We start from the raw sequence: 142,093 nt of genomic DNA on the forward strand, positions 1-142,093 counted from the left end.
TGCTTGAGGCTGACTAAGCCTTCCATCCTTCCGCAGTAAAGGAGGAGCCAGATTGTTGGGGGCAATAGGCTGACAACCCCTTAGAGAGGGCTGTAAAGCACTATGAAGAGGTGTATAAGTGTAAGGACTAGTGCTATTGATGTAGTCTGAGCCCAGCTCAGAATATAGATGCAGCCACAGGGGCTTGTAAATTCTTCCCAGCTGGATCTATCCTCTTCCCAGTACAGGATGACCCTGATGAAGTTGACAATACAGATAAGCCAAGGGAAATAGAGAGGAACCAATGGAGATACCAGTCTCCTGTTCCCAGTCCTGATATGGAAGGCTTTGACCTGGAAGCTTCCCAGACCCTCAGAAAGCAGGTAGGGGAGGCAACCAACGGAAACTGAAGCTCTGCAGAGAAAGACCTGATAAAAATCAAAGTTGCTTGGGTGATGCATGCAGAAGTTCTAGGGCTTCAAGGCTGCTTCAGAATAGGGATTTCTTCACGGGATGAAGTTCAGCAAAGCTCCTACCAGGAAGCAACAGGTATTATGCTTCCCTCTGGGAATTCCTCGAACACCAAGCCAGACCCAGCCCAAGCTGGTGATTAATATTATCTTACCGCTTGAAAGATTAATGCTGGACGTGAAGGCTTGATGCTTGCTCTGACTTGAACATGGGGTAGCGCCTCACCCCTTATGTCCCTGATAATAGGCTCTGGCTGTGATTCAAAGGTTTTATGACTAAGTAAGATCATAAGTGCACCTTTTTTTGGTGGATACTCCCTTATTTCTTGAAGATGTCTTCTTGAATGATTAAATCTACTTATCAAGGAAGCTCATGGTGGTATAAATGGGAGGGGAATAGCCTTTAACATCACAGCAGGCCAGCCTAAAAACTTTTTTGCCTCCATTTCCTAGCTTCACATCTTAAAGAGATGAAGGCTCGAATAAATGAGGCAGTTAATGAACAAGACTGAAGTTTCTCCCCCCCCCCAAGAGAAAGCAGGCAAGGAGGCTTTTCCCTTTTCTGTTCCCCAACTGGGCTGTGTCTTTCCCATTAAACCTCCCTCACCTTTGCTAGAGTCCGCCTTCCCCCTTCTGTCACTCCACCACTTATCACTTTTTAAAATCAAACATTATGGGCAGATCTCCAACTTAGGCACCTGCCTTCCTGGTCCAATGACTTCTCCAAAGCTCTCACCTTTCCCCCCGCTGGGTTGTGAGACCTGGGACTCACTGCCAAAAAGCCCCCCTGCTGCTTCTTTTTGGGGTCACCAGCTAAGAACAGAAGAAGTAGCACTGCTGGAAACAGATGAAAATCAAAACGGCTGAGCTTGGGCAACGGATGGGAAGAAACCACAGGATTACAGGCTGTCCTCAACTTACGATGATTCATTTAGTGACCATTTGAAAAACGGTGACTTAGGACTGTCTGTCACACGATTGTTGCGGCATTCCCCACCTCCCCCCCCGGTCATGTGATAAAAATTTGGATGCTCGGCAACTGGCATGTACTTGTGACAGTTTCACTGTCCTGGGGATATGTGACCTCCATTTTAACCTCCCCAGATGGCTTCTGACAAACCAAGTTAGTGGGGGAAGCCAGGTTTGCATCATGATCACATGATTCACTTAGCAACAGTGGCAAGAAAGGACGTGAGATGGGGCAAAGCTCACATAGCAACTGTCTTGCTTAGCCACACTGCTATCATGTCTCCCCTATTTCTTCTTTTCTCCAGACTAGCCAAACCCAAGTCCTGCAGCCGTTCTTCGCATGTTTTAGTCTCCAGGCCTGACCTAGAAGATGATGGCCTCTAACAGAATAACAGAGTTGGAAGGGACCTTAGAGGTCTTCTAGCCCAACCCCCTTTCGAAGCAGGAAATCCTATACCATTTCAGACAAATGGTTGTCCAATCTTTTCTTAAAAACCTCCAGCTTCAGAGAAAGATCCCCCTGACTGTCTAAAGTCAGAGCCACCCCCAGGTGGCTCGAGGGGGTTTCCCAGCCCTCCCCCCCCCACCAGAGACCATCTCTCTTTAAACCAAGGCTTGGAATCAGAAAGCCAGAGTAGATATTTAAGTAGAATATCTCCATTATTAAAGAGACCTCTCAGAAAACATAATTATTTCTCAGCCAGCGATACCAAACTTCTAAATTGATGGCCACGCTGCCTGGGGACAATAAAAGTTTTAAGTTAACACATCTGGAATGGATATGTTTGAGAAAAGCTGATGTGTTCATTTACTTATATAACATACACACACATACCAGGTAGACCGTGGAGGTGTTCATTGATTTTCTTTCAATTCATGTAGCTAGCTGCCCAGCTTAGAAGTAATCTAAGTATATAAATATTATATAAATATTATTAAATTAATATATAAATATTATATATTAATATTATTAAATTAAATTAAATTAAATTAATCCTGAGAGGCTAACATCCAATTTAAAAACACGGAAAACCACCACAAGACACACATCTGTGAGGCTTACTGACATATCTACACAAATAAATTCCTCAGGAAGTTCTCAGCTAATGTCCCTGGGCCAAAATAAATAAATAAGCACACGCCCACATAATCCGAGTGCATGCTATGTGTGAGTGCTTTGTGAACGTCCTATTGCTATGAAAACTCAATTGATGGAGAGCTTATTAATAGAATTCTTTAAAAAAAAGAAGAAACCTGACTGATTCCAGTTCTCAGGCTGTCGTCAATGGAATTAATGGCCCCTCAAAAACTCAAATGTTTGAGTAATGAAACCCACCCTCTACCAAAGGGCTTTTTTTTATCCCTTTCGTCTTCTACTTTTCTTCTTATGCTTCTATTCTATATTACCTCTTCCGTTTCTCTCTTTTTTTTTCTTTCCAAGAGCATTTTCAGACTCTACTTGATTATGTTTTCTACGAATACCTACGAAGCTTGGATGTTCTTGGAATAATGAAGACATTTTAACAAACAAATATAAAGCTGAAAGATGTGCTAGCTACCTGTTTGTTTGTTTGTTTACAGGTTTTTAGTTAAGGTTTTAATCACAAAGCAACATTTTTGGAAAGCCAAGTGGGACAGCTAGAAATCTGCCTTTGAACCAGCTCTTCAAACAAGGGATTAACCTTTAGAAAACGGGACGTACTTTAAAGAAAAACAATCAGCTATTTTGGTTAACTTGAACACTAGAAGTGTTCAGATCCTGAAATAGGCATGTCCAGTATGTGTTGGAAAGGACTTTAGTGATGGCCCGTACAAAATCTCTTTTGGAAGGAAAGAATCCAGCCTCACAAAAAAACCTGGCAAAATTCTGCACTGATTTGCTTTGAGTTTAATTCCAGAGACACATAACAAAATCTATTTTCCTAGCATGTTACTCCAAATATGTGGAGATTACCATTGTTATTCTTCCTGATTGTTCAAATTCCGATTTTACTTCAGGGCTTTATAAAGTCTTTCTCTAGTCTCTTCATATGAGATGTTTAAAAGGTCTTGCAGTCTTTGCATTTTTGAATGTACAGTACTACTTACAACAAGGTTTTGTCTTCTTCCCATTGTACGTATATTGTCATTCCTGGGAACAAAAGCAGGCTCTAATCAACAGACAAGTCAAGGCCAAGGTCACAGATAAGGCATGGAAAGGAGGATTTGGAATACAATGGGGTATCAGTTAAGGGCACGCAATTGTTGCCTTTTCCAACAGAGAGCTGAGTTTTCCAATGGATCACTGTATCACATTTTCAGACTGATGGCCTTTGGCAATGAAAATCAGGGCAACTGCTCTTTCTGCCAGACCTGTGAATATTGTTGCTTGCAAGAAATAGGGAAGACATGATAGCAATGTTCCAGTATCTGAGGGGCTGCCACAAGGCAGAGGGGGGCAAGTGGTTCACCAAAGCACCAGATGGAAGGACAAGAAACAATGGTTGGAAACTGACCAAAGAGAAAAACAACCTGGAATTGAGGAGAAACTTCCTGACAGTCAGGACAATCAACCAGTGGAACAGCTTTGCCTCCAGAAATTGTGGGCGCTCCATCACTGGAGTTATTTAAGAAGAGGCTGGACAATCACCTGTCTGAGATGGTATAGGTTCTCCTACTTGAGCAGGGGGCTGGACTAGAAGATCTCCAAGGTCCCTTTCTATTCTATTCTATTCTATTCTATTCTATTCTATTCTATTCTATTCTATTCTATTCTATTCTATTCTATTCTATTCTATTCTATTCTATTCTTTCCTGCTTTTTAGAGAATTCCTGTCTCTCAAAGAAGCCTAAGTTAATTCAAAAGAAAGAGGTGGAGCGAGTCCAAATTATAACTCCATCTTTGGATAAGGCACCCATGGGAAATGTAGGAGTGAACCAAGAAGAAGCAATCAATTCTTTAAAGCCAGAAAAGGAATAGTGAGAAACAGGCTAGCGTTTACATGCCATTTAGAATAGAATAAAAAAGAACAGAATACTTTATTGACCAAGTGTGATTAGACACACAAGGAATTTGTCTCCGGTGGAGAAGCTCTGGAGTGAATTTCCCTTCATGAAGCTTCATCCTGAAGATCAGTATGCATTACAGATCATTCTCTACTTATAACCATTCCTTTATCGACCAGACAAAGTTACAACGGCACTGAAAAATGTGATTTAGGACCAGTCCTTGCACTTATGACTGTTGCAACAGCTCCATGATCAATATGTGGGTGCTTGTATGTATTTACCACATTTGCAGTGTCCTGGGGACCTGTGATTGCCATTTGTTAATTTCCTAGCCAGCCTCTAATAAGCAAAGTCAATGGGGGAAGCCAGATTCGTTTAATGCCTGCATTGATTTGCTTACCAACTGTAACAAAAAAAAGTCATAAAATCAAGTGTGGCTTGCTTAACAACTGCCTTGCTTAGCAATGGAAAGTTTGGTCCCAGTTGTGATTATAAGTCAAGGACTACCTGTATTTACTTCCTTGAATGGCACATGGGGGCACAGGACATCAATCTCAGCACTCATCTAGGAAAGCTGAATGTCCTAACAGGAAACAATAATGCAAAACTCACTTCTTTCCTCCCTTGAATTGTCCCTATTTTAGATACAGTTCTTTTCCAGACAGTGGCGTAGCGTGGGGGGTGCAGGGGGGGCCGGCCGCACCGGGCGCAACATCTGGGGGGGCGCGCTCGCACTGAGCTGCTCAGGGAGCCCCAAGGGCTGCACAGAGTCGGCTTGGCTCCGCTCTCGAGCTGCTCTTTCTTGCAAAGCGAAACGAGTCCGGCAGGTGAGATGGGCGGCCACATAAACTGAATAAAATAAATAGAAGCGCCCAACTCTCCGCCCAGGCTCAGGCCAACCGCAAGCGCCCCGCAGGCGCCCCGGCAGGCTTGGCCGAGCGAAGACGGACCCGCCGGCCGGCTGGCCTAGCTTCGTGCGCATGCGTGGCTTTATTTAGCGGGGCTCACGTGCGAGCTTGAATGCAGCGGCTCTTGCAGGTCGGAGCCCCGCCCAGCCGCCCTCGAGAGGGACCCAGAAGCATCCCGCATGCGCGCGACTCTTCTTGGAAAGTCTACGCCGCTGCGGGGCGCGTCTTTTCGGCGGTGCCATGACGTCACCGGGTTAGGGGGCGCAAATTGCCCCGGGTGCTGACAACCCACGCTATGCCACTGTTTCCAGAGACGGAAAGCAAAACAGCCTCAGAAAAAAGATGAAGCCAGATCGTTTTTCAATTCCATGGAGATGACCAAAGGGCTATCAATCTGCCCCATTAAACGCTGCTGCTCTTGATTTGATATTTTATAGGTTCTTCTCTCTGACTTCTCCCCAAGTTTAAGAGAATCAAGAAGGAGGGGGGCAAGATATCTCTTCATCCTCATTCTGAGCACTAGGTCAAAAATCACGTGTCATTGGCGCATTAATGTGGGACTGGCCGTAGAGTTCGCCAAACATTCAAGCGTCAAATCTGATGCCCAATTCTAGGTGTGGTAAGCAAGAAGAAAGCAAAGGATTATGTTGCTATCAAGTTGCAGGAATGTCAACAAGCTGGAAGTGCTAATGATCAGCCACAAAGCTTAATGTACACATTGTTTTAAGTTTCACCCAAGAATTGGAAAATAACTGGCTAAAGCAGTTCAGTTATGAACCCCGATTATCTACTGCCAAAAAAGGAGCAGTTGGTCTGGTGCAATTTTATTCAGCTGTAACTAGACAGGAGAAAAGAAAGTCTTTCTTTCCAGCCAGTTTGGAAGAATCCAAGACTACAGACCGACTTTAAAAAATGAAGAAAATTGCTAAATTTTGGTGCTTGCAAAATCTTTGTTCTGCAGGGGGGCGGGGAGAACAAAAAGGGGAGTGTGTCAGCGTTGCACTCAGCTATGGAGCCCATGGGTAATGGAGCCTATGGGTTAGTTTCAATCCTCCAAATATTTAAACAGGATTTTATAGGTTGAAAGACTATGTGACCCAACACAGTGAGCGGATTCTGTATTGTGGGTTTTAAATTTTGTAAGCAGCCTGCATGTTAGTTGAGTGGTCATATAAATTTGTTTGACAAATAAATTAGCTCTTAATCCTAAAGGAGCTAGTTAAGATCGCTACCTGAATTTCATGTGACACCACCAGTAAAATATCAGTTATTTGATGGGAGGAGAAAAATAGCGGTAGTCCTTGTCTTAAAACAATTTATTTAGTGATGGTTCCAAGTTACAACAGCAGTGAAAAAAAGTGACTTATGACCGTTTTTCACAGTAACGATCTTTCCAGCATCCCCATGGTCATGTGATCAAAATCCAGATGCTTAGCAACTGGTTCATACTTATGGCCCTTGCTGTGTCCCAAGGTCACGTGATCAATGGGGAAAGGCAGATTCGTTTAACAGACGGGCTACGAACTTATCAACTGCAGCAATTCACTTAACAAAAGTGAGGCAAAAAGGTCATAAAATGGGGCAAAATTCACTTAACAGATGAAGTCTCGCTTAAGAACAGAAATTTGGGGCTCAGTTGCGGCCGTAACATCCGGGACTACCTGAAAGTCTGTTTGCTAACTACAAGCAGGTAGAATCACCCATGGAAGAATCCAGAAGCACAGAGCAGATTTCAGAATGTGGTGATGGGTGGTCTTATCACCTTGTACAGAACTCTTGTTGTTGTTAGTTGTGAAGTTGTGTCCGACCCATCGTGACCCCCATGGACGTTCCTCCAGGCCTTCCTGTCCTCTACCATCTTCTGGAGTCCATCTTATTACAGGTGGGGATGAGACAGCATATAGGGCGGAGGTACAAAAACTATCCATATGGTGTAGTAACAACAACTTGCACCTAAACATCGGCAAGACGAAAGAGATGGTGTTAGACTTCCAGAGAAAAAAGGAGGAACCTGCCCCACTTTACATCAGAGAGGACTGTGTAGAGAGAGTTTCCTCCTTTAAATTTCTGGGAGTCTACCTCTGTGAAGATCTGACCTGGAAAGTTAACACAACTCAGGTGGCTAGAAAGGCCCAACAGAGGCTTCACTTTCTTATGGTCTTGCGGAAGAACAGGGTAGAACAACGGCTAATGACCCTCTTTTACCGGTCTACTATAGAGAGCGTCCTCTCGTATGGTATTGTGGTTTGGTATGCTGGTCTGACAGCCGCGGACAGGAAAGTATTACAGAGGGTAGTGAGCACAGCACAAGACATTGTGAGCTGTTCCCTGACACCACTGGATGACCTCGCCAGGGCTCGTTGCCTTGGAAGAGTGAGGAAGATTCTCAGGGATGACTCACACCCTGGACGGTATCTCTTTACTCTCCTATCATCCGGTAGGAGATATAGGAATATAGCCAGCCGTACCAACAGGCTGAAAAATAGCTTTTATCCGTGGGCTGTTAGGCTTTTAAATGGGACATAATCTCTGTGAACTTATGCAGAATTGACTTGGGAGGCCGGTGTGTGGTGTAGTTGGTTCACATAGTGTGGCGGGATGGAGGGTTTGTTGTCACTGTGTGTTGGGGGGAGAGAGCACGGGGGGAGGCTCAGCTAATCTCAATGTACACATGTTGTACTTTGACAATAAAGGTTTGTTTATTTATTTATTTATTTATTTATTTATTTATTTATTTATTTATTTATTTATTTATTTATTTATTTATTTATTTATTTATTTATTTATTTATTTATTTAAGCTCACGCCTACTGCTTCAGTGACTCTCTTAGAACTCTCCAAATGGGATCAACTGCCTTCTCCGGTAACTTTGCTGCAACTTTAAGCTGCAGGAATATTCTGGTTAGCTGTAAGAAGCCGTGGCAAGAGTGCGAAAAACAGGCATTTGCTCTTGCCTCTGGCAGGATAACCCGGTTGGATCAGCCTTCAGCCCCTAAAGTGTTTGACCTTAGCCGTTCTTAGCTCAACGGTGTTAGCCAACACTTTTTATGCACCATATCTTTCATCAAAAGTCAGTTAGAAAACTCCTGAGCTCTTTGGCTGTTTTCTGTTCACATGCTATTTAACTGATAAGGCAGCTTTTGATTGCCTTTACCTATGCATCTGTTTCAGGTCACCTGGACAAGAAAGATCTGGTGTGGGCCTTTGGTGTTCCTGGAATGACGTACCAGCCATTCATCCAGTGGCGTTATCTAGCTGGTTGTTGAGACCTGGTCATTAAATTGTAGGCAAAAGACCGAAAACAAAATCTCATAGTGTACTTTTACTGGTCTGAATCAATTGGCATTGCAAAGCCACTGCATTGGGTGCTCTTAATTTAATTTTATTATTTAGACACTATTGCTGATTTTTTTTATGTGAAGCCATAGTTATTTTTCCATCATCATCATCATAATCATCATCATCCTAGCCATTGTCTGTCCACTGCAGGATGAAGGCCCCTTCTGCATGTTTCCAACCTATATGTTCCTGAGCTTCCTTTTGCCAATTGGGCCCACAATACTTGCTGATGTCGTCAATCCATCTTGTTTTAAGTCTCTTTCTTGGATGCTTTTAATCAAGTGGGATCCTATCACTGCCTTGGTCCACCTGCCCTCAGTTCTTCTTGCTATGTGACCAGCCCATTTCCATTTCAACTCTTTTACTCTCTTGATGCTATTGTATACTTTCGTTTGTTCTCTAATCTGTGTGCACATCTTTCTATCTTTTCTTGTGATGCCGAGCATGTATATTTTCAGGGTTTTTTTTTAATTAGAGCATGTATCATAGTTTTTTAAATTAGAAGTAAATAAAAAGTAAAGGTCTCAGCTCCATTCAATAATACCAATATTATTCTTAGTTTTATTCCAAGATTTACTGTATCCATCGGAGCTTAGTCTTGGAAATGTACTCTTCTACTGCCTGTTATGCAAAGATTCTAGTCTTAATAAAGCATCACTCTCATAGCTTTATGAGTGAGCCAATGGTGACATCTAGTGGACATAAAAGAAGAATTACATCAATCCCACGGGTCCAAGCAGATTTTTATTAGGGACAAAATTTAGGCAAAGAAACCAGGAGAGCACTGACTTGTATGAGGAATATCTGTTTAATATTATCAATTCTATTGGCTTTATATGAATTATGTACGTTATGCCGGCATTCTGCCAAAATCCCAAGGAGAAATTAGCCTTCAAAAATTGGATCTAAGACCCCCTACAGGGCAATAAAAAATAAAAAAAAACTCTCTTTGCTGCCACCAACTGGTAGTATGGATTTTTGTCTGAGATATAACTCAACCAAGCACAGTAATAATCTACCTTCAAGTCCTGGACAAAAAAGTAGGATGTAAACTAACGGACTGAAATATATTACACACACACTGATAACTACTATTTGACTATTCCTATGAATGCCTTCTTCCCAGAGTTTTAATCTATAGTTGTGTTACCACAATTAGTTAGGTGTGATGTTGTCTTATTTAATAGATCAATTTATATGTGATGTTGTCTTATTTAATAGATCAATTTATGTGTGATGTTGCCTTATTTAATAGATCTACCCTTAAGTCTTTCTTTTACTTAAGGGTTATAATTATTACTAAATATTGCCCCACCTCGACTTACAACAGTTCATTTCGTTAATGGTCCTTAATTCCAGGTTGCTTCTCTCTTTGATCAGCTTCCAACCATTGTTTTTCATCCTTCCCTCTGGTGCTCTGGTGAACAACTTGACCCCCTCTGGCTTGTGGCAGCCCCTCAGATACTGGAATACTGCTATGTCTTCCCTATTTTTTCTTATGTCTCACTTAACAACAGAAATTTTGGGCTCATGATCATCATTCAAGGACTACCTGTATATTGTAGGCAACTCAGCTAATCACTCCTTCCTCCTATTTTCTGCACACAACCCCCCCCCCGCCCTGATATAAGACTGGGCTGATAAGAGTGGGAAGCCCAAAGTCACCCACTGATCTTCCATAGCTGAGAATGGATTTGATCTCTCTGGAGTCCTTGCACAACCCTTAACCTCTATATATTTATTTATTTATTTATTTATTTATTAGTTTTTATAAACCGCCCTTCTCCCGAGGGACTCGGGGCGGTGTACAGAGGAAGGAAGGTATACAGATCGAACAATAAAAATAATAAGAAACACTAATGAACACAAACTGGGACCCCAATTAACGCTATCATGCCAGGCCAGCCTGCTGAAACAGGAAAGTTTTTAAGTCGCGACGGAAGGTACGGAGGTCAGGGGCCATCCGGATTTCTGTTGGTAAGGTGTTCCAGAGGGCTGGCGCACCCACTGAGAATGCCCTCCCCCTGGGGGCCACCAGCCGACATTCCTTGAGCGGTGGCACCCTGAGGAGGCCCTCTCTGTGGGAGCGCACAGGACGGTGGGGTGCTGACATCGGCAGAAGGTGCTCCCGAAGGTAGTCCGGACCCATGCCATGTAGGGCTTTGTAAGTCATCGTTAGCACCTTGAACTTCACACGGAAGGCAGCCGGAAGCCAGTGCAGCGCACGGAGGAGAGGTGTGATATGGGAGTATCGGGAGGCTCCCAAGAGTGTCCGTGCCGCCGCACTTTGCACCAGTTGAAGCTTCCGAGTGGATCTCAAGGGCAGCCCCATGTAGAGAGCGTTACAATAGTCTAGGCGAGATGTCACAAGGGCATGGGTGACTGTACGTAAGGAATCCAGGTCCAGATAAGGCCGTAGTTGGCGAATTAGTCGAACCCGGGAGAAGGCCCCCTTGGTCACAGCTCCAATGTGGTCTTCCAGGGAGAGCTGCGAGTCTAGGAGGACACCCAGGTTGCGGGCCCTATCAACAGGGGGAAGTAACTTGTCCCCAATGTTAAGCAGTGGGACGTTCTGAATCTCCTGGTTTCCCGGTACGTACAGCCATTCAGTCTTGTCCGGGTTCAGTTGAAGCCTGTTTCTCCCCATCCATTCCCGGACCGCTTTCAGGCAGCGGGACATCACGTCTAGGGCATCACTGATATTGTTTGGAGTTGAGATAAAAAGCTGGGTGTCATCAGCATACTGATGGTACCCTACTCCAAAACTGCGAATGATCTCACCCAGCGGTTTCATGTAGATGTTGAACAGGAGAGGCGAGAGGACCGACCCCTGAGGGACTCCGCAAGCGAGAGGCCTCGGGGTCGACCTCTGTCCCCCTGTCAGCACCGACTGCGAGCGACCCTGGAGAAAGGAGGAGAACCAACGCAGAACCGTGCCTCCCACTCCCAGTCCCCTGAGGCGTCGCAGCAAGATACCATGGTCGATGGTATCGAAAGCCGCCGAGAGGTCTAATAAGACTAGGACAGAGGAATGGCCCCTGTCCCGGGCTCTCCAGAGATCATTCATCAGAGCGACCAATGCCGTCTCCGTGCTGTAGCCCGGCCTGAAACCCGATTGGTACGGGTCTAGATAAACCGCTTCATCCAGGATCTGAGGAAGTTGGTGCGCCACCACGCTCTCAACAACCTTCGCAAGGAAGCGAAGATTGGAGACTGGACGAAAGTTATTCAAAGAGGATGGGTCCAAGGTGGGCTTCTTGAGGAGAGGTCTCACCACCGCCTCCTTCAAGGCGGTGGGGAAGTGACCCTCACTCAGAGAAGCAGAGATGACCGCTAGGAACCAGCCTCGTGTCGCCTCTCGAGCTGCATAGGCCAGCCAGGAAGGGCACGGGTCCAGTAAGCATGTGGAGGAGCTTAACCTTCTCATAATCCTGTCCACTTCCTTAGGAGTTACAGGATCAAATTCTTCCCAGATGACGTCGACAAGACTGTCCATGTCTTGTTCTTCCATCTCAGCCCAGTTGGAGTCCAGACCAGTTCGAATCCGAGCGATTTTATCCAGCAGATATTGACCAAATTCCTCGGCTCGACCCTGCAAGGGTTCCTCCCTCACCTCTTGGTTTAATAAGGAGCGAGTCACCCTGAACAAGGCAGCTGGGCGATTATCTGCGGACGCGATGAGGGTGGAAAAGTAGTTGGATTTTGCCACCCTTATCGCAGCGAGATAAGACCTGGTGAGGATTCTTAGTCGCAATCGGTCGGATTCGGATCGACTGGACCTCCAACGGCTCTCTAGGCCCCGTCTCCGACGCTTCATCTCCCGGAGCTCCTCGGTGAACCATGGGGCTCGCTGGGATCTGCGCCGGGTCAGAGGCCGCAAGGGTACAACTTGGTCCAGAGCCTCCGTGGCTGCCTTTTCCCAGGCTTCCACTAAGGCTTCCGCCGAGCTGTGAGCAGGGGGTGCATGCGAGTCCCTAAGCGCTGCCTGGAACTTATCAGGGTCCATTAGGCGCCTAGGGCGGTACCATCTGACTGGCACCGTGCACCCACGGTGGGGGGTGGCAAGGGGGAAGTCTAGCCGCAGGAGGTGGTGATCGGTCCATGACAGGGGCGTAACAGTTGTGGCACCCCCACCGACATCATCACGCCACCGTCCAGACAAGAACACCAAGTCTGGGTTGTGGCCTCTCTCATGAGTCGGCCCAGAAATTATTTGCAACAGGTCCATGGCCGTCATGGAAGCCATGAACTCCCGAGCCAGTTCGGACGATCCTCCCAGGGACGGTAGATTAAAGTCGCCCAAGACCATGAGTCTTGGGAATTCAACCACCAACTCTGAGAGGACATCGAGTAGCTCGGGTAGGGCCGCCGCTGCACGATTAGGTGGTAGGTACGCCAGCAGCAGACCCAGCTGCGCCCCTGGGCCGAATCTCAGTAGGAGAGACTCACACCCGACCATCTGAGGGACGGTGGTCTCTCGCGGGCTAAGGGATTCCCTGATGATAACTGCCACTCCCCCGCCCCTCCCATGAGCCCGGGGCTGGTGCAGTACCTGGAAACCTGGCGGGCAGAGGTCAACCAGAGGAACACCCCCTCTGGGCCCAGCCAGGTTTCCGTGATGCAGGCCAGGTCCGCATGCTCACTCTCCAATAGGTCACGAATGAGGTGAGCTTTGTTGGCTGCGGACCTTGCATTCAGGTAGACCAGCCTCAGCATGGGAGGGTGCGCACCTTTGCTCCCGGGTCCTCCGGGGGAGAACAGAGGGTCGGAGCGTCTCACCGCCTTTACAGAGCGGAGATGACACTCCCGGTGACGATACGGCCCTCTGTCTGTGCACCTTCTGCCATTCCCCACCATCCTAGGGATGGGACGTTCGTCAGTACGCCACTGGGTGTTATCGGCGACTGGCCCTCGTTGTTATATACCAGGCTGGCTGTCTCTCTCTCTCTCTTTTAACCCATTTTTTTAATGTTTGCACAATACAGTGAATCAGGTAGTAACAAATATGCTGGGTTGACACAACACACTAAACCACAAAGCAGCGCCTGCCTCCCTTCCAAGGTTAAAACCAGTCAAGCTTATCGCAACTCTGCGCATTCCTTGGACCTGAAGGCAGGCAGGCGAACGCGACCTTTAAAGATTTAAAAATCAAAGCCAGGCTGCCTGTCGTCCAATCAGCGGCTTGCGTTCCAGAGCTCTCGGCCAATGAGGGAGAAGCAGGAAGAGAAAGTTAAGGGAGGAGAGAACGTAGAGCTAGAAAATTTGCAGAGCGACCCATCCTCCACTTGCAGATGGACAGACTCCCCAAAGGGCCAGGATTCACACTTCAACGCCATTGTTTTCACACGTGGCAGCCTTCCGATGGTGTGGACTTCACCTCTCTCTTAGCCCCGCTTTGCGTTTGCACAATACACTGAATCCTATATTGATGATGTACGTAGGACACATAAGAAAGCTGGGTGGACACGGCATACCCAACCTACCAATCTGAGTCGTCCAAATTGTGCAAGGCTGGCTGGCGAATTCTTGGAGCCGAAGTATCTACAGGCCAGGTTGAGAAACACTGAAATACAGGAGAGCCATGCTTTTTTTTTGTTTTGGGTTTTTTTTGTATGGAGCGGCCGCGGCTCCTTTAAGAAAGAAAAAAAACAAAACCGAGCGTCGAGTTTGTTCTTCCGCCTGCGAAGGCGGCTGCGCCAACTTCAGTAGCCAATCGGAAGGGCCAGAGGAGGAGTCCACCTATCGAGCAGGGAGGGGCGGCGCTCAGCCAATGAGGAGCGCGCCAGCCTTCCTCTGCCAAGCCAATGGGAAAGCAGAGCGCGAAAGGCGGCAGCAGTTGGATGGATCGGGGCGACTCCGGGCGTAATGGCGGCAGTCGGAGGGTCTCCCTCGGAGTAGGGGGCTGCTTCTCTTCGCTGGGGGTGCTGCCCGGGGAGGATTAGCGGGTCGGAGAGCCCTCGGGGGTCAGGAATTCGTGAGAATAGCTGGTAACCCTCTCGTCCCTCGTTCAGCTCTTGAAAGTCTTGGAAAAGGAAGGAAGGAAGGAGGAATTGGAAAAGGAGGGAGGGAAAAAGGAAGGAAGGGAAAAGGAGGGAGGGAAGAAAGAGAATTGGAAAAGGAGGGAGGGAGGAAGAAAGAAGGAAAAGGAGAGAGGGAAGGAAGAATTGGAGAAGGAAGGAAGAAGGAATTGGAAAAGGAGGGAGGGAGGGAAAAAGGAAGGAAGGGGAAAGGAGGGAGGGAAGAAAGAGAATCGGAAAAGGAAGGAAGAAGGAATTAGAAAAGGAGGGAGGGAGGAAGAAAGAAGGAAAAGGAGAGAGGGAAGGAAGAATTGGAGAAGGAAGGAAGAAGGAATTGGAAAAGGAGGGAGGGAAAAAGGAAGGAGGGGGAAAGGAGGGAGGGAAGAAAGAATTGGAAAAGGAGGGAAGGAGGGGGAAAGGAGGAAGGGAGAAAGAATTGGAAAAAGAGGGAGGGGAGAAAGAATTGGGAAAGGAAGGAGGGAAGAATTGGAAAAGGAGGGAGGGAGAAAGAAGGAAAAGGAGGGAAGGAAGGGAGAAAGAATTGGGAAAGGAGGGAGGAAGGAAGGCATCAAGATAAGAGGGCTGGGGGAGTAGTTAGCAAGACAAGGGGGGAACAGGAGGATAGTTACCAAGGCAGTGGGGGGGAGGGGGCAGGAAAGTAGTGGTCAAGGTGGGGTAGTTAACAAGGCAACAAGGGGGCAGGAGAACAGTCATCAAGGGAGGAGAGTAGTGTTACCAGGGCAGTGGGGGCGGGAGGAAATAAGGATAACTATCAAGGTAGCGGGGGAGGGGTAATTTCCAGGGCTACTGGGAGGGGCCAGAAGGGCAGCTGGGAGCAGAGCAGGGGGTAGCCCCAGGGGTAGACCTTCCAGGTTGCACCCTCATTTGCACAGGGGTCCAGCGACTGGAGTACAGGGGCTTGCCTTTCTGCAAATGGAAAGAGGGCATCACTTCTTTGAGAAAGGGTACGCTTTGGAGATGGACGGCACTGCCACGTGCTCGTAAATGCCAGCAGAGACCTAAGTTCCTCGGTTTGCGAGCCCTGCCTCTGAGCATGCTTGTTTGGAAGGCCAGACCCAGTGACTGTAGATCCTGGAGATCTAGTTCTCCTCTTTAGTAGGTTTCAATTGGATCAGGATGCTAACATAAGCGGGGGCTCCTCCTTCGGACCTCGGTTGGTGTGGATGCCCTCGCCTCGCGCTTGTGAGTCTCCAGGATCCCACCCGCGGCTGAAGCAGCATCATGACCTGCTCCCACAACGTGGTCTTCCTCTTGGATACTGCGGATTCCACGGAGAAGGCTCACCTTCACTTGGGCACCTTGAGGATCTTGAACTTCTTGGCTTGCAAGTTTGGTCTTGCTAAGGTCCGGTGGGATTTCAAATTCTTTGACTCCGTGGGAATCGGTGGCCGGGCTTCGCGAGTAGGCAGCTTCCGGGAGCTTGGGTCCCGCAGCTGGGAAGACTTTGAGGAGGAGCTGGGGGCCAGGCTTGGAAAGCAGCTCTGCGCTCCCTGCTCACCGGGCCCAACACCACGATCCACTGTCACCCGGAACATTCTGAAAGAAACGTTGCTTGACTATCAGTGGGATCGGCCTGAAATAGTGTCTCCTACCAAACCGGTGCTGAGAAGTCAGAAAAACAAATTAACTGTGGTCGTGGATAACCCTCCAGTGCAATCCGCTCACGCAGGCTTTGCTAATGCCATTTTCATCTTATCTCCCTGCCCTCATTCCCGGAGGGAACTCTGGCAGTTTATTTCTGGAAACCATGCTCCTTTGCCAGAAGAACTGCCTCCTTTGCATGACCTGGCAGAAAAATTCCTCCCTAAGGGGATCCAGGACATGATAGCCAATCATAAGGTCACCCTATATTGGATGGACACCGCTGAATGGTCCAAGGTAAAAAAAAAAAAAGCTCAGATTATTGTTCTGTTTGTTACGTGGCTGCATTAGTTTTCCTTCCTTCAAAAATCGTACGTGCTTTGGTTACTGTTTTCTTTGTACTACTTGAGATAAAAAAACTGTAACAGAACAAATGGTTCGATGCTCACCTACTGGATCTTATGACTGATTGATCAAATTCAGCATGTTTTATTTATTTATTAATTTAATTTAATTTAATTTAATTTAATTTTTAATTTAATTTAATTAATTTAATTTAATTTAATTTAATTTAATTTAATTTATTTAATTATTTAATTTAATTTAATTTAATTTAATAATTTAATTTAATTTAATTAATTTAATTTAATTTAATTTAATTTAATTTAATTTAATTATTTAATTTAATTTGTATACCACCCCTTCTCCCGAAGGACTCAGGGCGGTGTACAGGGCAATAAATACCAAATACAGAATACAAAAATTAAAAACAGATTAAACCATAGTGCCTAAATATAATAAATAAATTACTTAAAAACAGTAATTAAAACCCCAAACCCATCAGACCAGGCCGGCTTGTTCAAATAAATAGGTTTTTAGGTCACGTCGGAAGGAGCGAAGGTCGGGAGTCATCCGGAGCTCAACCGGCAAGCGGTTCCAAAGGTCTGGCGCGCCCACAGAGAACGCCCTCCCCTTGGGGGCCACCAGTCAGCATTCTCTGACCGGTGGCACCCTGAGGAGGCCCTCTCTGTGGGAGCGCACTGGGTGGAGGAAAGTTGACGCCGGCCGCAGGTGCTCCCTTAGGTACTCCAGACCCATGCCATGTAGGGCTTTATAGGTCATTACCAGCACCTTTTGATTTTGACATTTCAACTTCATCTTGCTGTTATCATGTTTTCTCAATCACCTACATGGAAACTGACTATAGGAAGTCCTCAAATTATGACCACAACCTGAGCCAGTGGTGGGATTCAGCCGGTTTGCGCCAGTTCGGCAGAACCGGTAGCTAATTTTTTTGTTGCCCAGGCCCAGAACGGACTTCCGGAAGCGGCATCCATGCAGAGAACCAGTTGTTCACCTATTTGAATCCCAACGCTGAACTGAGCCCCAAATTTATGTTGCTAAGTGAGACATTTGTTGAGTGGGGTTTGCCCCATTTTACGACTTTTCTTGCAACAGTTGTTAAGTGAATCACTGTGGCCGTTGTTAAGTGAATCTGGCTTCCCCATTGACTTGGCTTGTGAGAAGGTTACCAAAGGAGATCCCATGACCCCAGGGCACTGCAACCGTCATATGTACAAGTCAGTTGCCAAACGTCTGAATTTTGATCACTTGACCATGAGGATGCTGCAACGATCATAAGCGTAAAAAACTGTCATAAGTTACTTTTTTCAGTAACTTGAGTGATCACTAAATAAACGGTTGGAAGTCGAGGATTACCTGTACAGGGGTTTTTAATCCTGAGGTTTTCATACAGGCTGATACCTTTTCACAAATTACGTATGCAGAACGATGTATGCCTAACAGCTCTTCTTTCTACCAAAATGGAACGGAACAGACTAACTGCCTAATCATGTATAAAAACCTGTGCCCAGCCTTGTTACTTTGGAGGAACCCTTGAAATAATGTTTTAGTCTTGGGAAACCCACACATAAAAATGGCAAATGTATAAACATTTCACTGCGGTTCACTTCTAACCTTGACAATCCACCTTTACGATAACAGCAAAGTGGTAAGCTGGCTGCTGAGTTGCAGTGCATAAAAATTCCCACCACTGCGAGCACTCACTCAGTTTCCCACAAATCTATAGCAACCTCTTGCAGAACCTTAGTATTCCGCGAAACTCCAGTCGGGAAAGATTGTTTGCGCTTCTGAAAATGGTCTGGTACATTTACATAGACCACAGCTTCCGAGTTTCCAGCTGGTGATTTATATTAGATAACTTCCTAAGATTATGTTGGTGATGTAACAGTTTTAAGTAAAAGCCACTGAACTAGATTCATGTTTTCGGGAGTTTGTACCATTGCTTAGAGCAGGGGTCTTCAAACTTGCCAACTTTAAGACTGGCTGGCTGAGGAATTCTGGGAGTTGAAGTCCACAAGTCTTAAAGCTGCCACGTTTGAAGACCCCTGGCTTAGACGCTTATTGTAGAAACAGAGCTGTCTCTTTTGCAGAGCTGCAGTCCTCCTGGGGAACATGGAGAAGACCCTCTGTTATTGAAAAGAAGTTTCCAGCAGGCTTATGTGGGAGGTGATAGCTGTCGGGATGCTGAATTCATTTTATTTATGTATTACATTTATTTGCTGCCCTTCTCATATTGAAATGGCTGGGCTGGGTTTATGCAACGTGCAGTGCTCAAGTTAATAAACCACATTGCAGCTTAATATAACAGTCTGGTTCCAATGTCACAGTAAGCAGGTGGATAAGTTCCCACGACCTGCTGAACCATCAATTGTACAAGCCCATTTTAACCTAGTCTTGTGTGTTGTGGCTGTTCTGTCCATTACGATTAGCCTTATTCCGGTCCTCTCTGATTTGTCTCCTTTCAGCTCCTTGAACCCCCTGATCACCTTGGCTACCTTACGTTTCTTGAAGTGATGGGCGTCCTGGGAGGCACCGTTTTGCCATCTGAGGTCCTAACCCGGCATTTAGGTCATCAGAAGAAAAGGACCCTCCCAGCGTCTCCCGTGGAGCGTTCATCTTCCCAGCCGTCGTTCACGCCATGGACTCAAATGCTGCCTTTGGATTCCTCTTTGAGCTGCTTATTTTCCTCGCGTGCTTCTTCGCAAACATCCTTCCCAACTCTGGACGGAGTCCTGCTCCTCAAGGCTGATGGTAGTGAAAATAGTACTTAGGGTTTGTGAGCCATGAAACTACTGTGGAAAAGAGGGTCGGCGGGTAGTCCTCGACTTAAAGGGACGCGGTGGCTCAGTGGGTTAGGACACTGAGCTTGTCGACCTGATGTTCGGCAGTTTGGCAGCTCGAATCCCGAGTGCCGCATAGCAGAGTGAGCGCCTGTTACTCGTCCCAGCTTCTGCCAACCTAGCAGTTCGAAAGCACGTAAAAATGCAAGTAGAAAAATAGGGACCACTCCGGTGGGGAGGTAACAGCGTTCCGTGCGCCTTTGGCATCTAGTCATGCCGACCACATGACCACGGAGACGTCCTCGGACAAGCGCTGGCTCTTCGGCTTTGAAACGGAGATGAGCACCGGCCCCTAGAGTCAGAAACGACCAGCACGCATGTGCGGGGGAACCTTTACCTTTACCTCGACTTAAAACGGCCCGTTGAGTTCAAAGTTGCAACGGCTCTGAAAAAAGCAACTTCTGATGACCGTTTTTTCACAGCTATAGCCTTCGCAGCATCCCCATGCTCATGCCACCCAAATTCAGATACTTGGCAACTGGTTCCTATTTGTGACTGTTGTTGCGTCCCCTTTTGTGACCTCACCAAGAAAGTCAGTGGGAAAGCTGGGTCCACTTAACTACCAGGCTACTAATTTATAAACTGCCATGATTCGTTTAACTGAGGCAAGCAAGGTCACAAAACGGGGCAAAACCCGACAGATGTCTCACTTAACGACAGAAATTTGGGGCCCAGTTGCGATCGTAACTCGAGGACTACCTGCATTTTATCACACAGTGGTGTTTTTTTTAGGCAGATCAAACCAAACCCTTGTTACGAGGCCCTTTGCATTCATACCATGCTAGGGTTTTTCTCAGCTTTTATTCTTTCTTCTTTTATTCACTGCCGCATATAGAAATTGAGGAAAGAGTGTTTGGTTGCTTGATAAAGTACAACCTTTTTTTATCTTAAAAATGGACAGGAAAAGAAGAAACCTGGAGTTGCCCTGTGGTGCTGGAGCCCCTAACGTTGAACCAGAGGCACTTTGAAGGAACAGTCATCATACAACTTACATGCACCATGTCGGACTGGAAGTCAGCGTACACGAGAAATCTTCACACAGAGAGCTGGACCGTCCAGAGCAAGCCGTTGGGACCTTCGGCTCAAGAGATTTCTTCGTTCCAGCAGTTTGTAAAATATATCCTGTCTCAAGGACTTCATATGGTAAGTCTCTCTTTCGGTTCTGCAAAGCAAGTCTCACGATAAGTAATTGATCAGCACGGTGGCGTTGATTACGTTTCGTTGATAACCAAAATTCCTCCAGGAGCTTGGAGGAATGTCCAGTAGATAGGTTTTCCAAGAGTTTGTTTGCTCTGAGTAAACTTGCCACTGGGCTTTTGTTTTAACACGTTGCAACCTCAGACGTCTCGAAAGCGGTCCTTGTTTTTGAAAAAGGCAACTGGGCTGATTCTTTTGAGGGAGAAGAAGACGACGACGCTTGGCTTCCTATCCTGGAAGCGTTCATCAGTTGTGTGGGATGGTGTGGGTGATGGAAGGACAGTTAGGGACAGTTGAGATTAGTCTTGGGTGGGGGAGGGGCGAATGATACGTTCTGATAGGATGGGGTGTGTGTGTGTGTGTTGGGGGAAATGGACGTTTCACCGGTCTCGACACCCAGGGTTGTGCAAGCTGCCGAAATATTTAGAGGCAGCTCCGAGATCTCCAAAGACTTTTTTTAAGGGAGAAGGAAACCATTGTGATATACACTGGGGAAAAACGTGTCAGCCTTCAAGCCTGTAGAAACCAACATCTGCTCCGTGGAAATGAAATATTTGCTGAGTCAGTAGCCTAGTTGACCTCTCTGAAGTGCCTTGCGTGCCTTCCGGGGCCTTGTCCAACAGCTCAATATCTTTATGGGACACCAGACGTGGAGCAAGAGTTTCAAAGGATGCTTTGCTGAAAGGATAGTCAAAACAAAGTCGTCACTCACCCCGCAAAGCCACTTTTCGTTTCTCTGGAAGGGTTCATTTATCCCCTCATTGTCTGCGTGTTTCTCTTCCGTTGGGCAGGTGGCTGAAGTGACCCATTCATCTGGAGCGGATTCTCCTTGCACCGGGGTTCTCTCCCCCATCTCTGGCACCGCTGCCCTCTTTTCTCTCCTCTCTGCTGAGCAAGTTGCAGAAGCGGAGAGGTGCCTCCTTCAAGCCCCCGTGGCAGAGAACTGTTCCAAGGGGCAGGACTTCAGTCTGCCGGAGGTTGTGAGCAGCGTGCTCAGTCGGGTCATGGAGGACTCCGATGAAGACCACCACCACCACCACCAAGCAGGTCCCGGTAAGCTTCATTCTTTTTTTTTTTTAGCCACTTTGGTTTTCAGATGTTCCAAGAAGCCCTCCGGTATTTGGTCTGGAAAGGACCCTTTTTTGGGGTGTCCCAATACCGGCAGATTTTCTTAGCCGACCATCTGTTGGGAATTTTGAGCCCCTGTGGTGGGTGGCCAATGACAAAATACCCATTTAGTAGAAGGTGAACTAGCCCCCAATTTCCTCTCTAAGTCTCCCTCGCAGAGACTATGAATTTAAACCCGTTGGGTCCTTTGGAGGGTTTAAATTCATAGTCTCTGCGAGGGAGACTTAGGAGGAAATCTGACACTGGGTGAACACCAGGACTTTGTTGTAAATGATGGTTGTAAACATCACGATACGCAGAGCAAGGCATAAAAAGCCTCGACATTGTGACAGATCCCCAAATCCACAGGAACTCCATGTGGCTAGGATTTTTGCTGGGGCCTGTTTTTCCCCCCAGACACCCTGATTTCCTAACCCATTCAAGAGATCCGGATAGAGCCAGGTTGGAGAAAGAGATTGTCAATTTCATTATAAGCTCACCTATAATATCTAAATAGGGACGCAGTGGCTCAGTGGTTTAGGATGCTGAGCTTGTCGATCAGCAGGTCGGCAGCTTGGCGGCTCGAATCCCGAGTGCCGCATAGCAGAGTGAGCGCCTGTTACTCGTCCCAGCTTCTGCCAACCTAGCAGTTGGAAAGCACGTAAAAATGCAAGTAGAAAAATAGGGACCACTCCGGTGGGAAGGGAACAGCATTCCGTGCGCCTTTGGCGTCTAGTCATGCCGGCCACATGACCACGGAGACGTCCTCGGACAAGCGCTGGCTCTTCGGCTTTGAAACGGAGATGAGCACCGGCCCCTAGAGTTGGAAACGACTAGCACACATGTGCGGGGGAACCTTTACCTTTACCTTATAATATCTAAATGTGTTTCTTGCTCACGGTTGCCTGAAATAGGTCCTGTCAAGACATGTGGAAGAGTTAACGCAACGTCTTTCACAACTAGGGAAGCTCCAATCCCTCTAACAATGTAGCATTTCTCTCTCTCTCTTTTTTTAAATGTTTCATCTATACACGTTAAACAGAGAGCTTATGTCCAGAATGGGCCCAGCAAGAGTTATCAGGTGCCCAAAGCTGGAATCCTGAAGTGCTTGAAGATTGGTACAGCGTGTCAAACCTTTGTGGTGCAAACTCATACTTGATGGAACCATTCAGGTAATTCCTCCTCTCTTTTTTTTTGGCTTAATTTTAAGTGTCTTAGTTTAGAGAAGAGCAAAGCTGGGCAGCAAAAGTACTCCACGGTTGCTAGTGCTGTTATGATGCAATTAAATTAGAATAAATTTGCCTCCACAGATTCTTCCAAAGGGTAAGCGTTTGTGCTCAGTAAAGGCGTGCCGTATGTCTCTATTTAAAAAAAAATGCACCTGGACAAAACCACATCTGGACTCATCTTGAATGTGCAGCTTTTTCAGATGCTCATCAGAAATAGCCTTGAGTTTTTTCAGATTCGTTTCTGAGCACAATAATTCAGGGGGGAGAAAAGGAATCCTAACTATTAGTTGGACGTGCAAAATTTTGCTAATTGTTAAACGCAAGTGGGAAAGGGCCATTACTTTTTGTCTTTTATCCATTTCCTTGGTTTTTTTTGTTTTTTTCCCTCTGTACAGGATGCTGCAAGCAAGTTGTCCTAAAAATGAAGAGGACACCCCAAAATCAGAAGTGGAGCTGAGACAGTCCCTCGCAGAATTTTACCAGAGAAAAAATTCTGATCGTACAGCTTCATCTTACCCCCGAGATCAGAAAAAGAGATGTATGCAATTTGTGTGTGTGTGTGTCTATATGTATTTATAATCATGCAGAGGAAAGCGCAAGAGAACACGCTGCCCTTACTTAAATATGGGTAGTCCTTGATTGATCACCATTACGAACAGAATTTCCATTGCTAGGCAAAACGGTTGTTAAATGAATTTTACCCCCAAATTTACGACTTTTTTTTTGCCATGGTTGTTAAGTAAATCACTGCAGTTGGTAAGTGAATCACGCGGTCGTTAAGCGAACACGGCTTCCCTCATTGACTTTGCTTGTCAGAGGCCAGCTGGAAAGGTGACAAATGGCGATCTCGTGACGGTGGGATGTTGCAACCGTTGTAAATACATCCCAGTCGCCAAGCACCAGCCACAGGGGAGGTTGCAACAGCCATAAGTGAGGAACAGTAGCATGTCATTTTTTTCCCCCAATGCTGCTGTAACCTAGAACAGTCACTAAAAAAATAGTTGTAAGACGAGGATCACCTGTAAAGATCGCATCACGTTGCGCGTCGTGTGGTCGGTGATGCTACCGACCTGTTGGGGCTCCAGTGAACCAAATTCACACCCCGTTTTTGTTTTCCACTCGAGCAGGTGGGCTTCCCCGGACACCCATCAGGCAGAAGATGAAAACCATGCCCCGTTCTCTTCAGATGCTGAATGTTGCCATGCTCAACGTGAAAGCTCAAAAGCAACAGCCGGAGGGAGGCCGGCCAGCGAATCAAAAGCCACACCAGAGGCCGCCGTCCAGAAGATTGGATGGGAAAGGGGAAGAGAACGGAAGAAAACGGAAAAGCAAGATGGGTGCGTGCAGATCAGCGCTCTTGTCGTGTATACCGAGTGGAGGGCAAAGCAAAATTCCAGCCTTTTCGGAACAAAGAATAGGAGTCAAAGCTGGGTGTCCCAGTGCAGGTTTAAGGGAGAATGGCAAACATTCTAGAACAGAGTTCCCCAATCCCTGGTCTGTGGCCCACTGGGAACCAGGCCGCAGGTGAGCATGCAAAGCTCCATTTGTGCAAGCGGTAGGCACGCATGTGAAACTACCCCCTCTTCCCTACCCCACCCCCATCACTGGTCCACAGAGCCAGAAAGGTAGTAGTAGTAGTGATGATGATGATGATGATGATGTTGCAAGGGACCTTGGAGGCCTGCTCTATACCATTTCAGACAAATGGCTGTCCAGTCTCTTTTTAAAAACACCTCCAGCGTTGGAGCATTCACCGCTTCTGGAGGCAGGTCATTCCACCGATTAATTGTCCTCATTGTCAGGAAATTTCTCCTTAGTTCCAGGTTGCTTCTCTCCTTGAGTGGGTTCCATCCATTGCTTCTCGTCCTGCCTTCAGGCGCTTTGGAGAACAGCTTGACTCCCTCTTCTTTGGGGCAGCCCCTGAGATACTGGAACACTGCTATCATGTCACCCCCTCGTCCTTCTCTTCATTAAACTAGACATGCCCAATTCCAGCAACCATTCCTTATATGATTAACCCCTGGTCGAATGGATCGGCAGTGGTCCGCGGCATGTCTGCGCAAACAAGCAAAGCCCCATCTGCGGGATATAGGCAACATCTGAAACCATACCCTCTTGGGTCTGCAGAAAAACCTTCCTCCATGGAACTGGTCCCTGGTGCCCAAAGGGTTGGGGGGGGGGGCGCTGTTCTAGAAGACTCAAAGTCCTGCTCTCAATGAGATAGCTGAATATGAATGCTTGAATTACAAGAGATTTCTTAATAAGTGTATACTAAGTCAGTCCACTTGGAGAGGCCGGGCTTGTTAATAGTGAACAGAGGTGTATTAACGTTAGGGAAGAAGAATTTAACGAACGAGAGAAGATTATTTGCCTCATCGTTTGCCTCCTTTCTTCCTGGTCTTCACACCCAAAGGTTTTCCTGATTCCCTTGCTGTAAATTCACAATTGCCACGTTATTATATTCCAGCAGAAGGATAGCAAGACATTTCGTGTTTCTGTGTGGTTTTTACAGACTTCACTACCGAAGGCGAAGTGCTTTCTTACCTCAGTGCAAACTACCAGAACGCTATGAAGGATGGAGAAAATTTGTTTGCACGTTCTCAGGATATGGTGACGGCGGTTAATGCGTTTCAGAAATCCAGTGAGGTAAAGTCATTGCTTAGATACATCCGTCTTTGCCACCCAGAGTGTTTTTCAAAGGTCTTTAAAGGTTTAAAGGCACTGGAAGGGGAAGCTAAAGAGAACAAGCTTATATTTCTGTATTACGGAAGCGTAAATCTCCCCCCCCCCCCCGGTCTGTGTGATGAAATGACATTAGCAATCAAGAAAAAGTTTGCACCATATTTTACAGGGGTTTTTTTTGGTGTCCAGCTAATTGGGTTTTGTGAATTATTTTCGCCTCTCTGTCTACACCCAGGCATTAAGGAATATCCTGCAAAGTCATGGCCCTGTGTAAGGTGGAAAAGTCTCTCTCTCTCTCTCTCTCCCCCTCCCTCCCTCCCTCTCCCCCCCTCTCTCCCCCATACCTTTTGCACATGATATGCAATTGGTTTAGAGACCGCAAGAAAGCTGTAGAGTGTAGACGCAAAGATAAAAGATGAAATTCTCCGCTTCCGAAACAGAATGGCCCCCCCAAAAAAAGAACGAAAACTTTTTGCTGCAGAAACGATAAACTCGATTGGATTAGAACAAGCCACCCTCAGCAAGACTTGACTTTGAAACACTCGTATCGTCTTTTTTCAGCACAGTACAAATGACATTAAAAGATATTGGAAACAGAGCAATGCAATTTTGTTCTTGCTTGAGAAGGACGTCTTGCCGGGAACATCCTCTCTGTGTGTGTGTGTGTGTGCACGTGTGTGCGTGTTTCCTTTTTCTATCCAAATGTCATCTGCCTCCATATAAAGGAAGAAAAAAAGGATTTCATTCAGTCTTAACTAATTTGCTCCTTAATACAAGACTCTTAAGATCTAGCAGTGGCATATAAATCTATTAAATAAGTATCTCTTTGATACTCCCCCTCTGCTTTTTGTTCTCATTTAGTTAGGTAGCCTCTCTGTTTTTGTGCAGTTTTGGGCTATTTTTGTAGTTGCCACCTGTTTTCAGTGCATATCTGCGGTAACATCTTTCTCTCTAATGTTGTGTTTGTAGGCAGCTTGTCTCGACACGATCCAAACAAGGCTGCTAAAGACCACCAACGCTCTTCGTCAACAACTTGCTTCTGATCCTGATAAAGAAACCAAAATCAAAGAGTACGAAGACTTATCTTCGCTTCTGAAATAATTGACTCGGTTAATTTTTAGAGGACGGGATTCCTCAGTACATAAGTGGAGGGATTTAGTCGAATACTTGATGTGATGTTTGTTGTTCTTGATTTAAATTCACTCCCTTTATGTTGTTTTGAAAATATTTACATATCCGGTATATAATTAGCCTTGGCAAAATGGGTTATTTTTGTATGGTGTATGGATAGAAGTATAGAGCTGTGGTGGCACAGTGGTTAGAATGCAGTATTGCAGGCTAGCTGCCGACTGCCAGCAGTTCGATCCTGACTAGTTCACGGTTGACTCAGCCTTCCATCTTTCCAAGATCGGTAAAGTGAGGACCCAGATTGTTGGGGGCAAGATGCCAACCATATCTATGTTTATAGACTGGCTTTCCACCAGAATACTTGATAGTAATTGATTAGTAAACAAAATACCCTTCATCCAAACTGCTACTGTAATTGGTATTAATTGAGAACATTCACAGATTTGGGCACTGTGTGGAAAAAGCTTGCCAGAGTAATTTCCCCTGCACCCACCCACCCAGTCCATTTTTATTGCTATATCGAACAGATGAAGGAGAAAGAAACAAGGAATTTCTTCTCAATTTGTCTTTTTCTTTTAAAGGTGCCAACTTCAAGTGTATTTGCGCCTGGAGATGTGCCTGCAATGTCCTTCTCTGCAAAACAATACAGACAGAATGGAGCAGCTTGTGCAAGAGGTAGATAAAGAAGGGTGTGTGTGAATGTGTGTGTGTGTTTTACTTCTCTTGCATACTGGAAATTCTCTTATTTGCCCCGAGTTGCAATTTATGGCCTGAGCGTCATGGATTTTGTGACTTTTACTCTCTTGCAGATGACAGAGTTACTTAGGATACTGTGCTTGACTAAAGATCCACGATACCTCAGCAGTTTTTTGGAAGAAGTTTTAGATCTGTAAGTAAAGTAAAGCATTTTACTCCACTAGTCTTTGCTGACTATAGAGGGCGGTGCTCATTTCCTTTTTAAGGCCACCAAGACAGCGCTGTCCAAAGACATTTCCGTGCTCGTGTGGCCAGCATGACATCACGGAGAGCTGTTACCTTCCCGACAAAGTGGTACCTTTTTATCTGCTCACACTTGAATGCTTTCAGACTGCTGAGTTGGCAGGAGCTGGGGTGAGGGCAGGAGCTCACCCTGTCACGTGGTGCTCGAGGTCTCGAACCCGGGCTGCTGGCTTCCCGCCTTTGCACTTTAATGACAAAAAGCAAAATACACACGGCTTGGTATCTAAATTGAAATCCTGTGGTTTTGCTCTCCCTGCAGATATGTGGAATCTCTGCCAAAGACGCTGGGTGATTTGTACTACAGTCTGGGAAGGGAGATTCCCCCTAAGTTAGCTTCCGTCCTTCCAGCGGATTTCTTTAGCGATGATTCCGTTCCCGAGGACAGAGAGAGTTCATCCCTTCCCACGTCGGCCGCCTCCCTTCCACTTTCCAAAGCAGGTTCTTTAAGCACTGAAGCAGATGAGCTGGAAGAACTTCGCACCCGATCTGCTAAGAAACGGTAGGTGTACGTCAGAAAACGGAATAAATTGTACTGAGTTTAATTTAGGCTTAAAACGTAGGAGCATCTTCGCACGATCCCTGCAAAAGAGCCTTGGTGGAGCAGTGGGCTAATGCCTCCTTAAGTAACACCAGCTGCCTGCAATTAGTGCAGGTTCGCATCCCACCAGGCTCAAGGTTGACTCAGCCTTCCATCCTTCCGAGGTAGGTAAAATGAGGACCCAGATTGTTGGGGGCAATAAGCTGACTTTGTAATAATACCGCTTGGGGGGGGAGGGCGAAAGCCCTAATAAGCAGGCATATACATAGAATGAAGGCTACTGCTAAGCACATTGATTTGTGTTTCTTAGATTGTAAGCCGCCCTGAGTCTTCGGAGAAGGGCGGGATATAAATGGGATTAAAAAAAATGTTCGCTCTGTTTACTTCTTTTTTTTTCTTCTTCAGTGTTTCTTCCGCTTCCGTAATCAATTCCTCTTATAGCCACAGCGCCAGTTGGATTATTGGGTGAAAGACAAGACTTGATGTCACCCTTATCTGTTGGGTTTATTGTCTGGGAATATTCTGAAGTCCTTTGTGTGGGAGAAACTCAAGTCTCGTCCACATTACAAACAGTCAAGCTTGTGCGGGAAGGGAAGCGAAAGTCCTACGTCTTCAAAACCAGAATCTAAAGGTTTCTGCTTCACTTGCTAAAAACTTTTGTCTTCCGCTTTCAGAAAACATTCGCTAGCCAGACATAGGAGTATCACAGAAATGTCACAGAATTTACGCCAAATAGAAATTCCTCAAGCATCCTGGAACCACAAGAGAAAGGTGAAACTTCCGCTTGGGAACAAATGGCATGCGAAATGAAAGGGGTGGGGTGGGGGGAAAACCCGCATACAACCTTTAGAAAAGGCAACCATGTTGCATAAAGAACAATCTTTTGGAAAAGCGCGAGAGCTTTTGTGCATGGAAGGGAGCCATTTTTAACCTTCTTGTAGAGCTTGGGATGAAGGTAGTTTTTATTCACTGGTTATTCGCAGTGTTACGTTTTCCACTGAAGCCTATAAAATGATGTAAACCTTTGCAGCCTTTCTAACGCCTTATTCTAAATTTTCAGGACAGCTCCCATGTGCCCCTTGATGTCAAACTGGCACCAATTTCCAAGAAGTTGGGAGTGCAAGGTACGTACGTCTTCTTTCCCAAGCAGGAAGTGAGCTGATATTTTGCTCACATTAAAGGCAACCAGGGTATTAGACTGCAACTTCATGTTGTTAAAGATATTCATTTTAAAAAAAAATCTATCGTGTGCCTTATTTTTTTTACAAACCTTCTTTAATCTCTTTTATCTTGAGCACCCATAAGTCTGCTTCCGTGTAATACAGCCACAAATTGTATCAGTTACATCAAAACTGGCTTGAGAAACCGGAGCAATGAGATGTCTGTCTTAAAGATCTTTTATTGATGTTTTTCTTAAATATCTTACTAATGATTGGTTTTGTCCATGGCATGCTTGAACACCAGAAAACCTCTTTTCTTTTGTTGTTGTTGTTGTTGTTGCTTTCAGAAGTGATAAAGGTGAGGAGAAATCTTTTCAGTAAAGAAGCTCTACCTTTAGGCAAAGGTTTCTTCCCAAAGATGCCTCGGAGCCGGTCAGTTTCCATTTTAGAAGATCTAAAACATAAACGCCACAGATCTAAGGAAGATATTAAAGGTAAGAGAATAATGGATAGAATATTAAGAGGCTTGAATAAATGTCTGTTGGCATAAATCTCTGTCAGATCCTATTTCATGAATGACTTTTTATTTACAAGGGCGGTATTTGCTGCTTTCTAAGCTTCCATTCAAGAGCTCAGCGTCTCTGCTGTCTTTGACAAAGCACTTTAACTAAATACAGTATATGTAACAGAAGGCTCTTGATTCAAAAACATTCCCAAGAACCATTCCAAAAATTGCCAGCTAACTTGTTTTTAATCTGACATGCAAGAATTATCATTAAAGGCCTCAAACTGGATTTTTTTTCCTTTCCACTCAATTGTGTCCAATTACCAGCAATTCCTATTCCACTCCACTCCACTCCATTCCATTCCATTCCATTCCATTCCATTCCATTCCATTCCATTCCATTCTATTCTATTCTATTCTATTCTATTCTATTCTATTCTATTCTATTCTATTCTTTACTCTCTACTCTGCTCTAATTATGCATATGGAATTTCTTTTCACAGCACTATATTCCCTATATCTGATAAAGTGGAGTTCATACACTATGGCTTATATGGGAAAAATGTGATTGTGTTCAAGATACTACAGTATTTGTCATGATAACATGGGGGAGTAGTCTGCTTTCAGTACAAATTCAATCCTGAAAAAGAATTCCTGTCCTTGCTTTCCAAACAGGAAGCAAACAGATTAGTTGCTTAGTGTAATCTTATTTCTCTACCCAACTTTCTCTGTTTTAGCTCATCACAAGCTATTGACCAAAAGTGTGGCAGAAACCCCCTTGCACAAGCAGATGTCCAGGCGCCTTCTGCAGAGGCAGATTACAGGCCGGTGAGTGAAAGCTTCAGATTCATTTAATAGCAATTTACCAATCTTACTTTGCTATAAAGTCGGAATTTCTTTCTTTCTTTACTTCTGCACCACTTGCTGCTCCGTTAAGTCTCAAACATTCCTTTCTTCAAAGGTGTTTGGATCCTGGGTCTGATGTTGGCATTGTGGAAGAATCTCCTGAAAAGACCATGACCTGTAAGTACTGATTGACAGGCTATTTCTTTGCGAATCAAAGTGACTTGAGAATTGAGAGAGGTTGGTTACATGAATGCAACTAAAATTATCTTCATAACAGAGCAAGAAGGGGCAAATGTTCCTTATGAATTTCTAACTTTGGCCTGTTATAAGATTACTTTAGCTTGTACCACAGGATGTGGTCTGAACTGCAACAGGAATTTGATAAATAGCAATAGTACTTAGCTTTATATACTGCTTCACAGCCCTCTCCAAGCAGTTTACAGAGTCTGCATCTTGCCCCCAACAGTCTGGGTCCTCATTTTACGACCTCGGAAGGATGGAAGGCTGAGTCAACCGTGAACTAGTCAGGATCAAACTCCAGGCTGTGAGCAGAGTTAGCCTGCAATAGCACTTTGACTTCTGCTTCACAGTGCTTTACAACCCTCTCTTAAGCGGTTTACAGAGTCAGCCTGTTGCCCCCAACAATCTGGGTCCTCATTTTACTGATCTCAGAAAGATGGAAGATTGAGTCAACTTTGAGCCAGTGAGAATCGAACTGGAGGCAGCTGGCAGTCAGCAACAGTAGCCTGCAATACTGCATTCTAACCACTGTACCCCCACAGCTCTTAGGACTAAATTCTGGCTTCGGTCAAGAGCTATTCATCAAGTATAGCATTGTTATCTTAGCTGCTTTCATTTTTTGAAAGCAGCCAAGCCGCAGGATGAAACAGAGACTCAGCCTTCCTACACTGGTACAAAATTGCTCTAATTTCATCTAGATCAATGTCCGTGTGTGAGAGAAAGAGAGAGAATGAGAGAGTGTTTGTTTAAAGGACACTGAGCGACACTGTCCTGCAGCCCTTTATAGTTGAGTATCCCAAGTTTAGTATTACTTCTGTCTCTTAGTGTTGGTGTCTAGAAAACCTATTTGCTAGAGGCAGAGATCAGCAGTTTTCCATCTCGCCAATTTATGCTTCTGAAACATGAGAGTATCCAAAGAATTCTTCTTGTGCTTTGAGGTGTTGTTCTTTTGGTGAGGGGGGGCTTCCAGGCCTCAGTATTTCCTTCTAAGGGTGACATAGTCAGTCTCAAGCATTAATGCTCCTTGATTCTCTCCCCTTTTCTTCTGTCTTCCTAAAAGGTGGTTTAAGAAGAAGTCCGCGGATCAAGCAATTGATGCAGGATAAATTTCTCTCCAGCTCCATCCACTGCCTAGGGCCAAACAAGAGGAACACACCTGGACATCTGGAAGAAACAGGTGAGGAAGGAGATCTAATAGGAGTATCAGAGATTGAGTTTCCTGATTTGTATCAGTATATTTATGTTTGTACTATTTAGAACTGGTTTGTTTTCGACCACTAATTTAAATTAAAGCCTTTCCTATTTTCTAATGCAGAGTAGACAAAACCCCAACCTTCCAGATGTTATTTCACTTGAATTTCTCAGCATCCCTCACCATCGACTAGGCTGGCTGAATGATGCTAGGAGGTGTAGGTCTGTAGTATTTAGAAGGACATGGGTTTTTCGCTTTGATTTATCACAATAAATGGTAATCTTAGGTAAACAGAGCTTGTCCTGCAAACTTATAGACGCAGTTGCTTAAACCTGTCTGAACTGTTGCATTTTTATTCACAGGTCTGGCTTCACCTCCAGTAAAAAAAACCCAATCTCCTAAGAATATTCTCTTTGGAGAAGTTTTGGATGGATTTAGTTTGGGGAGAACAGTTTCTCCTCAAATGAGAAGAAAACAACTGACCTTTGATGAGCTCGTCCCTCAGGTAGAATTGCCGTGCTTCTGTTTTTCTCAATACTTGTCTGTTGTTGTTGTTGTTTTTTATTATTAATCAAATGTATATAGCTGCCCATCTCACCTAAAGCAATTCTGGGTAGTGGCCAACGCTGTTTATTCCCAGTTTCTTTACTGTTTTTAAAATCTTGTGGATCTAGACCAGGGGTAGGCAACCTCGGCTCTTTTATGACTCGTGGACTTCAGCTCCCAGAATTCCTGCTGGCTCAGGAATTCTGGGAGTTGAAGTCCACGAGTCATAAAAGAGCCGAGGTTGCCTACCCCTGATCTAGACTGTAGTTTAACAATGTACAAGGCATCTGGCTTGGCAATTGCACGCTTAAAAATGACCTCAGCCTACTGATAGGTAATATATTCTTCAACAGGTGTTTATTTAAAATGTATTAGAATTCAATGATAAAAAAAAAACTGACATTCCTTTGCTATCCATAGAAGAAGATGCATGCAGTTTTTAAAGAAGGTGGTCACAGGAGCTCCAGCTATTTTACAAAGCAATCATTACATACCGCAATTCTGCTAAGCCCTTCGTTTTCACAATTTTTTTGAACACGCTAATCTCCGTGCTTAAAAAGCGCCCCTGCTTATTCTGTTCTTTTCTCTGCATTCCAAAGAAAAAGCAGTGATCTTTGTCCACCCTTCTTTCGCAGGCAGCAGGGAAGAGTTATTTTCAATCTTCCCAGGAGCTCCTAAATCCCAAGGGCTGCCCGCTGAGAAGATCTCCTCGGATTCAAGAAAAGGAGCGACAGACTCCCCAGAAAACTCCAGCCCTTAAAAACTCTGTGGCCAAATGTTTGGGAAAACTTTTCTCCCCTCCGAGGCAGAAGAGCAAGTCCTTGCCTGCGTCCGCCGAAAATCGGGAATCCTGCCCGGCCTGGATTGCAGAGAAGAAAGACGGGGATCCTTCCTCACCCGGAGCGGCCGAACCCCAAACTCCAGAGAAGCCACCACTCTCCGACCCGCTGCTGGATGATGTGTTCGCTTTGCCTGCAGATGGTCCCGATTCACCCGTCGTTCTGTCGTCCCCTTCATCCCCGTTTACTCTTCAGGAAAAGTCGTGCTCAGGGCTGCAGTCCCCAAGGCCTCCCTTGAGAATTGGCCCCCAAACAACCCCTACAGCTTTGGCCGAGAACCGGGTTTTCGAGACGAGAAGAAATACGTGTCCTGAGCCAATCTCATCTGTGGACTTTCCCTCTCTGTGGCCAGAAGCGTCATCTGCAGCTTTCAAGGACACGCATCCAGAACTGGGCTTGTCGTCAAATATTAGGATTCCTTCTGAGGCCTCTCGAGAGGTCCGTTCTGCTTTCCAATCTGATGCTCTGCCTCCATCCCATAATGGGTCTGCAACAGCGATGAGCCCTTACACGCACGCTCCAACTAGGGAAGAGCAGGGGAGAAAATCTTGCAGTCCCCAAGAAACTCGGAGCGTCAGAGAGACCTCCCCAATGAAAGCTCTCCCTTCCCCTCCTTCCTTGCCCAGAGAGGAACAGCCCTCTATGGACAGCAAAAGTCCGGTTGCTGAAACCAGCCTATTTATTAAACCTGGCAACACAGAGGACGCTTCATTGGATCAGAGACCGGAACAAATAACTAAAATGGTAAGCCCAAGTAAGAGGAAGGGCCCAGAGAGATGCCCGTCGCCTGCCTTCTCTGCCAATAATCCCATCTGCTTTTCCCATGCCATAGTTCTGTGCCAAAAACTGGATGTCTCCCCTCTTCTCAACAAGTCTCTTTCGGACAGCTCTCACCTGGATCGAGACCCCAAGAGGCCCCAAAGTAGCATTTCTTCAGCAGAGGAAGCCGCAGATGCACAGCCTGTGCCCTGCTCAAGTCCTCCCAGGCCCGATCCGGCCTCCTCCCTGCTTGCAATCTCAAAGTCAGGTTCTTGCGCCTATGCGTTGCGTTGCACCGCTGACAGGCGGCAACGGGAAGCGGCAGCCCGGCTTGAGAAGGAGGAAAAAATGGCTATGTCTCAAACTCTCGGGGCGACAGCTCCTCCGCTGACCTATGAGGTGGAACTTGAAATGCAAGCTTCCGGTCTGCCTAAGCTCCGCATCAGAAAGGTGCCTTCTGAGGCCGTACAGCAGCCGCCTCTTGCTTCATGTGACACGCTCAAGGGGGAGGAAAATGATCGCACGGCGGGGGATGCGTCAGTGGCCTGGTGTAGTAGGCACCCAGAGAAATTGGAAGCGGTGTCCATCTCGCCGTCCTGCGTCCGCTCTGCCCATAATACCCCTGGGAAGTTCGGGATTGCTGGGCAGACTTACATATGCCACTCCTATTCACCCACTCTCTGCACCTCGTCTACAGCGTCCCCGTCCCAGGGCAGCACTGGTGTCGCTCGGAGCCCGTCTCCAAAGCGTAGCGGGAAGGTTACCCCCGAGGCCATCAAAGATTGGCCACGAAGGAAAAGGGCTGCGGTTGGCTGCAACCGAAGCGAAAGGCCAGCAGAAGCAGTTGGAGAAGAGCCAGCCCCACATCCTGGGGGCAAGGCAGCATTAGGACTCTTCAGCAGCAGAAAGACTCAGCCCTTCGGAGACCCGGAACTTGAAGGAATTGATAAGCTTCAAGATCAGTCCCTTGGCAGCGATGCAGAAGGCAATAAGGAGGAGAACCTCTTCAGAAACCCTCTGGGGCTGGAGTCAAGGAAAAGGCCTCTGGAGACAAGGTCACCGGCTGGGGAGGCTAGCCAGGAAATGAAAAGGCCGTGCCTTATAAAAGGGACCCCCAGAGTAGCTGTTTACCCAACTGAACTGCTGAGCGCGGGAGAACAGACAGCGTCCTCAAAGTCAACCATCCTGGAGGACATCTTCAGCTTCTCAGGTACTTTTGGACTGACGGTTCTTACCGTTGTCCTGTCAAGGCATCTGCCAGACCTTTTCATGCAGTTCTAGTAAGGATACAAAACCTTAGTTGCAGGAATCCAAATTTAAAGCATTCCGAGCAGGTGGCTCTCTCGGTCGTTGGTTCGTTTCTTCTGTGGTTTCTTGAGGTCACGAGAAGGGCACTGAGGCTGAATCCTGATCTTTGATTATAATGAGCCTACTAGGATAAACCTAGGCCAGGCGTAGGCAACCTTGGCTCTTTTATGACTCGTGGACTTCAACTCCCAGAATTCCTGAGCCAGCATGGCTGGCTCAGGAATTCTGGGAGTTGAAGTCCACGAGTCATAAAAGAGCCAAGGTTGTCTACCTCTGACCTAGGCAGAGCTACTGAGATCTTGCTTTATTTTCTACTTAGCGGCGAGTGAACTCCATGAAAGCCATTTTATCTCTTGTAAAGAGCTCCTTAAGATTTTCCTCCAGTGCTAGATGCAATTTTCCCCCCCCCAGTATGCTTAAACCTCCTGTTTTCCCAACTCCAGATACGACTGCACCCAAATCTTCAGGAAAAGGTGTCATCTCTGCAAGTGGCCTTTGGGCACTGGAACAGTCCCCACTCCTCTATAAAGGCCCTCCTTCATCTCAGAGGAAGTGCCCAAACGGTATGCAGATTCGCCTTTCAAGCCATTGGTGTAATGAGTGACAACATTTCAACGGAGCTGGATTTCTTGCGTATATTATCGTGATGGTACAAATTCCCAGTGTCCTCCAAAATTAACCTGATGTCTGTGGAGATTCTCAGCCAACCAGCTCATGGTTGTCCCAAAGGTGCTTTTTTTTCAGGAGGCAACTGGACTTGCTTGTTGTTCTTTGAAGATGTTTCGCTTCTCATCAAAGAAGCTTCGTCAGCTCTGACTGGATGGTGGGGAATGGAAGAAGGGTTTATACTCCTTGCGGTCATCTGGTCATTTGCATTCTTTTAGAGAGTCGTTGAGGCCACTTGGAGGTTTTGTCTGTGTCCTCAAGGTCACCTGAGTGATGCAAATGGGTGTGGAGCCTCCTTGGAACCGCTGAAAGGACTGTGTTGTAGGCTGGAGACAGATCTACTGTATCTCCAGACTGCAAGGAGTATAAACCCTTCCATTCCCCACCATCCAGTCAGAGCTGAAGAAGCTTCTTGGATGAGAAGCGAAACGTCTTCAAAGAGAAGCAAGAAAGTCCAGCTGCCTCCTGAAAAAGCATCTTTGGGGCAATTATGACTTAGATGACTGAGAATCTCCGTAGACCTTCCTCTTAAAAAAGCACCTTTGGGATAAACTGTGGTTTGTTTATTGGAAACATTTCGAGTTTCCTTTTGAGCCAAGAAAGAGTTTTTCAAGGCCAGTAAAAGTGCCTGCTCTTATTGAGTGTACTTTCAAAACCGTGAGAAAAGAAAATGAGGGGAAGTGAGAAAGCAAAAAAAAAGCAGCAAATTCAAGCCCTGGCTGTTGGTTACCAGTAGCCTTGGAGAACGTATCTATAGTGGATGAAGCCAAGTTGTAGCTAGGCTTGATTTCCCGAGCGGCGATTGTAGTTTTAAACTATGGCCTCTCCGAGGTTAACTTTCCTCCATCCTGCTTTGGAAGGGTAACCAGTTTGAAGCGAAAGCTTTGCAAACCATGGTCACGTGACCAGGGAACCCTTCCAACAGCCATAAAAGCAGGCCGGTTGCCGAGCGTCCAAAATGCGGGTTACCTGACCTTGCCGGGGGGGGGGGGAATATTGTCAGAACTTCAGAACAAGATTGTAGGTTCATTTTGAGGGGGGTCCATCGTGACTTCAGAAAGATGCTAAAGGTGACTCACGGTATTGCCAAACTAGAATAGGCAGAGGGGGATAGGGCCTTGAATCTTTATCCTCTTCTGCTACAGCTTCACACACTGCTAGATGACAGCAAGCTAGTTACATCTTTCCTTTGAGCAAGACCTTCCCTTAAGGAAGCTACAAAGTCTACTCGCCCTTCAAGCAAGGAGTAGGTTTCCCCATTTCTGTTCTTCACAGTGCTCCGTTGGGATTTCTAACACGTGTTTCCTCCTACAGGGGAAGACTCGGAGACATTTGGAGCGGCGTACGAGGATGTCTCTCTTTTCCGCAGCGCGCCAGCCAGGAAGAGATCCATTACCAGGACCTACTCACGGAAAAGTCCACTCTACTGGGTCGGGATGGCCGGTGGGAATATGTTGGAGCCAGACATTCAACCTCTTTGAGACAACTTTGCAATCCAAACCAGGATTCAGTCACCAAAAAGGCATTGCTGGGTGTGGCCGACTCCGTATTTCTTGGTTCTTCTGCTGAATTTCAAAAACTGCGTTGGACTTTTAAACTCCCATAATTCCCCAGCCAGCATGACTGGCTGGGGAATTCTGGGAGTTGGAAGTCCACACGTTTTAAAATGGCCAAGGTTGGAGACCCCTGCTGGTGTTGTATATAGGTTTTTAAAGTAAGGGCTGGGCCACCGTATGGCCTTTGCAAGGTTTTAAGAGGAATGTCCAGAATAGTGAAAGCAACCACTTTTAAATTGTTCTTTTGTAAAATAAATTATTATTATTTTCTTGACAGACTGATTTTTTTCAAATGGCCGTTAAATGTTTAGCATATCTTAGATTCATCTAAAGTATTCCAAGGCTCTAAATGTGTCTCCACTGCACTTTTGAAGTCCTAACCCTGAACCTGTTAACTCTACCTGGAGGGAAAGAAAAATCAAATACCGCTTTTTACGATCAAACCTTCTCAAGGCCAAATGGTAGACAAATTTACAAATAGCTGCTCTAGTTTATTGAAAGTACAGTCCAAGAAGCTACTTACAAGTATGCATACATATTTGCAAACAGGTCAAATTTACTGTCCCTTTGTTTGGATGGTATTCATTACGGGAAATCCAGGTTTGCAAAGAAAAGTTTCTGTAAAGAATGAAAACAACCATTTTCACTGTAAAAGGCAACTCTACAAAAGTAACAAAGGCAGGGAAGCCCAGGTAAAAGGTCTCTGAAAATGTCAACATTTGACTGGGTTCCTTCATTACACTAAAGCAGCATGTGATTTGTACAACCTGGAGATTGTAAATGCTGGAAGAGATCTTCCCAAGGCCCAAATCCGCCAGTACAGTACTTCTGATCTAGTCTCTGTTTAGAGATCTCCAGCAAAAGAATCCACCAACCTTTGAGGCAGCCTTTTCCATTATTTGGACATTTTCTATCATAAAAAAAGGTAAAGGTTCCCCCGCACATGCGTGCTAGTTGTTTCTGACTCTAGGGGCCGGTGCTCACCTCCGTTTCAAAGCCGAAGAGCCAGCACTTGTCCGAGGATGTCTCCGTGGTCATGTGGCCAGCATGACTAGATGCCAAAGGTGCACGGAACGCTGTTACCTTCCCACCGTAGTGGTCCCTATTTTTCTACTTGCATTTTGACGTGCTTTCGAACTGCTAGGTTGGCAGAAGCTGGGACGAATAACAGGCGCTCACTCTGCTACACGGCACTCGGGATTCGACCCGCCAAACTGCTGACCATCTGATCGACAGGCTCAGCGTCCTGACCCACTGAGCCACCACGTCTATCATTAGGAAAGTGTAAAATCTCTATGGCAGACATGTCCAATCTTGGCAACTTTTAAGATTTGTGGACTTCAACTCCTATGGCTGGCTGGGGAATTCTGGGAGTTGAAGTCCACAAGTCTTAAAGCCGCAAGGTTGATCTATGTCCTGTCTTCTGGAGCAACTCCTCCACGCAGCCATTATGCATCCTTTTGTCAATTCAAGCTATTATTTCTTCAGAAGACACTGATTTTGCATAATGGACGGACCCACCTACTGTCTCTTTGGTGATTTATGAGCAGTTATGTTCAGAAGGCTCTTAACTAGCTTATTTTAGATGGAACAATCAACATCTCACAACTAGAGTGGATTTTTTCTGACATCAATGATTTCTGGATAAGACAACCCAGGAATGGCATTCTGGCTGGCCCGGTGCAATTCCTTCCGGGATCTGGCTGGCAAAGGAATCTCATTGGCTTGGTTAGACCTTATGAGATAATCTGTCTCCATTTGACGAAATTCTTCCACCATCAAGTTATTGGCACTAGAAAGTGAGCAGCGCCTCCACGTGGAGGGTAACGGCGCATGCACCAGGTCCCGGGGTTCCTCTCTCTTTCTTTGACTGCTTTCTGAGGGCTCCACCTGCAAGGATGGTTCCAGCTGGCTATTTTTGGTAAAATCTTCATATGTGCTGAGTGAATGGGGTCTATCCCCAACCGCAAGGATGCTTCTTTCCGTACCTGTAGGAGACAAGAATCTTTCAGTGAAAGTGATGGAACAACATGGTTAAGTCTACTAGCTGTGGGTTTGGGTTCACAAAGCCAACTGCTTTGCATAGAGCAAAGCCATTTTTAACATACTTGAATGATGTTCCTAGCAGGTACCTAATATAAATTATGCAGCCAGCAGATAATGCTCAAATAAGCCAGGCAATGGTAGCAAGGGGCAACAGGATCCACGAACTCAAAGACGTGTCCCAAAAGTGCTTCTACAGGAGGCAACTGGACTTTCTTGTTTTTCTTTGAAGACGTTTTGAAGAAGCTTCTTCAGCTCTGACGGGGTGGTGGGGAATGGAAGGATTTATATTCCTTGCAGACAGCTGGTCATTTGCATTCTTTCTGAGAGTCATTGAAGCCATTTGGAGGTTTGCCTGTGTCCTCAGGGTCACTTGAGTAGTGCCGATGGGTGTGGAGCCTTCTTGGCTGCAGGATGTTCCCCACCATCTAGTCAGAGCTGAAGAAGCTGCTTGGATGAGAAGCGAAACATCTTCAAAGAAAAGAAAGTCCAGTTGCCTCCTGAAAAAGCACCTTGGGGACAACTATGACCTGGATGACTGAGAATCTTCATAGTACTCAGATGTGATAACCCATAGTGTCTGGAGCTCTCTCTGCCAGAGATCCCTAACCTTTTGGGCATCAGGGACTGGTTCCATGGAGTTTTTTCTATGGACCGGAAAGTGCGTGGTTTTGTGTGCCGCCTGCATCCTGCGGATGGGGCTTTGCTTGTTCGCGCGGACCGGTACTGGTCCACGGACTGGGGGTTGGAGACCCCTGCTCTACACAGTGCAACTTGCATTTTTTAGCTCCTGGTGCTTCTGGGACAGTATGGCCAAACACGGTGCCTTGGCTCCTTTGCCAAGACATCTGTTTGTAGAGATCCTGAGTCCAGATGCATCCAGTTCCCATTTGAACTAATTCTACTTTATTGTAAGTCTGCATTAACCAAACCTTGCATCTCCGCTTTTGACTACTTGATTTTTTCCTAAGTTTCTTTCTCTGACCGTTAAAACCACTGCAGACTCCTGTATCTTGTCTGATGGTTTACTAGGCAGTATCTCCTCCTCTCTTTCCCCTGGGTCATTCCTTCCTTCCATTTCATCAGTTTTCTTCCTGCCCCACTTCCTGTCCTCTCTTATCTGAACATTTCCTCCTTTCACCCCACCAGAAGCCTAATCTCACCTCCGCTGTGTCCCTCTGACTGCTTTAATTTTTGGGTTAATTCCTCGTTTCGCCATTTGTAATGAGCCAATTCCTTTTCCAGCGTCTGGATCTTTTGCTCATACTGAAGCCTGCTGTTTGCCTGTCCTTCTTCTATATGCTCTGCAAAAGAAGGAAGTAAAGTCTGTTAAAAACGCAGAGATTTGGACAAACGATGATTACTTGAACAACAGAGAAAACCCCTTATTTTTAAAAAAAATCACAGAATCAAAAAGATCACAAGCTAATGGAGAACACAAGGAAACTTTCAAACTATGTGCATCTGAATACATATTATCTTAAGGATAAACTTACACTTCTATGCGCAATATAACGTAAGAACAGCTAACAAACAATCAGCTTATTCTTGTGTCACAGCAGAGGGTAGCCCCTTAGCTGATCTGACTGATCTTTAAAAAGCTCAGCAGGATTGGAGCTGGTACATAAGTGTTGTGATTCCTCGCCAGCCAGTGGATCCGGCAGCTGAGCCTGGAATCGGAGGAGGAGGAAGAGGGGCCTGGAGTGACATGAGAGTCAGAGGAAGGCTCTGAGGAGCTCCAAGACTTACAGTCTGATGAGGAGCCTGGCCCCTCTACTCGCGCTCAGGCTGAGACACCGCTGTGCTGGGAGTCTGAGTTGGACAGTGATGAAGCACAGCTGGGAGATATCCAGGATGCGCAACAGCGCCGGCAAGAAAAGGGAGCAGGACAGAGGAATGCAATGGGGCGGCTCCAAAGGCAAATGAGAAGGCATTAGGAAGCCACGCCTTGGCTGAATTATAAAAGGGAAGGTGTGGGAGGTGCCGGTTGCCAAAAGCAACCGTTTGTGTTGAGGATCGAGTTTCTGTGAACTGTTTTTGTTTGCCTTGGACACCGACTCAGGTCTGTGGATAATAAAAGGGGTCGATTGTTCTTGCGGTTTCCTGCCTGCTTGTTGGAAGAGGGGTTTCTCCTTGTGAGCATAACAAGGACTCACGTAGGCTGGGACAGAACAATAAGATGGGGGAGCACAAGGAAATCTAGAGCTACTGATCTGATTAAGAAGTAGGAAAAAGCACTCCAGAAAACAGCAATGACAGCCCCTCCTTTAGTGTTGCTGAGAAGTCTATCTGATCGGGTCCATATAGTCCCCTGAAGTCCAGTTTCAGTAGAAGCTGGACTTTACTCTTCATTGTAAGGGTCTTCAAAGATCTCTGCTGTTTTTTCAGCCAAACACATTTTTTTACAGATTCAATGGAAGAGGCAATTTCAGTTTTCCAAATCTGGCAGGAGAGAAGAATGGAATCCATTCTTTGTGTGGCCCTCAGTTTATATGCCTTGGGAAATATGGATGATAAACCAATAACAGGGTTCATTACAGAGGAGCGTGAGGCGATTTTCCCAATTTCTTCAAGAACTCTCAAACAAGACGGAATGTTAATTTGGGCATGGCCACCACAGATGTCTCCATCTTTCTTGCAATCCCACCTGAACAACTAGAACAGTTACAAATTTACACAGTGTGTGTTTTTTAGGAACGGCAGTGCCATCAGCGATGAGATGAGAATTTCATAGAGACCATGATTGTTCCTCAGTCCTATTTATTACCCCGACTCTGCTGGAGCAGAAGCTGAATGTCCTGCTCATGTTCCTTCTGTTGCAAGGTCAGCTGGCGGTCCATCTCCAAGCGCTGACGCTCCAGGGCCACCTCCAACCAAAACACCAGCTGTAACTGCTCTTCCAGCTGCATTTCCAGTTCAGAAAATGCCACATTCTGCTTGTGCTGGTCCTCTCGCAAGGTCACCACCTGATCATGACAGGAATGTTTGGGATATTTCAACTGGCTGTGGTTATTTAAAAAAAGGTAACAGGCAGTTCCACGAAGCCAAACCCTGCAATAGTTATCCCGGAAGTGAACAGGTGCATAGCAGTTTAATTAGCTAAATGTTCTTCAAAACAAAGCAGATCAATTCCTCAATGAAGAAAAGTGACGTGCAAGGGAGAAGTCTACAGCAGGAGTCCCCGTCTATGGACTGGCACCAGGTCTTGGTATGCCAACAACCGGGCCACACAAACAAGCAAAGCCCCATCCGTGGGATGCAGGCAGCACACAAAACTACACACCTTCCGGAAAAATCTCTCTCCACGGAACCGGTCCCTGGTGCCCAAAATGTTGGGGACCCCTGGTCTACAGTATCTCTTCTGACATGCTGGCTTTCTATGGTTGGGGGTGGGGGTTTCACACACATTTCTGAGCCATGCATTATTGGAGGCCTACCTTATCAAAGTATTTGCAAAGAAGTGCCCGGGTCTCAGAGGAAGAGAGGTAGCTGAGTTTTGCCATAAGGTTCATCTCACATTGGGACAGAAGGCTGGCGGAGGACCTCACAACTCGCTGCCTGCAAGTAATGGACTCATTCTTATATTCTATGGCAGCATCCAGGGCTTCAATGGCTTCATCCAGCTGGAAAAGTATCCGCTCCTCCTAAAAACAGACCGACATCCCTCCATGCTGAGAAATTATTTGATCCTCATGAGTGGTAACAGTCGGCTAGAATTCCAGTCCTCACTTTATCCACCGATCCTTCCTTCCTTCCTTCCTTCCTTCCTTCCTTCCTTCCTTCCTTCCTTCCCTACTTCCTTCCTTCCTTCCTTCCTTCCTTCCCTCCTTCCTTCCTTCCTTCCTTCCTTCCTTCCTTCCTTCCTTCCTTCCCTCCTTCCTTCCTTCCTTCCTTCTTTCCTTTCATCCTTCCTTCCTTCCTTCCTTCCTTCCTTCCTTCCTTCCTTCCTTCCTTCCCTCCTTCCTTCCTTCCTTCCTTCCTTCCTTCCCTCCTTCCTTCCTTCCTTCCTTCCTTCCTTCCTTCCTTCCTTCCCTCCTTCCTTCCTTCCTTCCTTCCTTCCCTCCTTCCTTCCTTCCTTCCTTCCTTTCATCCTTCCTTCCTTCCTTCCTTCCTTCCTTCCTTCCTTCCTTCCTTCCTTCCTTCCTTCCTTCCTTCCTTCCTTCCTTCCTTCCTATAATATAGTTACTGTTATGGCCATTGGTAGAATAAAGGGAGATCATGTTCTAAAGTAGAGATCTCCAAACTTGGCAACTTCAAGACTTGCAGACTTCAACTCCCAGAATTCCCTAGCCAGTATGCTGGCTGAGGAATTCTGGGAAGTCCGCCAGACTTACAGTTACCAAGTCCCCAATTGAGCAGAATGATATTCATGGTCCAGTGCAAGCTCCAAGATACCTCATTATCCTAACGACTACAATTTAAGGGTACTTGTTACCTCAACCCAACCTTTTTCATGGAATTGCTGTTCGGGGGATAAAACAAAGGGCAACCTCCATACAGAATTCAGTAGTGAAGCATTTACTAGCTTCCATGATGATTCAACCAAACATTGATTTTACATCTGCTTTTTTTTCTGTAATAGGATGGTTATCTATTTTCGAAATAGAATGAGCAGACCTGCCTACCTCGGCTGACAGCAAGGTGCCCTGATGTAATTTCCCATCAATCTCCAATCTCTGCTTGAGCAACTGGTCCTTCTCTTGCCGCAAGTTATTAATTTCTTGCCGGATGTGCTGCTGGTCCTGTGCACTGCTGTGGCAAAGCTGCCCATTCCTCTGGGTTATCTCTTTCTCCAGGTACTCAAGACGGCTGGAGACACGAAGAATGTCATCATTCAGGGCCTGAAGCAGAGGGAAAAGGAGATCTTAAAGATCATTCAGCGTCCAACAGTCGGATTTCACTCTGCAAGTTTGCCAGACTCCAATAACTCCTGGTAAGCAAATATTTACTGAAGAAAAGTTAGGACGGCAAAATTAGAGAATGTCCACCGATCCCGGGAAAAGACACAGCTGCTTTAAAAAGTAGCAGAGATGTAGGACTTGCATCCCTCGAGATTCTGAAGCATCTGTCTGAAGTCAAGTCCAAAGCATTGCACAGTAGGACCAGTAGAATTGCCTAAATTCATTCATATTCTTTCAGAGCTACAGTAGTTACTCCACCACTTAACAGAGCTTAAAGCGAAGTCACTGTAGCAGAGGAGTGAGAATCTATACATTTTGTATAAATCATGCTTCATTCGCTAAGCATCTCTTACACAAGTTATCCATCTTTCGTTGAATCTATTTTCTTGACCAATGTTGACTACTATAGTATACTCAAGAAGCAAAGGGACATTTTGCCCACCTGGCTAGACCGAAGTCTCTTGTTTTCCAGGTCATTCTTCTCCTGAAGGAGAACTTCTTTCTTGGCAACAATGGCTTCTCTCTTGGTCAACTCATCTTCCAGCTCACCCAGGGCACGCCGCTGCTTGAGGATTTTTTCCATCTCTACATCCAACCACTTCTTCTGTTCTTCAATTTTCTGGTAGACAAAGAGAGCAGGTTGTCCACTGGGATCAGATATGCTAGATCAGGGGTCTTCAAACTTGGCCCTTTCTCAGCGTGCCTGGCTGAGGAATTCTGGGAGTTGAAGTCCACAAGTCATAAAAGGGCCAAGTTTGAAGACCCCTGTGCTAGACAAGGTGCAAGTTTTTATTGTCAATTCCCAAAAAGAATTCCTACTCTTAAAAATCCCTCTTTGGCCCAGACCTAATCGCCCCAAGTGTATTCTCTTCTGCCCTGGGGGTTCATGGATCACCTCTTTTAATTACTTCAGGGAGCAGAATATGTTTGTGATGCTATTTTTATTTATTTATTTATTTATTTCATCTGTATCCCACCTTTATTATTTTTACAAATAACTCAAGGTAGTGAACACATCCCAAAATACCTTTCTCCTATTTTTCCCCAAAACAAGCACCCTGTCAGCTGGCTTGAACTGAAAGATAGACTGGCCCAAAGTCACCCAGCCAGCTTTCATGCTTAAGGCAGGACTAGAACTCACACTCTCCTGGTGATTGACCCAAAGTCCACTTTCATGCCTAAGGCAGGACTAGAACTCACAGTCTCCTAGTGATTGGCTGAAAGTCACCCAGCCAGCTTTCATGCTTAAGGCAGGACTAGAACTCACACTCTCCTGGTGATTGACCCAAAGTCACCCAGCCCGCTTTCATGCCTAAGGCAGGACTAGAACTCACACTCTCCTGGTGATTGACCCAAAGTCACCCAGCCAACTTTCATGCTTAAGACAGGACTAGAACTCACACTCTCCAAAGTCACCCAGCTGGCTTTCATAGCATCCCAATGTCACTGTGCAAATGACATTTGAGTCATGATGTCCACGTTGTCTTTTGCCCCACGTGTGGAGAACCATCCTGCAGTTTCCTGCCAAGAAGCCCATAGGCAGCTGACTTTACCTGCTGCTGTTCTAGACTGATCATTGAGTCATTGCTGCCGCTCCTGTGCTTCCGCTGGTAGGCAGCTACTTCCTCAGTTTTGATCCTCAGAATCTTCTGATGCTGCTCGTGCTTCAGCTCCAACTCCTAAAGATGGAAGGAAAAAAAATATGTATTCAATTTAGCTACTGTTTGTGTATTTATTTAAAACAAAGGAGAACAGCCGTATCTTCTGGACAGCATATGGCTTCTGAACCCACTTTTAATAATTCCCTGAGACAAACTCCAGCTGTAATTGCTGAAAACTGATCAGCATTTGAAAGTGAGAATCCTACATGTGGAGCCTCCATAGACAGGGGAAGGAAGCCACCCAACGTTGCCCTCGAGGCACATGAAATCTGGGGAGAATGTTACTATTCTGGTCTTGCTCTGAGATAGAAACCGGCCATGTCTGAATGTTAATCGTGGTTCCTGAAGGCCCAAAAAGTTATTGGTTCCCAGTTTAAAATATTTTATGCTGAAATGCATTTCCACTATCTCTATTTTTTTTTTAATCCCATTTATATCCCGCCCTTCTCCGAAGACTCAGGGCGGCTTACAATCTAAGCACAAATCAACGTGCTTAGCAATAGCCTTCATTCTATGTATATGCCTGCTTATTAGGGCTTTCGGGGGGGGCCCAAGCGGCATTATTACAAAGTCAGCTTATTGCCCCCAACAATCTGGGTCCTCATTTTACCTACCTCGGAAGGATGGAAGGCTGAGTCAACCTTGAGCCTGGTGGGATGCGAACCTGCACTAATTGCAGGCAGCTGGTGTTACTTAAGGAGGCATTAGCCCACTGCTCTACCAAGGCTCTTCATCCCTTGCCAACCTGGATGCCCTGAAATGTTTGGCTCTCAGAATTCACCAGGTAGTTTACTCAACTACAATTGCAAAAGACCACATTGCTTGTATCTGCCAACAGAAGATCCCTGGTAGCGCGGTGGTTAGAATGCGGTATTACAGGTGAACTCTGCCCACTGTCGGGAGTTCGATTCTCACTGGTTCAAGGTTGACTCAGCCTTCCACTCTACCGAGGTTGGTAAAATGAGGACCCAGGTTGTAGAGGGCAATATGCAAATAATGCTTCCACATTGTAAACCATCAAGAGAGTGCTGTAAACTGCTATAGGGTGGTGTATAAGCCTAAATGCTATTGCTATATACTATACCAATACATTACGACATCCTAGATTCCTGGGAAGAACATGATGCATATGAGGGCCAACACCAGCTAAAGAACTGGCAGCTGTGACTTAACACCATTGTCTATATCATAATAATATCTCTCCCTGCCTTGGACTCCAATAAAATTAATTTGATTCAAACATGATAGATAAGCTCTGCCTATCACCAGTTTTTCTCACGGATGCTGGAACCCAGTCTCAAGGTTCCGACTGATGAACCCAACTAAGCAAGCATCGTCAAGACGATCCAATCTCTTAATGCAAAACTTTATTGAGTGCACCATTTCGGCAGAGATGAAAGCAAAACCAGCTCTGGTTCTTTCCCGTGCAAACCACTATAATTAAAGTCTAGAATTCTCCCTCCCCCTATTAGTGCAGGTTGCATGGTCCAATCGAGTGTCAAAATATTGTTATGAGAAAGTGTCTCTGTAGGTTGCAAACACCTGCTGAAACGTCCTAGGTTCACAGGGGCTGACTTCTTGTGGTCTGGAGTCTGCATTCCATTTCTCCCTATCCTCCCCCCCCTACTGTGTTGGCAAGCTGAGAAGCAATAATGGTGGCAACATCAGACGCCAGCTCTGAGCTTGACATCTCTACCTTGACCCGATGTTGCCTCTTCTGCATCTCCGTTTCCAAGCGTCGCTTCTGCTCCACTTCTTGTCGCAAGCGCTTCTGAAGCTGCCCTTGCTGCTGCCGCATCAGCTGCACGTTCCTCTCTAGCTCCAGTAGGCGCTTCTCGTTTTGAACGGAGAAGGAGGCCAGTCTCTCCGTCACCCGCTTCTTCTCCTGCAGGATCTGTGCCAAGAGAAACGAGACAGGGACCCGGGTAGCAGGTGCCGGGACCGGACATTCAGTTCCTAAAAATGGTCGGGACGATGGAACTATGTCCTGATAAGGGTAGTCCTCAATTGAAACAACCACAACTGACCCCCGACTTTTATGTTGCTAAGTGAGACATTTGTCAAGTGAGTTTTGCCCCGTTTTACGATCTTCCTCGCCACAGTTGTTACGTGAATGCTTGCAGTTGTTACGTTAATAACACAGCCTGGCTTCTCCCGCTGACTTTGCCTGTCATAAGGTCACCAAAGGGGATCAATACGACCGTCATAAATATGAGTCGATTGCCAAGCGTCTGAATTTTGTTCACCTGACCGTGGGGATGCTGCAACGGTCTTGTGAAAAACGGTCGTAAGTCACTTCTTTCAGTGCCGATGTAACTTTGAATGCTGCCTAAATGAGCTGTTGTTAAGTCAAGGACTAGCTGTGCTTGGCTGCTCTTCCTTCTAAAGTCTGAGCTGCTTCTCCAAACGTTCCCCGGCATCGAGCAAAAGCTACGGCGCCGGATTTACCTGTGACGCTTAAATTTTAAAATTCAAACGACTCAATCTGGGCCAAAAGACAAGCCCGTTTCACTCTGGCTCACGTTAAAACTCTTTACAAGTCACAATGGCTGGGTATCAGCAACATGCTAAACTAGAGTTATTTAAACTTTTTTTTTGGCATTTATAAACAGTTGGCTTCAACACACATTATGCTACGCCATGAAACCAGTTTACAGTGGCAATAGGGATTTGCTAAACTATCTAAGCCAGGGGTAGGCAACCTTGGCTCTTTTATGACTCGTGGACTTCAACTCCCAGAATTCCTGAGCCAGCCATGGCTCAGCTTGGAAACCTCTCCATTTCCCCTCAGCGTGGCTGGCTGAGGAATTCTGGGAGTTGAAGTCCACGAGTCATAAAGCGGCCTAGGCCAGGGGTAGGCAACCTTGGCTCATTTATGACTCGTGGACTTCAACTCCCAGAATTCCTGAGCCAGCATGGCTCAGCATGGAAACCTCTCCCTTTCCCCTCAGCGTGGCTGGCTCAAGAATTCTGGGAGTTGAAGTCCACAAGTCATAAAAGAGCCAAGGTTGCCTACCCCTGATCTAAACCAAGGGTCTGCAACCTTGACAACTTTAAGACTTGTGGACTTCCGCTCCCAGGAATTCCTCAGCCAGCTGAAGTCCACAAGTCTTAAAGTTGTCAAAGGTTGCAAAGCCCTGATCTGAACCATTTCGGCTCCAGGCTTCATTTGAACCCTCTTCTTTTCTAGGCTACCTTCGCCTTGCTCTGAGCAGCTTCCACTTTGCTGCGATATTCCTGGAGTTTCCACTTTTCGGCGGGATCACGAGGTTCTTTGCCTTGCAGCTCTTGCAACTGCCTCTGGCCGTCGTTCAGTTCCACCCGCACCTCCTCGGCTTCCTCCTCCAGATGTTGGATCTTCTGCTGGTACTGCTTGTTCATGGCCTGAGCATGCTTGCCTGAAAGAGACGGACTTCTGTGACATGGAAGAAAGTCAGCCCAGGAAATAGCCTTCTGAACAGAAAAATGAGACATCAAATGAACAAGAAAGAAGAGGAAGAATTGAGCAGAAGGATACAGCAGTCAAAGAGGAACAATAGGAAAGTCTGAGGAATTCTGGGAGTTGGCTGAGGAATTCTGGGAGTTGAAGTCCACAAGTCATAAAAGGGCCATGTTTGAAGACCCTTGCTCAACACACAGCTCTGTACCTGTCTTAATGAGCTCTACTATCAGGTCTTCTTTCATACGGATGTTGATGGCCAATTCACGGATCTTCTGGTGGGCCTGAAGCAGCTGCCATTCTGAATCCTTGCCTGGAAAGCTCCCTGCTGGACTGCCCAGCTCCAGTTGCCTACCATCTGGAACAGAAAATACGAGTGAGAAGTGTTTGGGACAATTTTTTTCTCACAATAAGGGATGGAAGCAACGGCACAAAGAAAAATCGAGCCTTCATTTCAACTCAGGACCGCCGATTCTGATCCTGCAGTGTTTCTCAACCTTGACAACTTTAAGGTGAGCGGACTTCAACTCCCAGAATTCTGGGAGTTGAGGCCCATTCATTTTAAAGCTGCCACGGTTGGGAAACACCAGAATAGAGTGTTAAGAAAAGACTCTGGACAAAAACAGCTGTTCAGCAAGGGAACCAATGTCAGAGGGAGGCGGTGGGCTCTCTGATGCGAATGGGGCAGCTATCTTGCAAAGCTGCTGGAACTTGGATTCCTACAGGAGGCAGGCTAGGCCAACCAAATGGCTCTTTCCAACTCTACAACGTTCTCCACATTTCTCTTTGGCGGAAGTATTCAGGAGTTAATAATAATAATAATAATAGCTTGACTCCCTCTTCTTTGTGGCAGCTCCTGAGCTATTGGAACACTGCTATCATGTCACCCCTCATCCTTTTCTTCATTAGAAGAGACGTTCCCAATTCCAGCAACCGTTCCTTATATGTTTTAGCCTCCGGTCCCCTAATCATCTTTGTTGCTCTTCTCTGTACTCTTTCTAGAGGTGGAGGAGAGTCTGAAGTAACATTTTTGTTCTCAGTATTGGGAAAGCAGAATACGCATTTCTGGGTGTTCTTTGCTTGGCTGAAACTTGCTTTTCTGATCAAAAGCGTGGAAAGTATGTGGTACCTTTAGACAGTTCCAAAGATTTATCCTGAGCTGCCTCTGGGGATTTTGAGTTGTATTTTTTATTCTTTTTGGTTGAAAGCTCCTCTTTGCTCCAGCTGTGGGTTCTGTTCCTATAAGAAGACCAAGTTGTTGGGTTTAATAAAAACACAGGATACCAATAAAGCAGATGAAAGAAAGAACAAAATTGAAAAGCATTTGAGAACGGTCATCTTACACTTGGATACTTCCCTGAGATAACTAGAGGTATTGTACAACAAATGAGAGATATAGCAAGTAGCAAGTCTCTGTGACAGGGTTATATGTGGTGCTAAGCCATGTCATACTTAATCATAGTTTACTACATAACCCATTACTGACTAGGGTTATATACTATGCAAGCCAAAATACTCAGTTCACACAAAAGTAAACCTAAAACAAACCAGATTATGGCTTAGTGAGATATGTGAACTGAGCCAGAAAGATAAGATTCATTGGATCTCTGTCCATTCATGTTAACCTTCTAACTCTTAAATTAAAGTTGAGTTAGCCTACCATAAGTAACTACTCATACTTTCTTCAAGCAGCAATGTCCTTTTGAATCAAGGCCAGATGTTGAGTTTCTTATCTGTACTGTTCTGTGCAGAATAGAACCGTCTGTTCTGTCAGCTAAGGTTCTTCTTTCAGCTTAGTGCCGTTGGCTCAAAATATTATCTCACTTTTTTAGCTGGAAGCTATGAACTATAGAAGCAAACATTTCAGCTTCAAAGCAATCGCTGTCTTGCAGACTTCACCGTGAAGATAATTGTGAACAGGCAAAAAATTCAAGTCTCTTAATCCAAGAAACTCAAGCATCATCCTTTGTAGCTGCAATTTATGGCTTTGATCTGGACTGTCAATAAGAAGGCAAATTTGATTGAAAGTCCAATCAGATCAGATTGGCTGATCAGGCTGACGAGGGGGCTGAAAAAGATGCTCGCAGTAGGTTTCCTTCTTTTTTTAGAAAACCAATTCAGAAAAATCAAGTCAGTATCTAGAATCAAATAGAGGATTTCAATGGAATCAACGTTTCAAACTTGCAGCAACCCTTTTGAATTCAATGCAACATGTCACTCAATGACTCACCTGTATTGCTGAAGGGGCCAACATCTATTCTCATCCTCCAAAGATGAATCAAAAACTTTGCCCAGCATTTTCATTTGTAACATATCCTTTGTCCCGAAGCTGTACATACCATCTCCAGCGTGACTGTGACTTTGTCCCAATGAGCCTTCTCCATTGTGAGCTGTGACACTATGGAGCTGTTTAAAGGAATATGTGCAATGAAGAAAAGGCTGCAGGATGACTAAGAATTTGCTTACAGCTCTAAGCTATTTGCCCCAAGAAGGTTTGAGGTGACTTATAGCTACTTAGATTGAATTTTAATTATTTATCTTCTTCCAGGGAAATAAAGAAGTAACTTATTGCAACGCAAGCATGAGCCACTTGCTAGCCAATCACATTTTTGACCAGCAAGTTGTACAAGACAATTGGGTGAATTGAGAAAGCCATGCTAAATTAAGTATATAATGGGAATACGGTTAACACCTCATTATGTTCTTGCTTTTATTTTTCATTAATTCAGGCAATGCCCAATAAGCTGATGCTCAAATTGTTTGCCATGTTGTTAGGAAAAATGTATTAGGCATATTTTCCAGTGGAGAAGGATAGGTACCCAGGACTGGGGCTGAGAATATGTTAAGGACCCTGTAGCTTGGCTATACTATTAGTTGATTCATCATCATGGCTGCTGTTTATATTTATTTATTTTGTGGATGTTTTTATTGTCTTCATGTTTTTTACAATTACTTGGTTTTATGATTTTAGAATTGCAAGCTGCCGGTTGAGTTGGATGGCTGCAGAAATCGAATGAATAAATAAAGACTTTCAAGAAGGAGCTATCATCCTTTCCTTTCTCCCAAGATTATTATGTGATCTTGCACAGTAGCTCCTAAATTTCCGAAATAACCCAAGATTTTGGTGTCCTTACGAGAGGTTTAACAAGCGTATGCAAAAATGTTAATTCAGATGCCTATCACAATCGCTTCTACATGTGAGTTTGTTTAACTGGATGAGGGCTGAGGGTAGGAAGGGTGTCTCCAATCCAGACTTAAGAAAAAAGTAACTCCCGAGTATAAGGTGATCAAAACAACTCACAAACCTTACTGGGATTATTACAGGCAAGCTTGAGCCAGTGGTGGGACTGGTGTGCATCCACAGGAGCTGTGTGTGGCCTTTGGTCAAGCTTCACCAGGGGGACATTCCCTAGCAGTTCAGGCATGCCCAAATGGGGCATCTTTAGGTACTTCTGAAGTTCAGAGATGGTATCTTCCTGTTCTCGCAATTTGGCGCCCTGAAAAAAAATAACATTACGACCAAATGTGATTGCTTGAAAGCGTAGTTGGTAACTTCAGGGCCACAGGTGCCCCACTTCTTTATTGTTCCTATTCTGGTGTCCTCTCCTTCAGCAAAATGAGTAAACTACCCGTTTTCAACAACATGACTTATTGTCTTGTTTTTAAAGGGAGGTCAACCTATTCTCCAAAGCACCTGAAGGCAGGAGAAGAAGCAACGGATGGAAACTAATCAAGGAGAGAAGAAACCTAGAACTAAGGAGAAACTTCCTGACAGTGAGGACAATCAACCAGTGGAACGGCTTGCCTTCAGAAGTTGTGGGTGCTCCAACATTGGAGGCTTTTAAGAAGGACTGGACAGCCCCTTGTCTGGAATGGTATGGGGTCTTCTGCTTGAGCAGAGGGCTGGACTAGAAGTCCCTTCCAACTCTGATTTACTTTTTATTCTATTAAAGCACTAACATAACTTTGTGTATACTCCATGCATCTATCAAAAACTGTACGAAGGGGGAAAATTGATTAAATCCCAATTGACTTCACCTTCTTTGGTGACATCACAGTATCATCTTCAGCTAGCTTCCAAGGCTATAGAAATGCTTTATTTTTCTATGACCCCCCCGCCCCAATTTATAGCAGATATATTCATCTAGCAGCTTCCCGATGTGCTGGGATAAGAACTCTTCAAATTTCCCCCATGTTTCTAAAGAAGGACTTCCCAGATTTGCAGTCCCGGCACTTTAAGGAAGGAAACGGCTTCAGAAGAACTACATGAGAGATATAGGCTTGCACCTAATGCCTGGTTGCAGATCTTCTACCTGTTCCCACTGACCTTTTGAGTGAACATTCAGAGAAGCCTTGGGATTAGAAGGTAGCAAGGCAAGTACCTCAAAGGACAGCCTGTAAGAGAATGGAGCGATTGACCCAAATTCCAGAGATGGATGATCTCCTCCCCTCTAATGCAGCTGAAAGAAGATAAGGTCTCGAGGACCCCGAAAGTGGAGAAAAAAAGAATACAGCTGCAAAGATGAATGACTCCTTGATCAGTAGATGGCAGGCCAAAGGAGGAAAAGCTTGTCATCCTGCCAAGGAGATACCTGGGCTTTGTACTGCTCCATCGCATCCTCAAGGGCTGCCAAGAAATCCTGGTTCTCTTTCTCTAAGCGCTCTACTTGCTGCTCCAGCCTCACCACCTCCTCCCTTCTCACCATCTCAGGTCCTCGTTGACGCTCCTCCTGGCAAAAGAAGAGAAGCAGGAGAAAAGTGAGATCTTCTGCGTATGGGCTCTTCAGAACGTTCTTGGATCATCTCCCCATCCAGACCAGAGAAAGAGCAGAGCACTCTCAAAACCACTTTCAGTATCTTCCCACGAGATGCTGTTGGCAAAAACAGCTCCATGTCTTGCACCCCCAAAATAATTTGGATTCCCCTGGATTAGAAACAGCTGGCTGCTCTGAGGAACTGCAGGCCATGTGTCAGTTCCCTTTGTTATCACATCAAGATTGCTCACAAAATTTAGCAGCGGCTACTTTAGGTGGTGGCTCAGTGGGTTAGGACACTGTGACGTGGTGGCTCAGTGGGTTAGGATGCTGAGCTTGTCGATCAAATCATCGGCAGTTTGGCGGGTTGAATCCCAAGTGCCGCGTAACAGAGTGAGCGCCTGTTACTCATCCCAGCTTCTGCCAACCTAGCAGTTCGAAACCACGTAAAAAATGCAAGTAGAAAAATAGGGACCACTACGGTGGGAAGGTAACAGCGTTCCGTGCGCCTTTGGCGTCTAGTCATGCCAGCCACATGACCACGGAGACGTCCTCAGACAAGTGCTGGCTCTTCGGCTTTGAAACGGAGATGAGCACTGGCCCCTAGAGTTGGAAACAACTAGCACGCATGTGCGGGGGAACCTTTACCTTTACCTTACTTTAGGCAGCTTTCCAAGTCATTTAACAATGGAGAAGGAGAAGGGAGGGTATTTAGTTGCATGCTCACCTTTCATGGTCCCCAAGAGCGAAAAAATAAAATCCAAAATAATCAATCATGTCCCTTCCAAACACTTCACCACATAATAGTCTCTGGCAGCTCTTTAAAAACCAGCCACAATTGGTTGGTTGATGGCTGCTTAACCTTAAAACACTCTGGTTTATTAAAAAAAAAAAGCAGCCATTGCATTTATTTGACTAACATTTAGTAAAAGAACAAAAACAATTTTCAAAGCATGCCATTTCCTTTTACATAGTCTATAATTATCTCCAGTTATCAACAAATCTGTTGCAGGTTCTTTGGGCACATATTTAACTTTTGCACAATTTTGAGGGATGGGGGGGTTGTCTTTTTTTTTTTTTACTTATTTCACAGTTCACTTGTTTTAACCCGTTTCATGTTTCATTTATTTAGCTATTAAAATTTCTATACCGCCCATCTCATCTAAGTGAGTCTGGGTGGTTTACAACAACAATAAAGTTGCTTCAGGTTTCCTAGAGAATTTTTTTTCCCCTAACTGGCAACGTATGAAAGTTAACTGTGAATAAAATCTTCTCCCTTCCTTTTGTGCATCATCGACCCAAACACAAGGCATCCAGGTGCTCTTTTCCTATCCCTGTATCTGTCAGGTGCAGAACCACACATGGAGAGGCCCAAGGAGATACTGTGGGAAGAATCCAGAGAAAGAAATATTTTGGGGAATATGAAAAAGGCAGAATATATTTCCCCAAAAGGAATAATGGAGAAGATCTTTAAAAAGGCAGAAACTTCTCCTCACATACAACTCCAGTCAGACAACTCAGCAGAAACCAGATTTTAGAAATGCAGATGTGATAATCCATTCAGGAAGGTTGGAGCCTTCCAGCTAGAAACTGAAGAAATTAGGAAGACAAAGACCCTTAAAATCTACATACCCCGCCCAAATTCTAAGGACAGGGAGCATAATAGGATTAACCCACCACCATCAGAATACCAGAAAGGCACACTCAGACTCAAGTCAAAGTACATGACCCAGGAAATACAAAGCCTCAAACAGGAACAGGAAATAACCTCAAGAGCCCCAGAAGGTATAAAAATCCACTCTCTGCTTCATGTGGTCACTCTTTTTTCCAGAGCCATCTTTCCGTCTGGCTCTCCTCTTCAATAAACTACAACCTTCTTTCCAAAGCATTCTCCATGTTGTTTATTCCCAGATTGGACTGAACCCTGATTTTTCCTTCAAAAATACTTTATTGTTGATCACCTATATGACAAGAATCTTGCCAAGGAAGTCTGCCTTCCCCTGGGAGACAGTAGATATAGACCTAATGTTTGGACCTCAGATGTTGCCTCTCCTGAACCAACTCCAAGCTGGAATCTCTCTTTCCTAAATGGGCACCCTCCCCTTCAGTTGGTGGTTCCACCACAGTACCTGAGTCTTGACCAGCTTGGAACTGGAAGTTTTGGCGTGCAGCTCTTCAGCCGAAGTGCTTCCGATCCCGCTGTCCACACCAGAGGTCAAGCTCAGCTCACCGGCCCCGTTTTCCACTGTGCACAGCCAGCCCTTCACTTGGAGTCCCTGTTTCTCTGTCAAGTAACCTTGCAGCTCCATCAAGAGCTGATAGGCGGCATCTGTGCAAGTCCGGTAGTGGTTGCATTCAGCTCGTAAGCGAGCCACGTTTTCCTCTACGTGGCCCTTGATGGGCACCTCTGATCGACGGATGATGCGAGTCTCCGAGCGGTGTCTCTGTTCCAAGGCCCTCTGAAGTTTCTTGATACGTAGCTGTAGGGCTTCTTCAGGCTCCACCTCCTTGCTGCAATTCACCATGGCCCAATTTTTGATATTCTGAGCCCACCGGGCATAATTCAGAGTGGTCAGACTCTCATCAAAGTCGGAGGAGGAAGGGCTGACGCAGGCAATCATCACCGTTTTGGCGTTCCCTCCTAAAGAGCCTTTCAAGATCCTAAAAGCAGAACAGGACTTCATCTTAGCAAGACTGAAGTAGGATGGGAGGCATCACCCATAAAGAAGGAACAATGTGGTCCAGTTTTTGTTTGGGGTCATAAATATCTCTTGGGAAGGAAAAACGTCTCAGGGGTTGTAAATGAAAATAACTGTGGCACTGAAGTTCATTATTTATGCAGTTCTTAGCTTCAAATCAGTTTTATTTCAGGAAGGGGGGAAAAAGCACCCATCAGCATTGTAGAATCCTGCCCTGAATTTAAATTATGATTTGTTTAATTACTTTTGCTGAATACACCATAATTGTCTGGGTTCTCATGATGTGCTAAGCCACAAAGCACAGCTTCCAAACATCAGCTTATGTGTTCTGCAAAGCCAGCCAGCAAAGCCCAGAAATAAGGATTTTGCTTGAACCCAGGCTGTTATGATTTATCCAATATCACTCTCATATCCACAATGACTTAGCCCATGCTGAACCCTGACAGACTATTTCCCAACTACTGAAATGCATCATCTATTTCAGCTTAAAAAGAAGTGAGGGGAGATAACAAAGGACAATTCCAAAAGTGGAAAAAATTTTTTATAAAAGCTTACTTAACATTGGATATTAAAATGAGGGTATTACATCTCTTGGGGATGTCTGCCTCTTAAGATCAGAAACAATCCCAATCTCTTAACCTTCAAGAGAGTCTTGAAAACTGCTACTACATCTTCGGAATGCCATTTGGATACAGATCATACAAGAGGGTTAATTAAGAAGATCAGATGGGTTGGTGTTTTTACTGGCTTGTTCAATCAGCAAAATTTCCTTGAGTCCTATAACATTCATTGAGAGGGTCAAAATGGCCAGTTGATCAATGACTACAAGTATTCCTCGAACTTACGTCCGTTTTTTCACACTTACAACCATTGCGGCATCCCCGTGGTCACGTAATCAAAAGTGAGATGCTTGGCAACTGACTCATATTTATGACTGTCACAGTGTCCCGTGCTCATGTGATCCCCTTTTGCGACCTTCTGACAAGCAAAGTCAATGGGGAAGCCAAATTCACTTAACAACCGTGTTACTCACTTAAAAACAGCAGTGATTCATTAAACTGTGGCAGGAAGGTCATAAAATGGGGGCATAACAAATGTCTCACTCAGCAATAGAAATTTAGGACTCAACTGTGGCCGTACTTTGAGGACTACCGATACGCGAACACAACCATTGCTTCAGCAAAGCAGATAAGATTATATCCTGAGCCGAGCAGCTGAAGGAATCGGAAAAGAGATTACCTGGTGATTTTGGAATCCCGATACGGGATGTGGCTGCCTTTCCGGCGTGGGTCTCCCAGGGCACTGATGACGTTTCCCAAGGCCAAGAGGCTGGCATTGATCTGGATACTCTCCTTCAGCCTCTCCCCGGTACACCCCAACTTCATCACCCGTTCAGAACCGGCCAGATCCACAAAGTGAAACTTGGAAGTGAGGATCTGCCCAGAGGTTGGAGCCAAAGTCTTCTCCGGGCAGGTGAAGCGAGCAAGGCAGTTGCTGCTCTGCCTTTGCGCCATGGTCACAGTGAAGATGGTATGGGAGCGACTGGACTTCCTGTTGAGGCGGGTGCTTCCCGTGTGCTTGGCTGCATTGCCCATTTCCAGCAGGCTCAGAACCTCATCCAGACCTTCCACTTCAGTTTCCTTCACCCCGTGCAGGACTGCAATAAGAGAAGAAAGGAATTGTTAGGAAGGAGGAGGAGAAGGAGAAGGAGAAGAAGAGAGGAGGAGGAGGAGGAGGAGGAGGAGGAGGAGAAGGAGAAGAAGAAGAAGAAGAAGAAGAAGAAGAAGAAGAAGAAGAAGAAGAAGAAGAAGAAGAAGAAGAAGAAGAAGAAGAAGAAGAAGAAGAAGAAGAAGAAGAAGAAGTTGGAAGGGATCTTGGAGGTCTTCTAGTCCAACTTTATTGTCACTTTGAATGTACAATCAGCATGCATCAAAATGAAATTTCATTGCATAAAGCTCACAAAGGGTCACCACCTCCAATATACACTCCTCCTTCATGGCCAGCTCAAGTTTCAGAATGTCCATTTTAGTCTCTAGGGAGACTAGTATTATCATAACTAGAAAGACAAGATTTGTAGTTAGAATATGATTTTTTTGAAAAGAGGGACAATAATGAAAGGAATGGATAATATAGTGCTAATAGTAACAGGTGCCTTAGATGCCATCCCAAAACAACTGCAGTACCACTTAAAACATCATTGGCATTGACAGAATCACCTTCAATCAATTGCAAAAGGCAGCAGCTTTACTTAGAACAGCTTACATCCTGTGAGAATACCTTTAACACCAGCAAATAGCAACATCTGCCTATCCCAGATCCTTGGGAAGGACTCAAAAGGGGGATAAAAGTGCCCAATCCCATCTAAACATCTGGTTGACTGTGCAACCAACTAGAATAACAATAGTAACAATAATAACAAAGAAAAGAGGGCAGGTCATTTGGGAAAAAACTAGCCAAATGAAAAATCTCACTGGAAAATTGAATGCCTAGCAAAGGATCGATGTTGCTTTCAGCAACAAACTGTGCTATCAAACTCATTCTACAAAGGAGGAGAAACTCATGTCCTAAGGGGTTCCTTATGGGGAAGAGAAGAATCCTTTGGCTATACCTATATTGCCTCGGTCATCTTCCCATATCTGTATGTCCTTGCTGGCCGTGTCCGCTTGCAACAAGTCTCGGAACTCCTCCTTGTACACTTCCAGATAAGAGACGCGGACCGTGTAGTTGAGCAGATCGTTCTCATCCATCAGCTTGAAGGCCTCAGCCATGGCACGAGGGATTATGCCCTGCTCATCCTCCCTAATGGAAGCTGGGTAGGAGAAATGGAATTTATTAGTGGCTCTGACTGCAGGGAGGATGCCTCCGCTCCCCAAGGGAAATACTCTGATGCAACGGAGTGGTTGTCTTCTTGGAGACACTGCCGTCACATAGGCTCACTTCTCCACTAAAGGTAGACCTCCTAACAAGGGCATGTAGGCTTGGCAGCGCTTTGAAGAAAGGCACTGCACAGCTTGGCTATATAAGCAGTTGCATAAATGAATAATAAAGCAAGAGTGTTTTAAGGGTTCTTTTTGAAAAACTAGAGGACTATGGAAGGAAAGGAAGGAGGGAAGGAGGGAAGGAAGGAAGGAAGGAAGGAAGGAAGGAAGGAAGGAAGGGGAAGGAAGGAAGGAAGGAAGGAAGGAAGGAAGGAAGGAAGGAAGGAAGGAAGGAAGGAAGGAAGGAAGGATAGGATAGGAAGGAAGGAAGGAAGGAAGGAAGGAAGGAAGGAAGGAAGGAAGGAAGGAGAAAGGAGGGAAGGAAAGAAGGAGAAAGGAAAAGAAGGAAGGAAGGAAGGAAGGAAGGAAGGAGGGAGGGAAGGAAGGAAGGAGAAAGGAAAGGAAGGAAGGAAGGAAGGAAGGAAGGAAGGAAGGAAGGAAGGAAGGACAGAAGGAAGGAAAGGAGAAAGGAAAGGAAGGAAGGAAGGAGAAAGGGAAGGAAGAAGGGAAGGAAGGAAGGAAGGAAGGAAGGAAGGAAGGAAGGAAGGAAGGAAGGAAGGGAGGAAGGGAGGAAGAAAGGGAAGGGAGGAGAAAGGAAAGGAAAGGGGATACAGTACCCAATTATTCACCCATGGTTATATAGCAACCAGAGATATAAAAAACTATCCCTATAAGTGACCCTCCCCTCCCCATTTTACTATGACACTATTTGCCCACTTTCATCTTGGATGATAACGGTGCGGTAAGAGACACAAAGAGAGGAAAGGAGCCATTTTCCCCAAAGTAATCTTCCATTCTGGGATAACCCATTTGGGGATATGGGGATTTCTATCTTCCACACATTTTATGCAAAATGTAACACATTTAAAAAGGGAAAGAAGTTTTCAATTCACCTCTTGACGCTCAAATTCCATCTAAAAGAAATTTGCAAATAAGACAATCTCTGAATCCTTATACTGAATAAAGGCAACCCCCTTAATATTGAAGGATTCTATCATGATTATGTATCCATTTGCTGAGCATAGACCATTTTTTAGAATGATTCTGGTTGGGTGTTACAGTTCAGCACATCTGCACAGGTCCTGGTTGGGGAAGACTGTTCAGGTAGTCCTCGACTTACAACTGTTTGTTTAGTGACCACCATTCAAACTTACAATGGCACTGGAAAAAGTGACTTTTGACTGTTTTTCTATGCTGATGACCATTGCAGCATCCCCCATGTTCAACATTCAGACGCTTGGCAACTGACTCATGTTTATGACGGCTGCGGGGTCATGTGATCCCTTTTTCGACCTTCTGACAAGCAAAGTCCATGGAGGAAGCCAGATTAACAACCGTGCCACTAACTTCACAAGTGCAGTGATGCGCTTAACCGCCGTGCCAAGAAAAGTCATAAAATGAAGACAAATTCAACTTAACAACGGCCTCACTTACTTACTCACTTACTTACTTGGGGTCGTAAGTACAGGTCTACCTGCATTCAGGCCTTCTAAAATAAGAGAGACTTTAAAGCAGAGGTCCCCAACCTTTTGGGCACCAGGCACCGGTTCCGTGGAGAGAGGTTTTTCTGCGGACCGGAGGGGGCGTAGTTTTGTGTGCTGCCTGCATACCACAGATGGGGCTTTGCCTGTTTGTGCGGATCGGTTGCTGGTATGCTGCAGCCCAGTACCAGTCCACGGACCGGGGGTTGGAGACCCCTGCTTTTAAAGGACCTAATTCATGCAAGAAAACCAGGCAACTTACAGACACGTGCTTCTCCAATGGTGTAGGTCTTTCCCGAGCCGGTCTGGCCATAAGCAAAGACGGTGACATTAAAGCCTTCTAGGAACGCTTCCACCAGCGGCTGGACACAGGTGGCATACACAGAGACCTGGTCGGATGTTTCAGTGAAGATTGTCTCAAACTGGAAACGTTGGGTATGGCCCAAAGTCACCTCCTTCTTCTCAGGATCTCCCTGGAGACAGATCTGGTGCCCGTGTAACTTTTCCTTGCGCAACAGTGGCCGAATGCGCACGGCTACCCTGACCGGGGTCTCTTCCATCAATGGTTGGACCTTGGCTTTCAGACCCATGATTGGCATGGGCAGGAAAGTCAGGAGAGACACAAGCCCAAAGGCGGCACCATCTTTCTGCCACCAGACGAAAGGAGAGGTCTGGAAGAGGGAGCCGTCTAGGCAGCTTCTTGGCTCCTCTTGTCTAGTCCCATAATATTCCCAAGATCTGGTAGGGAGATGGGCCCAAAAGAGAGGATGGGGCCTACAGCATCCCCTGCCCCAAAGGATGGGAACTGTAGCCAAGGCTGCTTCCAGGGTAGAAGCTGGTCTGTTGGACCCACCTCTGCGTTCCTTCCGCTCCCTCACCAGGGACAATCATCCAGTCCTCTCCATACGCTCAGAGGCATCCTGTACCCAAAAAAGGGGAGACGCCTCTCTCTGTCCCGACTCACCTCACGCCGCCTCCTCCTTGCGCATCACAACCTCCCCATTCACACACACACCCCAAAAAAATCCTGGGATAGCCGGCGCGGAGCGATGGCGTCAAGGGGCGGCTCCGGTTCCTTCCCCCCCACACTCCGTCCGAGGGAGGGCTGGGTGTGTGTGTGAGAGAGGTGGCGAAGAGGGGAGGAAGAAGGAGGAGGAGGAGGAGGAAGAAGAAGGAGAGTCTCGGCCGGCCGGCCGGTCCAGAACGCGCCGCTATTTCTGGGAAGAAGATGAAAGAGCTGGTCTCTCCCTAGCCAGACTGCAGGGCGCATCTGGAACGCTGTAGGGACCGTTTGTGTTTTTTTTTCTTTCCAGATGTTGACGAACTACAATTCCCAGCCAGCTCCAGTGGAAAAGCATGCCGGGAATTGTCCTGCATCAACATCTGGGGGAGGGGGCAATGGGGGGAGGAAGGGAAGGAGGAAGCCTCCTTCTTGGAATCCCAAAGATGCTTTTCTCACGAGGCAACTGGACTTTCTTGTTTTTCTTTTCTTCTCCATCTTGGAAGGGAACTCAATCCTCTTTGAGGGCGAACGGGGGTGGGGGTGGTGGGGGTGGTGGGGTGGACGCAGTTTGGGCCTTGGATGTTAACTCGGGGAGAAAAGTCTCTCCGGCGATCTGGGTTTTCCTTCGGCGTGAACTTGTCCTGAGCTGCCCAGAAGCGCTTCGGGGGGGAAAAAAAACTTTTTTTCGGAAAAAACCTTGCCAAGAAAACTGCCGGGACGAGAATCGGACGGGACTGAACGGAAGAAAAAAAAACAACAAACGAAGTTTTGATTTAACTGTGAAATGTGCCCAAGGAAGCCGGGGGGGGGGGGAATTCTCGAGGCGCGTCCGCTTTTGAGGAGCTAAATTCTAAATTCTGGTTTTTTGTGGTGGTTTTTTTTTTTTGGAATAGCTGGAGAAGCTCCCTTCTTTTTTCAAAGAAAAAAGGAAGGTGGATCTGTCGTTCCTCAGTTTCAAAAAGCAACGGCAGCTGAGGAAACTTGACAAGCTTTACATGACAAAACACGCCCGGCCTTCTTCTTCTTTTTGTCTGTCCAGTTTTGCTTAGCAAGATTCCTTCACTTAAACCATGACCAGCCAGCTTTGGCCAATAAACCATGGATAGTGAGGGAACCTGCCCTTGCTCCTTAAAAAAGGAAGAGAAGAAAACAAACATCCCAACAACATATGGAACGAGTTGTGGCTTTTCTTAGTAAACCTTTTTTACAAGTTTATTTCAGAAATAAAGCGATTTCAAAACCAGAAAGTTACAGTGTAGCCCAGTGAAGTTGCCTTCTTATGCTTAACTAAAACTGTGATAGAAGCAGTATTGTACAGCGGAGATGGGCTGATGCAATAACTAGGTTAATTGCAAAGCCATCAGAGTCTAGAAAAGGAAAACCGAAAACGACCTGCCCAATTGAGCCATCAACCCTTCTCCCTCTGCAAAAAAATGGCTATTTCTTCCAGGAAAAAAATAAATATTTTGATTTCAGTCACCAGGAATCAGGAATCAACAATGACTCGAAAGCGTCCAAAAATAATAAAAACTCACTGTTCCCCTATCATGGCACAGATATGCCTGGAAATCTCTAATAATAATAATAATAATAATAATAATAATAATAATAATAATAATAATAATAATAATAATAATAATAATACAGTTGGAAGGGACCTTGGAGGTCATCTAGTCCAACCCCCTGCTCAGGCAGGAAACCCTATACCATTTTGGACAAATGGCTGTCCAGTCTCTTCGTAAAAACTTCCAGTGTTGGAGCATTCACCGCTTCTGGAGGCAGGTTGTTCCACTGGTTAATTGTTCCGTCTGTCAGGAAATTCCTCCTTATTTCTAGATTGCTTCTCTCCTTGATTAGTTTCCATCCGTCGCTTCTTGTCCGGCCTTCGGGCGCTTTGGAGAACAGCTTGACTCCCTCTTCTTTGGGGCAGCCCCTGCGATACTGGAAGGCTGCTATCATGTCCCCCCTAGTCCTTCTCTTCGTTAAACTGCACATCCCCAATTCCAGCAACCGTTCCTTGTAGGTTTTAGCCTCCAATCCCCTGATCATCTTTGTTGCTCTTCTCTGCACTCTTTCTAGAGTCTAAACATCTTTTTTACATCGTGGTGACCAAAACTGGATGCAGTAATCCAAGTGTGGCTGAGATGTCTTTGGGCACTATCCAAACACATCTTCCAAGGTATGCAAAATCTGTTAGGCTTTGTCACTAATCATCTTGGAAGGAAGTCGGAGGGTGGCATCAGCCGTCCCTGGCAGAGCCAGACAAAGGGAGTCAATTTGACACAGGCGTCATTTTGTGCCAGCTCAAGTGTTGTTAAGTGAGACATTGTTTAAGTGAGTTTTGCCCCATTTTACGACCTTTTTTGCCACCGTTGCTAAGTGAAACGCTGCGGTTGATAAGTTGGTAAGCTGGTTGTGAGATGAATCTGTCGTCCCCCGTTGACTTTGCTCATCAGAAGCTCTCAAGAGGGGATCAATATGAACCAGTTGCCAAGCATCTGAATTTTGATCATGTGACCACGGGGATGCCTCCAAGATGGCAGCGGTGAAAAAATGGTCATAAGTCACATTTTTTCCAGGGCCGTTGTAACTTTGAGCGGTCGCTAAACGAACTGTTGTAAGTCAAGGATTACCTAAACTGGCTCTCAACTCCTTGTTGTGGTAGTAGCTGTGCATTTGGTTGTGCTTATATCCACCAAGAGAGGGAGCCTTGATCTGTAGAGTTCTAAGCCTGTAGCATTCATCTACACCAGGGGTCGGCAACCTCGGCTCTTTTATGACTCGTGGACTTCAACTCCCAGAATTCCTGAGCCAGCTATGCTGGCTCAGGAATTCTGGGAGTTGAAGTCCACGAGTCATAAAAGAGCCGAGGTTGCCGACCCCTGATCTACACAAAACGAGCACCCTAAGATTACACTATTGAAAAAAAGGGGTTGGATCTTTCGCCATTTTCCACACAAGGTGCTAAATCTCATTTAAGGCAATTTGTTTCCTTAACCAAATAAAAAAAATCAGAGGAGGAAAAACAATATTTTCCTATCGCTACCATTCACTTGGCCTTTGGCATGTGAAGGAAAAAAAAAGTATGATTTAGGTCAGGGATCCCCAACCTTTTGGGCACCCGGGACCGGTTCTGTGGAGAGAGGTTTTTCCACGGACCAGAGGGGGTGTGGTTTTGTGTGCTGCCTGCATCCTGTGGATGGGGCTTTGCTTGTTTACACGGACCGGTTGCTGGCATGCCGTGGCCCGGTACCGGTCCACGGACCGGGGGTTGAGGACCCCTGATTTAGGTAGCAAAAAGGTTGCTCATCTCTAAAGTCAGGAACAATATAGCAGACTTGATTCAAGATCTGATCTGCCTGGAACAGAATAATGGGACTGCCTTACAAGGTGCAAATATTACCAACTGGAACCAGAGGCATTGAACTTCCCCTCTTGAAGCCTGGTAGATAAATATAATTAAATAATAATTAAAAATAATACATTGGCCTGAAATTGCCTCTTGCAAATACTCAAGGCCAGCCCCAACCAGCTTACCTTACATGAATACGTTCTATGTGATTCTTATGGCGTGGCTTTTCTGCATAGACACGTTACCCTGCATATGTGCTTTGAACCCAGGTAACTAGCTCATCAGAGCCCCACCCTATATGGCAAGCGTGTGCAACACACCGAAAAGACTTGAGTTCCTACAGATACAGAAGACTCTGAGTCCCACCCGAATCCTTTAGTTGCTCCAAGGTGGCTCCCTGTCCATTGTTAAGTTTTCATTTTATCCATGGATTTGGGGTGGAATAGAATTAGCCTGCTAGATTTGTTAACTGAGTTATTACCCCTGATACCGTGGTTATTACTGCTCTTAAGAATGTGTTGGTTAGTAGCTGCCAGGAAGGGAACCCCTTCAGTTCTTCTGCTTTGGTATGATCCATGCAAATAACTCCCATGATGGCAAGTGAGAAAGACTCATTCTTGTTTTGACTGAACAGGGGGAAAGAGCAGAAACAGTTTCCTTAGCTGATAGTCTGGACGAAAAAGAGATCTATAAATGGTTCTCCGAATCCCCCTTCGCAGGAGTGCCAGCTTCACTCCTGACCACCAGCCTGGGGCAGAGGTCTCCACTTCTACCCCTGTGAAGATGGAAGCCAACGTGGTGGTCCTAGGAGCTGACAGTGTGGGAAAGTCAGGTAAGTTGGCGAGAAAACTACTCCAGGGTGTCTGCTATTCCAGGCTGCAAAAGGCTCTCTCCGCTTAAAAAAAAAGCCACAGAAAGAAACTTGCAAACGTGCAATACAAGCTTCAGTTTGAAGGATACCATTGAAAAGTGAAAGTTGCCATGCCCAGAAACGGTAGACAGGTACAATGCAATGGTGCAAGATTTAATGAGCGATACTATCTGTAGCTAAACAGTCTTCTCTGCTCCATTAACCAAACAAATTACTAACCGGCTTGTCAGATTCTATAAGTGCTGCAGAACAGCCAAAGGAAATTAAATTGGCCACAATTCTGATCTTCTGTGCACTTCCAATCCATTTATCTGCATGCTTAACATAGAATACGTCTCGCTGAATTCAGAGATCGGATGCCCAGCCACGACCTGAATCTCTAACCTTTTGAGCTGACATGTTAGGACTGGATCTGTACCTGATGTGCTTTTGATAAGTTGCCAACCTTAAGAGACGCTTGGGACGAAAGGAAATTTTGAGGCTTCTTTTCCAAAAGGAATTTATACGTGGGCTTATCAATGAGCAAGCCATCTCTAGAATAGTGCCTAAATGTGTTTAGGGTTATGGGCAACATTTGAGCATAAAGATATGGTTGCAAACAAGCTGATAAGTTTTTAGGGGAATTAATTTTCAGCGCTCCAAAACTGGAATCACCTAGAGAGTGCTGAAAATATTGATTATTATTTTTTTTTTACAAAAGTTGTCGGTTGTTGTTTTCTGCTGAATTTTACAGTGTCTATCCCACACATTAAAAATAAGGTAACGTGTTAAAGGTACAAAGGTAAATTCTGAGGACATGGGTCTTTAAATATTTGAATTTGATTCGGAAAGCTGGTTTTTATTTTTTAATGAGCGGGGGAAACGGCTTCTGCTTTTTTTGTTGGTGAATGATAACATCCTTTTCCATTCCTCCTCCTGCCCCATCTGTTCTATATAACAGTTTCAACTCCCACTCTTTTTCACAGCTCTGACGGTGCGCTTCCTTACCAAGAGGTTTATTGGGGAATATGGAGACATGGGTGAGCGTTCCGGATTTTTTTACACTGTTTGGTGCTGGTTAACCTCTTTCATCCTGGGAATGGTGGTGACGGATGGTTCGTCTAACTGAACACTCGCAAGAAATCGACTGGAATATCTTTTGGATAGGACAGTGCTTCTCAATCCTCACTGCTTTAACATATCTGGACTTTAATGCCCAGATTTCCCCAACCAGCCTTGCTGGCTGGAAAATTCTGGGTATTAAAATCCACACATCTTAAAATAGCCAAGGTTGAAAAAAACACTGGGCTAGGGGGTGATAGGAAAAGGAGGAAGTTTGAGAGTCATTGGGACATGAAAAGCAAAGTAAAAATACTAAGTTCTGTTTATCCGTGATTAAATCATTTTTGATTAGCATTTATGGAGAATAGAATAGAACAGAACAGGACAGGACAGAACAGAACAGAATAGGATAGAGTAGAGTAAAAATAGAATGGAGTGGAATGCAGAATAGAATAGAATAGAATAGAATAGAATAGAATAGAATAGAATAGAATAGAATAGAATAGAATAGAATAGAATAGAATAGAATAGAATAGAACAGAACTGGAAGGGACCTTGAAGATCTTCTAGTCAAACCTCAAGCAAGAGACCCTATACCATCTCAAACAGGTGGCTGTCCAGTCTCTTTTTAAAAATCTCCAGTGTTGGATCACCCACAACTTCTGGTGGCAAGCTGTTCCACTGGTTAATTGTTCTGTTAGGAAGTTTCTCCTTAATCCCAGGTTGCTTGTCTCCTTGATTAGTTTCCATCCATTGTTTCCTGCCTTGCCTTCTGGTACTTTGGGAAATAAATTGACTCCCTTTTCTTTGTGTCAGCCCCTCAAATACTGGAATACTATTATCATGTCATATATGACATATATCATGTTTGCTATATGACCACATATATAAGATGGCTAACAACTTGAAAAAAGAAAAATGGATTAACATTTTAAAATGCAATTTCAAATCAACACTTCCATAGACTTCAAAATCATTTAGCCTATAAAATTCAAGCAAAAAAAGATGTTTTTGAAAAGGCTAAGAGAGGGGATGTTGAACAGCACTAAATTAAGCAGCACGGTAATTGACCAAAATCACACGATACTCTGAAGTGATAAATGGTTATTTTAAGATCACAGTGGGTATTTTTCAGAACACTTGAGGTAGAATCTAAACAAATCCATTTAATTTAGCCTGGCCGTCAGCAAGCTTTACATATCCTGTCCAAAAGGAAGATAACTCTTATTTTAAAGCAATATCCCCAAAAGAGGAACTTAGACAGAAAAAGCCACATCTGCTTACCTTATGACATTTTCAATAAATGTATGATGATCCTTTAATCTTAAAAGGGAATTATTCACGGAAAACATTTTCAGATAAATGCACAATAATTATGGTAAACTATAAGCCGTAGTTCATATTTTACAGTGGAAGGACTCACGTACCATGCTAAGCCAAATGTGATTTTTTCCCCCATTTGGCTTAGTGGAATGTGTGAATGCAGTCACTTGTGGTTTATTTAAAAACCATTATCAAGCAAACCTTCGCTTGACCAGCATCTTGTTTGAGGACAAAATGTTCTTTCTTTCCTTCTGCCATGAAATTAATCAATCTGACATCACACCTAGATGGTGAAGAAAAAGATTCAATGACCAATGAAAAACCAGTATAATGCAGGTGTTAGTAGTGTGTTGAACTGGGACCGAAAAGACCCAGATTCAAATCTCTTCTCAGCCATGGGGCTAACTACTTTCTCTTGAGCCAAAGCCTATTCCTTGGTTCAATCTCTTTCATAGGGTTGTTGTTTGGGGATAAAATGAAACAAATCATCCTTGCAATTGCAGTAGAAATTCCAGATCTGCAGCGGGATAGATAGACACACACATTCAGAGGATAGACAGACAGACAGACAGACAGATGACAGAAATTAGTTGATAAATTAGAGAGATGATAGATAGATAGATAGATAGATAGATAGATAGGAGAGAGAGAGAGAGAGAGAGAGAGAGAGAGAGAGAGAGAGAGAGAGAGAGAGAGAGAGAGAGAGAGAGAGAGAGAGAGAGAGAGAGAGAGAGAGAGAGAGAGAGAGAGAGAGAGAGAGAAATGGACACACGTATAACAGGGAGGATGGATACCATAGGTAGGTAGGTAGGTAGACAGACAGACATTGTAGATTGATGATAGATAGAGGGGAGAGAGAGAGAGAGATAATATACACTTACCTGTAATACATACAGTGCATTCATATACACAAATGTATCTTTTCCCATCCAAACAACCCAATTAGGGCAAATCATGCAGGGGTTTAATAGGAAAGGATAGAAAGTCAGATTGAGAGCAGAACATTGGAATACCTGTCTCATTTGCAGGATGGAAGCATCCTTGTCTTTTTATAGTATTTTCTTTGGCAAGTTCTACTTGCCCTATTTAACGACTGGAAAAATCACCTATAGGTTGGTTCACATATTGTACCAGTTGATAGTCTGGGGCTCATATACCAAAGGTTTGTCAATTAAACCACAAAAGACTATAACAATACAGGATGCTAAGCCATGAACAAACAAACTACCTCATGGCTTAATGTAACCTATGAAGCCAGCCAGTCAGCCAGGCAGGTGTGTCACTGCTGGGAGAAGCCAAAAGGTACTGTAATGAGTAAAATGCACAGTGAGTGTGTGTAAAACTCTCAGGCTATGCTCTGTGGAGCTGCTCTTTCATTACACCCAAAGCTGCTGAAAGGGAGCGGCCGAGGACAAAATACGTAGAAGGAAGAAAAAGGATGGGGCTCTTGAGAATGGCTTGTGGCAACCTGAACTTTCTGCTTTTCCCCACCCAGAGTCTATCTACACTCACAGTTTGGCAGTAGAAGGCAAAGAGATTCTTTTCCACATCTGGGACTTTCCTTGCTCGCAGGTAAGGAAGCAAGGATAACTATCAATACAAATCAGTGTGTGTACTTGTGTGCATGTGTAGTCCAATATAGCTATGGTTTACCTTCCAATAACAAAATACGTGCCTCGTCATTCTTCCCCTCATCCTGCATTGTTGTTTTTGAACTAATGGCCATCCAAAGACTAAGGAGGTAAATATATTTTATTTTATTTTTATTTTATTTTAATTCCATTTATATCCCGCCCTTCTCCGAAGACTCAGGGCGGCTTACAAGCTTAGCAGTAGCCTTCATTCTATATATATGCCTGCTTATTAGGGCTTTCGCCGCCCCCCCAGCAGCATTATTACAAAGTCAGCTTAATTGCCCCCAACAATCTGGGTCCTCATTTTACCTACCTCGGAAGGATGGAAGGCTGAGTCAACCTTGAGCCTGGTGGGACTCGAACCTGCACTAATTGCAGGCAGCTGGTGTTACTTAAGGAGGCATTAGCCCACTGCTCCACCAAGGCTCTTCAATATACAATAGGATTGCCCATTACTTTATCTTAGAAGAGGATTTTTAGAATACATGATTGAGCAAATGTAACACGTCTTTGCAACTCATTAAAGCTCCCATGCCTGCATCAGCCTAGAAAGAGACATGGGTTTCCTTAATGAGTTGCAGACAACTAGTGTGATTGTGCTCCCACACGTTCCAAAGCATCTTGTCTTTACATCTAAGGTCCTTGACACAAACTTGATATCCAGTTCTTCTCTATAAAAGTTTGGAAGAACAAAGAACATGGTAAATAGTCCATGCTGGTTGGTTTTTGTAAAAAAACCCCAAACCTTCCATTTGTACCCTGTGAAGGGTGAATTCCTTGTTATCTATATGCCTCCTGGCTACTTACCTGTACTTTGGTTTAATTCCAAAGTCAGTTTTCAGTTCAGGCAACCACATAGTATGTTGAGTTTTAACTCCCAAAAGACTTGGGGAAGAAAAAGTGAGAATAAAAACTGGGGTTGACTTTAATTTAAATTTAATGAAAATTAAATTGCATTCATTAAGTACAATTATGTGAATGTTTCCGATGCAATCAAGAATTTTCATCTTAATTTGGCAGATCCTTTTGGAAGGTTGCTGGGGGCCATATCCAAAGATTTAGAGAACTACATTCAACCTGGGAATACAGGCTGAATGTGGTTTTCTAAGCTTGACCTAACAAGACTTCACACCAGACTTCATTTTAAAAAAAGGTTGTGTTTTCCCATTGCACCAAGCCATAATATGATTTATTGGTTTATAATTTCACATATATTGTGGACATTACAATTTATAAACCATGTTGTACCAATTTTTAATCTGTTGTTGTCAATATTTTCATGCAGTCTACCATAAAGTTCTGATTGGATTGGATAGTTTTGACTATCGTGTCCTTCCCAAGGAACTAGGACAGCCAAAGACATTGTCATAATATTTATGCTTTTCCACGTGGTACAACATTTGCAATTCATGAGTTGAGAGTCTGTCCACTTTGTCCAAGTGCTTTTCCAGATCTTTTGCTATGGCGCCAAGCACACCAACCGTTATTGGCACGATTAACTTCTGTTTTCCACATTTGCTTGAATAATTATGATTTTTCAGTCCAACAACAAATCTATTAGCCAAATGTTGCAAACGTGCCTGTTTTCTTATTCAGGAGAAATTGGAAGAGAACTCGTCCAAAGATAAACACATCCAATGGGCTGATGGCTTTGTCTTGGTCTACAGTATCTGTGACCGTGCAAGCTTCAACAGTGTCCAATCCAAAGTCCAGTTCATCAAAGCCACCAAGGAAGGTCCAAGCCAGGAGAAAGTGCCCATTGTTATTGTGGGCAACAAGCGAGATTTGTACCATCATCGGGAGGTTTCCAGCGAAGAAGGACGTCTCCTGGCTCTCTCCATGGATTGTGAATTCTATGAGGTATCAGCAGCTGAAGCCTACCATGGAGCAGTCATGGTCTTCCATGGCTTAGCAGAACGCATATGTGAGGCCAAGTTGGCCTTGAAAAAAGGCACAGCAATCCGCAATATTGTCAAGAGTGTATCTGCTGTCTTTGCTCGGAAAAGAACAGACTCCATGTGAAAAAAAAGAAAGCAAACGTTCTGTAAAAACTCTGGGAGAACATCCCAATTTTCCTCCCCTCTCTTATTTGGGCAGAGTGGAGCATGGAGTTTGCTGATGTGGAGTCAGCAGCCTCCTCATTCTGCTAATCCCGAAGGAGAATCAATCCAAGAGGTTGTATATATGGTGGTCCTGGGTGCAAACTCAAGAAGGAAGAAAATGGTCATGCCTGTGTCTCCATCCTGAGACACCAGAACAAAAGGATTTGCCCAAGAGAAAATTAACACCTTGCCCAAGTCCACCTAGTAAGTTGGAATTTGGGAGTCCCGTGTTACTAGTGCAAACTCCAATACTGTACTCACTTTGATATTTACAGAGAGCTATAGGGATGGAACATCATCACTCTGTCCCCTCTGTAAACTGAACTAAACCAGAGTTCATCTAACCATAGTTTACTAGATCAACAACAGCTTAATCTTTAACATTGACCTGAAGCATAAGGGGACATCATAGGATGACACCATATTATAAAGTTCTACCCCATGCTGTTCAGGAGATGTGGTAGAAGGTCTGTCAAGGTGCTTGGGAGCTAGCAGTGTGGATGAGGAGGAACAAAGTGAGACTCAACCCTAGCAAGATGAAGTGGTTGTCCATTCAGACAGTGATTGACTCTGAGACAACATCCCTCTTAGGTCTGGAGGAGGGGGATTTGCTTCCCCTGAAAGAGCTTGTTTCCAAACCAGAATGCCTAGATTCATACTATACTGTAAGCCAAAACTAATTAAATGCAGCTCAGTGCATTGGATGATCCCTATCCCTAACAGTTTTGTTACTGGGTTGGGAATGCAGCCTGAATCCACAGAAGCTAAAATGCATTGATTTCAGAGGGATAATTATAATAATCTCCTGCAAAAAACAAAACAAAAAAATGGCCAACATCAAGACCTAAATAGAGAAGAGGTCTACTAGTCCAACAGTCGAACTTCTGCTTTGCATTCAGAAGGTCCCTGGTTTAGTTTGATCATTTTTAACTGGCGGAAGTCCTCCAGATGTTGCCCTACTCCCTACCTCTGGATGCCCCATTGGATGGAGAGCCCTTACTTAGAAATACCAAGGGTGGCAATCTAGCATCAGGCTTTAGAGGGAACCTTCTCCATTCTAGGTTCTGGTGGGCTCTGGAAGGCTGACTGATCCAGTTAATAGTGCTGCTCTACTCTCTAGGAAACTAGGGGTTAGCTGCCATTTTAATATCACCATAACCAGAAATAGGAACTGTCTATGGTTGCTTTAAGCTAATATTGCATCTGCAAGGATTTAATCTAAATATTTGTGCATGAAAACAATTGCTCTTCCTTGCTCCTGTTTCTTAAATCCAGGGGAATTTGAACGTGGATAATTAGTTTGCTGTCTTAGTAGCTTCTCCATGTACATCCCCAGTAAGCAGCTGTGTGAAAGGAGAGAAAAGAGCCCATTGAAGGAAAGGGGAAAGGAAAAATGGAAAGGAAGGAAAGGAGAGGGGAGGGGAGGAGAGGAAAGGAAAGAGGAAAAGAAAGAGGGAAGGGAAAGAGGAAAGGGAAGGGAAGTGGAAAGGAGAAAGGAAAGGGAAGGGAAGTAGAAAGGGGAAAGGGAAGGGAAGGGGAAAGAAGAAAAAGGAAAGGAAAGGAAAGGAAAGGAAAGGAAAGGAAAGGAAAGGAAAGGGAAGGGAAGGGAAGGGAAGGGAAGGGAAGTGGAAAGGAGAAAGGAAAGGAAAGGAAAGGAAAAGGAAGTGGAAAGGAGAAAGGAAAGGAAAGGAAAGGAAGGGAAAGGGAAGTGGAAAGGAGAAAGGAAAGGAAAGGAAAGGAAAGGAAAGGAAAGGAAAGGAAAGGAAAGGAAAGGAAAGGAAAGGAAAGGAAAGGAAAGGAAAGGAAGGGAAAGGGAAGTGGAAAGGAGAAAGGAAAGGGAAGGGAAGGGAAGGGAAGGGAAGGGAAGGGAAAGAGAAGTGGAAAGGAGAAAGGAAAGGAAAGGAAAGGAAAGGGAAGGAAAGGAAAGGGAAGGGAAGGGAAGTGGAAAGGAGAAAGGAAAGGAAAGGAAAGGAAAGGGAAGTGGAAAGGAGAAAGGAAAGGAAAGGAAAGGAAAGGGAAGGGAAGGGAAGGGAAGGGAAGTGGAAAGGAGAAAGGAAAGGAAAGGAAAAGGAAGTGGAAAGGAAAAAGGAAAGGAAAGGAAAGGAAGGGAAAGGGAAGTGGAAAGGAGAAAGGAAAGGAAAGGAAAGGAAAGGAAAGGAAAGGAAAGGAAAGGAAAGGTGTCAGCTCAGAGAACTGGGTGGCCTCATCCACTGTTGAGTTTGTCCAGCTCCCCCAACTCCCCTCTCTGCTGTCATCAACTTGGAAGAGCCATATCAGTTGCATCTCCCTGCTGAGATACGAGGACCGCTGCCAAATTCTCCTTCAACCTCCAGTCCTGTCTTGCTGGCTTTTTGTTGACTCAGTTATTGCCAACCAGCAGCAGCAGCAGCAGCAGGGCAAGTCAGAGGCTCAGAACTGGGTGTCCTCCTGCCTCTTTCCTCCTTCTTCCCTGACAGCACACAAGGGCTCCTGCTAAGGGAGACGCAGCACACGCGCCCGTACAGTTAAAGGTGTGGCTTCCTTCCAGGCCCTCGTGCGGGTGTGTCAGGCCCTAAAGAAGAATAGTAGAGGAGAAGAGCTGCAGTATTTCATCTCCTGCTCGAAAACAGCCCTCAGGCTTCCACAACTGAGAACAAAGTGGAGGGGGGAAATAATATATCAGAAGAATGGATTTCCTGAGAGGAAATTCGTTGGCAAGTAAGAGGCTGATCCCAAGTGCCTTACTCTGGATTGGCAGATTGACTAGGGCAGGGGTCTGCAACCTTGACAACTTTTAAGACTTGTGGACTTCAGCTCCCAGGATTCCTCAGCCAGCTATGCTAAGTCCACAAGTCTTAAAGTTGTCAAGGTTGCAGACCCCTGCACTAGGGCGATACAGGCAGTCCTTGACTTACAACAGTTCATTTAGCGGCTGTTCGAAGTCACAGCGGCACTGAAAACAGGGACTTCCAACTAGTTTTCACACTTTACATCGGGGAGGACTGTGTAGAGAGAGTTTCCTTTTTTAAATTTCTGGGAGTCAACCTCTGTGAAGATCTGACCTGGAAAGTTAACACAACTCAGGTGGCTAGAAAGGCCCAACAGAGGCTTCACTTTCTCAGGGTCTTGCAGAAGAACAGGGTAGAACAACGGCTAATGACCCTCTTTTACCGGTCTACTATAGAGAGTGTCCTCTCGTATGGTATTGTGGTTTGGTATGCTGGTCTGACAGCCGCGGATAGGAAAGTATTACAGAGGGTGGTGAGCACAGCACAAGACATTGTGGGCTGTTCCCTGACACCACTGGATGACCTCGCCAGGGCTCGTTGCCTTGGAAGAGTGAGGAAGATTCTCAGGGATGACTCACACCCTGGACGGTACCTCTTTACTCTCCTACCATCCGGTAGGAGATATAGGAATATAGCCAGCTGTACCAACAGGCTGAAAAATAGCTTTTATCCGTGGGCTGTTAGGCTTTTAAATGGGACATAATCTTATGCAGAATTGACTTGGGAGGCCGGTGTGTGGTGTAGTTGGTTCACATGGTGTGGCAGGATGGAGGGTTTGTTGTCACTGTGTGTTGGGGGGAGAGAGCACGGGGGGGGGAGGCTCAGCTAATCTCAATGTACACATGCTGTACTTTGACAATAAAGGTTTATTATTATTAACAACCGTTGCAGCATTCCCACAATGGACGCCTGGCAAGTGGCATAGGACAGTTGTACTGTCCCGCCGGCTTCTGACAAGCTAAGCCAGACTCACTTAATGACTACATGATGCACTTTAAACACTGCAGTGGTTTGCTTAACGACTATGGCCAAAAGGGTCATACAATGAAGCAAAAACTCAACAAGCTTAGCAATGGAAATGGGCTCAGTTGTTGGTCGTAAATAGAGGACAATCTGTAAAGACATTCGGCATATGCTTGGAGCATTCCAACTTAGTAGATCAGAAAACGCAAAGAATGTAGGTTTCCAGCTAACCAGGATGAAGGGTTAACTATTAAAAACAAATGTGGCGCCCAGATCAACAAGGGATATACAGTCATGGCCGAAATTGTTGGCACCCCAGAAAGTTTTCCAGAAAATCAAGTATTTCTCACAGAAAAGTATTGCAGGAACACATGTTTTGCTATACACAGGTTTATTCCCTTTGTGTGTATTGGAACACAACAAAAAAAGGGAGGGAAAAAAGCAAATTGGACATAATGTCAAACAAAACTCCAAAAATGGGCCGGACAAAATTATTGGCACCCTTAACTTAATATTTGGTTGCACACCCTTTGGAAAAAATAACTGAAATCAGTCGCTTCCTATAACCATCAATAAGCTTCTTACACCTCTCACCCAGAATTTTGGACCACTCTTCCTTTGCAAACTGCTCCAGGTCTCTCTTATTGGAAGGGCGCCTTTTCCCAAGACTCATTGCTGGCCACTTCAGAACTCTCTAGCGCTTTCTTGCCATCCATTTCTGGGTGCTTTTTGACGTATGTTTGGGGTCATTGTCCTTCTGGAAGACCCAAGATCTCGGATGCAAACCCAGCTTTCTGACACTGGGCTCTACAGTGCGACCCAAAATCCTTTGGTAATCCTCAGATTTCATGATGCCTTGCACACATTCAAGGCACCCAGTGCCAGAGGAAGCAAAACAACCCCAAAACATCATTGAACCTCCACCATATTTCACTGTAGGTACTGTGTTCTTTTCTTTGTAGGCCTCATTTCATTTTCGGTAAACAGTAGAATGATGTGCTTTACCAAAAAGCTCTATCTTGGTCTCATCTATCCACAAGACGTTTTCCCAGAAGGATTTTGGGTTACTCAAGTACATTTTGGCAAACTGTAATCTTGCTTTTTTATGTCTCTGTGTCAGCAGTGGGGTCCTCCTGGGTCTCCTGCCATAGCGTTTCATTTCATTTAAATGTCGACGGATAGTTCGTGCTGACAGTGATGCTCCCTGAGCCTGCAGGACAGCTTGCATTCCTTTGGAACTTGTTTGGGGCTGCTTATCCACCATCCGGACTATCCTGCGTTGCAACATTTCATCAATTTTTCTCTTCCGTCCACGACCAGGGAGATTAGCTACAGTGCCATGGGTTGCAAACTTCTTGATAATGTTGCGCACTGAGGACAAAGGCAAATCTAGATCTCTGGAGATGGACTTGTAACCTTGAGATTGTTGATATTTGTCCACAATTTTGGTTCTCAAAATCCTCAGACAGTTCTCTTCTCCTCTTTCTGTTGTCCATGCTTCGTGTGGCACACACAGACACACAATGCAAAGACTTAAGTGAACTTCTCTCCTTTTTATCTGCTTTCAGGTGTGATTTTTATATTGCCCACACCTTTTACTTGCCCCAGGTGAGTTTAAAGGAGCATCACATGCTTGAAACAATCTTATTTATCCACAATTTTGAAAGGGTGCCAATAATTTTGTCCAGCCCATTTTTGGAGTTTTGTTTGACATTATGTCCAATTTGCTTTTTTTCCTCCCTTTTTTTGTTGTGTTCCAATACACACAAAGGGAATAAACCTGTGTATAGCAAAACATGTGTTCCTGCAATACCTTTCTGTGAGAAATACTTGATTTTCTGGAAAAATTTCTGGGGTGCCAACAATTTCGGCCATGACTGTATATGTTATATCCCCCTATGCTGTGTTTCATTAAGCAGTGCTTATTGCCCCAGCCACAATTGGCTAAGGTTGTGGTGTACAATGAGAATCTTGTTCTATCACGGCTGTTTTGATGCAATTAGGCCAGCCGACAGCAATCCCTGCTGGTAAACTACAATGTGTGAATCCAGTCAGTGCTTTGAGATGAAAATACTGCAGCTGGGTCTGGAGCTTCCCCAGCAAAAAAGGGGTTGCCGCTTGGAATTTTGAAAGCGAAAACGTTGAATTTTGCCAAATGTTTCAGCCCATCCTTTCCTGCAGGATTATGATGAGTACCACATGGAAAGTGGAGTCTGATGATTGCTGTGCTGAATTTCAAAGAGGCAGTGTGTCACACATGTATAATCAGAGAATGAGGTGGAGAAATGGATCAATAGATATTTCCACCACTGTGATCATTCAGGCCAATTTATTTCCAATATTCAAAGGCAAGCATCCCTGCAGGGGGAAAAAAACAACATCAACCCAAAACTAAATCAACACCAGGCACAAGATGCATGGATTGCATTAAGTCAACGTGTAAGCCTACCGTAACATAATTAGAAGTACCAAACATTTTTATAAAAACACATGGATACACACACACACACTTTGGGCTTGTCTGGTGGTGGTGTGGGGGGAGAGAATGAACTTGAAACAGTCCAACGAGAATCAGATATACTCTCTTGATAAATGTTCTGGCTGGATTCATAATTTATAGAATCCTAGAATTGGACGCTCCTTAGTGCTTCTCTGCTCCATTCCTCTGCGTGGTGCAGCGTCTATGATAGATGTGGCCATCCAGCCTCTACTTGAAGACCTCTAGCGAAGGAGAATATATGTAGCAGCCTATATCACTGGCCCACAGCTCATACAGTCAGGAAGCCTCTTCTAATGTTCATCCTGAACCTTCTTGTTATTTTAACCCAGGTTCTGGTCCTGCTCTTTGGGGCCATAGAGAACATGTCCACGCCTTGAAGACTTCAATTATTTCTCCTTACAGTCAGGTCTTCTGTAGTCTAACCATACTGAGATCTGTTAAGCATCCCTTAGAGCAGCGTTTCCCAACCTTAGGAACTTGAAGATGCGTGGACTTCAACTCCCAGAATTCTGGCTGGGGAATTCTGGGAGTTGAAGTCCACACATCTTCAAGTTCCTAAGGTTGGGAAACGCTGCCTTAGAGGATTTGGTTTCCAAGTCCTTCAACATCTTAATTACTTTTGTCATAAAGCCATAGTTTGTTGCATAAACCCACAAGTGGTGGCAAGCCGTATGGACCCAATCATGATTTAAGGGTCTACTAACAGTACTTAACAAAACACAATTTTCTGGTGCCCTTCTTACTTTTTAAAGTTTAGAGTTAAGTCCTAAAGTTTAAAAAGTAGTCCTGAGCATTGAGCTGTAGCACAGCTGCTCCTCAAAGCAAAGTCAACTTTCTGATTATTATTTTTTTGGCATACAGAATACTCCGCTTGAATCTTTGATATCCAATCATTCTTATTCCATACTTTTGATGCTTTTACAGCATAATAAATGTGTAAATAAATGTGTATGTGATGTATTTTGGTTTTTTGAAAAGGAAATAAAAACGACCTGCACACATCTATTAGTCTGGCATTTTTAACTTCGTAGTTTAATTGTAGCAGGAAAGGGTTTAAAAAGCAATACTTAAAGAATATATGAAGTATATATACATGGGAAGGTCAATATACCTTGACTTTGCTTGTCAGAAGGTTGCAAAAGGTGATCACATGACCTCAGGACATTGCAACCGCCAAACATCTGGATTTTGATCATGAGGATGCTGCAATGGTCATTTTAAGTGTGAAAAATGGTCCCTTTTTTCAATGCCGTCGTAACTTCAAAGGTCAATAAACTGTTATAATTCGAGGACTATCTGTATAGGGATGTGGCAGAGGCTAAGGTAGCTTGCAAGAAAAGAAAAATTAGGACAGGGACCATGAATGGAATGGTATTGACCTGTAGTTGTTTTAATCATTTCATGTCTTTCTCTGCACTTTTCTTGAGCCGTGGTGGTGCAGTGGTTAGAATGCAATAATGCAAGTTAACTCTGCCCACAGTCTGGAGTTCGATCCTGATGGGGTTCAAGGCTGACTCAGCCTTCCATCCTTCCGAGGTTGGTAAAATGAGGACCCAGATTGTTGGGAACAAATAAAGCTGACTCTGTAAACTGCTCAGAGCACTGTGAAGCGGTATGTAAGTCTAAGTACTATTGATATTTACAAGTAAGAATGGGAAAAACTGCACATCCCTTCCTACGTGGATGACCAACCATCACTGGGGTTTTTTTTGGGGGAAAAAAGAGACAGGTAGCCAAGTATGCCTTCTAAGGTAGGAACATTCCCTATTTGACAAGCACCTTTTTGTCTGCAGCTGCTCCCTAACTTTTTTTCTGACTTTCTTGTTCTTGCTGGATAAACTGTTCTTTCCAGCTATTGACTGTACGGTCCTGGTTTAAATCAAATGCTGCGTGGTGTATACAACAAATGATTTGCTGCATTACAGTATTGTAAACACGCCTGAAGAGACCTCTGCCCGGAGATTTTAAATCACTTTTAAGCACAGCAACATTTAGCCGATGGATTGTGATTCAGATCCCCCACAAGAGAGCAGGCAAATTATGTTTTCAGCCAAAAGACAAAGATGAGTTCATGCAGTTAACCTTTCAGCTCCAGAGTTTAATCCAACATCCACGTTACTTAAGCCCAAGCCCTCTCCCCTTTTGCTACTGTTTCTAGAAGAATTGAGCAGGAAAATTATTTGTCTTCCTAGCTTTATTCATTTCCTCCTCCCGTCCTCTTTGCATAGCCAAAAAACAAGAGTTTCCCACTGTTTCTTATTCCGGTTTTCCAGCATTTACTCTGATTGTACATCCATCAGTTTTTTTCAGTCCTTGAGAATTATGGGATGCTTGTGTATTTACAGTACTGATTGAGAAATGCCCAAGATTGAGACAGTTGGGGACAAGGATTGCAAAATTCATTTAGCTCTGCTTCCTCTCCCGTCACCTAACCAGACCCACAAAGGCATAAAGGGGAATGATTGATACCAAGTTATGGCTTAGATATGGAGCCCGGGAGCCCAAATGTAAAGACTTCCAGTCCATATTTTGTTCAATTCAAACTGATACATTGGTACCTTTTTTAGCTCAAGATCTCCAGATTTTAGGTACATTCCCCAGGTTTCCCCCCCCCTTCTATAGTCAAGAACCAGTTAAGGAAATCCAGCTTGCTTTGGTTTCTGATTTCACTGACCAGTTGCTCTTACCATTTTTAAAAAATGTTTTTCCTAACATTTAATCAGGAATGGCTTTCCTGTAACCTGATTATTCTTTGCTATATGGTGGGACATTAGCTATCATGAATTTCTTCTATGCAACTACTGTTCCTGTCCTTGGATTCCATGCAACTACAATTCTCTCGCCCCGGAAAGTCTTCTCTAAAGCTGCTGCCTAAACCAGTTTGTTCAATCTGTCATTGAATTTTTTACTCTTTGTTCCTCTTTATTGTCTTTCTGCATGTTTGTCTGAATCCTGTGTTGTTGTTGTTGTTGTTGTTGTTGTTAGCTGAGAAGTCGTGTCCGACCCATCGTGACCCTATGGATAACGTTCCTCCAGGCCTTCCTGTCCTCTACCATCTTCTGGAGTCCATTTAAGCTCACGCCTACTGCTTCAGTAACTCCATCCAGCCACTTCATTCTCTGTCGTCCCCTTCTTCTCTTGCCCTCAACCTTTCCCAGCATTAGGCTCTTCTCCAGTGAGTCCTTGCTTCTCATTAGGTGGCCAAAGTGTTTGAGTTTCAACTTCAGGATCTGGCCTTCTAAAGAGCAGTCAGGGTTGATCTCCTCTAGGACTGACCGGTTTGATCGCCTTGCAGTCCAAGTGACTCGCAGGAGTCTTCTCCAGCACCATAGTTCAAAGGCCTCAATTCTTTGGCGCTCAGCCTTTTTTATGGTCCAACTTTCACTGCCATACATTGCAACTGGGAAGACCATAACCTTGACTATACGCACTTTTGTTGACAGAGTGATCCTGAATCCTGTAGTGGTACTAAAATACCAAATATTGGAAGCGACTCACAAATACAGGAGTCTCAGGGGACAAGAGCCCAGCTTATCTAATTTCTGTTCATCGTGCAGCTAGAGGGTCACAAGCAGACACATCAAAGTCAAATTGGCTACTTCTTTCATCTGATGAGGTTTGGAAGAAACCAGTAACAAGATTAAGCAGAGATCTGCCATCACAGTAGACGTGAAGAAAAAGTAAAATGTTCTTTTTTCACTGCTGCTGTTAAATGTCACGCTGGGCTCCAGAGACTTAGATGTTAATTTCTCTGCCAAGACTACACCACACACAAACCAGCCCTGTTTATAGTTACCAAAGGCAGAAAAACTCAACAAGGATTGGGAAGCTATACAATACAGAACTGGATGCAGGATGCAGCTGTTGTACTAGTTAACGGTTTAAAAATTTGGACTGGAGAAAGCCAACATTCAGGTCCTGACAATGGTCTTCACCTGGTGACTTTCAGCAAGCATTTCCACCTACCTGCCTCACAGCTTGTTCCATCTCTTTCAGAGAAAGACGGATGCTTTTGTCACAATAATGGCATGGGGAGGGAGAGAGAATTTAACTCCTCTCAGTCATACCACAGTTGCAACCCTCACTTCTCGCCTCCTTCAAAACCATCAATTTTGAATAAACAAGAAATCAAGCTACCTTCAATGTACTTTGGAATGATTGTCAAAGAAGCATGGAATTGTCCTCACAAAGCCAGTAGAAGTTGGTTATTTTATTGGAGTATTTTTAAATGTTGTACTAATAAAGCTGGCATTAAGAGAGCAGATGGTGCATGAAGGTCACGGGGGAGATTTAAACTAAGTTACACATAAGCAGTAAATTAAGCAGAAGACTTGGGTTGTCAATTGCTTCGTTAACACATCCCAAACCAGCATGTTGTTTTTGTGAATTGCGTGACTCCAGCCATGGTGATTTGTCAAGCCACGTTTCTTGGCTTTGTGTGTCAGTTGTGATTTTGCAAGCCATAGCTAAGTGTGGTATAAGATCTCAGCCTTTGGAGCTGCCGAACTGTAGTTTAGACACTTGTATGAAGTCATCTAACAGATATATAACTTTCTTGGCTTTTTTTTCATTGAAAATGTTTTGTTTCTCATCCAAGAAGCAAAGAATGGATGAGAAGCGAAACATTTTCAAAGGAAAAAAACCCCCAGAAAGTCCAGTCAATTCATACTTAACAAATCCGAGTTTAGCATAATGTGCAAACCCGCTCACTAGCTTAGTCTTTCTTGAGGGCAGCGCTATAGAGTCCTGCAAAGTGTGCCCTTATGTAGGTGGCTTCCAGGCTAGGACGGAACAGCCCCTCACTCCACCTCCTGATGCTGGACCCCTCCTTGTAAGGGGAGAAAGCAGATTTCCGGGCCGTAGTAGATTCAGCTTCCAAGGATGAGCTCTGAGGAAGGGGGAGGGGCTCATCAAGATTGAGGAATGGAAGAGGATAATGACCCCGACTAGCTCGTCTTTCTTGCAGCTTCTTGCTCTCAGGAGTTACAAGCTGGACCCCATCTGGTTCTTGGCAAGACTCTGGAGGAACCACCCCCATTGTTTCCTCTTCTTTCATCACAACCCTCGGGAAGGTGAACTAGTGAGTGGGAAATGGAAGAAAGAGAGAGAGAGAGAGAGAGAGAGAGAGAGATCCCTGGTGATTTAATGAATTATTTTCTCATCCCAAACTCTATGTTTTCCATCAGACTTGAGGTCATACTATCAATAACATTGGCATTTCCGGGACTTTGATACCATTCAAGATCCCTTGCTTTTTTGACAGAGTCCTTCGGGAATGTTGTTTTCTATTCTTGGCTGGTAGGGCGTTCAAAGAGTGAGTGGCCTATGTACATTTGCTTGTCTGGACTTCCCCTGTGTGTGTTTCCTTTGGGAAAAGAAAGAAGAATAATGTTTGATTTTGCTCAGTCTGCTGGACTGAAATTGTATACAGGACGGGAACTTAACTCACAAGGTATATTACAGTGAATCAGACTATCCCGCTGAGCCATCACTTTGTTTAAACCTCTCAAGCATAACGCAGACATTGCGCTTGGTTCCTCCTCAACAAAGATTTAGCATGTGGTGTGAACTCAGCAACCGACCGCCAACTCAGTCAAAAAAATGGCTGCTTTTAATAGCTATTTAATAACTAACTTGCCTTCCTGCTATAGTCTAGGACAGGGCTTTTCAACCTTTTGACCCATTGTACCACTTCTAGGATATGGCAACATCCGAGGACCACCAGTTGCCTAGCAAGGTGTCAAAAACTTGATGACCAAAAAAAAAAAGGAAAAAAGTGATGAAGTACAATAGTTACAATAGTTCACTTACTGACTGTTCAAAGTTACAATGGCATTGGAAAAAGTGCCCCCCAAGCCACAGTCGAGCAAGACAACCTGCCTGCCCGCCTAGAGGCGCTCTTCTTCCTGTCCAAGATTTTCATTGTTGGGAGCATTTCTGTTGAGGATTGGCAGTGGAGGGGGAGGGAGGTGTTTGGTTTTTATTCCCCCCGTCTCCTGGGTGGTTGCAGCAGGTTTTGGTCACTTCACATGACCCTGGGACACTGTGACCATCATAAATATGAATCAGTTGCCAAGCATCTGAATGTAAATCACAAGACCCTGGAGATGCTGCAACATTCCAGCTGATCGGTGCTTCTTCTGGGCTCAAAAGCACCAGGATCAGCGCCGAACTCCAGCTGGAGCCTGGTGCTGATCCTGGTGCTTCCGCTGAACCCTGACAGCCCTGCCGCTCCAGCCATCTCTGGCTCAGGCTTGTTCGGTGCTGCCAACAGTTCAGCTCATTCCCCTCCCCTGCTACCACTTTTCTGGGATGGTCGCATACCATCTGCCAGGTGCCAATGTACCACAGGTGGCACCTGTACCACTGGTTGAAAAGCCCTGGTCTAGGACAGCAACCCCCAACCTTTTGAGCACCAGGGACTGTTTCTATGGAGAAAGGTTTTTCCACAGACTGGATGTGGCATGGTTTTGCATGTTGCCTGCATCTCGTAGTTGGGGCTTCACCTGTTTGCGCGGTCCTGTTGCTGGCATGCCGCAAACTGGTGCTGGTCCACAGATCAGGGGTTGGGGACCCCTGCTCTAGGATCATGATGAGCAAAGGGTAACAATTGACTGCATGTATTTTTCATCGGGTGGGACACTCAAGGATTATTTAGTTTAGTTAGTGGTTAGTTGGAGGATGAAAGTTACTTTGGACTAGAATATTAGGGATTAGATATATAGCTCACAGCTGACACATGTTGCTAGATTGAATTCTCAGCAACCCAAGGTGGGACTGGAAGCGCTCCTGTCTGAAACGTTGACAGTTGTGACTTAAATTCTAGGCAAGAGTAATGTATTCCTCTCTTAGCAGCCAGGTGGGGAAAAAGAAAAGAGAAAGGCAAACGCAAAGAGAAATGATATCGGGATGAGAAGGGAAAACTATAGGAGTGAAAGAGTGCTTAGAACAAGGGAGAGAAAAAAATGAAATTTGCAAGAACGAGAGAAAGGGGAAAAAACATAAAGGAAAAAGGACATCAGAACAAGATCTGTCTGGCCATCTTGAATATTGCCCAACAAGGTTTTGAATGTAGCATATTGTTTATTATCCTTTCTCATTTCACCCAAAAGTAAAAATGCTGCTAAATGGGGCCCCCCACCTGGGTATTCTAGAATGTGCTACCTCTGAATATCGGCTTTTATACTTATCCTCCATGAATTTCAACTGCCTTTCAGACTGTGGGAAAGCTCAAGAACTGAGCTTCAGGAGTCTCCATGTGCTAACTCAGGTCTGGGGTTCAGCTGTCTACACTGACGGCTGGAGATGATCCACCACAGAATCACAGAATTGGAAGGAATCGCACAGATCTCTCAGCCAAATGCAAGAAAACCAATTAACACAGTTCAGAAAGGTGACTAGCTCGCCTTTTCTTTAAAACCTACAGAGACGAAGAACCTGCAATCTTCATGAGTAGCCTGTCCTACTCTTGTCCAATTCTTACAATCAGAAAGTTCTTCCTTACCTCCAAGGTTTCATAGAGAGGATGCTAGAGACCAAAATCAAACATGTCTTTTCCCCGTTGAGATACTGCCCCCTTCCACGTCAGAATATAGGAAAGTTCTTCTTCAACAGCATATTGGATTTGAATAAGAATCCATCTTGTTCTGCATTCCTTGCCAGAAATGGCTGAACAGTTGCATCCAGGAAGTTCCTAAGCTAGAACTGGACAAGCACGTCTCTTCCACTGTTCCCTTTTAGTCGCTGAGACTAAGAACACGACGCCTGGGATTCAGAAGGTGGCATTCAGCCAGGCAAGCTGTTCTGCTTGCATCTGTTGAGTCCCTTTTTCAAAGTCAGCCCAATCGGTGGCCGCATCTTACAATTAATTATGCATTGGTTGAACACATCCTTTTAAATCAGTCTCAAAATCTCTCTGGTTTTGGCTTCAATGGATCAAATACAAGAAACGTACAAAATACAATCCTTCCTTCCTTCCTTCCTTCCTTCCTTCCTTCCTTTCCTTTCCTTTCCTTTCTCCTTCCTTCCCTTCTTCCTTCCTTCCCTCCTTCCTTCCTTCCTTCCTTCCTTCCTTCCTTCCTTCCTTCCTTCCTTCCTTCCTTCCTTCCTTCCTTCCTTCCTTTCCTTTTTCCTTCCTTCCTTCCTTCCTTCCTTCCTTTCCTTCCTCCTTCCTTCCTTCCTTCCTTCCTTCCTTCCTTCCTTCCTTCTTTCCTTCCTCCCTCCTTCCCTACCTCCCTCCTTCCCTCTTTCTCTCGCTATCTCGTTTGTGTGTGTGTGGTTTACACATTTATCTTCCTGTTTAAAATCAGTAGTCCCAATGGATTTTGGGAAAGATGTTAATCAAATCCAGGAATTACTATAGAGCCAGTTAAAAATAAAACAGCCTTTTCACCTTCACCTCCAAATTAATCTCCCAGAAATGGAAAAGGATCTTTACTAGAGATCAGACTCCAGTCTTGGCTCTCAAAACAGGAGGCAGCTGAGTTAGAATTTCTTCGCCCTGAGTTTCCTTCAGAAAAGAATGGAGCCAAATACCAAACCTCTTTCTGCAGGGAAAACAAAACCCATAGTGGGGAAAGAGGGACATAGTTTGAAAGCAGGACCTATCAATTGGTTTCTAAGCGATAGCATTTTAGCCGGGATTTGTTCTGTTTTCTGAACCATGAATCCAGACTTATTTTGTCTGCTCAAAATCCGGATAGTGGCTCAGGAAATGGAATGCAGAGAATCTAGGAAATAGCTGAGCAAGGATTATGTTGCTCCTGAGCCAAAAGGATCCAAACTTCACTAAAATCCTGCTTTCGCCTTTTTAGATAAATGCAAACTTTTTTTATTTGTTGAATTTGAAGACTGCCCATCTGACTCGCATTAATTGTAATGCATACAATTAAAACATAAAAAATCTAAAACCTATATAAAATACAATACCTCAAAAAAAAGAGCTAGATAAGAACAAGAATAAAATATGTTAAAAGTTAAAAGGTGAGGGGAAGGCGATCAAGGTGCCAGCTCGCTCCAGGATTGCATCCTGCTCAATGAGGTCCATGAAAGTTGGCAAAGCCACGTCTTTAAAGTCCTATGGAAGACCAGGAGATCTTGGGGTGATGGGGGGGGGGAGGAAGTATTCCAGAAAGCGGGATCCATGGCAGAGAAGGTCCCTTTCCTGGACCCTGTCAGTTTGAAATTCTTTCAAACTTGGCAACTTTCAGACTTGTAGACTTCAACTTTCACAATTCCACTGCCAATCCCAGGGAAGTCACAAGTCTTAAAATTGTCAAGTTTGGAGACCTCTGCTTTAACCGATGTGATCCGTAGCATATTTTCCCTACTAATGGGGTAAGATGGACTGACATAATCAGGATAAGATGGTTTCCAAGGTAACTTGGCCCCTTGCCATATAGGGCTTTGACCAAGACCTTGAACTGGACCTGGAAGCAACATGGAGTTCCTGCAGTCAAGGTGTTACATGTTCCTTAAATTTGCACAGTAATCTACCCGAAGTCCTGAGAAATTCTCATTCCATAGTCCAAACTACCGAATGACCCATACAAGCTCTAGTCTCTATATCCTGTGCCCATGGAACAGCTACAGATATTGGAGAAAGATCTGGAAAGAGTTTTCTTTTAAAAAAATTGTAATTTGAACTTATAGGCCACCCAGAGTCATTTCTTGTGAGATGGGCAGCTACAGTATATAAATTTCATGAGATAGACCAGGGGTAGGCAACCTCGGCTCTTTTATGACTCATGGACTTCAACTCCCAGAATTCCTGAGCCAACTTGGCTGGCTCAGGAATTCTGGGAATTGAAGTCCATGAGTCATAAAAGAGCCGAGGTTGCCTACCCCCAAGATATACGGACAGACAGACAATAAAACTGTTGTTTACTGTTGAGGCACTTCTTAGTTCAGCAACATGTGCTACCTGATCAACCCAATGCTATGGCACTTACCATATATGAGATCCACATAGCCAGTTTCACTCCTTTGTCCTTAGTAACCTGGATGGCTTGGGATGTCTGTCTGAAAGCAAGTTGGGAAACAGCAGCAGCTAAGGATTTAATGCTTCCAAAGATGCTGGGAGGAGCAACCATCTTTTCTGATACACATCCCGCTGGAGACTTGTAGGCTACAAGCAAGAAATGGGGGAGAAATGCATAATTAATAAGCCAGACCATTGTTCTTTAACTGATTAAAGATGTTAAATGATTCCATACATTCTATGTCAATGGTTTTCAACTTGGGGGGCGGGGGGGGGGGAAGCCCGTGAGGTCATCAAGGAAGCCCACGAGGACTCGAAGAAATGTTATGACTTAAATCTTGATTTACACTAAGGCTTGGGAGTCCGTGGCCACAAAAAGTATTTAAAGAGGGTCGGTGGGGAAGGAAAGGTTGAGAACCACTGTTCTATGTCCCCTGAGCATCTCTGCCTATGAGAAGACTTGATTATGGGTGATTGGGAACAAGCAGATATTTTGGTAGCTCACACAACGTAATTTAATGCCCTCTCTTTACAATCCAGTCTTCCAAGCAGCGTACCCCGCACTGATCCCTCAGATCTTTGGGTACTGTCGGTGTCAGTCTAGCAACAATGGAACATCAGTTTCTCCGCTTGTGTGAGAAAGACAGCTCCCTCAGCAATTCTTATAATTTTGAAAATGTTGCTGTTGCAAATGGGGCAAGTTTGTGTGTGGTGTTGAACAGGAATAATGACTCAAGTCGAGGAAGTTCTTTGACAACCTCATAGAAACAGAGGTAGGAATGTTTGTAGCACCCTCTTGTGGAAATAGGGCTACTGGAGCCTAAGAAACTGCAACCAACCAATCAGAATAGAGCTGGAAGGGACCTTGGAGGTCATCTAGTCCAACCCTCTGCTCAGGCAGGAGACCCTATACCCATTTCAGACAAGTGACTGTCCAGTCTCTTCTTAAAAGCCTCCAGTGATGGAGCACCCACAACTTCTGAAGGGAAGCCGTTCCACCATATAAGCTGACTTTGTTAGCCAAAATGTCTTTAAAAAAAAATCAGGACTACAACACTCAAATTCTGAAGCCAGAAAATACCCAGCTTTAACTTCTGATAAAGAAAATGGGTTTATAAAACTAACAAGATGATCATCTCATAAAAGGGAAAGCTCGGGATGCCAAACAACAAAAAAAGCAAAAATAAAAGATGCTCTCTCTTTATTTGGATACAATATTTGGAGTGGAACCCAAACAACGAAGCACAAATAAATGACAGATTCTATCCTCAATCTAATTTGTGTTGCTTTTTAGTTCAGACTCTGGCAGAGATGCAAAACTGCCTAATTTACATTCTATTTTTATATAATGTTATTAAAGATTTTTTTTAAAGCAAGATAAATGCTAATACAAACTAATATAAAGTAAAAAAAAGAAAGAAAACAACGAGAAAGCTATGTGCAAAAAAGTAACAGAAATAAAAAGAAAAATAGAGGAAAACAAGATACTAAGCAGGCATATACATAGAATGAAGGCTATTGCTAAGCACATTGATTTGTGCTTCTTAGATTGTAAGCCGCCCTGAGTCTTCGGAGAAGGGCGGGATATAAATGGGATTTTAAAAAAAGAAAAAGAAAAAAAAGAAACATCTTGCTAATCAGGAAACATATGAACTTAAACTTCAGCTCCAAAATGAGATTTATTTACTTTTTTTTTACAATAGATCAACCAGGCACTATATTAACCTGAATTATGCTCCATTATCCCATCCACCACCTTCTCCAGCTTGCCGACGGCAGAGGTTTTAACCATCTCTTGACTCCTCTTCGCATTTTCTGTCTTGATCCTCAGGCTGTTGTTAGATGGCTCATTATTTTCAGCAGACAGTCCTAAGACTTTGTCCAGGATGTCCATGACAGAACATACCATGTAGTGAAGGTGAGCTAGAATGGTGTCCTTCAAATCAGAGGTAGCCTGAGGAAGAGGAGATAATGGAGAAAAAGTTCTTTATCATGACCATTTTATGTTTTCAAGCGAGACAGTGGATCTGTCTGGTAGAATTAGCAGACAGTTCGAAAGCACGTAAAAAGGCAAGTAGAAAAATAGGGACCACTACGGTGGGAAGGTAACAGCGTTCCGTGCGCCTTTGGCGTCTAGTCATGCCGGCCACACAACCACGGAGACGTCCTTGGACAAGCGCTGGCTCTTCGGCTTTGAAACGGAGATGAGCACCGGCCCCTAGAGTCGGAAACGACTAGCACGCATGTGCAGGGTGTTAGATCGTGAGCTCTGGACCGCATGGCCAAGATGGACGACGCAGGACAACAGGGTTCAGCATAACATTCTTTATTGATGAAGCACAGACTTGGCAAACAAAGGGGCAACTGCCCCTCTTATATACCTAGCCAGGTATTCTTGGAACCAATCCCATTGTCCGGATTTCCCGCCAAAGACTGCCCTGCCAATCCTGACAGGGCACCCTGCCACCTGGTGGTGTCAGTGGCTATCTCTGTGAACATCTCCTATATACATATATACATAACACAGGGGAACCTTTACCTTTACCTAAGTAGTAAGAAGGAGGTGTCCAGAAGTTCACTAGGGCTAGTATAGTCCTAACAGAGAGCTCAGCAGCTTCTGGACCAGGGGTCTTCAAACTTGGCCCATTTATGACTTGTGGACCTCAACTCCCAGAATTCCTCAGCCAGCCTGGGCTTGAAGTCCACAAGTCATAAAAGGGCCAAGTTTGAAGACCCCTGTTCTAGACAGACACCAACATTTAAGTCACGGAAGCCTGCATTTTTGAGATGAGAGCTACTGTATACTTGGAACACGGGCCCAGAATAAAATAAGTGCAGCCAGGTTACAATCCTGGTTCAATTCAGCAAGACAGGTTTTTTTTCTTTTGTTTTTTACTTACTTCCTCCACCGGTTTCTGAAGGATAGGTATCTTCTTCTCCAAATGTTCCAAACCTTGACAAGCCAAAACATTGGCTGCTGCAACTGAACGAGAGAGAGAGAGAGAGAGAGAGAGAGAGAGAGAGAGAGAGAGAGAGAGAGAGAGAGAGAGAGAGAGAGAGAGAGAGAGAGAGAGAGAGAGAGAGAGAGAGAGAGAGAGAGAGAGAGAGAGAGAGAGAGAGAGAGAGAGAGAGAAGAATGTTTAAACAGTGCTGGAACAGAAGGGAGGGTCAGCCACTGGATTAATTGATCCCCCTGTATCTTCACCCAAATTTCACCAAGATTCACAGACTATGTTTGGGTGGTGCACTAAACCACAGTTCCAATACATGCTACCATGTTACAAAGTGCATTCCTCATCGTATATTGTAATTATATGCAACCTTCGGTTTGGAGAATAGAGCAGTTTGGAGAATTCTAATGCGTTCCATCCCTCTTCTGGACTACATCATTCCAGAGGTCGTTTGATGGTTATCCAGAAGTCAAGTTTGCAACTGGAAGTCGTTGAAGGTATTCTGGATATGGCATGGCATGAAACAGCTGGACTGCTGCCATGAAACTTCAATCCTACCAGTCTGGGGACTTCTGGGAAATCTCTGAACTACCTTGGAATGGTATGGTAAAGGTACAGCATGGATCAGGGAAAGAGGACTTTATGGAACCAGCTGCCATAAAAGCCAACACAGTGCTAGGCTGCATTAACAGAGGGATAGAATCAAGATCACGTGAAGTGTTAATACCCCTTTACAATGCCTTGGTAAGGCCACACGTGGAATACTGCATCCAATTTTGGTCACTACGATGTAAAAAAGATGTCGAGACTCTAGAAAGAGTACAGAGAAGAGCAACAAAGATGATTAGGGGACTGGAGGCTAAAACATAAAAAGAACGGTTGCTAGAATTGGATATGTCTAGTGTAATGAAGAGAAGGACGAGGGGTGACACATGATAACAGCATCTGAAGGCAGGACAAGAAGCAATGGATGGAGACTAATCAAGGAGAGAAGCAACCTAGAACTAAGGAGAAATTTCCTGACAGAATAATTAATCAGTGGAACAACCTGCCTCCAGAAGTTGTGAATGTTCCAACACTGGAAGTCTTTAAGAAGAGATTGGTCAGCCATTTGTCTGAAATGGTATAGGGTTTCCTGCCTGAGCAGGGGGTTGGACTAGATGACCTCCAAGGTCCCTTCCAACTTTATTATTATTATTATTATTATTATTATTATTATTATTATTATTATTATTATTATTATTATTATTATTATTATTATTATTATTATTATTATTATATGGAATATTATATTTTCCACAATGTGCCTTACATAGCAATACTTCAGCCATGATGGGAAATCAAAGGCACTAAGGTACCAAAGAACTGTAGTCAAATACAATGATAAATATTTATTCACTTATTAAGTCACAGAACAATGGACTGTAATTATTATTCTCTCCCTCTCCCCCGAAAGATCCAGAATATGTGTCAGCGAGGAACTGACCGGAGTGGACACTACAGAGTGGACTCTGGAGATGAAAGCAGCTGACAATCAGAAATTAAAATGGGTGTTTGGGTCCTTTCCAAAATGAAGCTTGTGCAACACTTACATTGAGGCTGCAGCTTCTGCACCACAGGCTTCACACTCCATAGAGCCAGGGAACTGGCATTCTGGAGGGCCCACTCATAGGTGGCACACACTGATGCCATCAAGGGGTGAATCTCTTTGGCACTGGCATACGTGCTCTGGAGATTGGTGAGGGCTGAATTCACCACGGGTAGCTGCAGAACTCTCTGTAACACACTGCTTTGCTGTTCAAAAGAGAAAAAAAAAGAAAAAAGAGGATGCGGATATAACCAGAGGAGAGAAAAATATCCCTAGAAAGAAGAATGAAAACATTATAGTAACTATCATTTATTCTTTCTCTGGCTTATTATTGATTGGCAATCCGGCACCTTTGCTATCCCAAACCCGTATAATAACAAGTTACGTGTGGGATTTCTTTCCTAGCGAGATCTGGGGATGGTGTGTTAAAAAACAACCATAAGTAATTCCAAAGGGCCATTGGTCAAGCCAAGCTTGTTTATTTATTTGTTTATGGAGAACCAACCTAGAACTAAGGAGAAATTTCCTGACAGTGAGAACAATTAACCAGTGGAATGTCTTGCCTCCAGAAGTGGTGAGTGCTTCATCGCTGGAGATTTTTAACAAGAGACTGGACAGCCATTTGCGCAGAATGGCATAGGGTCTCCTGCCCGAGCAGGGGGTTGGACTAGAAGACCTCCAAGGTCCCTTCTGGCTCTGTTATTCTCTATTAAAAGAGCTACTAATTACCAAAGATCTATTTGCTTTTCTGGGCTGAGGTGGTCAACCTACGATCTGAAAATAAGTTACTGCATAAGCTATGTCCTGTGTCATACATGAAGAATGTGTGTGTGTGTGTGTGTGTGTGTGTGTGTGTGTGTGTGTGCGTGTGCCTTCTGAACAATCTTGACTTGTGGCAACCATATGGACAAGTGCATGCCCTTAGGTAGAATTAGACTCACAGTCTCCCCACCTGCTGCCTTAGTTTAACCAGTACAGCAAATGGGCTTGGAAGAACAACCGGTGGGACAATTTTCATCCCCAAACAGCCTAAGGGAAAGATACCTCTACCCATTTGAATCTTCACCCTAACCCCCACCCACAAGCTGCTATTTACAAAAAAATGTGAAAAAGGCAAAAGAAATAGTCTTAGGGCTTGACATTTAGGCTAGGACAGGGGTAGGCAACCTCCGCTCTTTTATGACTCATGGACTTCAACTCCCAGAATTCTGCTGGCTCAGGAATTCTGGGAGTTGAAGTCCATGAGTCATAAAAGAGCCGAGGTTGCCTACCCCTGGGCTAGGGAATCATCTTTTGCCATTTCACATTATTTGAAAGCCAAACTCTTTTTCTGTAACAGTGGCTTGGGTCGCTCTGTTTCAAATGAAACACATAGATGGCTTTTTAAATAAATAAATAAATAAAAAATAGCAGACATAGTGTCTAATTCAGCCAAGATTAAAATTTGCTTTAGGCTGCAGAACTAGATCAGGTCCCCTGAATCTGTTTACTAACGCAAATAGTACAAATGGTGTCTCACCAGACATTTGCTGATGTTAATGATTTTTTTTGTTAGCCATTTTGAGAGTGATAATTATAGCTTTACTATAAAAAGAATCTTCCCATGTTGGGTCAACTTACCTTGGGGCTTCCATTCTGCATTACTGGTTTGTTTCTGGCTGCCATTGTCGATCATTAGCCTGCAACTAAATCATGGGACATGTATAAAATGTTGCATACTCTAGGGGGAATGTAGGGGGGGAAAAAGAACCCCCATTCTCAGCTAATGCTCAGAGTCGTCCCACAAAGGAGAAACACGCAGGAGAGTTTCAACAAACCAAAGAAATTCTATCTTCACACAGCACTTACTGTAGGTGGGCTATGAAATCTGTGGCTCCAACACAGAACAAGGTCCCACCTTTCAACAACTATAAAGGGGGATGATACGATGATAGCACATTTCCCTTCAAGCTTTCCCATGATAGGGGTGCTTGCCGGTTGAGCTCCGGACGGCCCCTGACCTTCGCTCCTTCCGGCGCGATCTAAAAACATATCTATTTGAGCAGTCTGACCTGGTCTGATGGGTTAGGGTTGGGGTTTTAATATATTTTAATTACTGTTTTATTGTTTTAACTTGGGGCACTTACTTAATTCGTTTTTAACTTTTATATTCTGTTTGTATTTATTGCCCTCTACACCGCCCTGAGTCCTTCGGGAGAAGGGCGGTATAAAAATGTAATAAATAAATAAAATAAATAAATAAGGTGAGTTGTATTAAGGATTTGAAAACTTTGCCATGAACAAAATGAAGAGGGGGGGGGAATCAACCCATTTTCCAAAGCACCTGAAGGCAGGACAAGAAGCAACGGATGGAACTAATCAAGGAGAGAAGCAACCTGGAACTAAGGAGAAACTTCCTGATTTAGAACAATTGATCAGTGGAACACTTTTCCTCCAGACGTTGAGGGTGCTCCATCATTGGAGACTTTTTAAAGAAACGATTGGACAGTCATTTCTCTGAAATGGTATGGAGCTTCTTGCCTAAGCGGGCGGTTGGACCAAGCCTGTTATTCTGCCAAGAGACTGGACAGCCACTTGTCTGAAATGGTATAGGGCAGGGGTAGGCAACCTTGGCTCTCTTATGACTCATGGACTTCAATTCCCAGAATTCCTGAGTCAACTATGAGGTTGCCTACCCCTGGTATAGGGTCTCCTGCTTGAGCAGTGGGTTGGACTCGAAGACCTCCAAGGTCCCGTCCAACTCTGTAATTCTATTTTCTATGTGACTGAACGGCCAGGTGAATATAGGAGCCAGTGCTTCTGGCTTTCGTTCAATTAATCCCCATTCCAACAAAGAGGAAATTGCTGTAGTTTGCAGGGAATTTTCTTCTGTATGATTAGAAAAGTCCTTTTTTGCTCTTGCCTATCTCATCTTTTACAGAACCAAAAGGAACCCTCGGATCGATGAATGCTGAATCCAAGTCCTGCTAAGCCATGATTCTAATTACTAATATTGAATGAGAAGAATGAAAGGCTTTCTACTGTGCCTTCCTTCTGCATTTGGAATAACCACATCTTTAACTTCACTCCTGAAACCCAGAACTCCTCTATGGGGAGGAAATAAAGGAAATAAAGACTTTGGGAGCAGTGACTGAGGTCCCATTTAGATGGCATTCTCCTGCTGAAATGAAGTGGAGGGAATTGACTCCATTTGAGCCGATCCAATAGGCAGATCAATATAGAAGAAGGTGATTCCTCAGATGACCTTGAAAGGTGACAATCAGATCTTCAATCCCACGCAGAAGCCAACTGGCAACCAATGCAGCTCCCAAAGCAATAGGATCACCTGAATTTATTGAGATAGACCCATTATTGTCCGAGCCATTTGTAGATTCTAGATTCTAAGGACAGTCTTATTTACAGCGCATTATAGTGATCCAAGCGGGAGGTGACTAAGACATGAATGACTGCAGCATGGCCCCCATTGGTCATAATTGGCGCACCAAATGTAACTTCAGTATGCAAAAACCCTCCTGGCTACAGATGCTACCTGCTGATCAGTTGTGAACCACCTCTGGAGAACGCCATTCAGAGTCAGAGATGGCATTTCCACGGAGTCCTCTGGCCCACCAACCCAAAGAGAATCTATCTCAGAGGGGTCCAGTCCAAGTCTGTTACTTCTCATTCAGATGCTCCGGGATTCAACAAGATAATTTAAAAAAAAAATCTGGGAATACAACCTTTTTATTGGAGAAAGCTGACTACAAAAATTGCTCAGCCTCCGTCAGAAAACCAGTTCTCTGCATGCCGACCAAATCCTGAGGATTTTAGATAAGGTGGGAAAAGCAAGCTCCTGTTTCCATGTGCAAGAGAAGCCTTTTTTTTAAAATCTCTTGGAGGCAATGACCAAGTTCTCACATTACTCTAAGCCCCAAACTGGTTTGTTTGGTTTGGCTCGATCCAGTGCACTAACCCAACTGCTGTAGTTTGTAAACCATGGTTCACTGATCAACACGTTAAACCAACCCAATTGTGGCTGACTTTTACATTTGGGTGGTAGCTTGCCTAAAGTGATTCTAGAAACCAATTTCAAAGACCATCGACAAGTGTTACGCGATGTCAATTGCGCAGGAAAGCTACTCACAGGCTGCAGACGTCTTGAACAAGGTTCCAGCAGGGCCGTCTCGACTGTGAAAGAAGAAACCCGTGCCCCAGACTGTAATGCTATGAAGCCCCACCTTCCAGCGGGATAATTCTGCCAAGCTTCTTCAGGGATGAAGAAAGATGGCTCCCTTGGGCCTCCTGAAACCCAAACAGACGTCTGAAATACCAGCCGAGGGCAACTCCAAATTATGGAAAGGATTGTCCAAGCAACATAACAAAATGTGAAAACTGCCATCTCTCAGGATCTTTGGAAAGTACCTACTACAGTAACCTAACGTTTTTTGGGATGGGGTGGAGAATCTAGGTGCTTTTAGGGAATGCCTTGCTCACACACACACACACACACACACACACACAGAGAGAGAGAGAGAGAGAGAGAGAGAGAGAGAGAGGTCCTATTTAAAAAGGAACCTTGCCTGTTTAAGATGCCAGGGTGTCAAAGTAGACACCCTGATGCACAGGCTTCATTTTCTACATTACAATTCTTGGCATATACCTGGAGGTGAGGGAGGGCCCCCCCCACTCTCCTGGCCTTCCGTAAAGGTGTAAAAAGATGGCTCTGCAGTCTTGCTTGGGGCGTGCAGAGAAGCACACAGCCCTGGGGCCGGTTAGCACCCTAAATGCCCTCCTCCCACTTTTTAAATTAATTTTTCACATTCCTTCCCTCTTTGAAATTTTATATGCTGCTTTTATGCTCTTAAATGTTTTATGCTGCGCCACCCCGAGTCCCTCACCTCTCACACGAATGAAGGCAAATATTACGTGTCCCAGGATAATGTGGCAGGATCCAATCTAGATCGGTTGCCGGGACCAGAGGTTTAATCCCACCAGGCTCAAGGTTGACTCAGCCTTCCATCCTTCCGAGGTAGGTAGAATGAGGACCCAGATTGTTGGGGGCAATTAAGCTGACTTTGTAATAATGCCGCTTAGGGGGGGTGTGAAAGCCCTAATAAGCAGGCATATACATAGAATGAAGGCTACTGCTAAGCTTGTAAGCCACCCTGAGTCTTCGGAGAAGGGCGGGATATAAATGGAATTAAAAAAAAATCTTCTGAGCTTTCTGGACTTGTGCTGGAGCCCAACCTCAGGGAATTTCTCTCTAGCAGAGTGTGGCCTATGGTGGTGAGAGAGAGGTTCCCTGGGTGGTCTCCAGCACAAGAAGGAAAGCTTCGAAGACTAAAGCTCTGGTCCCGGCAACCAACCCAGATTGGATCCTGCAATACTACCTCTCACTTGTTAAAAGACACATGCAGCTTTCCAGTGTAAGAATGCAAATGTATTAGGCAATGGCTGTCTGTGGAATCCTCTGCAATAGGTCAAGGGGAGCGGGCAATGAGAGAGTGGACTCTGTCCAGAGTAAGATGCCCACCTTGTTTTCAAACTACACTAACAGCCAGTGCAAATCAGCCATTCCTTCTCACCCTATTCAGTCTCGACACTGTGACGTTTCATGTTAATTTGTGCAAAACCAGCAACAGCTTTGTTGTTGCCGTTGGGGGACTTGGGTAGTATAATTGTGGGGAATTTTTTTTGGCAAAGTGGGGTCCTTCGTGCTCCTTGAGCTTGACTGTTTTCTTGCAGAGGTTTCATTACCCAACTGCAGGGCCCTTGAGGATGTTACCTAGTTTGGGGAATGAAACATCGGCAAGAAAATAACCAAGCTCAGAGAACACCAAGTACCCCAGAGTCCTCCTCCTCCTCCTCCTCCTCCTCCTCCTCCTCCTCCTCCTCTCTGCAAACCCCACTCCTTTCTATCATTAATGATGTTACCTAGTTTGGGTAATGAAATCCTTGCAAGAAAGCAACCAACCTCAGAGAGCACCAAGGACCCCAGAGTTGTCATCCTTGTCCTCTTCCTCTTCCTCTTCCTCCTCCTCCTCCTCCTCCTCTCTGCAAACCCCACTCCTTTCTAGCATTGATGATGTTACCTAGTTTGGGTAATGAAATGCTTGCAAGAAAGCAACCAACCTCAGAGAGCACCAAGGACCCCAGAGTCGTCGTTCCTCCTCCTCCTTCTCCTCCTCCTCCTCCTCCTCTCTGCAAACCCCACTCCTTTCTAGCATTGATGATGTTACCTAGTTTGGGTAATGAAATGCTTGCAAGAAAGCAACCAACCTCAGAGAGCACCAAGGACCCCAGAGTCGTTGTTCCTCCTCCTCCTTCTCCTCCTCCTCCTCCTCCTCTCTGCAAACCCCACTCCTTTCTAGCATTGATGATGTTACCTAGTTTGGGTAATGAAATGCTTGCAAGAAAGCAACCAACCTCAGAGAGCACCAAGGACCCCAGAGTCGTCGTTCCTCCTCCTCCTTCTCCTCCTCCTCCTCCTCCTCCTCCCTGCACACCCCACTCCCTTCCAGCACTGATGAAGTTACCTAGTTGGATAATGAAATATCTGTAAGAAAACAACCAAGCACAGGTTGTTATATTTATATATTTATATTTATTAAATTTTTATAATTTGTTGTCAGAACACACACTCCCCCTTCCCAATTCAGCCCTGAGCTACAAATATTTTCTTCTTTTGGCAAAGTCCTGGGGCTGGTGGCAAATCTTTTGAAAGTATGTGATGGACACACTCAGAAAACTGCTCCTAAGTCAAAGTCTGTCAAAAAAATCATCCATCCATCATCCTTCTGGATGTTATACATCATATAAGGAAGACCTTTGTGGATCCGTAAGCACAATAACAGAGCTTGGTGGGTTTTTTTTGTGGCATTGAAACCTCCTATTTATTTATTTTTAATTGAAAAGTATTTTTTTGAGAATCAGCTGCAAGAAGGAGCCTGCCAAGCCCCAAGGAAGATGGGTGTCTGGAACATCTGTACCAGACATTGCCAGATACTCCTTTATAACTATAAAAAAAATCCTTCAATGAATCCCACAGTTTTCAATGTGTTTTTCATGCTAAAATAACATTTTTTTTGTTACAGAGGTAGGGAAAGATGGATCAGCTCATCCTCGCCCCACCATTTCATCTAATACCTGCTTCTTTTGACTCATGAAAACCACCACCTCCTCCTTTGCATGTTTAATGCTTTTCACCCTAATTCATTACTCCGTGATGTAGGCAAAAAAGCAAAAGAGATTATGTAAACTAGAAAATTCTTCCCTTAAGCCTGGCAAAGAGGCACTGAAGCACAAAGGGCAACAGCCATCCCAAAATGAAATATTTGGCAACAACTATACAGTTGGCCGAGAGAGGACTGAATGCATTTTTTAAAAAAATAAATAAATCCAGAAGACAAATTCATCTTAGGCTTATACACTGGGGGCATTAAAGGAGACAACTGCACTTCATCATTGAAGACACCAAGTATATGGAGAAATTGAACCGGAATCTTAGGACCTGAAGGTGAAGGTGTCGGTAGAGCAAGTAGAAACTTCGTTTAAATTCCACCTCCCGTTCTCTCATGTGACTCTCATTTGCTAATGTACTCTTCGTTACTCACACACTTCAATAATGCAACTTCAGGGCCCACAAAATCCAGTGGAATGACACCAGGCTTCTCCAGAAAGAGCGTTAGGGAAAACCAATGACTCCCATATCGAAAAGGTGCCGGAGTTGAATTAAATCAAACTTTCCTATAAGAAACTATTCTCTTCTCTTCAGATCACATCAATTTTGTATCAGATTTTCTTCTTTGTGGGGGTGTTTCAGACTTTCATTTATTTTATGAGTCGTGGTGGCGCAGTGGTTAGATTACAGTACTGCAGGCTACTTCTGCTGCCTGCAGTTTGGCAGTTCAAACCTGACAGGGTTCAAGTTTGATTCAGCCTTCCCTCCTTCTGAGGTCGGTAAAATGAGGACCCAGATTGTTGGGGGCAAGATGTTGATTCTATAAACCGCTTAAAGAGGGCTGTAAAGCACTGTGAAGCGTTATATAAGTCTAAACGCTATTATTATCTTATTCGTTAAACTTATTTGCCGCCCATCTTGCTTTGGTCTTGTATTCTTTAAAAAAGTATACAGTTTGCCTTGTACTCTTTTAAAAACGTACTGAAAGCCCACACAGAAGACGACTAAATTAAGCTTCCCCAACGAGCTGCCAAGTAGCCAAAGTGGATAAAATATGGCTAAGCAACTCTCCATATTGTTTTGCCAATGGGACCCTTAATCAACTACAGGTAATCCTCGACTTACAGCCACCATTCAGCCCAAATTTTCTGTTGTTTTAAGTGAGACATTTGTGAAGTGAGATTTGCTCCATTTTACGACCAGTTTTAAGTTAATCGCCCGCAGTTGCTAAGTTACTAACCCGGTTGCTAAGTGAATCTGGCTCCCCCGTTGCATTTGCTCGTCAGAAGGTCGCAAAAGGGGACCCACGTGACCCTGAGCCACTGCAGTGGTCGTAAGTGTGAACCAGTTGCCAAGCACCTGAAATTTGAACACATGATCGTGGGGATTCCGCAAAGGTCGTAAGTGCGAAAAACGGTCGTAAGTCACTTTTTTTCAGCGCTGTTGTAGCTTTGAACGGCCATTAAATGAACTGTCGTAAATTGAGGACTATCCGTATATGTCTTGCTATGCACAGTAAACTAGCAGGGGACTCGTTTCCAAAGTGAAAGGTTTGGATATTCTTTTATTTACATTTTTTTCTCAGCCAAAATGGAAATACAATTGCACTTATTTCAGAGAGAACTAGAATACTGAAGAAAAAGGCACAATACTGTTTCTGAATCCCAACCCCCAAGAAAAGCGAACTGTCTCATTTCTAGCAATGTACAGATTAAGTACAAACATTTAAGTGCAAACCTTCTCCCTCATTTCCACGGCACATTTAGCCCCTGAAAACAATGCTCCCTACAATATAACTTTCTTTCAGGGGATCAAATGTGTCTGTGACGAATAAATGCTCATCTTCATTCCACAGGCAAAAGAATTAGTGTGACATTAAAAAAATCGTAAAAAAAACTTCACAGTCTGTCAGAAACCAGAATAGCTAAATGTTAGCTAGAGACAGCAGTTTGGGGGCCTGTAAACATGTAATCTTTCTGGTTAAAGAGGGTTTATTAAGTTCTGGAATTCATCCCTAATAACAGCAATAAACCCTTAAAAGGCCATGCTGGGATGGTGTGGGGTGTGTGTGTGTGGAGGAGAAATACATAATCTAAAAGGCAATTCTCTTTCAAATTAACTTCAGATCCACTGTTCTCTCTCCCAGAATGAAAGACGTGCCTGGCTTCTCACCAAGGTTTGAGGCCGACCCATCTTGAGTAGTGACAGTCTTGCTTGTTTTGTTGCATAGCTGGAAAAAGATCTTCAGCCAAGGGGCCCTTTATCCCTCTCCCAACTTAATCCAGGTCATTTGGGCTGCCCAATATGGCAGTCCAAGGAAGAAAAGAAGAAAGAATTCAACTAGGGGTAGGTAGGGAGGACAAAAGTCCATCATCAAAGAGGTGGAGGCCAATATGCACCAGGGTGTGTGAAACACCATTGTGCAAAAGGGAAGCCTTCAGAGAAGGCTCCAAGTCAATCTTTCAACCGTAGGTGTGGCCTCATCACAGTAAGGATTCCCACCAAGGAGGAGATGACACCACACAGCCCTATAATTCCAGGGTTGGTCTTGTAGATGCCCAGTCGGTCCAGCGGACTAAAGATATCACAAAGGTTCTTCACCGTATCCAGCAAGAGGGGTGGGTAGTCCTTCAATGTGAGGAATGCAAGCAGGAGAAAAGTCTGTAGCTCACCGTTGGTCAGGAAAGCCATCTTCTGGAATTTCTGCCCGCCAGCTGTCGAGGTCTTTTTGGGCTTCTGGCTGCAGGTGGCCTGCTTCATGCGCCAGCAGAGCTCATAAAAATCCTTGATCAGATTTATCACCAGGGAATAGTAGTAGCATTTGGTCGCCCAGTTGCGCCACTTCTTCTCATTGATGTCCGAGAGGAGCCCAACGCTCTTCACCCACAAGACGGTGTCACAGGCGAAGTACATAACCCGGTTCATGTTGGAGGCAGTCAGGAAGAAGCGAGGAATGGCGCAGGGCAACAGAGAAGCTTTGTGGGCTGCCACGATGGCATGCACGATATTGCCAAGCCTAAACACTGCAAGAGAAACCAGAGCTGAAACAGGCCTGGAGTCTGACGGCGCCACTGATGCATCATGTGCAGCCACGTACGGCCTCAGCTTTGGGCAATAACACAATTCAAGGTCTCTCCTTTGGGCTACCTCGACTAGGCATGACAGCAACTCAGCCAATAATGGGAGAAGATTAATGGGGGAGAATAAAAGTGGCTTTGTCCAAGAAGATAATGAACTTAAGTGTACAGGGTTGAGTTCCAGTTTTGGAAAGCTACTACTAAAACACTCCAGTTCATTGATGGCTACTCCCAGATTTCATCAAGGGTGAACTTCTGTATCTATCTATCTATCTATCTATCTATCTATCTATCTATCTATCTATCTATCTATCTATCTATCTCATTCCATTATGTATTCAAGATGGACAGTGATTAATATTTATATGTTATTTATATGTAAGGGTGTAGGTCTATACATATGTTGTATATAGTATGTTTAAATGTGTGTTATGTATGTGTACACTTGGAGAGCAAGCAACTAAATTTCATTTTTGATGTGTGCCATTGTGTCCACAGTAAAAAATAACAATAAAGATGATCTAATAATAATCTAACAATATCTCTCTTTCTCTGATCTATCTATCTATCTATCTATCTATCTATCTATCTATCTATCTATCTATCCATCCATCCATCCATCCATCCATCCATCTACCTTAATCAATATCATTATCCATCTCTCTTTGTCTCTCTCTGAAGAAACTTCTTGGATGACAAGTGAAACATCTTCAAAGAAAAACAAGAAAGTCCAGTTTGCTCATGAAAAAGCATCTTTGGGACAACTATGACCTGGATGACTGTGAATCTCCGTAGACTTTTTAACTCTTGAAATGTTTTGAACCAAGCTGCAGTGATGGGGGCCCTTTACCATTCCTGCAGTCAAGTTCCATCATTGCAAGAAAGGCTGGGGGACAGATATCAACCCCCCCCCCAAGCACAAATGAGGACATTTGTCATGTCAAAGCCAAAAAAATACATAGCTCCCTGTCTCCTGGTTAAATGTCAACAAATGTGGATGACTTTAAATAGAAAAGAAAAGGCTGCTGCACTCAACAACGCAAACACACCATTGTACAATAGCAAAGGTAGGAACTGGGAAAGGATCAGGCCAGTCAAACAGGCTATTCTCACCCCAGACCAAAAAGAATAGTAATAGCACATTCCTCATGCTAATTCATACATGCAAATTGATGAAACCTACATTAGGACACAAACAATTCAGGTCGTGTAAATGCAATAATTGACTAATTGAGAAATTTTGATTAATAAGCAGGCTAGGCTTTCCCATGCAGGCACAAGGAATGAAGATCAGCAAGTAGGAATGAAAATCAGCAGGTAGGATCCTAAGTTATAGAAAGTCATAACAAGGTCTCAAGGCCATCAAGAGAACAGCCCAAAGATCTATCGGCTCAGGAAAGCAGAAAAATATAGATTTTAAGCCTCTGAGCTTAAAGTTATTTAAAGAGCTTTGATTGCAATATTCCCGCAGTGGAGAAATCTGGATATATTAGGTAATTCCAAGCAAAGGAATCATAGGAGCTATAATACTTTGGAAGGCATCAAAGCCGAGCAAGGCTGAAGTACAAATGAATCACCCATCTACTGCAACCAGTAAGGAACCCTCGCCATTAAATTCCCATCAGGAACTGTCCATAAAGTCAAAATCCTATACAAATGACAAAAATCAGAGTATAATCCTAGGCATTATTCAATATTTTCTTTTCTGGGACTTACTCCTAAGTAAGGAGAGTTGTGAACTTCAGCCCGCGTCACTGTGCCTCAGCATTAATGAAACAGTCCACGAGGGAAGCAGATGAGATGCTTAAAAGCTTACACCTTCCCACCGTCTCAACAAGCCTGAGACTATTTTGATCAATAAATTAAGGACAGGTTTACTTTTCCTGTCCACTCATGTTCAATTATCACAGACTGTCTGGACAAGTCCCTGAAGTTTTCTTGGCAAGGGTTTGTTTTTTTTTGAAAAGCGCTTTGCCATTGCCTCTTTCCAAAGGCTAAGAGAAAGCGACTGGCCCAAGGTCACTCAGCTGGTTTTGTGCTTAAAGCAGGACTAGAACTCCCGCTCTCCCTGATGCCATTATTTTTATTTATTTTTATTTTAATTCCATTTATATCCCGCCCTTCTCCGAAGACTCAGGGCGGCTTACAAGCTTAGCAGTAGCCTTCATTCTATGTATATGCCTGCTTATTAGGGCTTTCACACACACCCCCAAGCGGCATTATTACAAAGTCAGCTTATTGACCCCAACAATCTGGGTCCTCATTTTACCTACCTCGGAAGGATGGAAGGCTGAGTCAACCTTGAGCCTGGTGGGACTCGAACCTGCACTAATTGCAGGCAGCTGGTGTTACTTAAGGAGGCATTAGCCCACTGCTCCACCAAGGCATTACACCCAACTGGCTCTCAAGGGCAGCGTTACAAGATTCCCGGTCTGTAAACCAATTCTGGTACACAGTATTGAGGTTTTGCTTTTCTTTTTTTTACCTTTTTTTAAAAAAATGCGACTCTTTTTTCTGCCCCATCCACCTACCCCTTATTTTGGGACTGTCGGCAATTCCCTTCCTTTCCCTTTTCTTTCGTCGATAGACCCGGTATCTAAAACTAACATACTCACTCTTCCGTCCTGAGCTCATGCTCGATTCCAGAAGTCTGAGCTTCATAACCACTTTCCCTCGGTGAGTCTTACGCTCTAGAATATAACTAAGCAGCATGCATGAATACTGAGTTGCTCTGGAAAGGAAAGGAAAGAGAGGCGCATTGCTGGTCACACATCACAAGCAAAGCGGGCTGTGTCTTCCCACAAGGAAACCGGGGGAGGTATATACATACATGCATATAGAGAGACATACCATGCGCACGGGGCCCTCCCCACGCAGAGGATGCTAGAGGGCTGCTTAGCTGTAATGCAAATTTTCTAATATATAGTTTTGCGGGAGGCAAAGTTGCTCAGCCAGAGGAGATGTGGCAAGTGGTGCATAAGAATCTATTCTATTTAATTATCCTGGAAAAACATGTTTAGTTCCAAAAGCATTTGCTGGCAAAGAGAGAGAGAGAGAGAGAGAGAGAGAGAGAGAGAGAGAGAGAGAGAGAGAGAGAGAGAGAGAGAGAGAGAGAGAGAGAGAGAGAGAGAGAGAGAGAGAGAGAGAGAGAGAGAGAGAGAGAGAGAGAGAGAGAGAGAGAGAGAGAGAGAGAGAGAGAGAGAGAGAGAGAGAGAGAGAGAGAGAGAGAGGCTGTCTCCTTCCAAACCTCTTCTCAGTGCTGTTTTATTGGAAGACCATTTACAATTCTTGTGAAGCAGCTGTTAACGCACGATGGGATAACACTTTGAATCCTGCACAAAAGGCATCATAATGGAATTGAAGGGAATGAATTAAAACAAACCGCCAATTTCTTGCATCTGCGCAGTATCCGTCTCAAGTAGAGATGTGATTGCTAATCCCACTTGAAACAGCCAGAATAAACTCAAATGAAATGGGAATAAACAAATCACTTTATTTCACATGCGTCCAATGTCATTAACTCATGGTTATAGCAAAAGCCCATCCGGAATGCAAGGTTGTAATTTGAACCCATCTCATTAGGTAAAAAAAATGATGAACTTTCCATCCTGTGCAAAGTTACATGTTGATAATGGAGCTTGATATCCCAGCCACATGCCAGGGTTCATCCAGAGAGATAATACAAAGACAAAGGTAGGAAGTCCTGCCATAAACTATGAAAGCTCCACCCACCTAACTAGAAAGCATGGTATTCACTATAAAGTTAGACTACAATTCCCATAAGGCATCTCTTGAGGAAATAACATTTAACCCTGTAAATGCTACATGTTCTTACATACAATGCTGCTAAAGTAAAGGTAAAGTTTCCCCCGCACATGCGTGCTAGTCGTTTCCGACTCTAGGGGCCGGTGCTCATCTCCGTTTCAAAGCCGAAGAGCCAGCGCTTGTCCGAGGACGTCTCCGTGGTCATGTGGCCAGCATGACTAGACGCCAGAGGCGCACGGAACGCTGTTACCTTCCCACCGTAGTGGTCCCTATTTTTCTACTTGCATTCTTACGTGCTTTCGAACTGCTAGGTTGGCAGAAGCTGGGACGAGTAACAGGCGCTCACTCTGTTACGTGGCACTCGGGATTCGACCCGCCAAACTGCCGACCTTCTGATCGACAAGCTCAGCGTCCTAACCCACTGAGCCACCACGTCCCTTTTACAATGCTGCTAGGGTGCTGTATTAACCCTGTAAATGCTGAATACACTAACACAGTTCTTAATTCTTAAACTAGATATAAAATAGAGCAGCTGAACGTATACTGGTCCAGCACAATCCATTATGACAGGTCATAATGCTATTTATTTATTTATTTATTTATTTTCTGCTCCTACCTGAACATCCATGAAACTGGACCTGGGGGCTTCAGACCAGCTTTTCTGGCGTTATACATTAAGCCGGAGTTTGGTATAACTGGCAAACGGTTGAAGTAGGACTTTTGAGATTGAGGTTCGGCTCCATCTGCAGCTGTGGGAAAAACTGGTCACGCTGAGCCTGGAGCCAACTTCAAGTCCAATTTATTGCACAGATGGTTGCGCTGTTGCAAAGGCAAAACTGGAGGAAAGATTGCTACCCACATTGCCTTGAGGGTATGAAGGTGAGGTGGGTTGTGAAGCTGCCAAACCAATGGCAATCGCTCGGCTCACTTCAGTGTTAAAAGCAGCCTGCATTGCTGAAAGATAAGTTTACATAACACCGGCCAATATTATTTTTATTTTTATTTTAATTCCATTTATATCCCGCCCTTCTCCGAAGACTCAGGGCAGCTTACAAGCTTAGCAGTAGCAATATTAACACAAGGCAGGTAATCAGTGGTGATTAAAGCATGCATTGGCAACTCTTTGACATTCACCTCTTAACAGGCTTAGAAGAAAGAGATGGGGAAAAATTATTAGGTAGAGGTACATGTGGCATGTGTGATTCTCACACCTACGTAAAGCAGCAAGATCACCATTCCCACATGATTTGTTTTGCTCCAAAACCTTCCCCTGCAGAATTATCAGGCTTCTGATAATTCTCCTACCAGATTTTTTTTTACATTTTCTTATTGATATCTTGTGGGGTGATGCAAGGATCACTTTCCACTTCGTAATCTGATTTCCATCATATTTGTGGGACATCTTCAATCTTCCACCACCCTGTCCAAAAGCTTCCATGTCTGGGAATCCAGGGAACTGTAGTCCCAACACATTCGGAGGACAGCAGGTATATATACCAGGTTTGGGAATTTTTGCCTCTCTGGGGAACTAGTTTATGTTTGTGTACAATCCACAAAATAACAGCGCCACATGACCACGGAATGTCTTTGGACAGCAGTGGCTCAATGGTCTTGAAATGGAGATGAGCACCACCCCCTGTAGTTGGGAGCGACTAGTGGAGTTAAAAGGAACTCATTTTCCTTTCCCTTTACAATCCACAAGAGAAGGAAACTTTGACACACACACCCAGCACCTGTTAAATCTCAGCAATTCTCCACTCTCATTGCTGACACTGCATTCTTTGCATTCTCTATACCTTGTGTAATTTCCATGTGGGAGTGGAGCTGTGTTTGCAAATCACTGAGAAGTAGGCGTGAAGAGCTATGAAGAAATATGTCAAATATAAATTAAGGGAATCAGATCTACTGATGCCTCTCTTGAAGCAAGCCTCAATGCAAGTATTCCTACAACTCCTTCAAGTTATCAGATTTGCGATCACCCTCACACAATTGCTAACCTTGATTAATGTGAGCCTTAACGTGTTGTGCAAACTCAGTCATTGTATGAACCAATGTCTTACGCAACACCAGGGAACAGGTTGTTCAGTAACCAGATGACCACGTTGTGCAAAGATATCTCTAGCCTATATTCACACATTCACACAAGTCTGATGAAGCCCAAGGGGGTGCAGGAATACCCTGCCTTACGCCTGATTGGTTGGTTTCCCTGTGGCTTTAGACTAAAACCCAGAACCCATGAGTTCTGTGGACTTGAAATTTGCCAAAATTTCTAAAACGTTTAATGGTAAAAATTATCACAAAGCATCTTGTGACGTAATATACTGAAGTTTGACTGTGCTACACAGCTCAATCCAGGCTACTTTCAAGGCGTTGCTGAATATCTCTCTGAACTTTTAGCACCTCTTCCAGTGAAGGCATTGAGGAATCTAATAAGCTTGACCAGCCCAAAGCACTTGAGGGCAAGACAAAAAGTATTGGGTGGAAACCAGTTAAAAGAGAGATCCAATTAAGGAGAAATTTCCTAACAGTGAGAACAATTAATCAGTGGGACGGCTTGCTTCAGGAATAGAACAGAGCAGAACCGAACAGAATAATTGGAAGGGACCTTGGAGGTTATCTAGTCCAACCGCCTGCTCAGGCAGGAAATCCTATATCACTTCAGCCAAATGGTTGTCCAATCAACTTCCAGTGTTGGAGCATTCACAGGTTCTGGAGGCAGGCCATTCCACTAATTGTTCTAACTGTCAGAAAGTTTCTCCTCAGTTCTAGGTTGCTTCTCTCCTTGGTTAGTTTCCACCCGTTGCTTCTTGTCCTGCCTTCAGGCGCTTCGGAGAAGAGCTTGACTCCCTCTTCTTTGGGGCAGCCCCTGAGATGCTGGAACCCTGCTCTCATGTCACCCCTCCTTCTTCTCTTCATTAAAGAAGTTGCGGGTGCTCCATCACTGGAGGCTTTCAAAAAAAAAAAAGACTGGACAGCTATCTGTCTGGAAGGGTATAGGGCAGGGGTCTTCAAACTTGGCCCTGTTATGACTTGTGGACTTCAACTCCCAGAATTCCTCAGCCAGCGATGCTGGCTGAGGAATTCTGGGAGTTGAAGTCCACAAGTCATAACAGGGCCAAGTTTGAAGACCCCTGGTATAGGGTCTCCTGCTCAAGCAGGGGGTTGGACTAGAAGACCTCCAAGGTCCCTTCCAACCCAACGATTCTATGATCTATCTCAAACAGGAGTTGCAGTGGGGAGGGTCGTGGGAACCCAACCCGACGGGCTGCGAGTGCCCTGCCCCGGGAGGGGAGTCTCTGCACGCTCCCTGCAAAGGAAGGGGGGGCCGCCACCCCCTCTTCTCCGCCCCCCTCACCGAAAGAGGCGCTCCCGACCCTGCGTCTGGTTGGTGAAGTGCACAAAAGCCTCCATGCCACCTGCAGCCACCGCCGGACCTCTCCGAACTCCGGGCAGGAATCAGCTGTCTCTCCGGGGAGGGAGGGCAGGGAGAGGGCGGGGCCTAACCTTGGCCACGCCCCTGCCTTCCATGCCCTGGACTCCATTTCCCGTCCTTCCTTTCTTCCTTCCGCCCGGGGTTGCCCCAGCAACGCATCAACTTCCGGAGACAGGTGTTCCTCTCATTGGGGGCGGGGGGGGGATAGGTGTGTGCAGAGTTAGGCGGAAGCCCCGAAGAGGATTTTGGTTTTTTTTTCCCCCTCCAAGAGCTTCGATTTGGGGCTGCTCTGCCTGCGGGAATCATTTTTCTTTTGTGTTTAACGGAGCTTTTCCCAACCGGGGGACTGCAGCACCCATTATCCCCAGCTGAATGGGGTGGTGGTGGTGGTGGTGGTGGTGGAGTTGCAGTTCAAGGCCTCTAAAAGCCCCCCCGCCCCCGGGGGTTTACTTAGAGGTGGGGAGCCTTTTGCCAACCGCAAGATGTCGAGAGAGCTTTGAGCTTTTGTGATTTCCTGGAATCTTGTTTTGTTTTTGTTCCGTTTCTGCTTTGTTTGTGTTTTGTTTCTCTTTGCTTTGCTTAGGTTTGGTTTTGTTTTGTTTCTGGGTCTGCCCAGCTCAAACTAGGGGACTTTGGGCAGTGTACCAAAAAAAAAGTCCTTTAAAAGAAAAACAAAGTTTCTCTAAGTATTGCAAAACAGTGTTATGTTACATTGAGAGCTGGCAAGGAGTTTGTGTGTGTGTGTGTATCTGTGTGTGTGTAGGATTGCAGCAAAGCAATACATGGGTTGCATACAGGGCCAGTTTGGTGCAACGGTTAAGGCACCTGGCTAGAAACCAGGTACATTGTGAGTTCCAGTCCCACCTTAGGTATGAAAGCCAGCTGGGTGACTTTGGGCCAGTCGTTCTCTCTCAGCCCAACCCACCTCACAGGACTGTTGTTGTGTGTGGGGGGGTAGAATAAGAGGAGAAAAGAGTTTTAGGTATATTTGGTGCTTTGAGTTATTTATGAAAAATAAAGGTGGGGATTAAAAAAAGAAACCTTGAGAGTGATCTTTGCTTCTCTCTCTCTTTCAAAACCAAATCCCAGCCTCCCTTTAGGAAGGCTGATTAGTAATCGGATTGAATTTTATTTATTGCAGAACTCGGCTGAGCTGAAGAGAAGATGCCTTTTTATCTTCGGAAGCAGCACTTGGACATTCCTGCACCCACCGAAAAAGACTGGATTAAAAAAGATGAAGAAGAAAATTTTTTCCAGAATGACCCTGACGAACTCCTGGACTCCTTGCCTCAGCCTTTTTGCATGATCAATAAAATATTGAAAGACTTGTTTGAAAGAGCCTGGGAACGAATTGAAGAAAGGCGCCCGTTACAGGAGACGAAGCAGCAGAGTTTCACACCCTTACTCTGTCACCCTACAAATAAATTCACGGTAATCTAAAGCTCTTTCAGATGAAGAGTCCAAGGAAAAAAAAATATGTGACCTTGCCACCATATTATTTTTTCTCTGCAGTGTCATCCTCTTGGACAACCAAATTGGTTTTCTTTTGGCTTAACTATGATATAATTTCAGTGAGATATCATGAATTGGATGTTACCACCAGGACACAAATCTAAATATTTCTAGATCACCCCTTTGCCCCAGAGACCCCTTATTTTATAATTCCATCAAAACCATTAAAATGAGCAAAGGTTTATTAAACATTTTTCATGAGCCAGAGAAGTTAAAGCATGGAACCAATTAAAAGACCGGATGAAGTAAAAAAAATATATCCTCCATATAAAGACATGGTAATATAGAGGGATTGGAATTATTATGACATTCGTATTGTATGTTCACGTTCCTGAGGTAAACATGTTCTCTTCTTTTAAATCTTCCCAGGTCTCAGGAAGAGTAAACTGCCTGTCAGCTTCTGAAGGGTACATCTTTATGGGGCATTCCACTGGGATTTCGGTCTTCAGCTCAACCACCTGGGAGAACTTGTCTTCTTGGGAGGCAACCAAACTTGAAATTTTCTCCATTCAGCTGTCAGTCCTTGGTGGTGTCTCCCATCTCCTTGGAACAGTGGATGAGATGGGTAGGCAGCTATACATTTATATTCCTTAAGAACGAACGGTTAATTTGCTGATTGGTTTCACAATTCATTGTGAGTGCTATTCAATGAAGTCTTGTAAGATGAGTTTTTCCTGTTTAGTAGCCATGGAGAATAAGCTTCTTTTCTTCAAACGGAAGACATGATTTTCATTTATGAGAATTGGCATTCTCAGCCAGTCAAAGTATCGTTAACTGAATAAATAAAAGGCACGATCGAGGAGTGTGCTAATGAACATGAAGGAAAACTTGCCCTCCCTTAGAATCATTCTTGTTTTGTTTTCCAGGTTTTGCACGTCTTTTTTGTTTTGTCAGGGAAAACCTCTTGCATATAAGATCCATAAATGAAGTGGTGAGTTTGTCTCCTATTAGCTGCCAGTGCTTATATTTACCTACCTGTCAATTTTCCGTTGTCTAAATTCTACCTTTTTGAACATCCCAGTTATCAAAATCCAATGTGTGAGTCCCGTAATCTTAAAAATGTTATAATTGAACTATTGTCAGAGTTTAAAATCAAAGCAGAATCGGGTCTGGTTAGTACATAAAGGGAAGATCTCCAGGACTATAGATGTAGATTTAGAAGGGAACTTGTGACCCCTTTTTTACACTTATGACCATTGCAGCGTCCCATGGTCACACAATCAGAATTTGGACGCTTGGCAACCAACTCATATTCATGATGGCGGCAGCATCCCAGGTTGCATGTGATCCCCTTTTGTGAACTTCTGACAAGCAAAGTCAAATGGGGGAAGCCAGATTCACTTAACATAAATTTTGTGCTTAATTGTGGCCTTTTAAGTCGAGGATTATCTGTGCTGGGCTGAATTCTTTTCCCCTCAGACCTTCTGCAATAAAGTCTTTTGGTCTTCTGTCAAATCTCTCAGGGAGCTGTGCAGCTTTGCAGCAAAAATGTGTAGTATTGGACTCCTTGCTATCCTGGTTGAACAGGCCTAGCTTGATCTCATATTCCATATTCTCCTGTTTGTCAGGAAGATATCAGCAAACGAAACGTCTGCGTGGCACTGGAGCTTTCTCAGGAGAGTGACTATGCAGGATTCCTGCTACAAGGCAAGTCTCAGCCTCTCTTAACTTTCTGATGTGCATGAGGTCCAGATCCAGAGTTGGGTGGTTTTGATATAAAGTAAGTCTTTGAAAGTAGCCCTTCCTACTTGGGAAAAGATCTGGGTGAGAAATGTAAAATTTACGCAAGCCCAAAATTTAAGAGAGAATTTTTATAAAATGTTTTATAGGTGGCATTTAGATCCTAAAAAGTTAGCAAGTATGTATCCGAACTACCAGCCTAAATGTTGGAGGTGTGGTGGTGAAGATGCAACGTATTTTCATATATGGTGGACCTGTAAAAAGGTTAAAGCATTTTGGATTAAAATCTGGTGGAATATGCAGAAGATATTTAAGAAAAGGATAAAGTTTTGTCTGCAATTGTTTTTACTGGGCATTATTACTGACACTACTGTTGTGGACACTAAGTTGATGTTGAACTTAATTACGGCAGCAAGACTTTTAGTAGGGCAATACTGGAAGAAGGAAGAACTGCCGACTATAGAAGAATGGACTTTAAAAGTTTCTAACCTGGTGGAAATGGCAAAGATCTCGGCGTATTTGAAAGACCACTCGCAACAACGATATATTGTGGAGTGGAGAAAATGGATTGATTATATCCAGAACAAATATGGGACTAAAAAATTTCATTTAGCATTTGAATAAGTATTGATGTGATATTTATATTGCTTGTAGTCATTTTACAAGAGCTAAAGTGCGATAGACTTAATAGTTCATTGTTGTTAGCATATGGTAGTTTATATTTGTTTCTACATTTATACCTTGTATTTAGCTCTGGGAAGTCGGGGAGGGGAGAAGGGGAGGGGGGGAGGGTTGGGTGGGGTTGGGAAGGGGGTGGGTGGGGGGGAGGGGTTGTTTTGTTAAAGATAAAATGTATTGAAAAACTTTTCAATAAAAAAAAGTAGCCCTTCCTATTGAAGTGCCTAATTTGTCCTACTCACGATGAATCCCAAAGGTGCTTTTTCAATGAGGCAACTGGACTTCCTCGTTTTTTTTTCTTTGAAGACATTTCACTTCTCATCCAAGAAGCTTTTTCAGTTCTCAAGGAGCTTCTTGGATGAGAAGTGAAACGTCTTCGAAAACAAAAAGCTAAAACAGGGAAGTCCAGTTGCCTCGTGAAAAAGCACCTTTGGGATAACTCAGACAACTTGATATCTGAGAATCGCCATAGACATTTTACTAAGGATTAAATTTCTTTGAAGTCCAAATCACTGGAGGCACGCCATTTTTTTTAATCTACCTAATAATCTGCAACTGCATAATCTTGGCATGATTTTGATATTTTGTTTTTATATGGAGATGCAGAATACATTTGGATATGTTTATAATTCATATGCACAAACAACAGTAATTTGCATCATAAAGAGCCAGCTCGTTTTTTCTTTCTCTAAAACCCGATTTGCAGCATACCTGCCATTATCTTCTTAGAATAGTTGTGTTGAAATCCAAGCTGCGTTATTACAACCCAGAAACTTTCTGAACAGTATTTAATATTTCAAGTTTGGAGTCAGTGAATACTTTTGAATGTATGTCTGGTTTTTTTTTTCCCCACTTTGAAAATCAGGCTCAAGCAGTTCTGCAACTGACTTCCCTTTTATATATACTCAAAAGTTTAAGGAATTCCCATTAGAAATTTTCTAAAACTCCTGTGAGCTGCTTGAACAGCAGTGGACAACTTGCAGCCTCTAAAATCTTTTTCTTTTTGCAGTCTGAGCCCGTTCCAACTGTGGAATTAAGTCTTTAAAGGGGAAAACATAAAATAACTTTTGTATCAGCATATAACATTTTATACACTGAACAGGTTTTGGTGAGAGGGGCCGCTATATGAATTTGACAAACAAATACATAAATAAGCTTAACAAGAGTTTTAAAAAACAATAGGAAATCTCAGCTCAACTTGTATACCTCCCACTTTGTCTCATTCCTTGAATTGGCCCTGTCATCCATCTAAACTGGACCACATTTACAGCTCCTGCCCAGTAAAATTTGTCCACCTTTTACTTGCCCTAGAATTAACAATTAACAGTGAGCAGGGGCAAACATCTGTGAATCTGTTTTTGTTGTTCTGGGAGACAGTTAATAATAAGAATCATTCTGTATTTTAAAGGACTGTGAGACCTTTCTTCTCCTTCTTGATTGCTTAATGTGCTTTCTTCTGATTTCTCAATAAAGGCAGCTCTGAGTCTTGGCTGGAGATATACCGATTGCCTAAGGATTCCTGGCAGAAGGAGACCGAACATCTCCACACAATTGCTCTCCCAGGTTCAGCATTTGTCAAGGACACGGGACTCAACCAGCTGCCTGTGCAAGAGAAGTTACCAGAGAAATCTATGGTAAAAATCACTTTTTTTAGAGGTCCAAATGATTAGCAGCTCTAAAGGTTTTCCATTTAACTAAAGAAATATCACTAATGTTCTCAAGGCACCTTCTTGCTAAACCATCTTGATTCTTAACCCTACATTTAAACCAATGATAATCTATGTTGTGTACTACAACGTAGATATGGCCGAAGAATGAGCTTATCTCTCTCATTGTGTTAAAAGTGCCTAAAACGGGGCTCTCCCTGAGAATTAACCTTAATTCTGGATTTTCTTTCTTCTTAAAATTTATATCTGGTGATGCCAGACAGAAGCATCCTGCCATTTTCTTTCGACAGAATACTTCTCCCCTCTAGGATGTCTATTCACATTTAATAATTTTTAATAAAATGAGCCAAGATGATAAGAGTCCTTTTCAAATAAGAATCGTAACCTGCTTGGTCTTTGGGTTTCTGGTGTTGCTGTTGTTCGTTTTGGGGGTGCTAAGAGCTGTACTAATTCCATGGAAGTGTCGTTTTAGGTAGAGTGAGAACATCTACCTAAGTTCTTCCAATGTTGTTCTTATGTGTTTCTGAAGCATTGGTGTTTTTGTATTTCTTTAGCACAAGAATGTCGATATTCAAGTAACTGAAGAGATGGTAAGCAATCCTGACTTTGAACTCTGTGAGGTTGCTAAATGGCTGAAAACAGCACTGGTTGTTTTGATTGTCAAGAAGTCTGCTTTGAGAAGGAAGTTATAAAATGGGGCACCATGGATATCAATTTGGATACCAGTTGAGTCACTACAGCATTGTGCTAAGCATCTGGTACCAGATGTTGACAAATTGATGAAACATTGCGACATTACAACTTAGACCCTGCCTTTCAAACTTGCACCCTGATTCTTGACACAAAAACATAAGTCATGGAATTTTCATTGGGATGTTGCGAGACGTGTTTCATCATTTACCCCTTTTACTGCCCAGCCCGTGCCCTTCACACTCCTCTACCAGCTCTGAGAAAAGTTGCCAAGTCTTAGCCTGATTGGTTAGTTATGTCTAAAGGGGACAGTATTTAGGATAGGATAACCCAGAAGTCTCCAGTCTCCTTTAGACTGTTAGGCATGTTTGAAATATTTCAAATTTAACATTGGACTGTTAAATTTCAGCCACTTTCTGGGCATCTTAGAAAATGATTGCTAGTAGGGAAAGGACAGTATTAAAGTGGAAGATGCACTGGCTGTAGTCAATCACAAAGCACCGATTTACCACTTACGATATCCCCCCCCTCCTCCTCTCTGCACACCCCACTCCCTTCCAGCACTGATGAAGTTACCTAGTTGGGTAATGAAACATCTGCAAGAAAACAACCAAGCTCAGAGAGCGCCAAGGACCCCAGAATCGTCCTCGTCCTCGTCCTCCTCCTCCTCCTGGATCTCTGTTGGCTACCAGAGAAAATGACACTAGTGCCCACGAACACCATGCCAAAGCATTTACAGTCTAACCAGAAATTGCTTGGCTCCTCAAATCCTGATTTTATCGAGGAGCAGCATCAACGCATTGTTTAGAATTGCCATTTTGATTCTTTGCAGGATTTGCAACAGCTACTAAGCAAAATTGAATCTAAGCTGCTTCCCCCTGTTCTCCTGTTGAAGGTCAGACCACCCAAACCTCTTTCAGGTTAGAACCTTCTCAACTCCTTTTCTGTTTTCTCAGCTTTTGTACTTCACTGTGCTGGGGCAACAAGCAAGAAAAATCAAACTACAGAAAGCAACAGGTTCCTGCCCTTTGGAATATTTTTTTTTTATTTTAATCCCATTTATATCCCGCCCTTCTCCGAAGACTCAGGGTGGCTTACAATCTAAGAAGCACAAATCAATGTGCTTAGCAATAGCCTTCATTCTATGTATATGCCTGCTTATTAGGGCTTTCCCCGCCCCCCCCAGCGGCATTTTTTACAAAGTCAGCTTAATTGCCCCCCAACAATCTGGGTCCTCATTTTACCTACCACGGAAGGATGGAAGGCTGAGTCAACCTTGAGCCTGGTGGGACTCGAACCTGCACTAATTGCAGGCAGCTGGTGTTACTTAAGGAGGCATTAGCCCACTGCTCCACCAAGGAATATCTTGACTATCTCGAGGTCAGCTCCAATCCTCCTGACCTTCTGCAACCACTTAAAGACCTGGGTCTTCCAGTTGGCTTGGGGCTCCATTGGGGTGGGGGGACACCACATTGGGAGTATTATATTATATATTTATATATTTATTAAATTTTTATACCGCCCTTCTCCCGAAGGACTCAGGGCGGTGTACAGTAGTTGATAGATTATTAATAGATCCCACCCACCCCCTCTCATCTTTTTCCCTCCTTCCCCATCTTTTAGCTAGGGCTGAATATTTGTATTTTTAAAGTACTTTGTTTGTACTGCATATAGGTTTTGTATAGTTTTATCCTTTTAACATTGTAAGCTAGCCAGAGTTACCCTGTGGTAAGGAGGCTGGCCAACAAATTTAATAAATAACATGAAATAAATAAATATAATGCTGAGGGGGAAAAACTCCAGTGGAAGCAGCTAGTGGATAAAAGAGCCCCCACATTTGCCATTTTCAACCACATTAAGATGAAGTGCAAGGAGAGTATACGGGTTTCCCCACTTGGAAAAATATTACAGTTCTTATAGTGACAAAGCAGATGGACTAATTTTCAGCCGTTCGTTCGTTCCTTCATTCATTCCAGTCATAGGATTGGAAGGGACCTTGGAGAGCTTCTAGTCCACCCTCCTGACCTGACCAATGCAGGAATCCTTATGCCATCCCAGTCAAATGGCTGCCCAGTCTTTCATTTATCCAGTTGATATGACTGCCCATCTGATGACTCTGCGCAAGTAGCAGAAACTAAGAATAAGCCATAAACTTCCTACAAAACAATAACATATATAGAAGGGAGGATAAAACCAACAACACAGTCAATGTCATCAAGATAGAGCAGACATGTCAAACACAAGGCCCGGGGGCCAGATCTGGCCCACGAAGTGGTTTCATGCGGCCCGTGAAGCCATCCTGGAAACAGTGAGGGAACGGCCCCCACTGCCTTGGCCCTGGCCCAGAGACCCTCCTTCTGCCAGAGACCCTCAGATCTGTCCCACTCCTGCCCAGGCCCCCATAGGCACCCTTGATGCCAACAATGTAGAGCTGGCCACGCCCACCCAGTAGGCCATACGCACTCTAGCCACACCCACCCAGTAGGCCACGCCCACCCAGGCCACACCCACCTGGCCCCTTGAGGGCAACCGCAATGCTGATGCGGCCCTCAATGAAATTGAGTTTGACACCCCTGAGATAGAGGCTCAACTACACAACCCAGGCCCCAGGCTCAACAGCAAAACTAGGTTTTTAAAGTCCCTCCTTTCCCCCCCCCACCGTTTTTTGAGGTTGCGTGTTGCTTTTATGAAATGAAAAAGGCAATTTCCAAAAGGCCGCAAATCATTATTGCGTTACTAATTTTAACAGAAGACTCTGGAAAGTGCTATGGGAATTAAAACCATTAATTTCTAATAGCTCGCTACTGAATTATAATGACATGATTTCAGGGTGCTCCAGAGTGATAGAAAAGTGGCTTGGGGGGGTCCCTGTGGAATGTTGTGCTGACTCTTGTTAGTAAGAGGTGGTATTATCTGGAGGGTGAGCAAGAATTTCCCCCTACGAGCTGAATGTAGAACAAGTTAGGGGCAAAAACCGCTGGAAAAGAAAAAGGAGGCAATGATCAGAAGGTACAGAACAGAATTGTCTTTATTGTCATTGTGTAACCCACAACGCAATTAAGTGCTGTCCACGGTGCACACTGCACACAAGTAAAAACCACAAATAAGAACATACATTATAGACACGCATCCTTCACATTCTATTCACCATCACGCTGCCCCTAATATTGCACTTCAATGTTGCACTATACTGTGGCATTTAGTATGGTTACAGCCAGTGGTGGGATTCAAATATGTGAACAACCGGTTCTCTGCATGGATGCCGCTTCCGGAAGTCCATTCTGGGCCTGGGCAACAAAAAATTAACTACCAGTTTTGCCGAAGTGGTGCGAACCAGCTGAATCCCACCACTGGTTACAGCTCTGGGATAAAAAACAACAACCATTTTTCAGCCTATTTGTAGTGGTGAGAAAGGAAGATAAAAAGAAAGGGAAGAGTGAGTGAGCTGGGGAGGAAGGAAAGAAAGACACGATGAAAGAGGAGAAATTCAAGAACCAAAGAAGTCACTGCCCAAGAACTCTGAGAGAGAACCTGACATTCAGTTAGCCAACACTATTGCTGACACAAGCCTTCCTAACATTATCTAAGAGGCTGGGTCAATGATGCTAATTCTTACTACTATATTATTATAATTGTTGATAACTACTTTTTTAAACAAGGGGGTAATGAAATATTTATATTAATTGGGCTGAGATCTGAAAAAAGGCTTCAAAAAATGAAGCAGAGCTAAGTTGTTCTGAAAGACCTTGTTTCACAAAGCTGATTCATTGCACCTCCTAAAGCTGCACCAAGAGGAACATGGGTCTTTAGACACTACTACCTCCAGTGTTCTCAAGAGGCCAGTTGAAAGAGAGAGAGAAGGCTTGGGCGTTGGCAAATGGATCCCCCTTGTATATGGAACTGCATGCTTATTTCTCAAGGTGCTACTCTATGCCTTTGCCTATGTTTCTTAGCCTTAGCAATTTTGAGATGGGAGGACTTCAACTCCCAGAATTCCTCAGCCAGCACGTATGGATTTCAGCTCCCAGAATTCTGGGAGTTGAAGTCCACCCATCTTAAAATTGCCAAGGTTGAGAAACGCTGGCTTAGAAATAAGCCTCGCTGTAATTCCTTGGCATTTTAACTCCCAGGCTTCCCAACTGAGCCTCTTACTTAATTAATTAATTGCTAAGCACATTGATTTGTGCTTCTTAGATTGTAAGCCGCCCTTAGTCTTGGGAGAAGGGCGGGATATAAATGGGATTAAAAAAAATTTCACCTATTTCTTTTTTTCTAAAAGTCCAAGGATGATAGCTCCCTCAAATTAAGGCTGAATAAACAAAACAAGCAGAAGCAAATTTCAAGGGAATTGGAAATTGATGGAAAGGGGGGCTCTCTAACACCGTTGTGGATGTGGTTGAAATTCCAGTAAGCGCATTCAAGAGCCCATTCGAAGCTATAATGAAGAGCGATGAAGGCAATGTGATTGGCTTGGGCTACAACACCTTGATCAGAGAGTGCCAGATGGAATGGCTGGAAGAAATTTTTAACAGCAAGTTCCAACAGTATCTGGAGATAGAGGATGATCTGGAGAGCAAAGAGGAAACACTTAGGTAAGCAGAGGAAAAGATCTGCTTCTGCTGTTGATTCCCAGTCGCATTGTTTAGAGCAGAGGTGCCCAACCCATTTCAGCACCAGTGACCACTGCTTCCGTGGAATGAGGTTTTTCTGTGGACTGGAGAGTGCATGGTTTTGTGTCTGTCTGCATCCCACGGATGGGGCTTTGCTTCTTTGTGCCGACCGGTTGCTGGCATGCCTTGGCCCGGTACTGGTCCACAGACCGGGGGTTGGGGACCCCTGGTGTAGAGTATATAACCGCACTATGTAATTCTGTTGCTGAGATGAAGCTGGTGAGGTGCAGGAAACCTGGTTTCCTAAGATGATTTGATAACATTTTCCTGTTTTTTATAATAGCCTCCCCATAGTTTTTCCAGTCATTTTGGCCATTAGGATTTCAACCATAATAGATTTGGAGGGAAGCAGCTTAGAAGAAGGCTACTTCTATGTGCGTTTTAATTGGAAGATAGCAATAGCAATAGCACTTAGACGTATTTACCGCTTCACAGTGCTCTACAGCCCTCTCTAAGCTGTTTAGAGAGTCAGCGTATTGCCCCCAACAATCTGGGTCCTCATTTGACCAGCTTCGGAAGAATGGAAGGTTGAGTCAACCTTGAGCTGGTCAGGATCGAACTCCTGGCAGCGAGCAGTGAATTAGCCTGCAATACTGCATTCTAACCACAGCATGGCTTCTCCTTTTTTAAAAAAAACAACAGAACTTTTTTTTAAAAGATAATGTGTGTGACCTACTGGTGGAGCAGTGGGCTAATGCCTCCTTAAGTAACACCAGCTGCCTGCAATTAGTGCAGGTTCGAGTCCCACCAGGCTCAAGGTTGACTCAGCCTTCCATCCTTCCGAGGTAGGTAAAATGAGGACCCAGATTGTTGGGGGCAATAAGCTGACTTTGTAATAATGCCGCTTGGGGGGGAGGGCGAAAGCCCTAATAAGCAGGCATATACATAGAATGAAGGCTATTGATAAGCACATTGATTTGTGCTTCTTAGATTGTAAGCCGCCCTGAGTCTTCGGAGAAGGGCGGGATATAAATGGGATTAAAAAAAAAAAGTAACCCTAATAAATAACACTCCTCTAAACCATTGTTACCGGCTTTCTTAAACTGTTACTGGCTGCCTTAAAAATCTCGTGATAATGTGTATGTTTTCACGAATTGTCCTCTCTGTCTATTTTAGTTGTGCAAAATTCCATTTTCACTTACCTGGCCGCACCTTTCAAACTGGAACGGAATTAAAAGCTGAGGCAGGTAAGTTCCCGCCCTGGGCAGGACCCTGATTAGTCTAGAGGAAGCTCCTTCAGCAGAATTATAGTATGAATTTCGAACGCAAATCGACATGTTTAGACCCAGGAGTCTGGAGTCTGTGGGTGGGAGCTTAACTTGCACGTTTCTTTCCTGATTCTCCCTTTTCCCATGCTCCTTCCAAAGGAAAAAAAACGGGGTGGGAAAATAAAATCCTTTGCCTTTCCATTTTTTTTTCTCCCTCAGGGCCTTATCTCTTGTGATCCTTTGGCTTTGTTTACATTTTCTAGATACGCCTGTCGCGTTCAGCGTTCACTGGAGCAACAGTCACAATCTTTGCTTCTATTTCCTGAGTCGTCCACCCAAGGAAAAACCCGGTAATGCTTCTGTGGACTCCCTTACAAGAGTTTTCTGAAGTTTTCAATCTGCATTTTCAGACTTTCTGGCGATATATTTCAGGCTCGTCAAGACATAATCCTCTGTACAGACTGTTTTACGGGGGGGGGGGGGGGAGGGGGTGTGTGTGAAATTCAACAGCCAAATCCTGGTATCAGATCATATTTCACAAAAGTGTAAAAAAAAAAAAGTACAGGACATCTGAATCATAAGAATTTGGCCCTGGGAGTTGCCCCATGATTTTAGCTCCATTTTATTTGCAAAACAAAACAAAAAAAAACAAAGTCTAAACGCGTGTATAGTTTTCGGTCTTGAATAAGCAGCTTTAAGGCATGCTGCTTTTAAAATTAGCCACCTGAAAAAAAACCTCCTCTTTTCCAAAACATACTTTGAGATTACACATTTTGCTAAGAAATAGTTTGTTTTCACCCTAGTTGCGCTGAACATGCTACGGTTGCTTAGATTCGTGCAACAGCCATAAAATTGCAGTGGCTGGGTTCACATGACACATTAAGGGGAAACTAAAGTCACTCCATGAGGGTTTAGCACAATGTGTGTAATTAGGTTCTGGGTCAGACAGCTGGCCCATCTCACTCAAATCTCATAAATGCTGAAACACGTAATCCAGCATCACCGTGAGACCCATGATTGCCAGTTTCTTTAGTAATTTGATAGAAGATGGATTCTGTTCATTCGTATGCGTAGCTCTGTGAATCAAAAAGAAGGAGACGGAGAATCTGGAGGGGCGCTTAGCAGAAGATAATGTTCTTTTCCTACTATATGGCCCATCTCTCATACGATCCTCTGTTCCTTCTAGATTCTGATCCCAAGCCAGATATTCTTTGGCCGTGTGCTGCTCCGATTGTATATTCAACTCTCAGCCCTTGTTCATCTTACTTCGCTTTTGCCTGTGAAGATAGGGTCATTACTTTGTGGGACACATCAGTTGGTGAGCGTTTTTCCCTATCAGCTCGGGCAAGTTCGATAAAAGGGGAAATCGCACCCTGAAATTTTATTGCAGTGGCAAACCACTTCTCTTAAACCAAGAGTTTTCTAAGTGATGGGCCAGGACTTCACTCCTTAAATAAGCTGAGTACCGTTTTCTTCCTCTACTTCCATGTAACAAAGCATCTTATTTTATCACACCCATACCCCAGATTACATTTGGTTGGACTTTAATTGCCTAACTATTTAGGAGATTGGTGGCTCAGTGGGTTAGGACGCTGAGCTTGTCGATCAGAAGGTTGGCAGTTTGGCAGGTCGAATCCCGAGTGCCGCATAGCAGAGTGAGCGCCTGTTACTCGTCCCAGCTTCTGCCAACCTAGCAGTTTGAAAGCACATAAAAAGGCAAGTAGAAAAATAGGGACCACTACGGTGGGAAGGTAACAGCGTTCCGTGCGCCTTTGGCGTCTAGTCATGCCGGCCACATGACCACGGAGACGTCCTCGGACAAGCGCTGGCTCTTCGGCTTTGAAACGGAGATGAGCACCGGCCCCTAGAGTCGGAAACAACTAGCACACATGTGCGGGGGAACCTTTACCTTTACCTTACCTACCAATTCTAGAAGACTTCGGACAGTACGCAACATGGGCTGGGCTTGTAATTTAGTTTCTAAGAAGAAGCCATATCATTTTTGTGTGGCTTAGGCTAGCACCTACTCTCTACTAATTTCTGCAGAAAGTTGACTCTGGCACAGTGAAGTAAACTATTAGGAGAGAGCCTTGGTGAAGAGGACCCTCCATCTCCATTTGTGCTTCTCTAGGGTTTCCGTTCTCTGCCATGGTGCTTCCAGAAAAGTACGTTGCACGAAACATCCAATTCATGCCACGTTTACTACCATCCAGAGAGAAAACGTCTTGCTGTAGCAAGGATCCTGCCCATACCATGGTGCAGCTTTTGGTGCTGTGCACAGATGGGTCGCTTCACCTGCTCACATCGGGGACCAAAGAATTTAAGTCCAAGTTATTAGGAATCAGGTGAGTCAGCCCACATAAAGGTCCAGAACATTTGGGGAAATAGCGATGAATCCCACAAGTGGCATTCTCTGGCCCTGATTCCCCCTGAAGAAGAAATACAGGCCATCTTGCCAACTGCCACAACGTAATAATTGTGTCGATGACAAAAAAGGCATTACGTTTTATTGCTTTTAGGGATGTCCATTGGCAAGATTAGAAGAGAGCCAAGATTAGAAATGTCCTTATTTGAAAAGAGTGTAGGGAATTGGAATCCACTGTAGTTGCAAAGTGGGGGTGCTTCTTAAAACCATTTAAGCATGCTGTTGATTCTTAATCCATTTCTGTTTGTTCAAGAAAACAGATCAGAACTGAAGAGAGAGGATTGGGAAAACAAAGAATAACTATGAGAGGGCAGATGTACGAGAGTCATAGACAGGGCTTTTTTTGTCATTGTTCTGTACCAGCCTGCTACCGGCCCTGCAGAAAAGGCAGGGACAACCCCTTTACAAACGGCAAGAGGCTGGAATTAAGCCTGCAAAATTTATTAACATAAAACAGAGCAAAACAAGACACCAACCATAAAACAGGAGCTATGAAACAGGAACTATTCAAGCGGTTGCCTTCAGCAAACCAGCCCTCCCACGCATTCCCCTTTTATACAGTTCAGGGCGTGGCTTCTCTCTGCCTCCTTCCGAGGTGCCCCATTGCCTTCCTCTGTTTACTCCTGATTGACTGCCTCCTGCGTCGGGCGTCCTTGAACAGGGCCAGCTGTGGGTCATCTTCATCCACGCTGTCAGGCTCACACAGCTGGGTCTCCGTCGTGACCAGGTGGGAGGAGCCTGGCTGAGGGCTCTCATCAGCAAGCTCTTCAACACCCCCCTCCTCCTCTGAGTCATCCGACCCAACTGCTGAACCCACAGGCTGACCCTGAATCACAACAGTCATAGAACGCTCAGAACGGAGTTCTGGCACCTTTTTTGGATGGAACCTTGTAGGGTAGGCAAGGAGGGTTGTATGACGTGTGTGAGTTCCGGCACCTTTTTCTTTTACCAAAAAAGCACTGGTCATACAGATGCTAAGGAAAGAATTTGTCCATTAAAGAAGGTGGACCTCTACAAACACAACTCAGAGAACTGGTTTCAGATTTTTTTCCCCCTTTCTTCCACCCTTTTGCATGGCCTGTTTTCCCTAATTCCACTATCTAATGACAGCTTCTCGGAGATTCAACGGTACTGTAATATTTCATTTTTTCTTTTAAAAAAAAGGCCAAATGGTTTTGCGATGGGATTTTTTTAAAGGCCAAAATGACTATATATATATATATATATATTAAACAAGAACAGAAATTGAATCTTTCTAGAATTTTTAAGGGAATGCCTGGTGCCATTCTAGAATGTTATCCTGCAAACATAAGGGCTAATAATATATTCTGTGTAAAAAAAATGAACTCTGTGCATTAGACTGCTTTGTCGAACAAGCTGAAATAGGGTTAGTGGGCAATGCACAATAAATCCCATTAGTCTTTATTGTAATTTTAGATCAGAATCAAAGAAGGACTGAAAACATTTCTCTTAAACAGTTGTATGACTTACAACTCTCTTGGTCATTAATAGGCTTTCCTGAAGATACTAAGTGAAAAGAAGTACATAAAGTCACTTTTTTTATAGGCCTGAGGTTCCTGATCAGACCATCAGTGCTGTGGCAACCATTCCAACATTGCCTGATGCTGTGAGTGCCATATTGTTACTTCCTAAAAATTTCTTGGCTCTCCAAATCCAAGAAACCTGAAGGTGGGAGATCAAGGGAGAGGTACTTAGAGATGAAATTTAGAGATGAAATATCTGGATACAAAATAATCAGTTACGACGTTCCACAGGGGTCTTCAAACTTGGCCCTTTTATGACTTGTGGACTTCAACTCCCAGAATTCCTCAGCCAGCCCTGGGAGTTGAAGTCCACAAGTCATAAAAGGGCCATGTTTGAAGACCCCTGATGTTGCATCTCTTGTATGTTGATATGGCACAGATGGCTATAGAACAGAGGTCTTCAAACTTGGCCCTTTTATGACTTGTGGACTTCAACTCCCAGAATTCCTCAGCCAGGCAGAAATCTGGGAGTTGAAGTCCACAAGTCATGATAAAAGGGCCAAGTTTGAAGACCCCTGCCATAGAAGATAAGTACTGTGCTAGACCAAGATCCATGTTAATGGTGGTGGTGGTGGTGGCATTTTTTTAAAAAAAAATATTTGTATCCTGCCTTTGTTATTACAAATAACTCAAAGTGCTGAACATGTCAAACATCCCTTCTTCGTCCTATTGTCCCCACAATAACAATCCTGTGAGGTGGGCTGAGAGGAAGAGTGACTGGCCCAAAGTCACACGGTCAGTTTTCAAGCCAGAGGCGGGACTAGAGCTTGCAATCCCCTGGGGATTGGCCCAAACTCACTTCAGTTAGAACAACTAACCAGTGGAACAACCTGCCTCCAGAAGTGGTGAATGCTCCAACACTGGAAGTTTTTAAGAAGAGACTGGACAGCCATTTGTCCGAAATGGTATAGGGTTTCCTGCCTGAGCAGGGGGTTGGACTAGATGACCTCCAAGGTCCCTTCCAACTTATTATTATTATGAACAGAATGAACAGGCAGCTTTCAGGGCTAAGGCAGGACTAGAACTCACAGAGTCTTGGTGATTGGCCCAAAGACACCCAGCTGGCTTTAACGCCTAAGGCAGGACTAGAACTCACAGTCTCCCCTTTCTAGCCAGGTGCCTTAACCACTAGACCACTAGGACAAACTGGCTCTTTGTAAATTGTAGCTGTTTGCCTAACGCATAGAAGTCACTGAGTCGTGGGAAGGCTGCTATAAAAACAACACCCCATGAGTGTGTGGAAGCCATGAGTGCGTGTCATTTTGCTTTGTCCCAGGTGCTAATTTTTTTCTGGATTGGCGTCATTAATCTGATGGATACCACGACCGATGAGATCATTTGCCAATTCATGGTGCCCCCTTCCTACAAAGTTGCATCCCCTTGGCAGCCAGTTTTTTCCATGGATACCAATGGCAGGTGGTTGGCCGTCCAAGGTAAGGCGTTCTACACCCGAACACGTAAGGAGAGGCACGACCGGAAGGAAGGGCATTTTCCTCTTTTAAGCACGTCTTGAATTTCTTCGATGATTTCCTCAGCTCTCAAGTTCTGGCTCACCTTCAACTTTTCCTTCTCTTTCTACTTTAGAAGAGCTTGTTAGATCCTACCCGTATCACCTTTGGAACACTTCCACAGTGCCATCACTTTTATAAAGCATTTTGAAGGCGATTAACAATTGTTTCCACGTTTGTTGGTCTCGGAGCACTGAGAAGAACAGGTGGCTCATTTTGCCTTGCTTGATTTCTCTCCTCACTCTAATTCTGCTGCTTGATTAATCAATCCAAGGTGGACCTTTTAAAATAGGGAAGCTAAATAATCTCTAACCCTAACCCTTTCAACCACAGGGGAGTCTAAGGCTGGCAAAGCAGAAACGGAAACCATCTTTATTTATGACTTCAACACATACTCTTTCATGGAAACGTTCGCTGCCAAAGCTCAGAATCTGCCTGCCGCCTTTCCAGAATTGCTCTGGGACAAACGTTGTGATCTTTTTTTAAATAACAAGTAAGTTGACAAGCCGCATTTCCTATCCTTTAGAAATGAGACCGACTGTAGGTATTCTTTAGAAATGAGACCGACTTTTTTTTTCTCATTGAGGGGCTGCCCTTTTTTTTAAACAAAGCAAAATTATCATGCTGAAATTATTTGAATTAAACATATTGAAAGAAGGCACTGTAACTGTATCTAATGTCTTTAATTTTGTTACCTATGAGATTTTTTGGCTGTGGTTTTGCCCACATTTTGGTCTGGCCCATTTACTCTTTCTGGAATGCAGCTCCTGGCCAAAATCATTGCTCACCTCCCAAAAGCTTCTTTAGATCTTAGAAAAGATCTTTACCATTTCTGGCTGAACTGATCTTCCAGTCCTAGTTATTCCGGGGGAAGGGGAAAAAAATTATCACAGTGCTTTCCTGAAACATGCACTTTATCCATAGAATCGCTAGATGGCAATATGATGCGTGCAATGAATTTATGACTGGTTAGCTAGATTAAAGTTAGAGGATGAGTAAGAGATAGGTGCTGCTTTGAACAAATGCGGATGATGTTTAATGATTGTGTGTAATGCAGGCAAGGGAAATCCCAGTGGGGCTTATTTAGTTTCATCTTAGCTCGTATGTGAATCTGGATTATAACCCTACAATCATAGCCCAACAAATAATGGCTTGCCACAGTGCCCAAACTGAGTGACTCTTGGTTTGTCTAGCCCAGGGGTAGGCAACCTTGGCTCTTTTACGACTCATGGACTTCAGCTATGCTGACTCAGGAATTCTGGGAGTTGAAGTCCATGAGTCGTAAAAGAGCCGAGGTTGCCCACCCCTGGTCTAGCCCAATGCTATCCACAGTGGCAGCTATTTGTTTTGAGCATGGGACCTGACTTAGCTCTGCAAACCAAACAGCTTTTGATTGGAATCGTCAGAGAATAGAGTTGGGACCTGCAGGACCAGAGCACTCGTTTTTGTTCAAAGGCCGTTCCTGCTCCCAGTGCCATGATATTTCCTGCTTTGCTCAGCGTTAGTTCTTTTACCGTAACGGCTTCTGGGAAGTTCATTTCCACATACCATTATAGTTACCTTTTGGGCTGAGCCCTTTCTATCAACTGTTCACACTCCAGACAGAGGGAGCTTGCCAGGAATTGAACCAGAAGAGTACAAACCGTTTGGGGGAACACATTTCCAACGTGCTACCCTAATTCTTTTTAGCAGGAGCAGCTGTTCAGAGCAATGTCCTATTTTTAGAGTTACTTTGTCGATCCATTTGCAAAGGCTGCTAAAAATCCTACATCCGGAAGCACTGTGAAAACTTAAAAGTGCCGTACAAATCCAGGAGCCGGAGAACCCAGTTACAAATAATTTACTCACCAGGCAACGGGGGGGCATCTGGAATCACTATTTGTGTCTCTTGGCTAGTTTGCAGAGGCTGTCCACAATTAGCCAACAGATGCCAGAATGCTGGAGCCAGCTGCAGGAATATGCAGCCAGCTTGAAAAGGAAGATGTTTGGTGAAGTGAGCGTGCAACAGGAGCTCAGGTTGGTTTCTGTTCTTTGTCACTCCCAGAGACAGATGCTGAATCGTAATTCCTTTGACCAGCCCAGGACAGATGTTGCTCTTTGTGTTCCCTTGTAGCCAAGATGCTCTGCAGATATTTTGCATATCTGCTCAGGAAACAGGGCTAATATCAGGCAACAGAGAATCGTACCCCAAAATATTTGGATGGTGGCAGAATGAGTTCCCTATTTCTATACCTATCTCCTTCGTTATCTGGGTTAAAAAGCAACCATGTTTCCTTTGCCCCACCACATGCCATGTTTAAAGGCACGTTTGTTGGCTACACGCCATGTTTAAAGGCACCTACATGACCAAGCTTTTTTTCGGAAATGAAATGGAAAAAAAGATTAATTACCTAACCACTAGGTGAATTTTAACAGCCAGAATTTTGTGGGAATGTGGGAATTTGGGGAGATAAAATCCACGCATTTTAGGTTGGGAGCAAAATATACAGATACTCCTCAACTTACCAACAATTTTTGTTGCTAAGCGAGACAATTGTTAAGTGAGTTTTGCCCCCTTTTCTGACTCTTTTGGCCACAGTTGTTGAAGTGAATCACTGGAGTTGTTAAGCGAGTAAGAACTACTTAACAGTTACGCTCGTCCATTGACTTCGCTTGTCGCGAAGTTGCAGAAGGTGATCCTGTGACCCTGGGACACTGCAGCCGTCATAAATATGAGCCAGTTGCCAAGCATCTGAATTTTGATCACCTGACCCTGGGGATGCTGCAACGGTCCTAAGTGTGAAAAATAAGTCACTCTTTTTCACTGCCATTGTAACTTTGGACGGTCACTAAACAAACTGTTGTAAGTTGAGGACTACCTAATTAAAACGGGTTTTGAAACAAGGCAGCTTTTGCAAATAATCAGATTACGATTATTTGCAAAAGTCCTATTAGCGTTTATCCTGTATATTACGGAATCCCCGTTGATGTGGCAAGATTCCATTTCAAAAGTGGTTCCCTTGTCCAGCGAGAAGCAGAATGTAAAAGCAGACTTTTTGCTCAAACCTACTACTCTTGCTGGGCAAAGACTGCATTCAAAGATTTCAACCGAAGGCCGTTGGAACAAATCAGATTTTACTTCTGAATTCATGGGGAATAAAAAACAAAATGCCCCTAAATAAGTCCAGCAATTGATGAGTTCCCCAAATCAGACTGACTGCCTTTTTGAATCCGTTAAGCGGACTGAGATTTTGTTTTATCCCTCGGTTTTTTTCACGGGTGGGTGGGTGGGGGTGGAAAATGAGGCTTTCCTTTGCTTTTTAGACTACAGGAAGCCCATTTTAGAAGGTAGCCTATAATTTTAATTTATTTCCCACCTCAAAAGGAGGGCAAAATTGTGCTGCCAAATTTCAGTCAGCTGCACCGCAGAATTCTGGAGAAGATTCTGAGGGCCACAAAAATGAGTTTGGGGGGGGGGGCAGGTTATCTACCCTAGCGATAATCTGTCCGTTTTGTAACATATCTCTTGATAGACCTTCTGTTGAAGGGCAGACAAACACTCAGCAGGGGGAAAGTAAAGTAAAAAAATGTACTTAGGGGGACACTTGATTTGTTAGCCAATAGGAATCATGTCTACTGATATCTAGAATCCTGTGCGTTTGCCTTTTGTTATAATACTTTCTACCATTATGTTGTTCCTAAGATCATAAAAATGATCTTTTCTGTTTTAGCTTTTTTCCTGGGACTAGTGAAGAAGTATTACACATTGACCCTGAACCTGAAATACCATCATCCTAGGCAGCAACTTTGCCATCTGATTCCATTTTTGGACACTTTTGAATAGCATCTGGTTTCTTGCAAGCCATTATTTCGTGTGAAAGGAAGGAACAAGGTCAGAAACCAATTATGGAAGAATTAACGTGGGAAGAGAGTCTCCAGTTGCCTTTGGAGGCTCAAAGGGTAATCTCTGTTATATACTTCAGAGTATGAGAGGACAGCAGGGGATAGGGACCAAATGCCTTGGAGGTCTATGGTGCTAAGAAACATACAAGAAATTTATACCAGTGTACCTGGTTCTCCTCCTTTTGCATCTGCTCAGACAGATTTTAAGCCTGTAGATAAAGCCTTCGTTGGGTTATTATTATTATTATTATTATTATTTTAAAAAAAGATGGACCTGAACAATAGATGTCATTACTACTCTTTTTTTTTTAACAAATAAACGTAGCAGTTGCTGTGACAATATTGGAACTATCTGGAAATGAAAGACTCTGGTGTGATCTGATTCTAATTTCAGTTTGGCTGGGTAAAAGGTGCCACTTTTTCTCCCCCATCGATGGTGACAGGTTTTCCCGAGACAATAGAGAGCCTTCTTCAATATCCCTAAGAATCATCATCCATTAGGAGGGTCAGATGTAACAGCAGATCACGGTGAAGCAAATGAAGAGTAACCTATGGGGGTCCTTTCCCTTTTTCTTCTGCACATCACAATTCCACTACTTGGATTCTGTTCAATGTAACTCTAAAATCATATCGCTGATTTGCAGAGCATGTTCAGTTATAATGTTGCTTGTTTGTGGCTCAGTGTGTTGTTTTTTTTTTGGGGGGGGGGTGTTTTTGTGAATCCAGCCATTATTGTTTCTGAATCATTGGTTAGCTCAGCGAGTTTGGCAAACCCAGCAAATGGAAAACCAATTATAATCTGGGCTGGTAAATAGCGGTCTGCTCTCGCCTATCGGAGTTTGATCAAAATAAAGCAGCAAATTATAATTTAAATTCATACACACCTGAAATAAGTAATTTCCTTTCTCAGTGCTTTTTTGTACTCGGTATGAACTCTTACTTGTTTGGGGGGGGGGGTGAGTGTGTAAATGTTTCAGGAAGCATTTTGTGTGTGTGCACGTGCCTTCATCTGGTTGTAAATTTGCAACGGCTATCCATTGGGTTGGTGATGATTAGAGGCAGCTATTCAGTAAACAGAATTTTAGCTGCCCAGCAGTCCACAAGAGAGCACTCATGCAACACATCCCAATTCTGTGGTTCCTTCAAGAGCCTAGCTTTATTACAGGCCAAATGGACCTCAGCAGCATCTTTTTGGGGAACTAAATGGGAATGCCTCGGAGAAAACAGAACTGGCTTCATCCTATTACATCAGCCTGTCCCACCCAGTCAGGCAGAGAAGATATATTGCAGAGTCTGTCAGTTAAAGCAGAGGTCTCCAACCTTTTGGGCACCAGGGACCGGTTCCGTGGAGAGAGGTTTTTCCGTGGACCGGAGCGGGTGTGGTTTTGTGTGCTGCCTGCATCTCGTGGATGGGGCTTTGCTTGTTTGTGTGGACCGATTGCTGGCATGCCGTGGCCCGGTACAGGTGCACGGATTGTGGGTTGGGGACCCTTGAGTTAAAGAAATCTGACTGGTGGGGTCTAGGAGGATAACCACCTCTGTCATTGTCCCTACCCTGTGAAATATTCCAATCCCCCCAGAGGTGAGGCAGGCTTCCATTTTCCTGGTCTTCCAGAAAAGAGTTAAAACAGGGCTCTGCAGCCTTGCGTAGGGAGCCCAAAGGAGCATGCAGTTGTGGGCTTCGTTGGTGCTATGAGAGTCCTCCCTTTGCCTTTGTCAACTAATTCTTAACAGCACTTAATTATTCTTGCCTCCTTTTTTTTAAAAAAAAACCCTGAACACTTTAATTTTTATATATTGTTTTTATATTTTAACGTTTTATCATACGCCCACCCAGAGTCCCCTCTTTGAGGGAAATGGGCGGTTGAGGATTGCAATAAATAAATGAATATTATGATGGTGGGTACTCCGTCTCTGGAGGGTTTTAAGAAGAGATTGGACAGCCATTTGTTTGAAATGGTACAGGCTCCCCTACTTAAGCAGAGGGTTGGACTAGAAGACCTCCAAGGTCCCTTACAACCCTGTTATTCCGTTATATCCCTAAATACTGGAAGCTCCAGTTTACTGCTCTGCCTGTATATTTCCTTTACCTTTTCTCTCTTTCAGGATTGCACTGTTATTTATATAATTGGCCTCGCATTGCTTCTTCAGGGTTATTTCTGCACGTTTGGAAAACAAGCAAATCTGTGCCTAATGATGGAACAATGAACTTACAACACCACTCCATCTTCTGTCTAAATTTTACCTGCCACAGAGATCGTGGATCGTCTCTTCTACCAAGATTGTTCATTGTCCCTTAGTTGCAAAAAAAAACAACCATAGAAAAGGAGAGGTTTAACTGATTTAAAAGAGGGGGAGGAAGCTAAAAATATTGTATTTTAAAGTTCCAGGCCCCACCCTTTTATTTGAGACAGAATACAAATGCCATCTCCACAGCCATTCTATTCCTTCCCGAGTTTCTTCATTTAAGCCCTGCCTCACTACGATCTAATTAGTTTTGCCGTCTTTTGAAAAGCTGGGCCTTTTCCATTTGGATAACTTGGGGCCTGAAACAGTCCCTTCATATTATTAGGAAACAAAGGGCTTTATTTATTTATTTCATTGTCACCAGAGACGACAGTGCAAGCTAAAAATCACTCTAAGTGATGTTCCACCTCCCAAGAAGGTCATCTGGCAGTTACAAAGCACCAGCAGAAATGATTGATGAGAGATTAACAAAGGGCATTCCGGCACACTTGCCAGTGAGAAGATCAGCAGGATGGAATTTTCGTGCTGATTCAAAAAACACCTTCCTTGCTGTGTGGTGAAAATGGCATGTTTACAAAGGCTGCGTTTTCCTCTTTTAAAAAAACCATATAATTTGGCCACGAAAGAAGGTAGAAATGTTTCAAAAGAAAAAATGGAACAAAGCAGGCCTTTTATATTTTGTTAAGGTCTAGTTTTGAAATAACCCCCCCGAGTAAGTAGGGAAAATGATACCAAAGGAAGAGCAGAGAGGGGATTATGGCTGTCACTTTACTGCCCTTGTCCCTCCAATTACTTCCACCATCAAGAATAAATAGGTCATTGAAAACGCTCATGATTAACAGTGGATTTGTGTTTGATAAATGACAGTTCTTTCTGAAAGCTGTCCAGGTCAACAGTACTGTCTGAAACTTGCACAATCTTTTTTTTAAGCTCTATAGGTATAGAGAAGAAGCAGCATAGCCCAGGGTCGGAGTCAAGAGAGGAATTGGCTTAGAATCTCTACATTCCCATAAACAAGTCCAACCCCTCCCGACTTCTGCTAGCCCTTATCCTAATATCCTAATGTTAGCCTAATAGTGCCAACCATTAGTTGACTAGATTCCTGTACATAGGCATTAGCTTCATTGGAACTTAAGGTGTGGGTCTCGTCTTTCGTGTCTGGCATTAGGCTAGTTTTTAACCTCTTGTGCTGCCTCATTCATGTCATTGACTTAATTCAATTGCTATTGCCACAGTTTTATCTTCTCTGTTTAAGCCCACCTTAAATAGATTAGGGTTGTGCATGTTCCACACCACACCTTTTAGGAGACATCTAAACGAGGCCACTGGAAATGGTGTATTGTTTGAATATTAACAATACAGCAGTTCTCTGTCTTTGCAAGTTATGCCACAAAGGGCTTATCCTGCTGTTCTGCTAAGCACTATTCTACTTCAACACCTTTCTCCACCCCGGCTCATTTCAAAAGTTCTTGGACTGGAATTCCCAAGATTCTCACCAATCGCGGGCTTGCCTTCTCTGCCTCAGTGGCCACATAGATGGTAAAGACCTACACCAGGGGTCTTCAAACTTGGCCCTTTTGTGACTTGTGGACTTCAACTCCCAGAATTCCTCAGCCAGACACGTTGTCCTGTGTAACATCCCTGTAAAGCAGGGGTCTTCAAACTTGGCCCTTTTGTGACTTGTGGACTTCAACTCCCAGAATTCCTCAGCCAGACACGTTGTCCTGTGTAACATCCCTGTAAAGCAGGGGTCTTCAAACTTGGCCCTTTTGTGACTTGTGGACTTCAACTCCCAGAATTCCTCAGCCAGCGTGTCTGGCTGAGGAATTCTGGGAGTTGAAGTCCACAAGTCACAAAAGGGCCAAGTTTGAAGACCCCTGACCTACACTGTCAAGAGCCCAATCCCCCCATACACATTCCCAAGACAATTGGGTTTATTTCCATCATCTTTAGCATCAGTTTATTTGTCGGAGGTTAAAAAAATATAGTCCTGTGTTTTTCCCACCTTCCCAGCATTTTCTTATAGCAATTTCAATATTACAAGTCATTTGTAGGTCACTCTTTCCCAAGGAGCATTGTCTTAACATTGTACATTGTTCTTTTCTGTGCTAGCAAAATCATTTTGTTCTCCTAGGCTTATTGGAAGTTCCGGGTTTTCTAAGGCTTTTTTTTAATTGAAAATATTAAAATATTTATTCCCTGTTCTTTCAGTCTGAAAGATTTTCAGATTATGGAAAAGCAGGTTTCCTACCACGTAGAATCAGAAAAGAAAGAAACGCGGAGGAGTTTCTCCTAGAGCTCTCTACGATACAGTTCTAAGGGGGAATGTTGTAAAGGTATGGGGAAATGACCTTGAGAAACAGGAAGAAGAGCTACAGATTGGACAACCATCATACAAAAAAAAATATCTCAGCCCGCAGACGGAAAAGAGCTGTGGAAAGTATGTCAGAGAAAAGGGAGGAGGAAAAAATCCAAACCCTCACATGCCAGAGAAAATAAAGAATCCTCTATGTCATGAGACATCCTGATTAAAGCTTCGCGATGCGCTCCTGAGGTGGATGAAATGGCATACCTTTTGAACTGCTGCAAATTTAATAAAGGCTGTTGATGATTTGTCTCACCCATAATAGTACATTTGCTGCTGCCTCCTCTTTCCTTTTCTGTTCATATTTTTTGTGCAACTAACCCTTCCACTCGAATACACCTACTGGGTTACAGTAGGAGAAAGGCAATGAGCAAAGGAGGAGGAGTGTCTGATTCAAGCAGAAACTAGAAGGAGGAACGTAGTCACGGCATAGCCAAGCCAATATCCTTGGTTTATGGAACCACTGGACCGTATCCTAACCATATGGGAGGCACTTGCACACCAACGAGGCTAAAATGGGTTGGATAGTTTGTGGTTCCACATCTCCTGTGAATACAGTCATGAGAACCTTGATGGAGTTGGGTAGTGTAGAAGAGCATAGAGACGGCCTTGGATAAAACGTGCAGCAGCCCCAAGTAAAGGATAAGCTTAGTTCAGGAAGCCAAGATTGCCCTGCCTTCAAGGGGAAGAAGGGGAAATGCTATCAAGCTTTCAAGATTCTGTTATCATAGCCTATATCAATGAAATAAAATTCTGGTATTTCTCATATCTGATTCAAGACTTGGTCTACCTTGTAACAAAGGCTGCACCAATTGGGTTATGCTTCAGAAAAATTCCTGGATTGGAAAATGGCATATAGATAAAGTAGGATAATTGATTATACCTTGATATTCATTAAATAATACCACCTTCAACTATTTAGATTGTCATGTAGTGCATAAAGGTTCACAGAGTGCTTTGAACTTTGGAAATGGTTGAAAGACTCCTACCTATCCATTCAGGCACAGATTGGTTAATGGTTGTTTTTTTAATCTTCATTAACATTCCTAGGTTCTTTCCTAACTTCAACCCTTTCAAAGGGGCTAACCCTAACTCTAACCCTAACCCTTTCAAAGGAGCTCACCAGACTAGACAAATTAAAAAGAAGAAAACATTTAAATAGACACGGCAAGAAAAACAACCTATCAAACTTACTAACAATAAAGAAAATTAAATTTCAACCAGGAAGGCAAAACAAATTAAGTAGCTCAAATATTTGATGAAATGTGATGGACCAGCCCATTTAAACATTTCAGCTATGGAGTACAATAGAGTATTTGTGAAATCAGTTACAATTAAGGAGTATTTGTGAAATCTGTTACAATTAAGGAGTATTTGTGAAATCAGTACCACGGACAGTGCACAAATCAGTACCACGGACAGTGTGTTGAGTTATTTCAACAGGCAGGTAAATTTTGGAGCTACTGCTGCAAGTTCTCCTCATCCTTTTTCCTTAGGAAATCCTAATCCAACAAGAAACATGTATATCTATTTCCGGTTCCACCTTTTTTGATCATAACTCTATTCCATCTTTTATTTTATTTTTTAAAAAAATGGATGTGTCCCATTTCCTCTGAAGTATCATAATTTTAGAAAATTCAAATTTCCAGAAACACATTAGCATTTCATGTCTGATCTATAGTATATAGGCTTGTGAGGGGATGAAGTTCTCTAACCAATAGTGAGATGCCAGAAAAGAAATTCTGAACTTTTAAAAGATTATATGGAAATGCTGTCATTTGAATAAGCACTTTTCATGCTGGCTGGGGAATTCTGGGAGCTGAAGTTCACAAGTCTTAAAAGTTGCCAAGGTGGACATCCCTGCTGTAAAGAGACTCGTGAAAATAAAAGCTACATGCTCCATTCCCCAACTTTTCATCACAAGCAAACTGTGATGATGAGGCTGCCTGATCTTCTACCATTGTTATTAAAACTGGAAAGACAAAAGTGTTGCTGTGCTTTCATCATTAGTGACCTAGTTTGCCACCGAAAAATGCAAAGGCAGCATTTTATGCATGAAGTCCCTGTTGGAGAGGTGGCTGCTTTTGTGTCCTCCCACCTACCCACTGTGAGCGAGGTCTCAAGGCTTTGTCATTGAATTGTATTCCTTCCTTCCCCCCCCCACTTCTGAAAACGAGAAATTCCAAGATAAGCCTGCCAGCCTTTGTCATCCACCCTCAATCATCAACCATCTACAAAATTACTAGCCGCCTGTCCCAAACCCCTAAGCCTTTTGCTGATGCCTTTAAAACTGATGATTTACTTCCTCCAGGGACTAAAAAACTACATCCATATAAGGGTAAGGCAAAAAAAAATGTCAAAAAGGAATGAACTACTCTTCAGGGACTGCTGGTCACTATGACAAAAAGCCGTTTCTGTAAAGCTTCTCAAAGAAATTTGCCTGCAATAGGACTCCAATGGAGCATCCTGTATACAAGGAAGTGATAAGGTTATGGACGACCAGGGGAAGAATCTGTTCCAATTCTTCTTAGATGCTGGCATAATGAAGAGGAAAGAAGTGAAAATTGGTGGCTTCTAAAATGTGTGCACTTACATTAATGTACCAGTTTTATTCATACCCCGGTTGGTTGCTCTGTGAAACTTTTTTTTTTGCAGAGAATGGACTTCTCATTCCAAAACAGTAGTTGAGTGGGTAACCATGACCAATTTTAAAATCTTTTTTTGTGACAATTATTAAGCAAACCACATCCATATCAACTTTTCTGATCCATTTAATCTTTTTTCATCCCTCTGTTACCAGTTTTAGTTCATGCTGGCTATGAGTTATGGATAATCGGTTACCGGTTGCCCTCCCGGTGAGATTTAAGGTGCTGGTACTTACCTTTAAAGCCCTACATGGCTTAGGCCCAGGATACTTGCAGGACCATCTGCTACCGGGAACGAATTCCCATCGCCCAGTACGCTCACACAGAGAAGGCCTCCTCAGGGTACCGTCGGCTAGACATTGTCGGCTGGCGACCCCCAGGGGAAGGGCCTTCTCTGTGGGAGCGCCAGTCCTATGGAATCAGCTCCCCCCTGAGCTTAGGATGGCCCAAGATCTCCGGTCCTTTCGCTGCGGCCTCAAAACACTCCTTTTCCACCTGGCTGACCTGGACTGACAGGCATTTTAATTATGTTTACAATTTTTAATTTATTTTTACTTTTTAATTTTAATTTATTGCACAGATGACTTTAATTTTAATTTTATCTTAATTTCTGTTATATGTTATTGTTGTTAGCCACCCTGAGTCCTTCGGGAGATAGGGCGGGATATAAGTCCCATAAATAAATAAATAAATAAATGATCTAGTTGACTATAACTGGGGTATTCCAGTTTAAGGAAAGATGATCATGATCAAAGCTAAAAACCTCAAAGACGGGGGAAAAAGGCTACAGTTCAATTATTTCAACCAGTTAGGTCTTGATATGGCTTTGGAAACTAAACACATTGCTGAAGCCAAACGCCTATTAGAATCCATTTTTCAGTTAAAGGTCAAAATAACAAATTGAAACCAGCTGCAGTCTATAATTTCTATCCACATTGTAATTTGTGCGCGATTGCATTATTACACTTCAACCAAACTAATGTCTCTTTTGGAATTTTGCTCCATATGCTGAAGCAGCTATTAGCAATTCTGTTAATTAAGAAGAGCTTCACAGTGTTGATTATTAAAATACATTTTTAAATAAAAACAATTATTTCTATATTAAGGTATCAAAATTCAGTAGGATTAGAGGAACTTTGACCTTTGAGTCTATTCTGCCCACCAAGGGCAAGAAACCCTTAGATTCTGTTCTTGTTTTTCATCTGAAATGTTCAGATGTTTGATTTTATTTTTCCTGTATTTTTGGTTTCACAGCACTTACGAGAATTTTGCTCTACTCAGAGGTAATGGCCTTTGGATCCAGAGTAAAGACCCTGAGTCATAAAGTAACTACAAAGGTGAGTAATGACAGCACATCCTTCTAACCATTTTAGAGTTTAATGCTAACACAACTTTAAATACAACAATTTGGTTCTGAAAAACTTCAAGAACAAATCTGCAGTTGACTTCTGCATGTATACTAAGTCAGCAAACTTTGCTACTGACGCTCCATAGCAATAGCACTTTGACTCATATTCTGCTTCACGGTGCTTTACAGCCCTCTCTAAGTGGTTTACAGAGTCAGCCTGTTGCCCCCAACAATCTGGGTCCTCGTTTTACCGACCTCGGAATGATGGAAGGCTGAGTCAACCTTGAGCCTGGTGAGAATCGAACTGCTGGAAGTCAGCAGAATTAGCCTGCAATTCTGCTTTCTAACCATTCTAATGATTTAGCACAGAAGTCCAGAAGAAGTTTCAGTGACATAATGACATCACCCAGATAACATGAATTATGCACTTTGTGGCAATCACTTCATTTGTGTGATGATGCCACAGCACATGTGACATTGCTTATCCATCCATGGATTCACATAGCCTTTATGTTTAGGAAGCTACTTGTGAGGGACAACTAAAGGGACAACTTTAGTTTTTTTTATCAATATAAGTAAGAATAGAA

The 142,093-nt window shown here is 44.2% G+C and overlaps 6 protein-coding genes across 9 annotated transcripts; 3 read left to right on the plus strand and 3 right to left on the minus strand.

The window, feature by feature from the left end:
• Nucleotides 1-15,912: 15,912 nt before the first annotated feature.
• TICRR (TOPBP1 interacting checkpoint and replication regulator) lies at nt 15,913-38,241 on the plus strand (the record flags this gene model as incomplete). The annotated part of the gene is made up of 22 exons (XM_081337754.1): nt 15,913-16,569; nt 19,101-19,386; nt 20,377-20,618; nt 21,464-21,725; nt 22,822-22,951; nt 23,404-23,546; nt 24,136-24,345; nt 25,521-25,654; nt 26,660-26,760; nt 27,400-27,493; nt 27,628-27,707; nt 28,077-28,316; nt 29,030-29,126; nt 29,416-29,479; nt 29,863-30,009; nt 30,758-30,848; nt 30,982-31,043; nt 32,167-32,283; nt 32,661-32,803; nt 33,480-35,652; nt 36,194-36,313; nt 37,731-38,241. 22 exons carry the CDS (start codon nt 15,913-15,915, stop codon nt 37,895-37,897), a joined length of 5,760 nt encoding a protein of 1,919 aa, XP_081193880.1. The 3' UTR covers nt 37,898-38,241.
• Nucleotides 38,242-39,580: 1,339 nt separating this feature from the next.
• Nucleotides 39,581-62,518, minus strand: KIF7 (kinesin family member 7; the record flags this gene model as incomplete). The annotated part of the gene is made up of 18 exons (XM_081337607.1): nt 39,581-39,960; nt 41,179-41,319; nt 42,783-42,981; nt 43,453-43,659; nt 44,641-44,856; nt 45,359-45,535; nt 46,470-46,595; nt 48,274-48,471; nt 49,773-49,975; nt 50,225-50,374; nt 51,146-51,255; nt 52,247-52,422; nt 53,322-53,513; nt 54,609-54,746; nt 56,900-57,431; nt 58,709-59,126; nt 60,078-60,278; nt 62,191-62,518. The coding sequence occupies 18 exons, from the start codon at nt 62,516-62,518 to the stop codon at nt 39,581-39,583; spliced, it is 4,092 nt and encodes a 1,363-aa protein (XP_081193733.1).
• A 4,458-nt stretch (nt 62,519-66,976) lies between these two features.
• On the plus strand, nt 66,977-73,174 carry LOC308673771 (ras-related and estrogen-regulated growth inhibitor-like protein; the record flags this gene model as incomplete). The annotated part of the gene is made up of 4 exons (XM_081337719.1): nt 66,977-67,115; nt 68,120-68,173; nt 71,014-71,090; nt 72,749-73,174. The coding sequence occupies 4 exons, from the start codon at nt 66,977-66,979 to the stop codon at nt 73,172-73,174; spliced, it is 696 nt and encodes a 231-aa protein (XP_081193845.1).
• A 10,528-nt stretch (nt 73,175-83,702) lies between these two features.
• Nucleotides 83,703-107,921, minus strand: PLIN1 (perilipin 1). Of its 4 annotated transcripts, XM_081337190.1 has the most exons (8): nt 107,622-107,921; nt 106,855-106,970; nt 95,624-95,688; nt 94,008-94,209; nt 92,365-92,447; nt 91,190-91,418; nt 89,436-89,611; nt 83,703-84,562 (listed from the first exon to the last, which is right to left on the minus strand). In XM_081337190.1, the coding sequence occupies exons 3-8, from the start codon at nt 95,666-95,668 to the stop codon at nt 84,200-84,202; spliced, it is 1,098 nt and encodes a 365-aa protein (XP_081193316.1). In that variant the 5' UTR covers nt 95,669-95,688; nt 106,855-106,970; nt 107,622-107,921; the 3' UTR covers nt 83,703-84,199. The 4 variants fall into 4 exon arrangements, with proteins under 4 accessions (XP_081193316.1, XP_081193317.1, XP_081193318.1 ...); XM_081337191.1 differs by lacking the exon at nt 106,855-106,970 and having other exon boundaries at nt 95,624-95,682; XM_081337192.1 differs by lacking the exon at nt 106,855-106,970.
• On the minus strand, nt 102,544-104,947 carry PEX11A (peroxisomal biogenesis factor 11 alpha). The gene is made up of 2 exons (XM_081337222.1): nt 104,877-104,947; nt 102,544-104,185 (listed from the first exon to the last, which is right to left on the minus strand). The coding sequence occupies exon 2, from the start codon at nt 104,085-104,087 to the stop codon at nt 103,617-103,619; it is 471 nt and encodes a 156-aa protein (XP_081193348.1). The 5' UTR covers nt 104,088-104,185; nt 104,877-104,947; the 3' UTR covers nt 102,544-103,616.
• A 4,544-nt stretch (nt 107,922-112,465) lies between the features above and the next one.
• WDR93 (WD repeat domain 93) lies at nt 112,466-133,243 on the plus strand. Its single transcript, XM_081337266.1, has 17 exons — nt 112,466-112,868; nt 113,319-113,514; nt 113,816-113,880; nt 114,518-114,600; nt 116,785-116,941; nt 117,529-117,564; nt 118,497-118,584; nt 122,073-122,256; nt 123,451-123,521; nt 123,806-123,892; nt 124,729-124,860; nt 125,674-125,887; nt 127,534-127,594; nt 128,788-128,944; nt 129,353-129,512; nt 130,916-131,035; nt 132,730-133,243. The coding sequence occupies exons 1-17, from the start codon at nt 112,602-112,604 to the stop codon at nt 132,794-132,796; spliced, it is 2,145 nt and encodes a 714-aa protein (XP_081193392.1). The 5' UTR covers nt 112,466-112,601; the 3' UTR covers nt 132,797-133,243.
• Nucleotides 133,244-142,093: the final 8,850 nt, after the last annotated feature.

The sequence above is a fragment of the Vipera berus genome, assembly GCF_964194415.1.
Source record: "Vipera berus genome assembly, chromosome: 12".
In the NCBI taxonomy this organism is placed as follows: Eukaryota; Metazoa; Chordata; class Lepidosauria; order Squamata; family Viperidae; genus Vipera; species Vipera berus.

What these genes read in the sequence shown, in the direction of transcription:
- PLIN1 (XM_081337191.1), bottom strand. Translation starts at nt 95,668, where the DNA reads ATGGCAGCCAGAAACAAACCAGTAATGCAGAATGGAAGCCCCAAG. An exon ending in TTCAGAAACCGGTGGAGGAA is followed by an intron (nt 91,419 to 92,364) that starts GTAAGTAAAAAA and finishes CCTCTTCCTCAG; the next exon opens with GCTACCTCTGATTTGAAGGA. An exon ending in CTATGTGGATCTCATATATG is followed by an intron (nt 84,563 to 89,435) that starts GTAAGTGCCATA and finishes CCCACTCACTAG; the next exon opens with TTCACCTTCCCGAGGGTTGT.
- PEX11A (XM_081337222.1), bottom strand. Translation starts at nt 104,087, where the DNA reads ATGAACCGGGTTATGTACTTCGCCTGTGACACCGTCTTGTGGGTGAAG.
- WDR93 (XM_081337266.1), top strand. Translation starts at nt 112,602, where the DNA reads ATGCCTTTTTATCTTCGGAAGCAGCACTTGGACATTCCTGCACCCACC. An exon ending in TGGAACAGTGGATGAGATGG is followed by an intron (nt 113,515 to 113,815) that starts GTAGGCAGCTAT and finishes TTTGTTTTCCAG; the next exon opens with GTTTTGCACGTCTTTTTTGT. An exon ending in GATCTTTTTTTAAATAACAA is followed by an intron (nt 129,513 to 130,915) that starts GTAAGTTGACAA and finishes TCTCTTGGCTAG; the next exon opens with TTTGCAGAGGCTGTCCACAA.